The 128,627-nt window shown below is 43.1% G+C and overlaps 1 protein-coding gene across 1 annotated transcript; it reads left to right on the top strand.

Annotated features, from left to right (window-relative positions):
- Positions 1–47,917: 47,917 nt before the first annotated feature.
- On the top strand, positions 47,918–112,979 carry LOC137371578 (transmembrane protein 182-like). Its single transcript, XM_068034416.1, has 8 exons — positions 47,918–47,971; positions 48,199–48,344; positions 48,937–49,006; positions 79,204–79,380; positions 82,315–82,408; positions 87,709–87,804; positions 103,749–103,886; positions 108,930–112,979. The coding sequence occupies exons 1-8, from the start codon at positions 47,918–47,920 to the stop codon at positions 109,199–109,201; spliced, it is 1,047 nt and encodes a 348-aa protein (XP_067890517.1). The 3' UTR covers positions 109,202–112,979.
- The last annotated feature ends 15,648 nt before the right edge of the window (positions 112,980–128,627 follow it).

Below are 128,627 nucleotides of genomic sequence, written 5' to 3'. Positions count from 1 at the left end.
GAAGACACCACTTGACATTCATAAGTTTAGAGCAACTTTCACTCACAGTTGACTGTAAGCTCTGTCCAGGACTTTCTGGCTCTGACGGCAGGGTTCTTTGAATTTTGGACTCAGTATGGACTACAGCATTTTAGAGCAAGTTCCAATGTTACTCAGTCCTTGGGTCATAGAAGTTTACATTAAAATTATTATGTTAGTTGTTGTCTCATCTCTGATGAATTTTCGTACAATCATTCATTGGTCCAGCACATTGAATTTTGAGATAGAGAATGATCCCTGTAACTATTACAAGTCCAGGATATATTTGATCGCTCCAAGACTTTGCTAATGCAGTGTTAGATCCTTTGTGCTCATATGCGGGTTAATCACTAAGTTTTGGGGGTGTATGTATTTTTTGATCTGTACTGATGCAGTAGTGGTCTTTGTGTGAGTGGCTTATAGTGCAGTGTGTGAAACAGTAGCATTACGCATGGGAATGTTCTACAGGGAGAACAAAAGAATGGATATTATTCGAGTATTACTATTTCACCTTTAGTTAACCCCAATAGACTCTCCAAGTCCATCATCTTCTGATGATGTCAGGGCTTTGAACTCTTTTAGTCCACAACTTGAGGTCAAGCATAAATAAAAACAATAAGTGTTGGAGCTACTCAGCAGCATCTGTGGAGAGAGAAGCAGATCAGCAGCATCTGTGGAGAGAGAAGCAGATACTGCCAGACGTGCTGGGAATTTCCAGCACTTTTTGTTTTTATTTCAGATTTCCAGCATCTGCAGTATTTTTCTTTTATTTTATCAGGTCAAGCATGGTTGAAGGCTTCATCTTAATTGTGTTTTTTTTTACATCTGGAAAACTTTTCCTGACTTAGGCAAGATTATACGATTAATGGATTTAAATCGACCGTATTAGCGATTTACTCCAGGCTCATTTCTGGCATAAGTAATAGGAATCGCATGCTTAAGCCAAATATTTCAGACCTCCTACCACTTCCTGTATTACAATTGGAAATTCAGTACTTGGAAATAGGCTTTTATAGACAGTTTCTAGGTCAGATGTTAATGCCTGTCATCAACATTTCTGATTGGTGGCCATTCGTTTTCTCACAGCAATGAAATGTTATTTTTCTGTTAGTTAATTTCCTACAAATGAGTTGGTGACCTCACAGAAAGGTGGGAAAGGCTTCTGTCTTTGCTATTTCTAATAAAACTGTAAAACTGTTTCAACATGCAGCCCACTGGAGGAAATATTCCTGCATTGGGGGTAATTACATAGAATTTACAGCATTGAAACTGGCTATTCAGCCCATCTGGTTTGTGCTGGTATTTATGCTCCACATTAGCCTCTTCCCACGTTAAATCATCTTATCGCGTTGGCATATTCTTCTATTCTTTTCTTCATCATTTATTTATCTAGCTTCTCCTAAATGCATCTAATTTTTAACTTAGCCACCTAGATGGTAACCTGTCAATGGAATAAAGTTTGAGCAGGTTCTGTAAAGAGAGGGCACTGTGCTCTTCCAGGTTACTATCCTGGCAGCAAAATTGAGGAATGCCCACATTATTTTTTAAAGGACAGCTGAATATCTAAGGTAGCATGTGTGCAATATGAGAATGACTCCATTCCTCTCCATGAATTGTCTGATGCTGAAAGAGGCCATTAGTAACTTTAGCATCCTATTTGATCATGAGCTGAGCTTCTAATTCTGTATCCTCTCTTATCACCAAGACCACCTATCTTCTTAACATCACCCAACTCTGCCTCCGCCTCAGCTCATCTGTGGCAGAAAACCTCATCCATGCCTTTGTTACCTCTACATATGACTATTACAATACTCTCCTGGCCAGCCTCCTACCTTGCAACCTTCATAAACTTGAGCTCATGCAAATCTCTGCAGCCCGTATCCCGACTTGCACCATTCACACCTCTGTTTGCTTATTTACAATGGCTCCCAGTCTGTCAATGCATCACTTTTTAAAGTTCTTATCCTTATTTTTAAATTCCTTCATGACCTCGCCCTCCCTACCTTTGTAACCTCTTCCTACAATCTTACGAGGTATCTTCTCCAATTCTGGTCCATTATGGGGCCCTGATTTTCATCACTCCAATATTGGCAGTAATGTCCAGCTTCTGAGGCCCTAAGCTCTGGAATTCCATTCTTGAATCTCTTCGCCTCTCTGCCCCTCTCTCCTCCTTAAGATGCTCCTTAAAATCTACATTTTTGTCCCAGCTCACAGTCAGCTCTCCTGGTATCTGGTTTCATGGTTCGGTGTTAAATTCAGTTTGATAAAGGTCCTGTGAAGCATCTTGGGATGATTTATGATGTTAAACACCCTATAAAAATGCAGGTTGCTTTTCTTTCTTAGAAAAATTGCCTATCAGTGGGGAAATATATACAGTTGTTTAATTTGATAAGATGAAGTGAGCATGGAGCAGATCTCTAGCTGTGTTCTTCATAAGACAAGCACAAAGGAATATGACAGACCTTTGGAGAGTTTCAACATTCAGCTATATTAAGCTCCATTTGTACAGGGTCAGGGTTTCTGTACTATTTTATTCATTTAATCAGATGTATTTTTTTGTCATGATCACCATGACACTCAGTCAAGGTATTTAAAGTATATGATGGCATAGATGCATATTTACACAATCCATTTGATTTATTTGATTTTTGTGATGGATAGAAGGAATTTTCCTCCACACTGGATCAGGGGGCAGGTTGTTCAACCTTGCCTGTCTAAGAGCGAAGACCAAAGTACGGAAAGTCCTCATCAGGGAACTCCTCTTTGCTGACGATGCTGCTTTAACATCTCATACTGAAGAGTGTCTGCAGAGTCTCATCGACAGGTTTGCGGCTGCCTGCGACGAATTTGGCCTAACCATCAGCCTCAAGAAAATGAACATCATGGGACAGGACGTCAGAAATGCTCCATCCATCAATATAAGCGACCACGCTCTGGAAGTGGTTCAAGAGTTCACCTACCTAGGCTCAACTATCACCAGTAACCTGTCTCTAGATGCAGAATTCAACAAACGCATGGGAAAGGCTTCCACATGCTATGTCCAGACTGGCCAAGAGAGTGTGGGAAAATGGCGCACTGAAACGGAACACAAAAGTCCGAGTATATCAAGCCTGTGTCCTCAGTACTTTGCTCTATGGCAGCGAGGCCTGGACAACGTATGTCAGCCAAGAGCGACGTCTCAATTCATTCCATCTTCACTGCCTCCAGAGAATACTTGGCAACAGGTGGCAGGACCGTATCTCCAACACAGAAGTCCTCAAGGCGGCCAACATCCCCAACTTATACACACTACTGAGCCAGCGGCGCTTGAGATGGCTTGGCCATGTGAGCCGCATGGAAGATGGCAGGACCCCCAAAGACACATTGTACAGCGAGCTCGCCACTGGTATCAGACCCACCGGCCGTCCATGTCTCCGCTTTAAAGACGTCTGCAAATGCGACATGAAGTCCTGTGACATTGATCACAAATCGTGGGAGTCAGTTGCCAGCGATCGTCAGAACTGGCGGGCAGCCATAAAGGCGGGGCTAAAGTGTGGCGAGTCGAAGAGACTTAGCAGTTGGCAGGAAAAAAGACAGAAGCGCAAGGGGAGAGCCAACTGTGTAACAGCCCCGACAATCAAATTTTTCTGCAGCACCTGTGGAAGAGTCTGTCACTCTAGAATTGGCCTTTATAGCCACTCCAGGCGCTGCTCCACAAACCACTGACCACCTCCAGGCGCTTACCCATTGTCTCTCGAGACAAGGAGGCCAAAGAAGATGGATAGCACAGCTTCTTTAAATGGTTTTCAGCAGAGCTCTTAGACAATTGGTCTTTATTCAATATCTTGGAATTTTACAATGTGTAAATTGGATTTGTCGTCTTTTGCTGGCTCTACTTCCTCTGCTATTTATTACAAATAACAGGCTCATTAAAAACCATTTAAGGCCAATTAAAAGAGGCTGACTGGGATTTTGGCTTAAGTCTGGCATCTGTGATGCTAAGGACTTCAGGAGGAGGCTGAGATGGATCGTCCACTCAGCACTTCTGGCTGAAGATTGTTGCAAATGCTTCAGCCTTATCTTTCACACTGATGTGCGGGCTTCCCCCATCATTATGGATGGGGATCTTTGTGGAGCCACCTCCTCCAGTTAGTTGTTTAATTGTCCACCACCATTCATGGCTGGATGTGGCAGGACTGCAGAGCTTAGATCTGATCCGTTGGTTATGGGATCACTTAGCTCTGTCTATCGTATGCTGCTTACGCAGTTTGGCACGCAAGTAGTCTTATGTCGTAGCTTCACCAGGTTTACAACTCATTTTGAGGTATGCTTGGTGCTGCTCCTGGCATGCCCTCTTGCACTCTTCATTGAATCAGGGTTGGTCTCCTGGCTTGCTGGTAACCGTAGAATGGGCAATGTGCCAGGCCATGAGGTTACAGATTGTGGTTGAGTACAATTCTGCTACTACTGATGGCCCACAGCGCCTCATGGATGCCCAGTTTTGCATTGCTAGATCTCTTTGAAATCTATCCCATTTAGCACAGTGGTAGTGCCACACAACATGATGGAGGGTATCCTCAATGTGAAGGCGGGACTTGGTCTCCACAAGTACTGTGCGGTGGTCACTCCTACCAATACTGTCATGGACAGATGCATCTGTGGCAGGCAGATTGGTGAGGATGAGCTTAGTATTTTTCTCCCTCTTGTTGGTTCCCTCACCACCTGCCGCAGACCCAATCTGGCAACTATGTCCTTTAGGACCCGGCCAGCTCGGTCAATAGTGGTGCTACCGAGCCACTCTTGGTGATGGACATCGAAGTCCCCCACCCAGAGTACATTCTGCGCCGTTGCCACCCTCAGTGTTTCCTCCAAGTGGTGATCAACATGGAGGAGTACTGATGCATCAGCTGAGGGAGGGTGGTAGGTGGTAATCAGCAGGAGGTTTCCTTGCCCATATTTGACCTGATGCCATGAGACTTCATGGAGTCCAGAGTCGATGTTGAGGACTCCCAGGGCAACTCCCTCTCACCTGTATACTACTGTGCTGCCAACTTTGCTGGTTCTGTCTGATGGGACAGGATATACCTGAGGATGGTGATGGCAGTGTCTGGAACATTGTCTGTAAAGTATGATTTTGAGAGTATGACTGTGTCAGGCTGTTACTAGACTAGTCTGTGGGACTGCTCTCCCAACTTTGGCACAAACCCGCAGATGATAGTAAGGAGGTCTTTGCACGGTCGACAGGGCTGGGTTTGCCCTTGTCGTTTTGGGTGCCTAGGTTGATGCCGGGTGGTCCATCTGGTTTCATTCTATTTTATTGACTTTGTAGCGGTTGGAAACAACTGAATGGCTTGCTAGGCCATTTCAGAGGGCATTTAAGAGTCAACCACATTGCTGTGGGTCTGGAGTCACATGCAGGCCAGACCAGGTTAGGACAGCAGATTTCCTTCTGCTGTTGACAATGGCAGATATCTCAATCCATGCCTGCTTTGTCTGGGTAGGTGGCCTCCTCTGCTACCTTCCAGGAGGATAACCTCCCTCCTCTCCCTCATGATTTCAAGCATCATCTTCAGGTTGTTGTACGAGAAAGGAAGGGATGCCCTGCACCAGGTGCCAGGCCTCCGGCTTCCCATTGACAATTTGTAGCACTGCAGTCCAGTGCAAGGCTTTCAGGAAATATTCTGCTTGCTCCCAAAAGACTCAAATGGTTGCCATCCGGTGAGTTTAAATTGGGCCCACCCTTCATCTGGTCCGCCTCCATTCCTGGCTTCCAATTGGTTACTAAACCTGACACCAGTTCCAATTAAGGGATTTCCCCCGTGAAAATTGTGACTTTAATTAACTTCCCCACGGGGGAGGCTTCAGGACCTGGAAATATTCCCAGCTCCTATTTCCCACCCCTAATGTGAATTTTTTTTTAAATTCATTCATGGGATGAGGGTGTTGCTGGCTAGGCCAGTATTTATTGTGAATCCCTAATTGCTCTTGCGAAGGTGGTGGTGCACTGCCTTCTTGAACTGCTGCAGTCCTTGGGGTGCAGGTACAGTGCTGTTAGGAAGGGAGTTCTAGGATTTTGACCCAGCGACAGTGAAGGATATTGTGTGGCTTGGAAGGGAACTTGCATGTGGTGGTCTTCCCATGCATTTGCTGTGCTTGTCCTTCTAGATGGAAGAGGTCGCAGGTTTGGAAGGTGTTGCCAAAGGAGCCTTGGTGAGTTGCTGCAGTGCATTTGTAGATGGTATTCACTGCTGCCACTGTGTGTCAGTGGTGAAGGGAGTGACTGTTGAAGGTGGTGGATGGGGTGCCAATCAAGCAGGCTGCTTTTTCCTGGATGGTGTCGAGCTTCTTGAGTGTTGTTGGAGCTGCAGCCATCCAGGTAAGTGGAGAGTATTCCATCACATCCCTGACTTGTGCCTTGTAGATGTTGGACAAGCTTTGGGGAATCAGGAGGTGAGTTACTCGCCATAGAATTCTCAGCCTCTGAATGTTCTTGTAATCACAGTATTTAGGTGGCTGGTCCAGTTCAGTTTCTGGTCAATGGTAACCCCCAGGATGTTGATAGTGGGGGATTCAGTGATGGTAATGCCATTGAACATAAAGGGAAATGGTTAGATTCTCTCGTGTTTGAGATAGTCATTACCTGACACTTTTGTGTTGCAAATGTTACTTTCCACTTATCGGCATAAGCCTAGAGGTTGTCCAGATCTTGCTGCATCTGGACACAGACTGCGTTAGCATCTGAGGTATCACAAATGGTGCTGAACATTGTGCATTCATCAGTGAACATCCCCACTTCTGACCTTATGATGGAGTGAAGGACATTGATGAAGCAGCTGAAGATAGTTGGGCCTAGGGCACTACCCTGAGGAACTCCTGCAGTAATATCCTGGGACTGAGATGATTGACCACCAGAGTCATTAATGCTGTTTCACTGGTAGACCTACTCTGTGCTTGATATGCTTAGCAATGGGCAGTGCACACTTGAAACCTGTGCACAAAATATTAGTAATGATCATTGTAGTCTGCAAATGTGTTTGAATGAGGAGCCATCCCCAAAATGTGATTGGGAGGCATTATCCGATTGGCTGGGTGCTATTAGGAACCCTTGTTGCTTTCAGCTGAGCCGTTATAGGAACATAAGAACAGAGCATGTCTTTCATCCCATTCAATTTGATTATGTTTGATATATACCTCAACTCCCCTTACCCACCGTTGCTCTACATCAGTATAAGAATTGAAAGTTTCTGCAAACTTTTGTGGGAAAGAGTTACAGAATTCTGTGCTGTTTGTGTGGAAAAAAAGTGTTTCCTGATTTCAGTCCTGAATAACCTGGCCCTACTTTTAAGAGTCAGTGGAATTCCCAAATTGAGAGTGCTTTGAAAGATTATGACTAAGCCATCTGCAATTTTCTCATCTACTTATTTTAATGTACTGAGGTGAAAATCATCAGGTTCCATTGATTTGTCTATCTTAAGTCCAATTATTTTCTCTATCACCATCTTTTTACTTGTATGAACTTCAGTAAGTTCCTCCCCTTGAGTTCCTTTTAGTTTTCCTCACACCACTGGTATTCTGTCCTTTTCCGTGAAGATGGATGTAAAGTGTTGTACGTTTGGTTTGTCTGGCTAGGAGAGATTATTGAGTCTTTGGTAAGTTTTAACAGTAACTAGTTTATTACATATTAAAGAACTATATACAACTGTACAGAAGTATGTCTAACTCCACTGATTTTTAGATTTAGAGATACAGCACTGAAACAGGGCCTTCGGCCCACCGAGTTTGTGCCGACCATCAACCACCCATTTATATTAATCCTACACTAATTCCCTATTCCTACCACATCCCCACCTGTCCCTATATTTCCCTACCACCTACCTATACTAGGGGCAATTTATAATGGCCAATTTACCTATCAACATGCAAGTCTTTGGCATGTGGGAGGAAACCGGAGCACCCGGAGGAAACCCACGCAGACACAGGGAGAACTTGCAAACTCCACACAGGCAGTACCCAGAATTGAACCCGGGTCACTGGAGCTGTGAGGCTGCGGTGCTAACCACTGCACCACTGTGCTGGTTCTTTTTCAAGTCTCTCTCATATGATCTTTTACATCATTATAGTGGGAGGTGTTACTCACACTGTCCCAGCCATGTACCATTTCAAACCCTTTTACTACATCTCCCTACAAAGTCTTTGCCCTTTTTTTTATATACATTAATTTTTACTTCGACACACTACCCCATCTCCCCCCAAGTCTGACATCACAGATTCAATCTCTCAGGAGGTTTCACAACTCTCCCTGATCATGTTGTTGTCAGACTTGGAAGATCAGTAATCTTTCTCTGAACTCTTGTTTCTTGACTTGGATGGCCTTCATTGAGGTTCGTAGTTTCTGGTGATTTCTGAACTTCAGTTTCAACATCTGGTTCATCCAAATGTAGATTGACATCTTTGATGAAAAGAAATGAGATATCTCCTGTTTCTTCTTATAGAACCTTCTGAAGTATGTACTAAATAAGATCTTTGTTGATTATCAATTCTCTGAACGATTACTCCTCTCCGCCTTGTCTTGTACTCATAGCTTTTCTCCTTCCATCAACTTGGGTAGGTTCCTGGTACGATATCTCCTGTTATAGTTATAAACTTCTTGTTTTCGATAAGACTTTTCTCTGTCTTGAACTCTCTGATAATCCTGGACTTCTAGCCCTGGAAGTAATTTTTTGGGTAGGATGGGAAGTTGTGTTTTAAGCTTCCGTCCCATCAACAATTCTGATGGTGCTAATCCACATAGCTATGGAGAAGTTTAGGAGTGCTGTTGAAAATCTTCATTTTTCTTTAACGATGCTTTGATAGTTCTGACTCCTCTTTCAGCTTCATAATTTGATTGAGGATGCCTAAGGGAACATGTAAGATGTACAAATCCACAGTTTTCCATAAAGTGCGTGAAGTAGTTATTTGCAAATTGTGGACCATTATCGGAAAGAACATGGTCAGGTATACCATGTGTTGCAAAGAGCTCCATTAAAGCTTGAATAACTGTCTCAGTAGTCATTGTGTACAAACGTTTGACTTCGATCCATCTGGAAAAATAATCAATGACAATCAGGTAGGATTTAAACCTGAATAGATCCATCCCCAGTCGTTCCCATGGTCTGGTTGGAAATTAGATCATGATAAGGGGTTCCCTCTGGTCTGGTCTGTGCACTACACATACCTGGCAATTAGAAAACATTTTTTCTATATCTCTCAATATTCCCGGCCACCATATGGATGACTGAGCCTGTGCTTTGCATTTCATGATTGTCATGTGGCCCTGGTGTATTTTCGCAGTGTCGTCATATACCAGAAAATCATCCACAATAGTAAAATACTTTCTGTGCTCAAAGAAGATTTTCATTACCGTACCACTGGAACGCTGCTGTGGCCAACCTTGCGTGCAGTATTGGTGGATAGGAATGTCTTCCTCACCTTGCATCAGAACATGACAAATTTCTCGGAGCTTTTTTGAGCTTGCCAGACATTGTGATGCAATGAACTGAGAATATAACTCAATGTCATGAATGAACTTAACATCCTGTTGTGTAGGGATGGTCAACAGTAGCCTGCCCAGTTTATTTGCTTCCACTTTCCTGACAAGATCAAGGTCTATAAAAGCTCTTCTACTTAAAAGGGAAAGTTCTTAATTCTGTAGAATATATAGTGTTTCTAATATCTGCTTTCTGTTGTACTGGAGTGTTGCCTGTATCTTTCCCTTGACTTTCAGTTCAATCCCTCCAGGAGCGTGTAACTGAGTTTCTGTTGGTTGCAGGCAATGCAATAAAACAGATTGTAAGAGTCTATATAAATATTTAAAAAAGAAAAGAGTTAACAAAGTGAGCATTTGTCCTGCAGAAAGTGACTCTGGGGAATTAATAATGGAAAATAAGGAGATGGCAGATGAATTGAACAGGTTATTTTGCATCAGTCTTCACTCTAGAGGATACAAGTACCATCCCAGTATTAGGTGTAAATCAGGAAATGGAAGGGAGGGAGGAACTCAAGAAAATTACAATCACCAGGGAAGAGGTACTGAACAAATTCTCTATGTCCTATCCTCAATTACTTCCTTTCATTCAATTAGTTATGATTCTACCTCATTCATGAGCCCTGGAACAACTTTGCTGTCCTATACAATGTTCTCAATTTTTTTTAACAGATAACATTCCACGTGGCTCCTGTTTCAACACACTTTGTTTATTCTTTACTTTCGGTGACATTTTATTTCTCAAAAATCACCTGTCATATAATGCCTGATATTTTATCATTTCAACATTATCCCGAGTTCAAATGGTCATATTGTTGGACTGGTAGGTTTTGTCAATGTAAGTTCTCCTCAAAAGAAACTTTTTTTGATACTCAGGAACCACCTAGACTTCTTTTCCAACAGTTATTTTTAATAAAATACTGATTATCCCTTTAAACATCTGGTAAATTTTACCTTTGAGTGCTTGAAATAGCAACTCATATCAACTTATCTTATCAACTCCAATCTCAGAGACAATGATGCCCAGGCTTGGTGGTTTTACATGATGTTTTTACATCAGAGACCAAAGTTCTCACAGCTAGTTTAGAGGTAGCTTCCATATCTCTCCTTCTCAAGCACAATGTCTTCAAAGCTAACGAATGGCCCTAAAAGGCCTTTATAACAAATCATCACCATGTTGTAAAATTTAACATTTGCAGATAACTTTTTAAATTCTTAAAGCTGCTAAATCTCTTGCTGTGGTATCAGTACTCATGTGGCCTTGGAAACCATCATCATCTGTTTAAAATAGAGCATAAAGAACCCATTGTGGTTCTTCCCAAAAGCCTAATTTGTCCAATCAGATCTGTCAAGTTAGAAACTTAAAATTTAATATTGTTCTCTATATAAATTTACACTCAGCAATACGTATGTTGTGTTGTGAATTAAATGAAAAAATAGCTAGCAGCAGAAAGGGTTAACATCTTTGCTTGTTTGCAAGAAGGTGGAGCAAAACATTCCTAAATGCTTGCAATTATGCCACATTACATAACTTTCTTTTCCTTCCAGATAGAAGATGAACTAAAAACCATTTTAAACTGTCTTCTCAAGTTTTGGAATCCTTTTTAACTTGCACAAGTTTTTTTATGCTTAGGAATTGAAAACAACAAAAATTATTAGTCACATTGGGCTGGATTTTACCAGTCACATGACGTGCGGGACGCAGCGCAGGGGCCGGTAAAATTCTACAGGGAGAGGCCTGCCTCGACCCCTTATGTTGAGAAGAGCCCGCCGCATATTACTGGCAGCGGGGGGACCTCGGTGCAGCCCCTCCTGCCGCACGGCAGCAGGCCCTTCATCTAAATATGTAAATTAACAATAATGATATGTAAATAAACTTACCTGCAGGCGGTGGCCATCCCACTCAATTTTACGGCCACCGTTCGTCCCTTGCATGCCTTTGGAACTTCGTATGGAGTTCCTAGGTAGGAACCTGGTAGGGAGGGGGGAGGAATAAAATTTTCAGGGCGGGCGGGATGGGGGAGCAGGGAAAACAATTTTTATTGGCTGTGTAAATGGTGGGAAGGGGTTGAAGGGCAAATGATAGAAGGTTGAGGGGGAAGGTTTGGGTAGAGAATAAAGTGATTTTTATCAATGAGGGCCAATTAAAAGACCATTGGGGGGTTGGAGAATGTCCTCCATAACGTAATTGTTTATTTCATAATTTATGTCTGTGTTAAGGGCTTGAAGCCTTTTAAAAATGGTGTCTGGTGCCTGTTCAGCGGCACCGGTCGCCATTGCTGGTGAAGTAGCGGCTGCCCCCTCTATGTCATTGGGGGCGGCCACTCCGCCCCCTCTATATAATATTGTGGCGGCTCTTCGATGTCACTTCCCTGTCAGAAGGCTGCCAAGTTCAAAGCTCAAATTCAGCCCATTATCATTTCAAAGAAAAAACATTCTTATCAGGGAAGGCAGCATTTTAGATTAAACCTCAATTGTTTCCAAACATTTTAGCTTTTTTTTTAAAGAGTTTCCAACTCAAGATTTTTTGTACAACCAAGATCAACCAGAATATCTTCAAATATCTCCAATTCAAACCATTAAACATCTAAAATTCAAAACTGCTAACTTTACATGTGTGAGCCTTATAAGACTCTCATATTTTTTCATAATATTCAGAATTTCTCTGTCGCCACAATGAAATTCAAATTTTCACAACCTAGCAGGTTAGTTAACCTTAACTCCCATTTCATTCAGATCAATACTTATTAACTAAACGGAGAACAAAATAGCATGTGCTTTAAAAAAAAGTTACATAATTTTCCCTGTTCTTTCATCAAATGCCTCCCAAATGACTGTAATAAAACTAAAGAAAAAGCAAAATGAAACCTTCAATATTCTTACACAAAAAGGAGTTAAAGAAGGTGGAGGTACCCACAGCCTGTGAGCTTCTGAAAGAGACAACACTACAACCTTTCAGTCTTTAACAGTAAAAAAGGGGACAGAATCTTTCCCATACCTCCTTTATTTATCCTTTTTCTCTCTTAAACCAATTTTCAATTGCTGATGTTTGCTTCTTAACTTCATTTGAAAAACAGTAAGATGTCTCTTTAATTTAAACTCAAAAAGCAATAGCATTTTTTAAAATAATAAGACAACTAGTTCAATGAAAGGAAGGTATTTTGAGAAATTCAAATTGGATTTTTGCCAGATATCTTAGCAAACATAACTTCAAGGCTGAAGCTTATCTCTTATAAAACAAACACTTAGGTGACTTTCATAGTTGCAAAGCTAAATTTTAGTCAAAGTAATTCCACACTGGCATCTTTTAACTTAAAATGTAATTCTGTTTTTATGGCCGGAATTTGACGCCACCCCACCAAGCCGGATGGTGGTGGGAGGGGGGGTGGCGTAAAATGGAGCAGGAAGCTCCAGGAGGCTTTCCTGATCCCCTCCCGCCTCCTCCCTACTGTACCTAGGGCAGGGGTGAGGGCAAAAAGTGGGCTGCCCACCCCAGGCCAATCAAGGCCCTTATGTTGCCAATTAACAGCCATTTCAGGGCTTTCACCAGCCTCCATGGAAATTTTATCCATGGCAAGTGGGCGTCCTGGATCTGGGAAAGGCCGCCCAGTGAAAGCTGGTGGTCTCTCAGCGCCCCGGGGGTGGGCCCTGACAAACGAGCACAGGGTGCCTGATTAAGGGACGCCCCCGCTTCCCCAACCACGCCAAGGACCCAAGACCCTCCCTTCCCCCAAACGACAACCCTTGCCTTGCTGGAGCCTGACCAATGACCCCCTGCGAGGCAAATCAAACTTACCTGCACTCCTGGCTCCATGTCCTCGGCTGGGCTGCAGTCCCAGCAATAGCCACCACACCCGGAGGCGCTACTGGGACTAAGAGCTGCTGGCTCGATGATCGGCTGGCAGATCCCTCAAGCGGGTGGAAGTCCCGCCCGGAACAATCAAAACCTGGCGATCCATAAAAATGCAGGACGATCCCTAGGCTAGGCGGAAGCGGGTTCACCACCGATTTTTACGTCGGTGGCCAGCTCCCGTCTGCCCGACGTTAAATCCAGCCCTATATCTCAATTCTGGGTGCACAATCTAAATTGAAATAAACCGACTCAACAATCACATTCACACTTTCATACTTTCATGCAATGTAGAAATATTGATTCCCGCAATGGATTATGAACTCAAAGCACGAAATACCTGTGTAATATTCCCAGTCCCATGCCCAAAGAACACACAGCTTCAACCAGTTCAAAAACAAATCATGATCCAAGTTTCTCACAAAAACATACATGTCTATCTTCTTCTTCTTTGGTCTCCTTGTCTCGAGAAACAATGGGTAAGCACCTGGAAGCGGTCAGTGGTTTGTGGAGCAGTGCCTGGAGTGGCTATAAACGCCAATTCTAGAGTGACAGACTCTTCCACAGGTGCTGCAGATAAAATTGGTTGTCGGGGCTGTTACACAGTTGGCTCTCTCCTTGCACTTCTGTCTTTTTTCTGCCAACTGCTAAGTCTCTTCAACTCGCCACTCTTTAGCCCCGCTTTTATGGCTGTCTGCCAGCTCTGGCGATCACTGGCAACTGACTCCCACAACTTGTGATCAATATCACAGGACTTCATGTCGCATTTGCAGACGTCTTTAAAGCGGAGACATGGATGGCCAGTGGGTCTGATACCAGTGACGAGCGTGCTGTACAATGCGTCCTTGGGAATCCTGCCATCTTCCATGCGGCTCACATGGCCAAGCCATCTCAAGCGCCGCTGGCTCAGTAGGGTGTATATGCTGGGGATGTTGGCCGCCTCGAGGACTTCTGCATTGGAGATACAGTCCTGCCACCTGATGCCAAAGATTCTTCGGAGGCAGCGAAGATGGAATGAGTTGAGACGTCGCTCTTGGCTGACATACCTTGTCCAGACCTCGCTGCCGTAGAGCATGGTACTGAGGACACAGGCTTGATACACTCGGACTTTTGTGTTCCGTGTCAGTGCGCCATTTTCCCACACTCTCCTGGCCAGTCTGGACATAGCAGCAGACGCCTTTCCCATACGCTTGTGATTTCTGCATCGAGAGACAGGTTGCTGGTGATAGTTGAGCCTAGGTAGGTGAACTCTTGAACCACTTCCAGAGCGTGGTCACCAATATTGATGGATGGAGCATTTCTGGCGTCCTGTCCCATGATGTTCGTTTTCTTGAGGCTGATGTTTAGGCCAAATTCGTTGCAGGCAGCCGCAATCGTGTCGATGAGTCTCTACAGACGCTCTTCTGTGTGGGATGTTAATGCAGCATCGTCAGCAAAGAGGAGTTCCCTGATGAGGACTTTCCGTACTTTGGTCTTCGCTCTTAGACGGGCAAGGTTGAACAACCTGCTTTTTGATCTTGTGTAGAGGAAAATTCCTTCTTTTGAAGACTTGAACGCATGTGAGAGCAACAGGGAGAAGAAGATCCCAAACAGTGTAGGTGCAAGAACACAGCCCTGTTTCACGCCACTCAGGATAGGGAAGGGATCTGATGAGGCACCGCTATGCTGAATTGTGCCTTTCATTTTGTCATGGAATGAGGTGATGATACTTAGTAGCTTTGGTGGACATCCGATCTTTTCTAGTCGTCTGAAGAGACCACGTCTGCTGACGAGGTCAAAGGCTTTGGTGAGATCTATGAAAGCAACGTAGGGAGTCATCTGTTGTTCGCAGCATTTCTCCTGTGGTTGGGGAAGGGAGAACAGCATGTCAATGGTGGATCTCTCTGCTTGAAAACCACACAGTGCCTCAGGGTAGACACGCTCAGCCAGCTTCGGGAGTCGGTTTAAAACAACTCGAGCGAAGAGTTTCCCCACTATGCTGAACAGGGAGATTCCACAGTAGTTATTGCAGTCACCGCGGTCACCCTTGTTCTTATAGAGGGTGATGATATTGGCATCACGCATGTCCTGTGGTACTGCTCCCTCATCCCAGCACAGGCAAAGCAGTTCATGGAGTGCTGAGAGTATAGCAGGCTTGGCACTCTTGATTATTTCAGGGGTAATGCCATCTTTTCCAGGGGCTTTTCCACTGTCTAGAGAATCAATGGCATCACTGAGTTCCGATTTTGTTGGTTGTTCATCCAGCTCATCCATGACTAGCAGAGACTGGGCTGCATTGAGGACGGTATCAGCAACAACATTTTCCCTGGAGTACAGTTCTCGGTAGTGCTCCACCCAGCGGTCCATTTGCTTGCGTTGGTAGGTGATTGTGTCCCCTGATTTAGACTTGAGGGGGGCAATCTTCTTGATGGTTGGCCCAAAAGCTCTCTTAATGCCACCATACATTCCTCTGATGTTTCCAGTGTCGGAGGTCAGCTGAATATGACTGCATAGGTGTTGTCAGTAGTTATTTGCACAGCTCCTGGCTGTTCTTTGTGCAGTGCTTCTGGCTACTTTAAGTGCTACGGATGTTAACTCCCTGGGGGCCTTCTTGTATTTCAACAGTGCAATGCGCTTAGCAGCTATGACAGGTTCCAGCTCTTCAAAGTGAGATTGAAACCAGTCTGCATTCTGCTTCTCATGTTTGCCAAAGGTGGTCGTTGCTGAGTCATAGATGGCGTCTCTGATGTGGGCCCACCTCGTCTCTGCATCCTCTGCAGGAGTGTTTTGAAGGGCTTTTTCAAGTGAATTTCAAGGGTATGCATACATAGAAAGGACAAGTAACAAACTTATGCTTCCAACATTAAAGAGAAGACTGCAACGTTTAATGACTTTTAGCTCTGCAGGGAAGGATGTATGTTGCTGGCACACACAAAACATATTTTTAAAGACAGACTTTAATTGCAGATGACATACACTCTCAGAAACTGAGAACAAAATCCAGTTTCCTTTTCCTTAAAAACAGAACTATTTTTTTTGGCTCGGACATGAGGATTCAGGGTAATAATGGACTGCACTCAAACTTCTGGATTTTATTAAGTTAGCTCAAAACATGCAATTTGAACCTATGCTCTACGATGAATGACTATTTGGCATGAACAATAAATTGTTCAAAATATGAAGCAAGCGAAATACATACAATCACCCATGAGCAGTCAACTTTACGTTGATTGATGCTCTCTAGTGACTGACCAGGTCACTTCTTCCCTATGGTTGCACCCCCGAAGTTTCTTTAATGGTTTCTTTAAAACCTTAATTCTAGGGCTACTGACAGTGGCTTATAACCCAAATAGTATTTGTTTTAGGACAAAATATCCAATTACAGGCTGAAATGTTTGTTTGAGGAAAGCAGCCCTGGTGCTGTCTCTCTTTTCTGGACATTTTCCAGTAAGTTTCCATCAGTTGGGAGTGCTTGGGGGCAGTTCCTTACACAGATGTTTCATCATCACTACTTTCTCAAGAGCAAGAAGGGATTGCCAATAAATGCTGGCCTTGCCAGAGACACCCACATTCCATAAAAGAATAAAAAACTATTGCTTTGTTCAATTTAATAACACTATCTGGGAAAACAGTTTTCAATTACTACAGTTGAGCAAGTTTTAAGAGAAACCGGGATTTTCCTATTCAACTGTCATCAGTCTCTCAAGGCATGATGGTAATTGGTAAAGCTTCATCATTAATTCTTTTCCTAAAGCTATTACTGTGTTACAACTCACAGCAACCTTGAGAGTCCGTACATGAGCAATTAAATGGGAAAATCCAGAGGTTCCTGTCAGTGACTCTACACTTCTTCACTGGGTGTGCTGTTGAAGTTCCTGCAGACTGCAATTAATTTGAAATCACTGAACTGACAAGAACTTCCCTTTTCAAGCTGCAATAATGCTGTTAACCCCCTCCCCCCCAAAGTTATGCCTAGTTAATAAGGTGTAACTGGGTTTTTAAAGTCGTGTTAAGTCATGATGACTATTGAAGAATCTCTATGTCCCTGGAAAACTAATTTTATATTTGTGTAATGTCAATTTTTGAAATTCTGATAAAAATTCCAAGTTGTTTTTTTTTTCATTCGGGACAAAAATAACAGTCACTTGGACAAATTTGGATTAACTAAGCAAAGCCAGCATGGGTTTTTTAAAGGGAAAATCATGTTTAACTAACTTGCTTGAGTATTTTGATGAGGTAACAGAGAAGGTGGATAAGGGTAATGTGGTTGATATGGTGTACATGGTTTTCCAAAAGGCATTTGATAATTTTTGTTTTAATTCGTTCATGGGATGTGGGCATCTCTGGCTAAGCCAGCATTTATTGCCCATCACTAATTGCCCATGAAAAGGTTGCGATGAGCCGCCTTCTTGAACTGCTGCAGTCCTGTCCCACAGTGCTGTTTTTTGCAGGATTTTGACCCAGTGACAATGAAGGAACGGCGATATAGTTCCAAGTCAGGATGGTGTGCGGCTTGGAGAGGAACTTGCAGGTGGTGGTGTTCCTATGCATTTGCTGCCCTTGTCCTTCTCGGTGGTAGGGCTCGTGGGTTTGAAAGGTGTCTAAGGAGCCTTAATGTGTTGCTGCAGTGCATCCTGTAGATGTTACACACTGCTGTCACTATGTGTCGGTGGTGGAGGGAGTGAATATTTGTGGATGGGGTGCCAATCAAGCGGGCTGCTTTGTCCTGGATGGTGTCGAGCTTCTTGAGTGTTGTTGGAGCTGCACCCATCCAGGCAAGTGGAGAATATTCCATCACACTCCTGACTTGTACCTTATAGATGGTGGACAGGCTTTGGGGAGTCAGGAGGTGAGTTACTTGTCGCAGGCTTCCTTGACTCTGACCTGCTCTTGTAGCCACGGTATTTATATGGCTACTCCAGTTCTGGTCAATGGTAACCCCTAGGATGTTGATAGTGGGGGATTCAGCGATTGTAATGTCATTGAATTTCAAGGGGAAATGGTTGGATTTTCTTTTGTTGGAGATGGTCATTGCTTGGCACTTGTTTGGCACGAATGTTACTTATCAGCTCAAGCCTGGATATTTTCCAGATCCTGCTGCATTTCTACACAGACTGCTTCAGCATCTGAGGAGTCATGAATGGTGCTGAACATTGTGTAAAGTGCCACATAACAGGATTGACAGCAAAGCTACAGCCCATGGAACAAAAGGGACAATAGCTGCATGGATACGAAATTGGCTGAGTGACAGCAAACAGACAGTAGTGGTGAATGGACTGGAGGAAAGTTCCAGCCAAGTTTCCCGAGGGTCAGTGTCATGACCCCTGCTTTTCAAATTAACGTCACAAAAAAGGAAATCCACACCACAGAGCTCACTAGATCATTGTGAGTAACTCTCTTTGAGGTCAGTGACGAGTGCCATCACTTCAATGCTGACCACAACATCTGGGTCATTTGCTGTTCCGATTCAGAATCCACTTATTGAAAGGTAGATTCTTCATGAAATGCACTTTTATTCAGAATTTGTTTATAAAACACATCTTCTGGAAAATGTTTGTTCTAAAAAGTATATTACATTCATAATTTAATCCAGTTTATTTTTTCATCACAAAAAATAAATTGCCTAAAATTTCCTTGAACTAAGTTATATCACTGTGACCCCTTAAAAAATAAATAAATTGGGTCTTCCAGTGGCCTCTAGAGGAGGTTGTAAATGGGTAGAGAAGTCCAATGATCTAAGACCCTTTGAGTGAAGAAATTTCTCCTCTATTTAGTCCTAAATGGTCAATGTCTTATTCTGAAAGTCGGACCCCTTAGTTGGAGACTCCCAACCAGGGGAAACATTCTCTCAGCATCTACCCTATCAAGCTCCTTAAAAGTTTTGTGGGGGAGAAATGTGTTCATGTAGTGCCACTTCTATCATTGATGAATGCTATGTGAACCATGCAGGTAACAGCCCGTGGTGATGCCTTCCCCTGACATAAGTTTGCAGCGTTGTGCAAACAAATTTCTCCTCCTGTATATTTAAATGAGATCACCTCTCATTCTTCTAAATTCCAGGAACATATGTTATTGACTCCCTGGAGTATCCGAAGCTCTTGGTGCAACATCAACTGCAGAAATGTTCTCCTTAGCCTGTACAGTTAACTGGGGGAACAAAGTGGATGTGACCAGTCCTGCTTTTATATGCTGGCTGTCCAGCATGCTTCGTTCCTGTTCCTTCAAGTTAGCCAAATTGATTGTGATTCCCAGAGGCCCACCAATGATGGAAAATACAGTTTGCTTGAAAAAATGCAAAAATCATTGCTGCAAACTCCCTTCACAGACAGAATAATTGGGAAAACTGTCTGGATTCAAATTGTCACACCAACTTGCTTTGTTGAATGGTAATTTTCTTCAATCCACTGACTGCAGATCTGATTTTATATTTTTTTGAAGAAATTTAATAAAGAGTAGACAAAAGATTACTTTGCTAGCAGCTTAAGCTGGCAACCTAATTTGCAACACTACATTGCAAGGCCTGTGAGGAGGGAGACAAAATGTCTGCTCATCCCAGCAAGAACCAAGACACGGGAAATTTAAGAGAATTGTTCTTTTCCTTTTAGCAAGAATAAATACTGCTAACTATTATGCTTGAATCACTGAGTGACTGTTATATGACAAGCCCCACCCCAATTGTGGTTTAAGCTTGTGTTTCTCTGCAGCAGCAAGGAGAAGAATCTGGATTCTGACACATGCAGAGCCAAGTGGAGGGCCCTCTCTCTCTCTCTCCCACTCCATTCCAGCTTACAAGCTTAAAATTCTGCCTGTTGACTGACCACCTTTGCATACTCCGGCTATCATCAGAAACCCAGTTAGAGAAAATCATCCATATCACTGTATTCAAGAGACCCCACTGAACCAGTCATCTACTTCTTCAAGTTAAAAGTCTCAGGACCACCGAATTTAGCTGGAAACCAGCCAAACCATCAAACTCCACAGACTGTATACCCCTTTTGTTCTATGGACTAACTCAACCAATCTACCTTTCCCAACTCTGTAACCCATTTGTGTGTGTGTAAACCTTGAGTGTGTGTGTGAGAGAGTGAAAGTTGGCGCACAGTTTATTATTTTCATTAATTCTGTTTAGGTACAATAAAGTTAACCTCTTTCTTTGTTAAACTCAAGAAAACCTGTCTGATTTGTTTGTGTTATGATCATAGCAAGTAAGTAATCAAACACCTACTGAATTGACCTACTTGACTTTAAGAAAGTTAAACCTATTGTGGTCAATCATAGAGAGGGAAGTCCTTCAACCCCTCTTCACTTGACTGTAACAAAATAAATTGAATTAATATAGCTATTAATACTGCTATCGTATTACTGGGCATTTTAAATCATTTTCTATTTGAATATGTTGCTTCACTGGAACGAATACCCATGATTGCTGGTCAGAATCAAAAAGTGGTGTTATGGATATGTAAATGATGTAATAGGTTGTGATCGTGTCAACATCCTAATTTGCAAGTATTTATGAAGTTCCCACCTGTTCCAATTGTGAGCTTCCATTGCCCATCCCAAAGACCACTAGGAAACTATGACTGATTCAAGAACTGCTAGAAATCAGGCATTACTGGTTTCCACTCAATATTACAAGAAGGGAAGAATTCTCACCTGTGTAGTGCCCTTCACAACCTCAGGACATCTCAAAATGCTTTACAGCCAATTAAGTACTGTTGAACTGTAGTCACTGTTGTAATGTAAGAAAGGGCAATCAATTTGCATACAGCAAGCTCTCACAATCACCAATATGGTAATGACCAGATCCCTTTTTTCATATGTTGCTAGAGGGATAAATATTGTCCAGGACACCAGGGAGAACTCTGCTGCACTTCTTCAAAATAGTGCCATAGGCTCTTTTACATCTGAAAATTGACACCTCACAATGTAGCATTCCTTCAGTACTGCATTACAGCATCAGCCAGGATCATGTGCTCAAGTCCTGGTGTGAGACTGTACCTTCTGACTTAGAAGTGAAAGTTCTACCAACTGAGCCACGTTTGACACTTCTTTACAGGACTTTTGCAGCCCAATTTTAGGTGCAATAGGCACCAAAATCAACTCTCACAATTATTTTTATAGCGTGCAACACTTTACAAGTATGAATGACATCAGGTGCCAGATGCTGCCATGTCTCTACTTAAGAACAGCTCTTCATGATGGCTGTGAAAGGAGAGCTTCAGCCATGTTCAAGAACGTTAAACCCATTGCTGAAAGTTCTCTGCACAATGTCTGTATGTAGCCTGAAGTAGCAGTTATTTGTCTGTAAAGAGTGAACCTTTATGCCACACCAGCATCATTAGAAAAATTCTCAAGACTTCTCTCATTATTCTTTCCATGTGATTCAAGGAGTTCAACACTGAAGTTACCATGTTAGAGTCATAGAGTTATACAGCACAGAAACAGGCCCTTCGGCCCATCGTGCCTGTGCCGGCCATCATGCACCTATCTGTCCTAATCCCATTTTCCAGCACTTGGCCCGTAGCCTTGTATGCTATGGCGTTTCAAGTGCTCATCTAAATACTTCTTAAATGTTGTGAGGGTTCCTGCCTCTACCACCCCTTCAGGCAGTGTGTTCCAGATTCCAACCTCTGGGTGAAAATTTTTTCCCTCAAATCCCTTCTAAACCTCCTGCCCCTTACCTTAAATCTATGCCCCTGGTTAGTGACCCCTCCACTAAGGGAAAAAGTTTCTTCCTATCTATCCTATCAATGCCCCTCATAATTTTGTATACTTAAATCTGGTCCCCCCCTCAGACTTCTCTGCTCTAAGGAAACAACCCTAGCCTATCCAGTCTCTCTTCATAGCTGAAATGTTCCAGCCCAGGCAACATCCTGGTGAATCTCCTTTGCACCCTCTCTAGTGCAATCACATCCTTCCTATAGTGTGGCGACCAGAACTGTACACAGTACTCCAGCTGTGGCCTAACTAGTTTTATACAGCTCCATCATAACCTCCCTGCTCTTATTTTCTATGCCTCAGCTACTAAAGGCAAGAATCCCATAAGCCTTCCTAACCACCTTATCTACCTATGCTGCTGTCTTCAGTGATCTATAGACGTGCACCAAGGTCCCTCTGACCCTCTGTACTTCCTAGGGTCCTACCATCTATTGTATATTCCCATGCTTTGTCAGTCCTCTCAAAATGCATCACCTCACACTTCTCAGGATTAAATCCCATTTGCCACTGCTCCGCCCATTTTACCAGCCTATCTATATCGTCCTGTAATCTAAGGCTTTCCTCCTCACTATTTACGACACCACCAATTTTCGTGTCATCTGCGAACTTACTGATCATACCTCCTATATTCACATCTGAATTATTAATGTACACTACAAACAACAAGGGTCCCAGCACTGATCCCTGTGATACACCACTGGTCACAGGCTTCCTCTTGCAAAAACAACCCTTGACAATCCCCTTCTGCCTCCTGTCACTAAGCCAATTTTGGATCCAATTTGCCAAATTGCCCTGGATCCCATGGGCTCTTACCTTCTTAACCAATCTCCCATGTGCGACCTTATCAAAAGCCTTACTGAAGTCCATGTAGACTGCATCAACTGCTTTACCCTCATCTAAACATCTAGTCACCTCTCGAAAAATTCAATCAAGTTTGTTAGACTAAAGTCAATTCAGAGCCTGGCATGGGAAAGGCATTATCAGACTTGACCAACTTCTTCATAGGGTGAGATTTTGTCCTTTCAATAAATAGTGGAAAAATAACCACCTCGCTCAGCAGCATGTATTTAAGTACCTCCAAGTTTAACACTTCCTCCAGGGACCAGATATGCTCCATAAACTTCAGTGAGACCCAATCACTTGGAGCTGGAGTACATTTTTTAGGAAAAAATAAGGCCATTTGATTCAACAAGACCACACTATTTTAATTGATCTCCGGTCTACCTTCTACCTCTTTCTTTTAATTCCTTCCTTCCAGAAACAAATCTCAATGTCTCTTAATGCCTACTATTATTGCCCGCAACAGCTATCCCTGCAACTTATTCCATGTGACTACTACCCTTTATATTAATTCATTCTGCATCAATTCAGGCTGAAACAGACTGTCACAAACTTGGTAGCCTATTTGACCCTGAGCTGAGCCCTGACTCCATATCCTCTCCATCACAAAATCACCTACTTCTACCTCCACAATAATTGCCAGTCTCAATCTTGCCTTAATCTGTCTGCTGCTGAATACCTCATTCATGTCTTTATTACCTCCAAATCTGACGAATGGATCACTATCCTAGCCGGCCTCCTTATTCTCCAAACTTTGTTGCATGTATCCAAACTTGCAGCAAGTCCAGTTCATCCATTGCCCCTTGTCCTCATTGACATAGATTGGCTCCTGGTCCACCAATACTTTAAAACTGACTTTAAATTTTTCATCCTCATGCTCAAATCCCTCCATGGCCTCACCGATACTGAAGGCAACAATGTTAGCACTATGTGTTGTCTGAACTCCATAGTGGTGGCACTGCGTTGCCTGAACTTGAGCGGGCCACATCATCCACATGCCTAACACAAGGCTTCCAAAACAAGCTTTCTACTCGGAGCTCCATTGTGGCAAGAGGCTACCAGAAGGGCAGAGGAAATGCTACAAGGATGTCCTTAAAGTCTCCCTGATTCGTGGGATTCTCTTGCCCGAGACTGCCCAAAATGGAGAAGAAGCATCTGTGAAGGTGCCAGCCAGTTTGAACAATGTTGATATGCCCAGGCAGCGACCAACTGCAAACAGTGGAAGGAGCATTCGAAATTTCGAGCATCCCAGTCACTCACCTCACCAAACACTCCTGCCCCACTTGTGGCAGGGTGTCTGGATCCAGAATTGGACTATTCAGTCACCTAAGGACCCACAACCCTAGAGTGGAAGAAAGTCATCCTCGATCCCAAGGGACTGCCTAAGAAGAGGCCTGAACTTGATAGTATTAGCCCTGTGCCTTCTCTAAACCCAGTCATGATAGCACAGTGCATTTTCTAAACTCAGTCGTTTTAAGACTGTGCATTCTCTGAACTCCGTTGTGTTAGCTCTGCATTCTCTGAACTCGGTAGTGTTAGCATTGTACAGTCTCTAAACTCAGTAGTGTTAGTGTTTTGTGTCTTCAAACTTGCTACTGTTAGCACTTTCTGTCCTCTGAAATTAGTAGTGTTAGCACTGTGTCTTATCTGAAATCTGCAGTCTGCCTGACAATGACTAGGTCAAAGAATTACAAAGAACTTGAAATACTCTACAGCAAATTGGATCAAATTACACATTCCAGACAAAGTCTTGGCTATGCCTTGTCTTCTCACTTCCTCTTGGTGAGAATAAGAAATTCAGGTATTTGCCCCACTGTGGTGTCAACAAAAACATCCAATGAGCTGCTTAATCATCAGCACTTTCAAACAAACCATGAATATGCAGAGACCTTAGGTAGAATTTCCCCGGCCCTTGGGTGGCGCAGGTGGAGGTGGTGTTGGGGTTGGGGTCGTCTTTAATTGGATGACGAGCTTGAAGCTGGCCAATTAGGAGGCTGCCTATGGGAAAGTAGCTACTATTTACTATGCATGGATTCAAATGTTTCATTCAGATAGCTTTAAAAAACTTATCCCTGTTCTAGAGGAAAGATGTTACAATTAAGGTTTTATTTTCAAAGCAGTCTCACAATATTTGCATTACCATGACATGAGATGAAAAATAAATATGATTTAAGCTTTGTGGAGCTGGCCCTGTCAATAACATCTACTCATAATTTGATAGAAAACTATTGTTTACAACAGAACCTGCAATGATATTAGTACAGACAGTAACTCAATGAAGCCTCTATTTGCAAAATTATTTTGAGGAAAGGATGCATAAAAGCTGGCATGTTTCAATTTCACAGTACCTTCTCCTGATTTGTTGAGCTGCTAACATCAACAGCAATACCCTCACACAGAGAACATCCATTTTTTACATCATTACTTGAGTTGGTAAAGTGCATTAATGTACTTGTAAATGCTCTCTTTACAAATTATTTTCTAGGAAGCAATGGGGTGCAGCCAGAACCAGAGTAGTAAAATACTCTGACACATCTATAGTGCACGAGTCCATATACTATTATCATGCTAGGTTCCCACCTGTCAAGAATGAGGCACATTAATTTTGTCATGAACATTGATTTTAAACTGTTACTGGAGTGAGGGGAGGACTTGTCAAAAAGATCAGCTGTGGCTGGAAATGACATTTGCATATTAACAGACAGTGTTTGGAAGGACAAAGCATCCATTCCCTGACATTCAATCTACAATGCACTTTTGATCACCAGATGTTGAAGGTGGGGAAGCTGGCATTCCAGGTTGACTGCTATGATGGCCGAATACACAAACGGACATCTTCAAACCAGCTAGTCACATGACTAACCTGCTGGGCAATCTGAGTTTTTTGAACTTGTACAAACAATTGGGCACAAAGCTGTTTGCTCCTGGACTGAGAAGTTCTCTCTCCTGTCTGCTCCTATCTCTTTCTCACAAGCCTCTGACTCCACTGTAGATACATGAACTCCAAGAGAGAAAAGTCTCCTACAACGAACAAGGTTTAAGAAGAATACTGGGCCCCAAAGAAAAGCAGGATCTACCTACAATCAAGGATTCAACAGTGAGCTCAAAGAACCATAACAACAACTCTTCAGTTATTGCCTCAGACCTTTCCACTTTATTTTTCTTCTGCTCTTTTCTGTCTTGATTTGCATGAAAGTATCGCGTATGCATGCTAGCGTGGGGCGCGGCGTGTACCCATAGGCGTTAACCAAATTAGAGTTCATATTTTAGTTCAATAAATTTCAACTTTTCTTCTTTAAACCTAAGAAAACCTGTTTGTGCTGGTTTCTTTGCCTTATAATCGGAAAGCAGTGAACAAGGAATCACCAAGGGGGAGCTAAAAACATGGTATGTTTGAAATTAAATCCTATTACAGTAAGACCAAGTGAAGGCTGAAAGAGACCTCTAGACCTCTTTCGCACCTGGTCGTCAAACTATCATCTCAAAATTAACAAATATGAAGGGAGCAGGATGAAACACCATCTATGGGTTATGAGCTATACTAATCCTACTATGTAACTATGCACTGTGGGCTATGCTACTATGCAAATACAGGCTGTTGCCTACATTAACCCTGATTTTTATCTACAGGTTGTGGGTTTTATTGCGGTTCTATGTATCTAAGAGTTTAGGTCCTACTATACATTGGTGAGCTATGCACTACAGAAATCCTGTTATATGTTTATGGGCTGTGGGCTACAGTCATCAAATAGGAATAAATAGGATTACATAGGATATCAAGGACAGAAACAGGCCATTCAGCCCAACCAGTATGGTAGATTGCATTTTGAAAGATTGACTTTATAGTGGATTCCTCAACAATACCTAAGCTCCAGAGCAAGCTAGTGATTTAGTGATTGCATTCCCACCTCTGAATCAGTTGGTGAAAGAAATGAGCACTGTTCCAGCAGCCCCTGCAAGTGGAGATGAGAATATGGTGTCTAAATACTGGGCTGGCATCCAATGGGTACTTGTATCCAGATGTGGTCCTTTAGGATCCCTCAGCATTACTGTTAAACTTCAGGACCCCCATCCTAAGAGTCCCAAAGGATCACCTTCAGCCGCATTAACAAAGGAGAAGGACTCCCTTCCCCCATAGTGATGCTACCCCTTCTACCCTGGTGACAAAACATAACCCAGGACATACCTGGGCAATTTGCCACTTTGTCAGGAAGATGCCAGTGTTGTAGCTGTACAGTTTGCCTACAGACAAGGTTAGTTCTTGAGCACAGGTCTTCAGTACTGCAGCCGGGATGTTGTTGGGGGTCCATAGCCTTTGCTGTATTCAGTGCCTTCAGCAGCTTCATGAAGTTAATGGAATTGGCTAAAGACTGGCATCTGTGATGGTGGGGTCCTCAGCAGAAGACTGAGATGGATCTCACTTCTGGCTGAAGATGGTTGTAAAGATCTCAGCCTCGTACTTTGCAGGTTCTCCTCCAGGCTGTCAGGGAAAAGTGAGAAGGGTGCAGATGGAGTGCGAAGACCCTCCCGCCTGATCAAGGCGGCCTGGATGGAGGTAGCAGAGGAGGTCTCGAACCATGGGGTGGAGTGCAGAACCTGGGTATAGTGTCACAAACGCATCAATGGCTTGCTGCTCCATTGCTGGCTCTGTTTCTTTTAGACAGAAAGCAAACAAGGCATGCATTGGATTGCTGAGCAGCCTTGGTGCCAAACACTAAATGATTTCGCGCAAAGTTCATGATTGGCATTGTTGATGCGCTTGGACATGTCACAGAATCACAGAATAATACAATGCAGAAGAGGCCCTTCGACCCATCGAGTCTGCACCGATGCATTAAAGACACTTGACCTGTCTACCTAATCCCATTTTCCAGCACTTACGTGCAAAAGCCAGTTCTGAATGGTTGAAATCGATGCATGTTTACAATGGTTGTGATTCTGAACAAAAGAATTCTCATCCCATCTGCACTGTCTCCTGCAGGACAAATGCATCCACAAAAATCACGAGCGAACCAGGACAGGAGAGGTGTACAAGACATAAGAGTGTTGACACCAGCTGAAGAGGATTTTGCCCAAATAGTGAGAGGAGGGAGGCAGGGCCATATCAGATGGCGAGGCAGGATCCTCAAGGTGTAAGGATGAAATGTCATCTTCAGTCTTGCAGTCATGTATGCATACCCACTGAAAGTGCCTGAATTCAGGCAAAGCACATGCTTAAAGTGCCTCTGTTTGTGTCTCCACTGCAGGTGCTTGAGTGAGACCAGCGGTGTTTAAAAAGTGCAGCGGCAGCGGGAAAGAAGGAGACTGAGTGAGACCAGTGGTATATCAAAAGTGCAGCGACAGCAATAAAGAAGGAGACTGAGTGAGACCAGCAGTGTTTAAAAAGAGCAGTGACAGCGAGAAAGAAAGAGACTGAGTGAGACCAGCAGTGTTTAAAAAGAGCAGCGACAGTGAGAAAGAAGGAGACTGAGTGAGACCAGCGGTGTTTAAAAAGAGCAGCTACAGCACGCCTGAGTTTTGAAAGGGGAAGCCAGCAGTGACATCGCAGGAGAGCTGCAATATGATTGGTTGGTGAGTAGCAGCTGTTAGAATATCTTAAAAAATAAGGGGTAAGTTTTTTTTGTTGAAAATAAAACCTCTGGAGATAAGGTGAGTACTACTTAAGTGTTTTTTTTTAAAAGAATTTTAGATTGAAGTGGGTAGAACAAGGCACCTAGTATAATTAGTATTTTTTAATTCAGGGAGTAACTAATTAACCTAAGGGTAAGTCATGGCATGAGAGCTCAGTTCCGTGATATGCTCCTCCTCCACTATGTGGGAAATCAGGGACGCTTCCAGTGTCCCTGATGACCATGTGTGCAGGAAGCGTATCCATCTGCAGCTACTGACTACCCGCATTACGGAGCTGGAGCTGCGGGTGGATTCACTGTGGAGCATCCGCGATGCTGAGGACGTCATGGATAGCACGTTTAGTGAAGTGGTCACACCGCAGGTAATGGCTGCACAGGCAGAAAAGAGATGGGTGACCACCAGACGGAGTAGTAGGCGCAGGCAGATAGTGCGGGAGTTCCCTGTGGCCATCCCCTTCTCAAACAGATATACTGCTTTGGATACTGTTGGGGGGGATGACCTCCCAGGGGAAAGCAGCAACAGCCAGGTTCATGCCAGCATGGAGAACTCTGCTGCACAGCAGGGGAGGAAAAGGGTTGGAAGAGCTATAGTGATAGGGGATTCTATCGTAAGGGGTGCAGATAGGCGTTTCTGTGGCCGCAAATGAGACTCCAGGATGGTATGTTGCCTCCCTGGTGCTAGGGTCAAGGACGTCTCAGAGCGGCTGCAGGACATTCTGAAAGGGGAGGGTGAGCAGCCAGAGGTCGTGGTCCATATTGGTACTAACAACATAGGCAGGAAAAGAGATGAGGTCCTGCAAAGTTAATATAGGGAGTTAGGCAGAAGGTTAAAAAGCAGGACCTCTAGGGTTGTAATCTCAGGATTACTCCCTGTGCCACGTGCTAGGGAGGGTAGGAATAGGAGGATTAGGCAAATGAATGCGTGGCTGAAGAGCTGGTGTAGGCAGGATGGCTTCAGCTACTTGGATCATTGGGATCTCTTCTGGTGCGGAGGTGTCCTGTACAAGACGGACGGGTTGCATCTAAACTGGAGGGGGACAAATATCCTTGCGGGGAGGTTTGCTAATCACTACTCGGGAGGGTTTAAACTAGTCTTGCAGGGGGTGGGAACCAAAGTAGTAGTCTCTCAGATGAGATAGTTGAGGCAAATGTAGAGGTTAAAGCAAGCAAGTCTAGTAGGCAGGCCAGGCAGCGGCATGACAGGGAGCGTGTAAGGTCTGGTAGGCTAAACTGCATTTACTTTAATGCAAGAAGCCTTACAGGTAAGGCAGATGAACTCAGAGCATGGATCAGTACATGGGATTGTGATATTATTGCTATTACGGAAACGTGGTTGAGGGATGGGCAGGACTGGCAACTCAATGTTCCGGGGTACCGATCTTTCCGGTGTGACAGAGGTGGAGGTAAGAGAGGAGGGGGAGTTGCACTATTGATTAGGGAGGACATCACGACAGTACTTAGAGAGGATATCCCGGGAGGAATGTCCAGCGAGGCCATATGGGTAGAACTTAGAAATAAAAAAGGGGTGATCACTTTGATGGGATTATATTATAGGCCCCCCAATAGTCAGAGGGAAGTGGAGGAGCATATATGTAGGGAAATCACAGATAGGTGTAGGAATTATAGGGATGTAATAGTAGGTGATTTTAACTTCCCTAATATTGACTGGGACTGCCTTTGTGCTAAGGGATCAGATGGGGAAGAATTTGTTAAGTGTGTCCAGGATAGTTTTCTGAAGCAGTATGTGGATAGCCCGACGAGAGAAGGGGCTACACTCGACCTCCTTTTAGGAAATGAGGATGGGCAGGTGGTTGATGTGTCAGTGGGGGAGCACTTTGGGACCAGTGACCATAACTCTATTAGCTTCAAGATAGTTATGGAAAAGGATAGGACTGGTCCTCAGGTTGAAGTCCTAAATTGGGGGAAGGCTAATTTCAATGGCATCAGACAGGAACTCTCAAAAGTTGAATGGGAGAGGCTGTTTACAGGTAAAGGGACGTCTGGCAAGTGGGAGGCTTTTAAAAGTGAGATAGGAAGAGTTCAGGGCTAGCATGTTCCTGTTAGATGGAAGGGCAAGGCTGGCAAGTTTAGGGAACCTTGGTTGATGAGGGATATTGAGGGTCTGGTCAGGACAAAGAAGGAGGCATATATCAGGTATAGGCAGCTGGGATCGAGCGAGTCTCTCGAGGAGTATAGGGGATGTAGGACTACACTTAAGAAGGAAATTAGGAGGGCAAAAAGGGGCCATGAGATTTCCCTGGCAGATAAGATAAAGGAGAATCCTAAACGATTCTATAAGTATATTAAGAGTAAAAGGGTAGCTAGGGAGAGAGTAGGTCCCCTTAAGGATCAGTGTGGCAATCTATGTGTGGAGCCACAGGAAATGGGCGAGGTCTTAAATGAATATTTCTCATCCGTATTTACCGTGGAGAAGGTCATGGAAGCTAGTGAGTTCAAGGAGGGAACACCAATATCCTGGAGCATATCAACATTACAAAGGAGGAGGTGTTGGAGTTTTTGAAGCGCATTACGGTGGATAAATCCCCAGGGCCTGACTAGATGTATCCTAGGATGCTAAGGGAAGCAAGGGAGGAGATTGCTGGGGCCCTGGCAGAGATTTTTGTATCATCATTAGCCACGGGTGAGGTACCTGAAGACTGGAGGATAGCTAATGTTGTGCCTTTATTTAAGAAGGGCAGCAGGGATAAGCCAGGGAACTACAGGTGAGCCTTACATCAGTGGTGGGAAAGTTATTGGAAGGGATTCTGAGAGACAGGATTTATATGCATCTGGAAAGGCATTGCCTGATTAGGGATAGTCAGCATGGCTTTGTGCGTGGGAAATCATGTCTCACGAATTTGATTGAGTTTTTCGAGGAGGTGACCAAGAGGATTGACGAGGGCAGGGTGATGGATGTTGTTTGCATGGACTTTAGCAAGGCCTTTGACAAGATCCCGCATGGTAGGCTGGTCCAGAAGGTTCGAACACATGGGATCCAGGGTGAGCCAGCAAATTGGATACAAAATTGGCTTGGTGATAGGAGGCAGAGGGTGGTAGTGGAGGGTTGTTTTTCAGATTGGAGGCCGGTGACCAGTGGTGTGCCGCAGGGATCGGTGCTGGGCCCTCTGTTGTTTGTCATATATATTAATGACTTGGATGTGAATGTAAGGGGCATGATTAGTAAGTTTGCAGATGACACCAAAATTGGTGGTATAGTGGACAGTGAAGAAGGTTGTCTAAGGTTACAACAGGATATAGATCAACTGGGAAAGTGAGCAAGGGAGTGGCAAATGGAATTTAATGCAGACAAGTGTGAAGTGATGCATTTTAGGAAGTAAAACCAGGGCAGGACATATCCAGTGAATGGCAGAGCCCTGGGAAGTGTTGTTGAGCAGAGAGACCTTGGGGTGCAAGTACATAGTTCCCTGAAAGTGACAACACAGATAGACAGGGTGGTGAAGAAGACGTATAGCATGCTTGCTTTCGTTGGCCGAGGCATTGATTACAAGAGTTGGGACGTCATGTTACAGTTGCACATGATGTTGGTTAGGCCGCATTTGGAGTACTGTGTGCAGTCCTGGTCGCCGCACTACAGGAAAGATGTGATTAAGCGAGAGAGTGCAGAAAGATTCACAAGGATGTTGCCTGGTTTGGAGGGCTTGAGTTATAAAGAGAGATTGGATAGGCTGTGTCTGTTTTCCCTGGAGCGAAGGAGGCTGAGAGGGGACATGATAGAGGTATATAAAATTTTGAGAGGCATAGATAGATTAGATAGCCAGAGTCTGTTTCCCATGGTAGGGGTGACTAAAACTAGAGGGCATAGATTTAAGGTGAGAGGGAGGAGGTTTAAAGGGGATCAAAGGGGTACATTTTTCACACAAAGAATAGTGGGTATCTGGAATGCGCTGCCTGAGGAAGTGGTGGAGGCAGGAACAGTAGAGACATTTAAGAGGCATCTGGGCAGGTACTTGAAAGAGCAAGGCATAGAGGGATATGGAATTAATGCAGGCAGGTGGGATTAGTATAAATAGGCATTATGGTTGGCATGGACACGGTGGGCCGAAGGGCCTGTTTCTATGCTGTACGACTCTGTGACTCTGTGACTCTAAAGGTGGCACGGATGATGTACATATTCTGCAACTGGTAGATCATATTCAATATATCTTTATTTAATTTAACATTTGATCCATTCTTGTAAATCTTTTCCCCACCCTGCTCCCATGCCCACATTTCTGTCCTTGGCCTGCTGCAGGGTTCCAGTGAACATCAACGCAAGCTTGAGGAACAGCTTCTCATTTTCTGATTAGGCACTCTACAGCCTTCCTGACTGAACATTGAGTTGATTAATTTCAGAGCATGACTGGCCCTTTTTTAATGATTATTCTATTCTATTTTGTTTGTTCTATCATTTTTTTCGACCATGTGCCTGCCTTAAACTTGGTTTTTCATGTTTGTGCTTTTGGACAGAGCTGTTCATTACTCTGTCATTAACACTCTCTCTTCACTAATGCTTCTTCTTTCACCACACCATTAGCACAGTCCCTTTGCCTTTGCCCCATGACCTCCTTGTCAGTTAATCTCTCCTGCCTTCTGCCTACCACACACCTTCCCTTTTGTTCTCTTTCCCCCACCCCTGCTTCACTTGCTTAAAAGCTGTTACATTTCAAACCATTGCCAGTTCTGATGAAAGGTCACTGACCTGAAACATTAACTCTGCTTCTCTCACCACAGATGCTGCCCAGACCTGCTGAGTTTTTCTAGCACGTTCTGTTTTTATCTCGTAAATCTTTTGCTTGGTTTCAGATGAAAACAAAGATGCTCATTGGAGGCCCACGGCAGGAATGCAATGATGTTTGCAAAGCATCTCAGAAAATGTCCGGTGCCCATTTCTCATTGAAATTTGAGCCTTCAGTCTTCAAAGATGGTTGTTTGCCTGCTGGTGATTATTAACTTTTGTCACTACTGTCATGCTTTATTTTTGTTTTCTGCGGTCATAACTAAATGTCGCTTGCAGTGGTGTGTAGCTGCATTCATCATAGCCCATGGATGATTTCAAATGCCAAATCACATGATTGTGATGAATGCCATGCTTTGTTAACATTGCAGCGATGAATAAGACCTCAAGCAAAATTGAATTTCTGTGTGGAATTTTTATGTTTCTGCTCCCAACATTTGTTTATGTTGTGGCTTATTGTTGGCTGGAATGAGCATAAATTCTCCCTGATGTCCCTTGCCTGTCTCTCCATGGACCTCATATCGATGGCAGCATCGTTGTCATTGTTGTCCTCCTCCTCCTCACTCTCCTCACTCTCTTCATAGTCACCTTCATCTGAGGAGGACTGGTGTTCCTCTTGTTCCTCCACCTGCGGAATGTTGCTGTGTCTAATTGCAAGGTTGTGCAAGGCACCGCAGACAATGATTATACGTGACACCCTCTGTGGCGCATACTGAGGAGCCCCTCCAGTCACGGCAGTGGAATCGCATTTTCAGCATGCCAATTATATGTTCAATGTTGGTTCTGGTGGATGCATGAGCGACATTGTACCTCTCTTCAGCAGTGCTTTGGGGATGATGCTCTGATGTCATCAACCATGTACAAAGAGGTAACCATCGTCACCCAGGATCCAGCTGTCCACTTCAGCTCGTTCCTCAAAATCTGCTGGCAGCTGGGAGTTCCTCAAAATGTAGGAGTCATGACAGATCCCTGGGAAATGTCCGCATGATTTTCGTCTGTGGCCGCAAACTAGTTGCACGTTTAAAGAGTGGAACCTATGTGATTCACAAATACAGCAGGCTGCTCCCAGGGAGCGCTAATGGCCACAGGAGTACAGTCAATCACCCCTTGCAACTCTAGGCATAGGGTAATGAGTATTCACATTACTTAAATGAATGCAAAGCAGCAATCCGCCACCTTGCAGGGGGAACCCTGGAATGCTGCAAACACGCTGCCAACTTAATTTCTCTAAAATATCCTGCCATTGGGAATCTGAAAAAACACCTCCCACCTAATTATATCATCCGACAAGCCATCAAATCCGCTCTTGCACAGCCCATAAAATTCCACCACATGACTCTGATATATGAGTACACATTGCATGCTGCTGGTCAAAGTAGAGTCGCCTTGCTTGTGAATCATAAGGCTGTAGATCTGCACGCAGCTGAGAATGGCTGTGTCAGTCCTCCATCCTCTGAAGGGGACTGCTCATAGATGCCTCTGACTCCATCAGCTCCTCCTGATCACTCGTGCCTTGCTCTTCACCTACTGCCAGCCTCTCCTAACTGCGTGTGAGGAGTGTGTATCTGTGCTGGTGGAGGGTGTGCTTGAATGATGTGATGGTGTTGGCTCTGCTGGTTTGGTTTCCTGAGAGGCCCCTGGTGATGTTACTGCACTCTCATGCTCCCCCTCCATGACTAATCCTGTGGGAGACACAAGAAGGAGTTCTTGAGAACTTGCCTGTGGCAGCAGAAGCCTCTGCAGAGCTGAGGCTTCCCAATGTAGCTGAGGCTTTGGCATGTTGTAGGATGGAGACCCGTACACCCTTCATCGACAGAATTCAATATCGTTTCATCCTCTCCTTCAGGTATTCCCATTTCTCCATTGCCCACTTAGTCATGTGGGGCCACCCTGGTGGTTTCCATTGCCGCCTCCTCCCTGACCATGAGGATGGGGCACTCCTCCTCCTGTATGCGCCATCTCCCAAGAATTTTGCACCCTCTTCTGCTTCAAGGACAAAAGAGAGAGAGAGATTGGTCTCTGACCAATGACAGCAGCTGATTTAAATAAAATGCTGCATGTATCAATGCTGCCAGGTCTTCAACAGCACAGACCTGGAAGCTGTCATCTAGATGTTGCTTTGCACTCACCTTGCCAGAGCGAAGAAGGTCTTTAAATCTCTTGCGGCACTGCAGCCAGATCCTCTGACAACACTTCAGCTACTGACATCTTCTGCCACCTCCAGCCAGGCTCCTTTAGTTTAGCTGGGCGGACTTCTCCTGCCATCTTGCGGGAACTACTCCTCACCCCTCTCTCTTACTGCCTCCAACAGAACCTCAAAGGCTGCATCAGAAAAACATGGGGGTATCCCTGCCCCATGTTCCAGGCTGCTGCCTCTACTCCTGCTTACCTCGGGCTTCCATTGCAATGCAAAATGGATGCCTTTCGAATGGCTGCCATTCATGCCTTTAAATCGAGCCTGCACTTCACAAGTTGCGCTTCTATCCCACGCTCGCTGCCACTAATTGGCCACCAAACCCACCCTCTAGCCAATTAGACACTTATCTCGGGGAAAATAGTGGGCTGTGATTACGTCTCCCTCACTGAGGGGTCAGGACCCGGAAATGGTTCCAACATCGGGTTCCTGAATCCAAATGAAAAATCCTGCCCTTTGTTTTTGATGCTAACCATCTCTTTCTCTCCCTGTGTCTCATATCAATTTCTGAAAATCTAACTGTAAATATATTTACGCCATTTCCATTTTAACATATAATCTAATTTCCTCAAAAAAATTCAGTTCATTTGGTCAAGCATGACTTCACAAATTTATGCTTGCTCTCTGATTCGTCCATGCCTTGCTTAACTGTTAACCAATTTCACCCTGTATTATGGAGTTTAGACCCTGGATTTTCTTCACCAGGAGAAGAGTGGGACTGTTGCTCAGCTGAACGTGAGGTAGTGCTGACCCCATTGCAGTTTCCAGGATCAGAATTAGAATATTGCAGTGGGCCCTGACGTTAAAAACACATCTTGATAGAAGATTCTCCATTTAGAACAGGGCATAATAGGTAGCGGCAGGCTTTTAAATGCCCGCAAAAGCTTAAGGGGCCAGGTATCTTCAAAACTTCTAGCTGCAAACTCGGAAGTTCATTCGTGAAAATACAAACATATGAATTAGGAACAGAAGTAGGCTATTCGGCCCCTTGAGCCTGCTCTGCCATTCAATAAGATCATGGCTGATCTGCTTGTGCCTCAACTTCCACACTCTCATCTACCCCAGATAACCCTTGATTCCCTTGTCTGACAAGAATCTATCTACCGCCACCTTAAAATTATTCAATGTTCCCGCCTCCACCACTTTCTGAGGCAGAGAGTTCCAAAGTCGCACAACCCTCTGAGAGAAAAAAACTTCTCCTCATCTCTGTCCTAAAAGGGTGACCCCTAATTTTAAAACAGTGCCCCCTAGTTTTGGACTCACCCACAATAGGAAACATCCCCTCCACATCCACCTTGTCAAGACCGTTCAGGAACTTAGATACTTCAATCAACTCTCCCCTCACTCTACTAAGCTTCAGTGAGAATAAGCCCAGTCTGTCCAGCCTTTCCTCATAAAACAATCTGCTCAGTCCAGGTGTTAATTTGGTAAACCTCCTCTGAACCGCCTCCAACGCATTCACATCGTTCCTTAAATAAGGAGATCAAGACTGCACACAGTATTTGAGATGTGGTCTCACCAATACCCTGTATAACTGAAGTATAATATCCTTACTTTTATTTTCAATTCCTCTCGTAATAAAGGATAGCATTCCATTAGCCTTCTTTATTAATTGATGTACCTACATACTAACTTTTTGTGACTCATGCACTAGAATACCTAGATCCCTCTGCACCTCAGAATTCTGCAGTTGTTCTCCGTTTAAGTAATACACTGCTTTTTGATTCTTCCTGCCAAAGTGAACACCTTCACATTTTCCCACATTATACTCCATCTGCCATAGTTTTGCCCACTCAGTCAACCTGTCAATGCACTTAACGGCTATGACAGGTTCCAGCTCTTCAAAGTGAGATTGAAACCAGTCTGCATTCTGCTTCTCACGTTTGCCATAGGTGGCCATTGCTGAGTCATAGATGGCATCTCAGATGTGGGCCCACTTGGTCTCTACATCCCCTGCAGGAGTGTTATGAAGGGCTTTTCCGAGTGAATTTAGAAACTTATGTAACAGCTCTAGATAAGAAATTCTGTTAGTGTTGATGCGCGGGCGGCCCTTCTGCTTGGAGTGATGTAGCCTCTTTGATTTGAGTGTAACTTTGCTGCACACCAGGGAGTGGTCGGTGTCGCAGTCCGCACTGTGGAAGCTGCGTGTGATTTGAATGCTGTTTAAAGAAGCTCGCCTTGTGACGATGAGGTCCAGCTGGTGCCAACGACGTGATCTTGGGTGCCTCCAAGAAACCTGGTGACAGGGTTTAGTATGAAAGAACGAGCTGGTGATGCAGAGGTTGTGATAGGTACATAACTCCAGCAGTCTCTGTCCATTCTCATTCATCCTTCCAATGCCATAGCACCCAAGGCAGGAGGGCCATGAGTCATGGTCGGCCCCAACCGTGGTGTTAAAGTCCCCCAGCGGGAACAAATGTCCGGTATTGGGAATGTTACGAATGATATTATGGAGTTCCTCGTAGAACTGGTCTTTAACTTCAGGTGGGGAGCAGAGTGTTGGAGCATAGGTGCTGAGTAGGTGTACTGGACCAGAGCCAGTGAGCAGTCGGATGGACAGTATGCATTCGAGCCATTTGAAGGTGGCTCTATCATGCTGAGCAAAGAGGTTCTGATGGTGAAGCCCATGCTGTCTTGGTTCTTCAGGATCCCTACTCTGCCAGAAGAAGGTGTAGTCTTGCTCTCTTAGAGATCCGCTCGCAGGGAGGTGTGTCTCCTGAAGTGCTGCAATGTCCACATTGAGTCTACTGAGCTCGTTGTTTATAATGGCGGTCTTCCGAGAAGGTGTAAGGTCTTCCGACAGGCCAGGACACACAGTTCTGATGTTCCAGCTTGCAAAACGAAGGGCTAGTACCTTCTTTCCTTTTTTTGTCATGCTGTTTGGTGCGGTGTTACAGTCCACTTGTCGGGCAATGACCCTGAGCTCCAAGCACCCATTGAAGCAGGTGGACTGTGGCGGGACAGAACCTTACCTACCGGGGGCTGCCCGGTTTGAGACAGGCGGTAGCTGTCCAGTGAGATGCGATGACCTCTCCCACTGCCAAAGGCAACCCATGGCGCCCAATCTCTACGTCAATTGAGCTGGACTTATAACCCGTAACTGCTGCTTTCCGTGTTGTTTTGGCCGCTGTGAGGCAACTATGGAGTGACCTCTCCATGGCACATGCCTGGCTGGATGTATGGAGGTTGTGAGTTGCCCAAGCATCAAAACCTCCCTCTCGACCTTCCTGGTGGGGTCCAAAGGAGTGCAGAGCACGACGTTTGGCACTGGTATGCCTGCAGGAACTGCTGGAAACATGACAAAGGTGACACATGACCGCATTCGGGGTTCCGCTCCGGATTTTCTGTCAGGGTTTACTCCCTTAGCCTTGGCCTCTCCTGAGACGCCCACAAGGCAGTGGGGTTGTTAGCTCCTAACCCTGAGCAGGAGCCCTAACAAATAAGCTGTGTGATTTCATGAAGGGAGAGGGAAGGGAGGCCAGGGTGTAGGGGGAAGGGGATGCGGTGGATCCCGGGGGGAGGAGGTGGGGGGAAGGGGGTGCGAGGGGGAGCTGGGAAGGGGAGGTGCAGGGGGATAGGGGAGGGGGTGCAGGGAAAGGGGATGTGAGGGGAAGATGGTGCGAGGTCGAGGGGGAGGGGGTGCAGGGGAAGGGGGTGCGAGGGTGGAGCTGGGAAGAGAGTGCGAGGGGGTGGGGGGAAGGGGGTGCGAGGAGGGTGAGCTGGGAGGGGGGTGCGGGGGGGAGGGGGTGGGGGGAGGGGGTGCGAGGGGGGTAGATGGGAAGGGGTGTGAGGGGATGGGGTGGGGGGAGGCATCCGGGGGGTATGAGTGGGGAAAGGGGGTGTGGGGGGTGAGCTGGGAAGGGGTGCTGGGGGGAAGGTGGTGTAGGGGGGGAAGGGGGGGAGGCGTCCGGCGGGGGTCGCGACCCTGGCGAGCGGGCCAGCCCACGGCCTCCTCAATGTCGGCGTCCTCCAGGCTGACGCTGCGCTCATGGTCGCCATCCAGCTCACGGTGGAGCTTCTTTCCCGGCTCCCAGCTCCTCATTCCATGACAATATGAAAGGCACACTTCAGCATAGCGGTGCCTCAGCAGTGCCCTTTCCTATCCTGAGTGGTGTGAAACAGGGCTGTGTTCTTGCACCTCCACTGTTTGGGATCTTCTTCTCACTGCTGCTCTCACATGCGTTCAAGTTTTTATTTATTTTATTTATTTATTTGTGTTTATTTAGAGATACAGCACTTAGACAGGCCCTTCAGCCCACCGAGTCTGTGCCGACCAACAACCACCCATTTATACTAACCCTACAGTAATCCCATACTGTGGGCGGGCAGCCATAAAGGTGGGGCTAAAGTGTGGCGAGTCGAAGAGACTTAGCAGTTGGCAGGAAAAAAGACAGAGGCGCAAGGAGAGAGCCAACTGTGTAACAGCCCCGACAAACAAATTTTTCTGCAGCACCTGTGGAAGAGTCTGTTACATCTAGAATTGGCCTTTATAGCCACTCCAGGCGCTGCTCCACACACCACTGACCACCTCCAGGCGCTTACCCACTGTCTCTCGAGACAAGGAGGCCAAAGAAGACAGTAATCCCATATTCCCTACCACCTACCTACACTAGGGGCAATTTACAAAGGCCAATTTACCTATCAACCTACAAGTCTTTGGCTGTGGGAAGAAACCGGAGCACCCGGCGAAAACCCACGCGATCACAGGGAGAACTTGCAAACTCCACACAGGCAGTACCCAGAATCGAAGAAGTCTTCAGAAGAAGGAATTTTCCTCCACAAAAGATCAGATGGCAGGTCGTTCAACCTTGCTCATCTAAGAGCAAAGACGAAAGTACGGAAAGTGCTCATCAGGGAACTCCTCTTTGCTGACGATGCTGCATTTACATCCCACACAGAAGAATGTCTGCAGAGACTCATCGACAGGATTGTGGCTGCCTACATCGAATTTGGCCTAACCATCAGCCTCAAGAAAACGAACATCATGGGACAGGACGTCAAAATTGCTCCATCCATCAATATTGGTGACCACGCTCTGGATGTGGTTCAAGAGTTCACCTACCTAGGCTCAACTATCACCAGTAACCTGTCTTGTCGATGCAGAAATCAACAAGCGCATGGGAAAGGCTTCCACTGCTATGTCCAGACTGGCCAAGAGAGTGTGGGAAAATGGCACACTGACACGGAACACAAAAGCCCGAGTGTAACAAGCCTGTGTCCTCAGTACCTTGCTCTATGACAGCGAGGCCTGGACAACGTATGTCAGCCAAGAGCGACATCTCAATTCATTCCATCTTCGCTGCATCAGGAGAATCCTTGGCATCAGGTGGCAGGACCGTATCTCCAACTCAGAAGTCCTCGAGGCAGCCAACATCCCCAGCCTGTACACCCTACTGAGCCAGCAACGCTTGAGATGGCTTGGCCATGTGAGCCGCATGGAAGATGGCAGCATCCTCAAAGACACATTGTACAGTGAGCTCGTCATTGGTATCAGACCCACTGGCCATCCATGTCTCCACTTTAAAGACGTCTGCAAATGCGACATGACGTCCTGTGACATTGATCACAAGTCGTGGGAGTCAGTTGCACGCAATCGCCAGAGCCGGCGGGCAGCCATAAAGGCGGGGCTAAAGTGTGGTGAGTCAAAGAGACTTAGCAGTTGGCAGGAAAAAAGACAGAAGTGCAAGGGGAGAGCCAACTATGTAACAGCCCCAACAACCAATTTTATCTGCAGCACCTGTGGAAGAATCTGTCACTCTAGAATTGGCCTTTATCGCCACTCCAGGTGCTACTTCACAAACCACTGACCACCTCCAGGCGCTTACCCATTGTCTCTCGAGACAGGGAGGCCAAAGAAGAAGAAGAGAGAATCTTTGTTCACTGCTTTCTAATTATAAGGGAAAGAAGCCAGCCAAACAGGTTTTTTAGGTTTAAAGAAGAAAGGTTGAACTTTATTAAACTTAACCTCTAATTCGGTTAACACCTCCGGATATGCAACATGCCCACACTGGCACGCATACGTGATACACACGTGCAGATCGTGACAGAAAAGAGCAGAAGAAATAAAGTGGAAAAGTTTGAAGCAATATCTGAAGATGGTTTTGGTTATTGTTCTTCGAGCTCACTGTAGAGTCCTTGATTGTAGGTAGGTCTTGCTTTTCGTTGGGGCCCAGTATTCTTCTTAAACCTTGTTAGATGTAGGAGTCTTTTCTCTCTTGAGGTTCATGTGTCTTCAGTGGGTCCAGAGGCTTGAGAGAAAGAGATCGGAGCAGACAGGAGAGGTCTTCTCAGTCTAGGAGCAAACAGTCTTTCTGAGTTCAAACTGTCTGTGACTAGTTCAAAAAAGTCCTGGACCAGCCAGTTAGTCATGTGACCAGCTGATTTGACCACGTCTGTTTGCGGATTTGGCCATCTTAGCAGTCATCCTCGAATGTGAGCCTCCTCATCTTCAATGTCTGGTGATTAAAGTCCATTTGGGTCCATTGTGTGCCAGGGAATGGCTCTTTGTCTCCACAAGCACTGTCTGTTAGTATGTAAATGTTTTTTTCCAGCCATGTCTGATCTGTTTAACAAGTCATTTCCAGCAACAGTTTAAAATGAATGTTCATATGACAAAATTAATATGCCTCATTCTTGGCAGGTGGGGTCTGCATGACATAAGTCATTGATATAACTTGTAAAAAGTTAAGGCCCCAGCACAGACCCCTGTGAGACTCCACTCGTCACCTCCTGCCAATCAGAAAAGGACCCATTCATGCATACTCTCTGTTTTCTGCCAGCCAGCCAACCAATCTTCAATCCATGCTAATATGTTACCCCTACACCATGAGCTCCTACTTTGCACAATAACCTTTTATGTGGCACCTTGTCAAATGCCTTCTGGAAAACCAAGTACAGTACTTCAATGGGCTGCCCTTTATCCACAGCACATGTTACCCCTGCAAAGAACTCCAAAAATCGGTTAAACATGATTTCCCTTTCACAAAACGATGCTGACTATTCCCGATTACCTTGAGTTTTTCTCAGTGCCCAGCTACAGCCTCCTTAATGATCAATTCTAACACCTTCCCTATGACAGATGTCAAAACTAACTGGCCTATAGTTACCTGTTTTCTGCCTCCCACCCCCACCACCCCCAACCTTCTTGAATAGAGGGGTTATATTTGCTACTTTCCAGTCTGATGGAACCTTTCCAGAATCTGGCGAATTTTGAAAAATTAACAACAATGCAACTACTACCTCATTCACCGTCTCTTTTAAGACCCGAGGATGAAGTCCTTCAGGACCTGGGGACTTGTCAGCCCGCAGCTCCATCAGTTTGCACAGTACTGCTTCCCTGGTGATTGTACTTTCACCATGTTTCTCTATTTCTTCCACTTCCTGATTTACAGCTATTATTGGAATGTTTTTTGTATCCTCTATAGTGAAAACAGAAGCAAAATATTTGTTCATTTTATCTGGCATTTCCTTACTCTCTACTATTGACTCCCCATTCTCACTGTCTAGAGGACCAACACTCACTACAGAGTCATCGAGTGATACAGCACTGAAACAGGCCCTTTGGGTCACCGAGTCTGTGCTGACCAACAACCACCCATTTATACTAATCCTACATTAATCCCATATTCTCTACCACGTCCCCATCATTCTCCTACCATCACTAGGGGCAATTTACCTATCAACCTGCAAGTCTTTGGCTGTGGGAGGAAACCAGAGCACCTGGCAGAAACCCACACAGTCACAGGGAGAACTTGCAAACTCCACACAGGCAGTACCCAGAACTGAACCTGGGTTGTTGGAGGTTGCGGTGCTAACCACCGTGCTACTGTGCCGCCCTGAAAGTAGAGTGGAGAATGCTTACTCTTCCTTTTTAAATACCCGTAGAAACTCTTGCTATCTCTTTTTACATTTCTAGCTAGCTTCCTCTCATACTCTAATTTCTTTCTCCTGATTAACATTTTAGTCATTCTCTGCCGTTCTTTATATTCTGACCAATCATCTGACCTGCCACTCATATTTGCACAATTATGTGCTTTTTCCTTAAGTTTGATGCTTTCCTTAACTTCTTTAGTTAAACACGGATGGTGGATCCTCCCCTTAGAATTTTTCTTTACAGTAGGAATATACTTATTCTGAGTATTTGGAAATATCCCCTTGAATGTCTGCCACTACTTCTCGATTGATCTATCTCCCAGCCGAGTAACCCTGAAAACTTAAGCTAGCTTAACTTTCATGCCAACATAGGTGCCCTTAATTAAGTTTTAAATACTAGTCTTAGACCCATTCTTCTCTCTTTCAAATGGGATGTAAAATTCAATCATATTGTGGTCGCTGCTACCTAGAAATGCCTTTACTCTGAGGTCATTAATTAATCCTGTCACATTACAGAATACCAAGTCTAATATAATCTGCTCTCTGGTTGGTTCTAGAATGTGCCGCTCTAAGAAACTATCTTAAAAGCATTTTATGAACTCCTCATCAAGGCTACTATTGCCAAACTGATTTTTCCAGTCTGTATGAAGATTAAAATCACCCATAATTATTGTCACCCCTTTATCACAAGCACCCAATATTTCTTCTTGTATCTTTTATCCTACATTGTGGTTACTGTTAGGGGGCCTGTAGACCACTCCCACTAGTGACTTATTTCCCCTACTATTCCTCATCTCCACCCAAACTGATTCGACATCCCGATCTCCTGAACCATCTCTAACTATCGCCCCAATGCCATCCTTGATTAGCAGTGCTATTCCTCCACCTTTCCCTAGCTTCCTATTCTTCTTGAATGTCATATACCACTCAATATTCAGGACACAATTCTTGTCATCCTGCAGCCACGTCTCTGTGATGGCTATCAGATCATATTTATTTACTTCATTGTGCGCTATCAGTTTGTTGACTTTATTACGAGTGCTGCATGCATTCAGATACGGAGCCTTTAGTTTTGTCTTTTTGTTATCTAGTCCTGACTGTTTGTGTGTTCTTAGGTTTTTCTCTCTCTCCCTTCCTGCCATTCTCTGACCTTCATTTCCCATATTGCTATTCTGGTCTTCTGCCTTCACTCTACCCCTTGATTTGCTACATCTACCCAAGCTTGATCCCTCACCCCCCCCTTGTCTAGTTTAAAACCCTCTCGACTTCATAAGATCATAAGATCATAAGAACTAGGAGCAGGAGTAGGCCATCCGGCCCCTCGAGCCTGCTCCGCCATTCAATAAGATCATGGCTGATCTTTTCGTGGACTCAGATCCACTTACCCACGCTCCCACCGTATCCCTTAATTCCTTTATTGTTCAAAAAGATATCTACCTTAGCTTTAAAGACGTTTACTGAAGAAGCGTCAACTACTTCACTGGGCAAGGAATTCCATAGATTAACAACCCTCTGGGTGAAGAAGTTCCTTCTTAATTGAGTCCTAAATCTGCTCCCTCTAATCTTGAGGCTATGCCCTCTTGTTCTAGCTTCACCTGCCAGTGGAAACATCCTCTCTACTTGTATCTTATCTATTCCCTTCATGATTTTATATGTTTCTATAAGATCCCCCCTCATTCTTCTGAACTCCAATGAATATAATCCCAATCTACTCAGTCTCTCCTCATAAGCCAACCCCCTCAACTCCGGAATCAACCTAGTGAACCTCCTCTGCACCCTCTCCAGTGCCAGTATATCCTTTCTCAAGTGAGGAGACCAAAACTGCACACAATACTCCAGGTGCGGCCTCACCAGTACCTTATACAGCTGCAACATAACCTCTCAGCTTTTAAACTCAATCCCTTTAGCAATGAAGGACAAAATTCCATTTGCCTTCCTAATTACTTGCTGTACCTGCAGACCAACCTTCTGCGATTCATGCACAAGGACACCTAGGTCCCTCTGCATAGCAGCATGCTGCAACTTTTTACCATTCAAGTAATAATCCTTTTTCCTGTTACTCCTACCGAAATGAATGACTTCACATGTATTAACATTGTATTCCATCTGCCAGACCTTTGCCACTCACTCAATGTATCTATGTTCCTCTGCAAAGTTTCACAGTCATCTGCACACTTTGCTCTGCCACTCATCTTAGTGTCATCTGCAAACTTTGACACCCTACACGTGGTCCCCAACTCCAAATCATCTATATAAATTGTAAATAATTGCGATCCCAACACCGATCCCTGAGGCACACCACTAGTGACTGATTGCCAACCAGAATAGCACTCCTTTATCCCCACTCTCTGCTTCCTGTTAGTCAACCAATCCTCTATCCATGCTAATACTTTACCCCTGACGCCATGCATCCTTATCTTATGCAGCAGCCTCTTGTGCGGCACCTTGTCGAAGGCCTTTTGGAAATCTAGGTACACCACATCCACTGGGTCCCCATTGTCCACCTTGCTCGTAATGTCATCATAGAATTCCAAAAGTTTTGTCAAGCATGACCTGCCCTTCATGAACCCATGCTGTGTCTGCCCAACGGGACAATTTCTATCGAGATGCCCTGCTATTTCTTCCTTGATAATAGACTCAAGCATCTTCCCCACTACAGAGGTTAAGCTAATCGGTCTATAATTCCCCATCTTTTGTCTACCTCCCTTTTTAAACAGTGGCGTCACATCTGCTGTTTTCCAATCAACTGGGACTACCCCAGAGTCCAGCGAATTTTGGAAAATTACCGCCAGTGCACCTGCTATTTCTCCCGCCATCTCTTTTAGTACCCTGGGATGCATTCCATCAGGGCCAGGAGACTTATCAATCCTTAGCTCCATTAGCTTGCCAACACTACCTCTTCTGTAATAATGATTGTTCCCAGGTCCTCACCTACGTTCGTCTCTTTGTCAATTACTGGCATGTTATTAATGTCCTCCACTGAGAAGACCGATACAAAATACCTGTTCAATGCCTCGGCCATTTCATCATATCCCATAACTAAATTCCCCTTCTCATCCTCTAAAGGACCAACGTTTACTTTAGCCACTGTTTTTTGTTTTATATATTTATAGAAACTTTTGCTATCTGTCTTTATATTCTGTGCTAGTTTTTTCTCATGTTCCATCTTACTTTTCTTTATAGCTCTTTTTGTAGCTTTCTGTTCACCTTTAAAGTTTTCCCAATCTTCTAGTTTCATGCTGCTTTTGGCCACTTTGTATGCCTTCTTTTTCAAATTGATAGCCTCCCTTATTTCCTTAGACACCCATGGCAGATTACCCCTTTTCTTCCAGTCCTTCCTTTTCACTGGAATATACTTTTGCTGAGCACTTTGAAAAATTGCTTTGAAAGTCCTCCACTGCTCGTCAACTGTCCCACCGTAAAATCTTTGTTTCCAGTCCACTTTAGCCAAGTCCTCCCTCATTCTATTGTAGTCCCCCTTGTTCAAGCACAGGACCCTGGTATTGGATTTTATCTTCATACTCTCCATCTGTATTCTAAATTCAACCATACTGTGATCACTCCTTCCAAGAGGATCCCTTACTATGAGGTCATTAATTATTCCTGTCTCATAACACAGTACTAGATATAGGATAGCTTGCTCCCTCGTCGGTTCCATTACATACTGTTCAAGAAAACTATCACGGATACACTCAACGAATTCCTCCTCAAGGCTACCCTGACTGAGCTGGCTCGACCAATCTACATGTAGATTAAAATCCCCCATGATAATTGCCGTACCATTTTGACAGGCATTAGTTATTTCTTTGTTTATTGCCCGCCCCAATGTGATGTTATTATTTGGTAGCCTATAGACTACGCCTATCAATGACTTTTTCTTCTTAGAGTTTCTAATTTCCACCCAAATGGATTCAACCTCATTCTCCATAGAACCTATATCATCTCTCAGCACCGCCCTGATGTCGTCCTTGAGTATCAGAGCTACACCACCTCCCTTACCTTCCTGTCTGTCCTTCCGAATAGTCTGGTACCCCTGGATATTTAACTCCCAGTCGTGACCAACCTGTAACCATGTCTCCGTAATGGCTACCAAATCATATTTATTCGCGATGATTTGTGCCGTTAACTCATCAACCTTGTTACGAATGCTATGAGCATTCAGATAAAGTGCCTTTATGCTAGCTTTCTTACCCTCATGATTCCCAACATCTCTAATAATAACTCTTGAGTTATCCTTCCTTTCTGCTTCTTTCATCGTCTGCCCTGAACTTAAACCCTCCTGCACACGTTAGCCTGCTGCTTACCTTTTTATTTATCATACTCCCTGTCGTTTTCCCTTTCCCTTCCCCCCGAGTCACTAGTTTAAAGTCCTAGAGACCACCCTATTTATCCGTTTCGCTAGAACACTGGTTCCAGATCGGTTCAGGTGGAGACCGTCCCATCGGTACAGATCCCCCCGGTTCCAAAACTGATGCCATTGCCCCATTCTTCCCTAGTTATACGGTCTGCTTGAACACTGGTCCCAGCACGGTTCAGAACATGTCTACTGGAGGGAACAGAGCCCCTCTCCCAATGTAGGATGTCAAGGAACCCAAGGAGAGCAGTAACAGACCAGTGGAAGAGGAGGGCAACGGCAATTCCATTTTTCATTTTTCTGTATAATGCTCCTAAATGCAAATGAGTTTGTGTACAAAGTTGCTGCATGGCTCTTTCTCTTACTGCCAAAGCTGAAATAACCTTTAAAATTATCAAACATAAACTCAGCACTTTAGAAACATAATTATTAATAGGTTGAACACCAAAAAGACACCCCCGTACTGGTCAGTAATTTCCAGACTGTCGTTATTGATCTAAAAATAGGCAGGGCTGGGCAAAGATCCATCCGGTTACTATCACTTTTCACTGGGAGCAAAGACTGAGTGGAGACCGTCGTCTGTTTTCTTCAACACTTTGGAAAGTCATGAAAACTTCAAAGTCAAAAGTTCTAGTCGTCGCCAGATTACTTAGTAGTCTGGGGGTTATTTTTTCTCTGTTGACTTTCTGCACCAATTGCTGGCTGCTTGCTACTGAGACTTGTACTCAGTTAAAAAATAGCACAAAATGGGATTTCGGACAGGTCAGTGAGTTACAATTTCTCTGTTCTACTTGCAATGTACACATGTAACTTCTATGAGAAAAAGCTAAATGGAAAATATCTTCTGTATTAAACATTCGTATTTAGAATGTTTCGAATATATTCACTCTAAATTTTTTTTTAAACTACAAGCAGCAAATCAGTCCTTAGTTTACAGTTGTTTAGTTGTAGATCCTGTTTAACTAAATTTTTTTTTTAAAAAAGATCAGAGCTGTCCCAATGTTCCGTGTAAGTTTTCAGTTGTGTCAAAGCCCAGTCACGGGTTGTGATGGATGTTTTATTCTCAGTTCAATGCACTGTTTGTGCTGAGACAGCTTCTCCGAGTCACTGATTTTCTTCACCTGTTGCTTCACGTCTCCTGTCCATCAAATCAACTGGAAAGAGTGAGAAATTTTTAATGTTAAACAGTGCCCGCTTGCTGTAACATGCGTGTTAATGATTGAAAAGAATTGATCATCTTGCAGTCGCCCCTTCCCCAACCCAGAAACTGCTGGAGGGACTCAGCAAAGCAGTCAACATCAGTGGGAGGAACATGTAAGGTAACGTTTCATAACTGGAAGATATTACAGATGAACAAGAAAAAGGGATGAAACAATGCACACACAAAGAAATAGATTGAACTATAAAGTGGTTAAAAGAAAACAAGAGATAGTTAGATGATTAGAGTTATATTACAGTACTGTAAGAGGAATAATGAGGGAAATAAAAAAAACACATTTACAAGATATTGAGTTTGTATGAATATTGAAGAGGTGATGGGTTAAGTGAGGCAGAAATGAAAGTAGGAAAACTGGCGAGTAGGTCCAGAAGCCAAAAATGAATCACAAAAGAGTTTGAGAGCAGAATTTCTGATCCAAGTAGAGTTGTTTCTAATTTTGATGACATAGGTATTGAGGGTAATTTTCTGTGTAATTTGTAAAAACAAACTGGGCGGCACAGTGGCGCAGTGGTTAGCACCGCAGCCTCACAGCTCCAGCGACCCGGGTTCAATTCTGGGTACTGCCTGTGTGGAGTTTGCAAGTTCTCCCTGTGTCTGCGTGGGTTTCCTCCGGGTGCTCCGGTTTCCTCCCACATGCCAAGGACTTGCACGTTGATAGGTAAATTGGCCATTATAAATTGCCCCTAGTATAGGTAGGTGGTAGGGAAATATAGGGACAGGTGGGGATGTGGTCGGTAGGGAATATGGAATTAGTGTAGGATTAGTATAAATGGGTGGTTGATGGTCAGCACAGACTCGGTGGGCTGAAGGGCCTGTTTCAGTGCTGTATTTCTAAAAAAAATAAAATAAAGAAAAACTTTTAAATACCATCCATGCGAAAATATATCCATGTTTGAAATGGTTGGGAAAAAAATTAGTGAATAACATTCAGACAACATAATTATCAAAAAAAAACTTGTGGACACGTCTATTTGCTTAATTTCAGAGTAAAATGAGAGTTTCTAAGTGATAAGTTCCCTCTTCTAAATAGAAATGCTAGTTTTACTGTTATGGATGTTATCATGTCAGTATTTGATGTATCCAGATCTAATCATTTCAGATTCCCTGATTAAGGACTAGTGGAATTTGCAAACCATTTCAAATTTAATGCTAAGGTATTTGCAAAACAAACAAATGCACTCTCAAATGTATTTTTTATCAACCCATGCCTGTTCAAGTGTCGACTTGCACTAATGAACAAGATAACAGGAGCTGCAGCCCACAGTTTGAAGCACGATATTCATGGCAGTTTCAAGAGCTTTGCCTATGTGAGAACTATCCAATGTAGTAACCATACACCCTTGTTTATGAATGGAGCTAGTGCTAGTATTTCAAAGGGTAATAATGTGCATGCCACACAATTGCCAGGCAATGACGATCTCCAACAAAAGGGAATCAAACCAACTCCCCATGACATTCAACTGCATTACCATTGTTGAATCCCCCACTATCAACATCCTGGGGGTCACCATTGACCTGGAACTGACCTGGAGCAGCCACATAAATACTGTGGCTACAAGAGCAGCTCAGAGGCTGGGAATTCTGCAGTGAGTAACCCATCTCCTAACTCTCCAATGCCTGTCCACCATCTACAAGGCACAAGCCAGGAGTGTGATGGAATATTCTCTACTTGCCTGGATGAGTGCGGCTCCAACAGCACTCAAGAAGCTCAACACCATTCGATCGGCATCCCATCCACCATCTTAAACATTCACTCCCTCCAACACGGACACACAGTGGTAGCAGTGTGTACCATATCCAAGTTGCACTGCAGCAAATTACCATGCCTCCTTCGACAGCATCTTCCAAACCTGCGATCTCTTCCACCTAGATGGACAAGGGCAGCAACTCCATGGGAACACTACCATTTGCAAGTGCCCCTCCAAGCCACACACCACCCTGACTTGGAAATATATCGCCATTCCTTCACTGTTGCTGGATCAAAATCCTGGAATTACCTCCTGACCAGCACTGTTGGTGTACCTGCACCAGATGGCTGTAATGGTTCAAGAAGGCAGCTCACCACCACCTTCTCAAGGGCAATTAGGGATGGGCAAAAAATGCTGGCTTAGCCAGCAATGTCCACATGCCATGAAACAAATATAAAAAAACCATTTTCTGTCTCCAGATTGGTACCATTGTAAGATCCTCTATCTGGTCTAAAGGTTCTGGACTTTACTCTGGGTATCAATGGCATGCAACAACTTGGATACTGTTCCACTAGATGTGGTACACCTTTATTATACCACTAATTAATAGTACATATTCACGATAATGCCGATTGCTTAGCAGTCCTGCGAGCTGGAGTCCATCTAGGTGGTCAATTTGCCGACGAGTCTTCTGTGCGCAACTTCAAGATGGCTGACCACACCACCCTAACCACTGCAGTAAAGATGCTCCTGTGGGTTCTTTACACCTTTTTTGCTCTGGTCCTGTTCTATATAAGATAAAATCTGTTCTTAACTTCTACAATTGGTCGACAATTACCTCATTATCCTTTTGGAAAATGAGGTATATGGCTACAGGCTTGGCCCTCGTGTAGGATTTTCAAGGCCCACTACAAACCAAATTAGCAATAATACTGTAGAGGAGGAATTCCTGGAATGCATACATGATGGTTTTTTGGACCAATACGTTGAGGAACCAACTAGAGAACAGGCCATCCTAGACTGGGTATTGTGTAATGAGAAAAGATTAGTTAACCATCTTGTTGGTGCAGGGTCCCTTGGGGAAGAACGACCATAACATGATAGAATTCTTCATTAAGATGGAGAGTGAGAGAGTTGATTCCGAGACTAGGGTCCTGAATCTAAATAAAGGAAACAATGAAGGTATGAGGTGCGGGTTGGCCAGGATAGATTGAGAAAAGTTACTTAAAGGGTTGACAGTGGATAGGCAATGGCTAGCATTTAAAGGGCGCATGGATGAATTACAACAATTGTTCATTCCTGTCTGGCGCAAAAATAAAACAGGAAGGGTGGCTCAACCGTGGCCTATAAAAGAAATTAGGGATAGCATTAGATCCAAGGAGGAGAAATATAAAATGGCCAGAACAAGCAGCAGACCTGAGGATTGGGGGCAGTTTAGAATTCAGCAAAGGAGGACAAAGGGATTGATTAAGAAGGGGAAAATAGAGTATGAGAGTAAGCTTGCAGAGAACATAAAAACTGACTGTAAAAGCTTCTATTGATATGTGAAGAGAAGAAGATTACTGAAGACAAATGTGGGTCCTTTACAGTCAGAAATGAGAGAATTTATAATGGGGAACAAAGAAATGGCAGACCAATTAAATACACACTTTGGTTCTGTCTTCACAAAGGAGGACACAAATTACCTCCCAGAAATGTTGGGAACATAGGGTCCAGTGAGAAGGAGGAACTGTATGAAATCAGTACTAGTAGGGAAATGGTGTTAGGGAAATTGATGGGATTGAAGGCTGATAAATCCCCAGGGCTTGATAATCTACATCCCAGAGTACTTAAGGAAGTGGCCCTAGAAATAGTAGATGCATTACTGGTCATTTTTCAAAATTCTATAGACTCTGGAACAGTTCCAACAGATTGGAGGGTAGCTAATGTAACCCCACTATTTAAATAAGGAGGTAGAGAGAAAACAGGGAATTATTGACCGGTTAGCCTGACATCAGTAGTGGGGAAAATGCTGGAGTCTATTATAAAAGATGGTTTAGCAGAGCACTTGGAAAACAATAACAGGATCGGACAAAGTCAACATGGATTTACAAAAGGGAAATCGTGCTTGACAAATCTACTGGAATTTTTTGAGGATGAAAATAGTAGAATAGACAAGGGACAACCAGTGGATGTAGTGTATTTGAACTTTCAGAAGGCTTTCGATAAGGTGCCACATAAGAGAGTAGCGTGCAGAATTAAAGCACATGGATTGTAAGGTACTGACATGGACAGAGAACTGGTTGGCAGACAGGAAACAAAGAGTAGGAATAAACGGGTCTTTTTCCAAGTGGCAGGCAGTGACTAGTGGGGTACCGCAGGGATCAGTGCTAAGACCCCAGCTATTTACAATATATATTAATTATATAGATGAGGGAATTAAATGTAATATCTCCAAGTTTGCAGATGATACAAAGCTGGGTGGAATTGTGAGCTGTGAGGAGGATGTAGAGAAGCTCCAGTGTGCTTTGGACAGGTTGAGAGAGTGGGCAAATACATGGCAGATGCAGTATAATGTGGATAGATGTGAGGTTATCCACTTTGGTGGCAAAAACAGAAAGGCAGATTATTATCTGAACAGCGATAGATTGGGAAAAGGGGAGGTGCAGCGAGACCTGGGTGTCCTTGTGCATCAGTTGCTGAAAGTAAGCATGCAGGTGCAGCAGGCAGTTAAGAAGGCAAATGGTGTGTTGGCCTTCATAGCGAGAGGATTCGAGTACAGGAGCAAGGATGTCTTGCTGCAATTGTACAAGGCCTTGGTGAGACCACATCTGGAGTATTGTGTGCAGTTTTGGTCCCCTTATCTGAGGAAGGATGTTCTTACTATGGAGGAAGTGCAGCAAAGGTTCACCAGACTGATTCCTGGAATGGCAGGACTGACATGTGAAGAGAGATTGGGTCGATTAGGCTTGTATTCTCTAGCGTTTTGAAGAATGAAAGGGGATCTCATAGAAACCTACAAAATTCTAGTAGGACTGGACAGACTAGATGCAGGAAGGATGTTCCTGATGGCGGGGAAGTCCAGGACCAGGGGTCACAATCTAAGGATAAGGGGTAAGCCATTTAGGACTGAGATGAGGAGAAATTTCTTCACCCAGAGAGTGGTGAACCTGTGGAATTCTCTACCACGGAAAGCAGTTGAGGCCAGATGATTAAATATATTCAAGAAAGAGTTAGATATAGTTCTTAGGGCTAATAGGATCAAGGGGTACGGGGGGAATGCAGGAACAGGTTACTGAGTTTGATGATCAGCCATGATCATACTGAATGGCGGAGCAAGCTAGAAGGGCAAAATGGCCGACTCCTGCTCCTATTTTTCTATGTTGCTATGCTTCAGATAACAAAGACAGTTTCTCTGCTTCATTATCTCTATTATCAATCTTCATCCTGGTACAGGCAGACATTTTTTTAGCTCTTCACAAGCAAGACCTGGATCTCTTCCCGGATGCTAGCAATTCTGCAGTTTAATAAGTTTTCCAGACCTTGCTAATTCTGAGAAGGCACTGTCTGACCAGAATGGACCAACTTGCCTTGCATTTTCAAGCCCACAATACAGTTCATTAGATCTCTTCGGTCTGGGTACTCCGATGCTCCATGAGGCCAGAATGAGACAGACTCCACACGCACAGGACTTCACCAAAACCAGTCTACAATTATTCATGCAAAAGAACGAATGGAACAATTACATGGTTAAAAAGTGGTTGTACATTATAAAGTAAAACAATACATTGGCTTACCCTAATGATATAGAATAAGCAAAGGAGGCATATTGAGTCAAGCCAGCTTATAGGCACACAATGTTAGATACGTGTTGGGGCTGATTTTACAAAGCTTGCTATTGGCAGCAGGTCCTGCCTGCTGACTAAGCAAATAAAAGTGTTTTTATGAGTCTGTGGTGCTGTTGGGATGCCTTTTCTAATTTCAATGATAAGGATACACTGGTTGCCCCTCTGTCATTAAACACAAGTGCCTCCTTTTAGAGGCGCACAACTAATTGAAAACAAAATCATAAAGAACAAGAATCTTTATCAAATTAAATGATAATACTATTGCACTAATCTATTATAATTCCAATCCCTGCAGTATCCACCAATCACGGAAGGCCTCAAATGAACTGGCAGACAGCTCATGTTCCTTCTCTAGGGGCATATGGGCATGGATAAAGCCCTTGCTTGCTGGAAGCACAAGTGGATATGTAGGTTTGAGGTGCCATTGAATTCCCAATGTTTGTATCTTGTGAGCAAGGTTTCCTGCTGGTAGCATGCTTTTTTAAAATTGATCTTTCTGTGTGAGAGCTTCATCCGAAATATTAAAATTCATTCAAATGATCTGCTTATTAGCGTTAGACTCGCTTATCTTGATAAAGATTCTTCAATTTGATTGGTTAAGGAGGCACAAAAGGCTGGATTTTATCCAGCCATGGAGATGGGCTGGGAGGGTCGGGGGTGGCGGAGGGACATAAAATTATGTTGGGTGGCGTCGGGCAGTGTGCCTGATATTCCCCTGTCCCCATGCCATTTTGTCTGTGTGGGCACAATGGCAGACAGGAAGTCAGCTGGGAGGCCAATAAATGGGCCAACTAGGGGCTGTCTCCCTGGCATTTATCCAACATTGGAGGGGCCTGCCGCCACATGGAGACACCAACAGGTCATACCTGGCAGCCTCCTAGTGAGATTTGTGGGGGGGGTGTTGGTTGGTCCCTCCTGTGGGGGCAATCCATGGCCCACGGTGGGTCCCCCCACCCCCACCGCCCCCCCTCCCCCCCCCAGTCGGAATGGCCACTACCACTGCAAGACTCTTCCCCCACTCCACCTTCACCAACCACCCACCCCACCACTTCACTGGGGCTTGCCTGACTGGCATTAGTGATCCCACCCCACCTATCTTGATCCCAGGGTCTTCTCCAACGGCGCTGCCTTCGGGTCTCCTGCAGTATTGGCAGTGGCCATTGCTCCCGGTGGTGCTGCTGGCCCTCCGATTGGCCAGCAGCTCTTAGAGGCAGGATTTTGTCCCTTAACGGGACACAGTCTCTGATGGTGGGCAGTTAATTGCCTGCCTGCTGTTGAATTCGGTTGGGGGTTCGATAGAGTGCCGAAGTGGATGTACCAACAGCACATGGACTGCAGTGGCTCAAGAAGGTGGCTCACCACCAGACTTGTTCCTGGGATGATGAGACTGTCCTATGAAGAGAGATTGGGGAAACTGGGCCTGTATTTTCTAGCATTTTGAAGAATGAGAGGTGATCTCATTGAAACCTACAAAATACTTAAATGGATAGACAGGGTAGTTGCAGGTAAGATGTTTCCCCTGGCTGAGGAGTCTAGAACCAGGGGACACAATTTCAAAATAAGGGGGAAACCACTTAGGACAGAGATGAGGAAAAAATTATTTACTCTGAGGGTTGTGAATCTTTGGAATTCTCTACTCCAGATGGCTGTGGAAGCTCAGTCATTGAATATGTTTAAAGCAGAGATTGACAGATTTCTAAATACAAATGACATAAGGGGGTTTGAGGATAGTGTGGGAAAAAGGCATTGAAGTGGCTGATCTGCTATGAGTGTATTGAATAGCAGAGCAGGCTCGATGGGCTGAATGGCCTCTTCCTGCTCCTTTGTTCCTTTGTCTCTATGAAGCTGGGTTGCCCCTCCCTGCCTTCTGGCCTGTCGCTGGGACCCCGTTGTCGATTTAACATCCAGCCCACAGTTGTTTTTCCTGTTCACACAGCCCCAGATCCCCTCTAAAAGGCACCACACCGTTTTAGATTTCTAATTACTGCAATATCCAGTATAAAATCCCATAGAAAGTCTGCCTGTCAATACTCCTGGCAGAACCCTTTGGAGTATTGACAGGCAGCGCGATCTGGGCGTACAGGTCCACAGGTCACTGAAAATGGCAACGCAGGTGGATAAGGTAGTCAAGAAGGCATACGGCATGCTTGCCTTCATCGGTCGGGGCATAGAGTATAAAAATTGGCAAGTCATGTTGCAGCTGTACAGAACCTTAGTTAGGCCACACTTAGAATATTGTGCGCAATTCTGGTCGCCACACTACCAGAAGGACGTGGAGGCTTTGGAGAGGGTACAGAAGAGGTTTACCAGGATGTTGCCTGGTCTGGAGGGCATTAGCTATGAGGAGAGGTTGGAAAAACTCGGATTGTTTTCACTGGAACGACGGAGGTGGAGGGGCGACATGATAGAGGTTTACAAAGTTATGAGCGGCATGGACAGAGTGGATAGTCAGAAGCTTTTTCCCAGGGTGGAAGAGTCAGTTACTAGGGGACATAGGTTTAAGGTGAGAGGGACAAAGTTTAGAGGGGATGTGCGAGACAAGTTGTTTACACAGAGGGTGGCGAGTGCCTGGAACTTGCTGCCTGGGGAGGTGGTGGAAGCAGATACGATAGCAACGTTTAAGAGACATCTTGACAAATACATGAATAGGAAGGGAATAGAGCGATATGGGCCCCGGAAGTGCAGAAGTTTTAGTTTAGGCAGGCATCAAGATCGACGCAGGCTTGGAGGGCCGAATGGCCTGTTCCTGTGCTGTTCTGTTCTTTCTTCTCTGTGGGCAAGTGTATAATAATGTCAACAACAAACGCATCTTCCCCTCCCCTCCCCTATCAGCATTCCAAAGAGACCATTCCCTCTGTAACACACTGGTCCACTCCTTCATCGCCCTTGACCCCTTTCCAGGGCACCTTCCCATGCAATGAGGTGTAACATTTGCCCTTTTGCCTCCTCACCATCCAATGCCCCAAACAGCGATTTACATGTACTTCTTTCAATTTAGTATACTGTATTGGCAGCTCACAATGCAGTCTCCTCTACTTTGTGGAAACCAAACACAAATCGGGTAACTGCTTTGTGGAACACTTTTGCTCAGTCCGCAAGTATGACCTCGAGCTTCCGGTTGCTTTCCATTTTAATTCACCACCTTCCTATCATGCCCAGATTTCTGTCCTCAGTCTGCTGCAGTGTTCCAGTGAAGCTCAAAGCAAGCTCGAGGAAGGCAAGCACCTCAGCTTCCAATTAGGCACTTTACAGCCTTCTGGACTCAATATTGAGTTCAACAATTTCAGAGCATGACTCCCATTTTGATTTGATTTTAACCATGTGCCGGTCTTAAACTTGTTTTTCATGCTTTTTCTTTTGGATAGAGCCAGTCATTACTCTACCGTTAACACTCTCATTGGACAAATGCCTAGTCTGTTACTATAACTATTACCACTTGTTTTGCATTTTATTCCATGATATCTTTGTCATTTAATCTCTCCCACCCTCCGCCCTATCACAGACCTTCCCTAGTGTTCTTCTTTCCCCTCCCCCCTTTCACATGCTCAAAACCTCTTACATTTCTAACCTTTACCAGTTCTGATGAAAGGTCATGACCTGAAAAGTTCACTCTGTTTCTCTCTCCACACATGCTGCCAGACCTGATGAGTATTTCCAGCACTTTCTGTTTTCATTTCAGATTTCCAGTATCCACAGTATTTAGCTTTTATAACAGAATGCAGGATGGTACTAGCCGTGTATTTGGTTTTATCTGTCTTGACTCTCTCAATGGATCTGTACCATAAGATTACATATTTACCCACAGAACACAAAGTGACCTATTTACCATCAGAGCAAAGATGGCACAATTAACACTAAAGCACCAGGTGAAATACTTACCTTTAGAAAATTAGATGACAAGTTTAGCTGCAAAACATAAGGTGACACTTTTACTCAAAGAGCACCAACTGATAGATTTGTCCAGAGCACTAGGTGTAATGAAACAGTCCTAATGCAAATCATGAATGATGTCCTCTCCAACTGTAACCATGGTGCATTATTCCTCCTTGGCTCTGTAATGTTTAGCATGATCACACCATCCTGCTTCATTGTCTGTTTGTTATTTAGCTTGGTAGAACAGCTCTCACTTGATTCCATTTTTATCCATCTGATCATAGACAGAGCATCTCTAGCAATGCTGTCTCTTCCTGCCCCTACCCTGTTTCTTCAAGAGTCTCCCAAGGATCCATCCTCGGCTTCCTTCTCTTCCTCATCTGCATGTTGCCCCTTGGCAATAACATTTGCAGACAAGGAGTTAGCTTCATATCCACATCAATAGCATCCAACTCTACATCTCTACTGCTTCTCTTGATCCATTGACTGCATTTGTGCTGTCAGAATACTTTTCATATATCTGGTAGATCAAATTATCAGCACATCAGATTAGTTGTAATCTCCCCTGGCTGAACACTGGGAAGACCGAAGCTTTTTTCTTTAGCACCCAGCAGAAACTCTGTACCCTTACAACTGACTGCACCTCCTCCATGGCCACCGTCACAGGCTGTATCAGACCGGTTGCAACCTCTACGACCTGTTCAATCCTGAGTTAAGTTTCCAACTGCATATCTTCTTCATAGAAAGATTGTTTACTTTCACTTTTCATAATGTCATCTACCTCCACTCTTATCAGCTTATCTGCCTCTGAAACCATAATTTGTGTTTTTTTCATCTCCAGACTGGATTAATGCAATGCTCTTCTGAGCAGCCTCCCATCCTCCACCTTCAATAAACTTTAACATATTCAATTCTCTGATGTCTGTATTCTATCTCATTGACCCATCACCCTTGTCCTTCTTGGCACACATTGGTTGCTGATTCCCCAAGTCATCACACTTATAGTTCTCATTCTTGTTGTTAAATCCCAACAATGTCTTTCCCCACAAATCCCTTTCTCTGTCATCTTCTATAGCCCCTGAATTCCGTGTTCATCTGATTGTGGCTCCTGTGCATCCCACCCCACCTTTGTGGCCATGCTTTCAGCCAATGAGGCCTCATGCTCTGGAATTCCTTCCTTAAACCCCTCCATCTCCTTTTCCTCCTTTAAGACTCTCCTTAAAACCCATCTCTAACTAAGCTTTTTCTCACAGATTCTAATCTTTCCTTCTTTGGCTTGGCATCTGCTTTTCCTTGTATCTCTGTGAAATAGCTTGGAATGTATGTTCTGATGTTGAAGGCACAATATAATGCAAGCTATTGTTTCTCCAAGTAATGTACTTACTCACACAGGACTAAGTGACACATTTACCCACAAAGAACCAGGTGACACATTTGATTCCTGAGCGTTGGACAACACGTTAGGGCCATTTCCTGGAACTTGTCTCTGGGGCTGATCTTTCCTAGAGCACAAGGCTCAGGGTAAAGTCTTGGTGACCTTGATTTCCTAATGATAACACTTACCGGGCTTCGAAGGACTGGGTGTCTAGAAAATGTTGACACTATGACCAGTATCCTGAACCATTGCCGACCAGTAAGTCAATGGGATTTCCTGGGACAGACCAAAATTCTAAAAGCAAGCCTTGGTAATTGTAGTTGTGCCACAGAGGGATAGAAGGGATAATCAGAACTTTAAGGTTGCTAATGGAAATTGGCATCCAGCTGATCCCAATCACTAAAGCCAATGAGGCAGCTACAGGTCTGAAAGACTTACAACTGCCCCTGATTTTTCTGCCTTTACCTCTAGCACCCGGCCCTGCCAGGAACTGAGTCTGCACTGGGGTGCCTCCAGGCCATTTAAATGTCCCAAGACAAGAAATAAGGGCAAGCTTGGGTGCACTGCTCCTGCTTAGCACCAGGACCAGTAAAATTAACACTATTCACTAACACGCATAAAATGTTTACCCAGAGAGCACCAAGTGATATATGTATTTACAGAGCAGCAAGTGACATGTTTCTCTAGAATATTACTTGGTAAATTTAAGGGAGTCCCTTTGAAGTGTTTTTTTTTCTAGAATGTATTTATTTTGGAAAGCTTTTAGAATTTAACTAGAATAAATGTTAAAAAGAATCCATGGACTGAAACTTTGAACTCATTGAGTAACCAGTTGCGTTTATTCTGTAAATAATTGTCTTGTTCCCATTGCCCTTCTTGTTACATATTGTTCAATCTGTTAATTTGGCTAAGGGACAAAATTCTGTTGTGTAAACATTTCACTGGAATAGGATGACTAGAAGATGGAGAAATTGTAGTCAGTCTGTTGATTTCACGTTTCTCTCAGATTGCATTATGGTACAAGCTCTTTAAATATCATGTCCTCATTACTTTGTAGCTAAATCTTACATGTACACATAAAAGGATCCACAGAATACCATTTACATTTCCATAATATAGTTTTGGATTAGTTTTACCATTGCTCACAAAGACTTCTTAAGTCCTTAGATGTTCACTCATGTTATTTTTGCTATTGTGAGCCCATTTTGTAATTGCAACTACAAGTGATTAATTGCAAATAAATAAAATGCTGTACAGTGCACTTTGCACTCCAAATAAAATCCTTCTTCATTGTTCCCCAGCATATAAATAGACTATGCTATTTTCCAATGGATAATACATTTGGGGACACAATAATAAATTTTACAAACTCTCAATGCTGGAATGGAGCTTTGCCATGAAGAAGTACATGAGAATTCAGTTGTAGAAGCCAACAGGCCATTTTCCATTGGATTTTCCATCCCTTTATGAATAGCATGTCATTGCCTGGCCTAGTGGATTTCTCTTCTGAACTGTGTATGAAGACTTCAGTCTGGATTGCATTCCAGCATCAATTACAACACTTTTAACTATGGTCTATGCACACAGCAACAAGCTTTTTTGCTGTTTCCGCACTTTCATTTTCAGAAGCTTTGTCAAGGATTTGTAAAGTGACAAGGTTTTACTTGGTTTTCAGTGAATTAGGGGGCAGCAGAGATGACATTCTCCATTCTGCATTGTTTTATTTGTTCTTAGAATGTGGGCAATGCAGAATTTATTAACCATCCCCATTTTCCCTCAGCACATCAAGAGTCGACCAAACAGGATGGGGCCGAAGGTGCATGTGGGCCAGGCTAGGGTAACATTTCCTTTTCCGTCAGCTTTATACAAAAGTCCAGCAGCTTTCATGGTTGCTTGAGTACACAAATGACCAGATTTAATGTTTTACAAATTGCCACGGTGGGATTTTAAATTCACAATTTCAGGGTGACTAAACATTACCATAACAACTACACTACTGTACTTTGTAACAGTTGTGTCAACATTTGTTAGTATAGGAACCTTTGACAATGGAACAAAAACACATTTTAAAAAGACAAGCGCATTTTGCTACAGGACTGAATATAACTAAGCCGTTGCCTGTGACAGATTATGGACTGTTGGACAGATTATTGAACTTTTATAAGACACTAGTTCGGCCTCAGCTGGAGTATTGTGTCCAGTTCTGGGCACCGCGCTTTAGGAAAGACGTGAGGGCATTGGAGAAAGTACAGAAAAGATTCACGAGAATGGTTCCAAGGATGAAGAACTTCAGTTATGAAGATAGATTGGAGGAGTTGGGACTGTTTTCCTTGGAGAAGAGAAGGTTGAGAGGTGATTTGCTAGAAGTATTCAAAATCATGAGGGGTCTGGAGAGAGTAGACAGAGAGAAACTGTTCTCACTCGGATTGAGAACAAGAGGGCACAGATTTAAAGTATTTGATAAAAGAAGCAAAAGTGACATGAGGAAAAACATTTTCACGCAGAGTGGTTAGGGTCTGGAGTGCGCTACCTGAGAGTGTGGTGGAGGAAGGTACAATTGAAGCATTCAAAAGGGAATTAGCCTGTTATATGAAAAGGAGGAATGTGCAGGGTTACGGGGAGAAGGCAGGGAAATGGAACTGAGTGAATTGCTCTTTTGGAGAGCCAGAGCAGACACGATGGACTGAATGGCCTCCTTCTGCACTGTACCAATTCCCTGATTCTGTGATTCCATGGAAAATTTCTTTACATTTTTCTGAGAATCAGAATTATTCATAAATTCCAGGTGAAAATCCAGTACTTTTGAACTTCTGAAGAGCAATGTTGTTTTACTACTAGCTATCTCTATTATTACACCTTTGAGGATCTGAAAAGTTTCATCCTCTCTATCTCAGTCTCATTTATAAATAACTTCTTCATCTTAACAGACACTAACGAAGCCACAATGTAAAAGTAACTTGAATATATTCATTGACCTTTGCATTCTGGTTCACTACATCCAATAGTGTATCAGCTATATAAATTATTTTGCCAGTGTGTATGACACTATCGCTTCTTACTTCATTTGTCTGATCATCAAGCTTTGTATTTGCGAAGGGCATACAGGCAATCATTTCACAAGTACAGCAGTTAGAGGCCTGTGATGCATTTCAATGGCAATAGCATGGCCTTATGCAAATTGTTAGAACATTTCACAAGTAAATGTGATGCTCAATAGCTGTTCATTTGTGTATATCTGGATCCACATCAATCAATAAAAGTGATATATGTGTGACATTTTGCCACCAGCAACATAGCCCTTAGTCCTGCCTTGAGATATACCCGCTGAACTTTTTCATTTGTCTTTCAGAATTACAGAACCTCAGGACTGGCTCTTGTGTAAGAGTTCTGTCTAAGTTTTGATCTTGCTCATTCCTGTTCATGATCACAGTTCTGCTTAATAGTCTATTTTAAGAGTTCTGAGGAAATATTTTCTCTGAAAGTAAGCGTTAATTTATCCAGGGAAACTGTCAATTCCTGGGGCCTCTAAATCATGTTTATTGCATTGTGGATGTAAAATGTGTTCAGTATTTGAGTCTTTTACTCTGTCAGGCTTAATACTGTTATGAGTGATGATCTCAGCAACACATGACTCCAAATACACAATTGTTTTCATTAAGTTTCAGGTTCATTTTTTTTTTTAAAGACTTCAAATACTTTCTGAAGTCTGTTGTAATACTCCACTTTGGATGAATCCTACACAATTGTATCTACTGATTTACAAGCATCTTCACTGTTTTCCGATATCTTATCGATGGTTTTGTGATATACTTCTGAAGTTAATGCATATCAATTGGAAGTTGTAAGAGTCTGTACTGTAACTAGACTACAAGATAATTATGGACAAGGTAGGCCATTCAGCCTATCTTAGTTTAGCCGACAACAATAATAACTTGCATCTATATCGTGCCTTAATGTAGAAAAATGTCCCAAGGAACCTTATAAAGCTGTAATCAAAATCATCCATCCAGAAAGATCCCAAGGCCTGTCCATGCCAGCATACACGTTTCTGAAATGATTTCAGAATTTTTGACTCCACTAATTCTATCTAAAAGTCCATTCCATATAATGATCATTCCGGGTGTGTAAATTTAGGGTGTTGATCCTAAATTTGTCTTTTACTGATTTAAATCAGTATCCCTTTGTCCTAATTTTACACTAGTTTAAACTTACTTTCCAGATTTTTTTCACTATACCATTAACTATTCTTTATGCCTTTATAAGATCACCTCTTGGATGCCTCCTTTCATGACTGAAAAGCTCAAGTCTCTTCAGTCTTTCCAGGTATTGATATTAATAAAACAAAATACTTGGAAATCATAAAGAAAAAAAGATGAATAAATACAATGGATGAACTCTTAAATAATTATTGGCAACAATATGGCAAATTGCAAATTTATTTGGACTATCAGCTCAGAACTTAAAACATGAGGGATCATTCTCATGACACTCCTCTTTTCTGCCTCCAGCTTTTGAATGGGTTTCTTGTGTCACTGTAACCTGAACTTTCATCGTACTTGAGGCGTGGTCAAACCAGAGCACTATACAGTTTGATTATAATTTTCTTTGAATTTTATTCTACTGGTTTATCTACGTACTCTACTCACTGCCTTCCATGAACATCATTGAACATTCATAACTTAGAGCTTGCTTCTTCCAATTTTGGTTGTCAGAAACCCAAGGATGCACTTAACTTGTTAAGATATTTTATATTAGTAAACTGCTCCATAACGTGCACACAAGTTTGGAGCCTGAAATATTCCTTTTAGTAGTCTCTGGTCCAAGTAACTTTGTTATTCAGCATGCTTTTTGTCAACAATTATTATTGAGTTCAGGCATTCAATTATTTTCCTATTTTCTTTATGCTTTCTGTGTACTAGCAACATCTTGGTGGAGGCAGGGTGGTTGGTGATCACCACTGACTATTAGCTTAAGTGGCATAGCCATATTAATAGCATTGCACTGTAACAACACATCAAGCTTACTTTGACAGCACTTCCAAGCCCTGCAATGTCTGCCATCCAGAGGGACAAGAGGAGCAATATCTTGGGAACCTTGATATCACCTCAGGTCATATGCCCGTTTAACTTGGACATATATATCACTGTTCCTTTATTGTCACTGGTCAAAATCCAGGAATTCCTTATAATATGTATTATGTGAATACCTTGCCACAATGAATGCAGAAATTCAACAAGAAGACCCACAATCATCTTCACAGGGCAACCAGGGATTGGCAATAAATGTGACTTTCCCATCACTGTCCATATCCTAAGAATAAATTAACAATACAAACTCAATTTTAAAAAAAAATCCATCTTGCAAGTTGTAGGTTTCTACATGGATAAATGACTGGAGAAACTTGTTTATCAATGCTGATGTGGTTCCACTGGAAAGGAGACTAGTCTTTGAGCCTATATAAGTGTGCCATATCCTATATCATTTTGAACTTTTGCTGCTGTTTAATAGATTGGATTTTACCTAAAGCCTAAAGTTGGGATGAGGAAGTGTTATTTGGTAGCACTCTTGATTCTGAATCAGAGAGTTATGGTTTCATTCCAGGACCTGAGTCCACAATCTAGGTTGACACTTTTGTGCAATACTGAAGGAGTTCTGCATTGATGGTGTGACTATCTTTTGGAAAAGATGATGAACTGAGGCTCTGTCTGTCTATTCAAGTGGATGCAAAAGATTCCATGGCACTATTCAAAAAAAAAAAGGCAGAGGCATTCTCCTAACCTCCTGGACAACATTGATCCCTCAACCAAATGTCCTAGAACAGATTAACTGGTCATCTTGTTGTTCGTGGAACTTTGTTATGTGCAAATAGGCTGTCATGTTTGAATACACAATAATAACATTTCCGTGTCAAAAATTATGTTATTTGCGACAAAGCACTTTGGGATGTCCTGAGGACATGAAAAGCAGTATATAAATGCAAGTTGCTGTTTTCTTTATTCTTTCGGTACTAGAATCACAACTTGTGTTCAGGGTTCTTATGGTAATGCGTTATACCACATTCGAGGCCTCCGTCTGGGAGCAGCTTTCCTGATTATTTTTAGGTCCCATGGATTGAACTGTGGGCCCATTGCTCTTGTGCAACATTGTGACCAGTAGCTAAACAAAATGAGGCCCAGATATTCTTGATAAATATAGAGATATATTTAAGAAACTTTTTAGTCATGAGCCAGCATGAACAATAGCACAGTAAGCAAGCAGTTTGAAATGTCCCCTTACAATCAAGATGTATGAAGAACTTCTAAAGACATGACACAGACAAGCAGTACATCCATAAGTTTTTGGGGGTTGGAGAGGTGTGGATAAACAGAATCCCTTAGCGTAGATTTATATTTTGACTACAAGACAATCAAAGCATTTGTATGTTCCACAACCCTCTGCCTTTCTCAATTCATCTGGGCCCCAATGTTCATTAATCTCTGACCTTCCAAACTCTTTTAGGTCTGTGCCAACTGACAATACAACTTCCTTTCACTGCTGTGTTTGCTCCCAAGTATCCCATCACTACATGTGATGTAGTTTTATGCTGTAATCTCTTGTAAGCATGCTTGATTGTAACATTAACTTCTATTCCAGTGTCACGTTTAAAATATATTACTCCTTGATTCACTATTAATAATATCATAACTCTCTCATTTGCTTGATTTACAGCAACTGCATTCACATACAAATCCTCAAGCAAGTTTTCTTTCACAGCATTCGATTTTGCCTGTTGTGATTTTCAACATCCTAAACAGTCCTTATTTTACTATTTTTTATCTTTGCTTTCTAAAAGGTTGGGAGCTATTGGCTGGAATTTTATGTTGCGTGGGAAGCCCCTCCCACTGGCCAAAAAGTCGGGAGTGAGCCCGCCTCAGCCGGGCCTGGGCAGGCCCATAATTGGACTTGGGTGTGACTTTCACCTCCTGAGGCAGGAAATCCCTCCTCCAAGAGCTGCAGGCCAATCAGTGGACTGCACCCAGCCATTGGCAGCAAGAGGGATGTTGGGCCCAAGGAAGAAAGGTAAGTTTTGGGGCCTCGCCAGTGGCAATCAGCCAGGCTGTAGTAAGGCAAGGAGGGGGTCAGTTGGGAGGGGGGGTGCTTCATTTTAGTGGGGGACAGTTGGGATTTCATAGGGACCCTCCGTGGGGCACAGGGTGCCCGATCAGTCGGGCCCTCCCCACCTGAAACGAGGCTGTCAGGTAAAACCTGGCAGCTTTCTATGGGGCCTAAGGCACCCACCCACCACTGGTAAAATACCAGCAGCAGCAGGAAGAGGCCTTTAAGTGACACTTAATTGGCTATGTAAGGGCCTTGATTGGCCTGGAGTGTGTGGGCCGTTACCCGCCTCTGCCGCTGGTAATAAAATTTCAGCGGGAATGGGAAAGCATCAGGAACAACACCCCACCCCCCGCCTCCCACTCGATTTTACAACTGCCCCCCAAACCCCCACCACTAACCTGCTCCTGTGGGGGTGTGGGGTGCGTAAAATTCAGCCATTAGTTACAGGCTATATCTTACAACATCTAAGCACCAAGTTTCCTTCGACAGCACCTTCCAAACCCGAAAACTCTAGCATCTAAAAGGACAAGGGCAGCAGATGCGTGGGAACACCACCACCTGCAAGTGCCCTCCAAGCCACACACATCCTGACTTGGAACTATATCGCTGTTCGTTCACTGTCACTGGGTCAAAATCCTGGAGCTCCGTTCCTAATAGCACTGTGGGTGTACCTACCCCATAGGGACTGCAGCGGTTTCAGAAAGCAGCTCACCATCACCTTCTCATGGGCAATTAGAGATGGGCAATAAACGCTGGCCTGGCCAGCCCTGTCCACATCCCATGAAAAGAAGAAAAAAAATCTGCATAATTTTCTGTTCAATTTGTGATAATTTTTTTCAGATTTCTCCTGTGTTTTAAAGTTATTTCTTGGATGGCTCTTAAATTATTTCATTTTTTCACTGCAAAGCTCATTTGATTTCCTTTCATTGTTTTGCGGTATCAGATCCCTTTTCTTGCAATAGTCTTTCTTTGGAAGAAATTTCTGATATTTCCTAAATAATTGTGTCTTTTTTGTTACTGATTTTAGTAGTTTACAACATTAGCATTCAGTTGCATGCCATTTCCGCTTGCTTTCTGAACATATGAATAATCAGTTCCTTTCATACATCACATTTCATTTCGGGTTTCAGTATCTGTTTAACTTATTCATTATAATCCTGAGTACCATATTATTATCCTCTTTTTTCCCCAAAAATATACTTTATTCATAAAAAATACATTACAACACAGTTCAAAACAGAACCTAGTTGACATTCCAAAAAGTGCAAAGGAAATCAGTTTTCTTCAATACAGGAGTGAGTTGCCTCACAACCCTTCCATTCCATTTTACATGTCATGTACATTTTACAGCAAACTCATATTTGATGCATACAACCCGAGGGGTTTCCCATGGGTCCAGCCCCTCAGTTTATGCCGGGAGGACCTTACACAGTGGTCTTTCCCATTGAGTCTTTGCAGCGGCTGCCCCAAGCTTTAGTCCGTCCCTCAGCACGTAGTCCTGGACCTTGGAATGTGCCAATCTGCAACACTCGGTCGTGGACAATTCTTTGCGCTGGAAGACCAGCAAGATTCGGGCAGACCAAAGAGCATCTGTCACCGAATTGATGGTGCTCTGGCAGCAGTTGATGTTTATCTTGGGATGCATCCCTGGGAACAGACCATTGAGCACAGACTCCCATGTTACAGAGCTGCTTGGAATGAATCTCAACAAAAACCACTGCATCTCTTTCCACACCTGTTTTGCAAAGACACATTCCAGAAGGAGGTGGGAAACAGTCGATTTCCCACCACAGCCACCTCGAGGGTAGAGTGCGGAGAGGGTGAGACTCCGGCTGTGCAAGAAGGATCTGATGGGGCGGACTCTTCTCACCATTATCTTCCTCAAAATTGAAAGCATTATAAATTCTTCCCCAAGGGTAAAAGGGAAGCCTGATCGATGAGATTACACCTGAGACAGTCACCTCACACTTGCTGTTGCCAAAGCATTCATATCCGCAGGCACGCCAACTTTGACATGTTCAAAGGAAATGTCTTTGTAGCTTGCAGTTTATTTGAGGCAGTATGGGAGTTGAGCTATCTCCTGGGAACCGGCCTGTGGACAAGCTCCATCATATGAATAGAACTGCTCATCGCTGTCATGACCAGCAGAACATTTTTGCCTGTAGCTCATTTCAAGCTATCAAAGTGGCATTAGCAGCTTGCCAATCTGCAGTTTACAGGTGTGTCAAACAGAGACTGATGCATTATTCACCATGGTAAATGCATTCATCATTTTCCCAATGGAAAACAGGAAGCAGAATGAAAGGGCTCTGTATTTTGCAGGGCTTCTTTGGCACCCATGTAGCCTTATCAGCACCTGCTAATTCCTTTGCCTTCATGGAACAAAGGTCCTTCAACGACCATGAAAATATGATCATGTAAATAAATGATCACACCTCAGACATCAGTCATGATATCTTGAAGGGAACAGTAGAATAGTGAAATCTGGAGGCCTGGACTAATACTCCAGAGACATGAGTTCAAAATCCACCACAGCAACTTGTGCAATTTAAATTCATTTAATTAATAAACTTGGAATAAAAGAAGCTTGTATCAATAATGATGATTATGAAAATATCAGATAGTTGTAAAAACACATGTGGTTCACTAATGTCTTTCAGGGAAAGAAATTCTTACCTGGGCTGACCTACATGTGACTCCAGACCCAAAGCAATTTGGTTGACTTATAACTGCTCACTGAAATGGCCTAGCAAACTACAGAAAAGTTCAAAAGAACAAAACCAGATGGACAACCCAGCATTGACCTAGCCATCAGAAACGACAAAGTCCTCCTCACGAACATCTGGATACTTGTGCTAAAATTGGGAGAGCTGTAACACAGACTCATCGAGCAACAGCCTGATATTGTCATACTCACGGAATCATACCTTACAGTCAGTCTCCTCAACTCCTCCATCACCATCCCTGGGTATGTCCTATCCCCGTAGAGGTGGCACACAGTGGAATGCAGTTTTAGTTTAGTTTAGAGATACAGCACTGAAACAGGCCCTTCGGCCCACCGAGTCTGTGCCGACCATCAACCACCCATTTATACTAATCCTACACTAATCCCATATTCCTACCACATCCCCACCTGTCCCTATATTTCCCTACCACCTACCTATACTAGGGGAAATTTTATAATGGCCAATTAACCTATCAACCTGCAAGTCTTTGGCATGTGGAAGGAAACCGGAGCACCCGGAGGAAACCCACGCAGACACAGGGAGAACTTGCAAACTCCACACAGGCAGTACCCAGAATTGAACCCGGGTCACTGGAGCTGTGAGGCTGCGGTGCTAACCACTGCGCCACTGTGCAGGGGCCCTGGGAACCCTCAACATTGACCCTGGACCCCATGAAGTCTCATGGCATCACGTCAAACATGGGCAAGGAAACCGCCTGCTGATTACCACCTACCGCCCTCCCTCAGCTGATGCATCAGTACTCCTCCATGTTGAACATCACTTGGAAGACGTACTGAGTATTGCAAGGGCACAGAATGTACTCTGGGTGTGGGACTTCAATGTCCATCACCAACAGTGGTTCAGTAGCACCACTACTGACTGAGTTGGCCGAGTCCTAAAGGACATAGCTGCTCGACTGGGCCTTTGGCAGGTGGTGAGAGAACCAACAAGAGAGTAAACATATTTGACCTCACCCTCACCAATCTACCTGTTGCAGACGCATCTGTCCATAACAGTATTGGTACGAGCGACCAGCGCACAATCCTTGGGGAGACCAAGTCCTGTCTTCATACTGAAGATATTCTCCATCATGTTGTGTGTCACTACCAAATGGAATGGATTCAGAACAGATCTAACAGCTTAAAACTGGTCATCCATGAGGTGCTGTGGGTCATCAGCAGCAGCAAAATTGTATTTGACCACAATCTGTAACGCCATGGCCTGGTAAAAGCAGGCCAGGAGCGGAGTAAAGAAACATAAAGGAAGTCCAGATCAGAGCGGAGAAACATAAAGCAGGCTGGGATCAGAGCGGCTGTGAGTCTGAACCGAACAGGAGGTGGAAAAAAATCGTGAAATGACAAGGAGTCGTGTGGGGTGAGTATACTGGTAAACTTTTAACTTAATCTAAATGAATCAGGTAATTAGTATAAAAAAACAAAAACTGAAGCTAATTTGATAATTTATCATATAATTAAAATCAATGTTCAATTAATTAATCAGATCCAGGGGATAAAGTTAAAATTAAACAACAAGGGATGGTAAAACTAAAGAAGTCTTATTTTTTCAGTAAATTAAGTTTAAGGTTTTTAGATAATAAGAGTTAAGTAAAAGCATTTCAGTTAACCTCCTGATAAAATACAGTGACATCAGCACAGGAGAAGCAGCTGATTGGTGAGTAGCTGGTGAGTCCTTATTTAAGTACTAAGGTCAATAGTATGGCATGGCAGCTCGGTACCATAGAGTGTGCACCCTGTGCCATGTGGGAACTCCAAGACACTTCTCGTGACCTAGAGTACCACATCTGCAGGAACTGTCATCAGCTGCAGCAGCTTGAGCTCCGGCTTTCGGAACTTGAACAGCAGCTGGCATCACTGCAGCACATCTGTGAGACTGACACTTTCATAGATAGCACCTTTATAAATGTGGTCATCCTGCAGCTTAAGGGTATGCAGGCAGAGAGGGAATGGGTGACTGGCAGGCAGTCAAGAAGGACCAGGCAGGTAGTGCAGGAGTCCCTGAGTACATCTCACTCTCCAACCAGTATTCAGTTCTGAATACAGGTGAGAGTGATGGTTCGTCTGGGGAGTGCAGCCACAGCCAAATCCATGACACCATGGGTGGCTCAGCTGTACAGATGGAAGATTGGGAAAGCAATAGTGATAGGAAATTCAATAGTTAGGGGTACAGACATGTGTTTCTGTGGTCGCTGACGTGAATCCAGGATAGTATGTTGCCTCTCTGGTGTCAGGGTTGAGGATGTCACAGAGCACTCTGAGGAGGAAGTATGAACAGCCAGCAGTCATGGTCCATATTGATACCAATGACATAGGCAGTATAAGTCAGTTTTCTCTTCTCTTTGGAGTCTCACTCTTAACTCTTATCCGACAAGACTAGCACCAATATGGCAACAGGATACTTGATGTAGTAATTCAGGGAAACTTTATTAAGAAACAATGTGTTATTACTGAACAAAATTCAGATAGTGACTTTACAGTTCTCAAGTTTGTGCTTTCCGATCGAGTTTTGGTTGCAGGCGACGCCAAGACCCTTTCAGTCTATCTGGTCTAATGGTTCTTTTGTTCTCTCTATGCCACTTGCTGGGTTTTTCTACTTCTATGGTTTCACTTCTGGGAATTTTCTTGTTTTCTCCACACTAAGGCTTTGTAGACCCTGATCTTTAACCCTTTCTGACCAATCAGCCACCTTGTATTTGGCCTGATAGTTGGCTTGGATCTTGTGATGTCAGTTGCTAGCCTATTTTAATTGAGACTTGAGGTGATAGTAGCTGTGAAAAGTTCTAATCACTTCAGTTATCATTTGTACAAAAATTGATTCTTTGTTATGGGCTACTGACAGCTATCAAGGTTCACAATGCTGTTGGTTTGACACAGGCAATACATTATCATTATACATCTACATTGTTAAAGCTACATTCAAGCCACATAATTAAGGCATACACAATTTAATACATATAGAACTCATATAACTTAATTAAGGTTTCAGGGTGAATTCTGACTGGTATAAAATGGACTCCTTTAATTAATGTGTTAGTACCAGGTTAAAGAATAAAGTAAGGCTAATTATAACCACCCCAAAACTACCTACAGTAGAAAGAGCAATGAGTTAGGCAGGTTTTAAGGAGCTAGGAAAAAAAACTAGCAAGCAGGACCTCAAAGGTAGCAATTTCCAGATTTCTCCAGAACAAGCCACTTCCCTAGCCAAGCTTTTCCAGTACAGCTAAAACACTGGAATCTTCCTAACAATGTGGAAAATTGCCCCGGTATGTCCTTTCCATAAGAAGCAGGAAAATCCAATCCAGCCAATTATCACCCCATCAATCTACTCTCAATCATCAGCAAACTGATGGAACGTATCGTTGGCAGTGCTATCAAGTGGCACTTATTCAGAAATAACCTGGTCAGTTTGGGTTCTGCGAGGGCCACTCGGTTCCAGATATCATTTCCGCCTTGGGCCAAACATGGACAAAGAGCTGAATTCAAGAGGTAAGGTGAGGGTGACTGCCCTTGACATCAAAGCAGCATTTGACTGAGTGTCATCAAGAACCCTCAGTAAAATTGAAATCAATGGGTATCAGGGGAAAACCTCTCCACTTGCTGGAGTCATACCTAGCACAAACAAAGATGATTGTAGTGTTGGAGGTTAATCATCTCAGCCCCAGGACATCACGGCAGGAGTTTCTCATGGTAGTGCCTTAGGCCTGACCATCTTCATCGTTTCATCAATGACATTCCCTCCAACATAAGGTCCGTAATGCGGATGTCCATTGATGATTGTAAAATGTTCAGTACCATTCGCACTCTTCAGATACTGAAGCAGTCTGTGCCCGCATGCAGCAAGAACTGGACAACATCTGGCTTGGGCTAATGAGTGGCAAGTAACAGTCACGCCACACAAATGCAGGACAATGACCATCTCCAACAAGAGAGAATCTAACCATCTTCCCTTGACGGTCAATGGCATTACCGTCGTTGAACACCCATCAACATCCTGGGGGTTACCATTGAACAGAAACTGAACTGGACCAGCCACATAAGTACTGTGCAGGTCAGAGGCTGGGAATTGTGGCAAGTAACTCACCTTCTGACTCCCCAATGCCTATCCACATTATACAAGGCACAAGTCAGGAGTGTAATGGAATATTCTCCACTTGCCTGGATGAGTGCAACTCCAACAACACTCAAGAAGCATAACATCATCCAGCACAAATCAGCCCGCTTGATCGCCACCCCATTCAGCACCTTAAGCATTTATTTCCTCCACCAGCGGGCCAAGTTGCAGCAGTGTATACCATCTACAGGATGCAGTGTAGATACTCATCAAGTTTCCTCCAACAGCACCTTCCAAGCCTGTGATCTCTATCACCTAGAAGGACATGGGCAGCAGACACATGGGAACATCACCACCTGCAAGTTCCCCTCCCCATCACACACCATCCTGACTTGGAAATATATCGCTGTTCCTTCACTATCACTGGTTCAAAATCCTGGCACTCCCTCCCTAACAGCATTGTGGGTGTAGCTACACCCCATGGTTCAGGTAAGCAGCTCACCACCACCTTCTCAAGGGCAATTAAGCATGGGCAATAAATGCTGACCTCACATCCCATGAACAAAAAAAAACACAGCCCACAGTGCCAGAATTATTTGAATCACTTAAGAAGAGTGCAATGTTGGCTTCTAAAAGACCAAGATTATCTCCTGATACTGTGGTCATGACACCTCTGAACCAGCAGCACAGTACAGTAAAATGAGGTTCATGGAAAAAAACAGGATCATCACTGAACACACAATAGGAATCCTGAAACAGCACCTCAGCTGCCATGGATAGATTTTGGGGTGTCTTTCAGTACAGCCCACCCAGGTCTCCATGCAATGATGGATTCTACATGCTGCACAACTTTGCCATTCAAGGAGGTATCACCATGGAGCAGGTGAATAGTCAATAAGACAATGTATCGTTAAGGAACGAATGGTGAAAGATGGCTGCATAAAGGAAGGGATTTAATGGATAAGTTATAAGGACCATAAAGGATCAAATGAAATGCGAATGTAGGGCATCATAGGCCTCACTTTTATGTCTCTCATGTCCAATGTCATGTTGCCCCTGGGATTCTTCATCTGGCCGAGTTTGTTCATCTTGCCGCTCCATATCCTCATTGTCTGAGGAGGTAGTCGCTCCTCACTTTCCTCGTTACTCATCAGCTCCTCCCTCTGCAGGGCAAGGTTGTGCAGTGCACAACAGACCATGACGATACGGGAGACCCTCGCTGAGACATAATGAAGGGCTCCCCCTGAGTCTCGGCACCTGAATCGCATCTTCAGCAGACCAGTGGCCTGGTCAATGGTAGCTTGCGTTGTCCCATGGCAGGCGTTGTACCTCTCCTCTGCATCCATGTGTGGGTTCCTCACAGGCATCAGCAGCCATGTCTTCAGTGAGTAGCCCTTGTTCCCAAGAATGCATCCCTGAAGGTTGGAGAGAGGGCAGAAAAGTGCAGGAAACTGCGACTGCCTCAAAATGTAGGCACCATGGCAACATCGCAGGAAGCGTGCGCAGACTTGCAGGATTAGTTTACGGTGGTCTCACACCAATTGTACATTGAAGGAGTGAAACACCTTCCTGTTGATGAAGCCCGCTGGCTGATGTTCCAGAGTCTTAATGGCTGCATGTGTGCAGTTGATGACCCTCTGCACCTGGGGCAATCCAGCGATGGTCCCAAAACCAATGGCCCTCTCTGCTTGTGACTTGGGAACCTTTCGGAAGTGCACATAATCTCCGGACCTCCTGAACAGGGCATTGGTGATCTCCTTGATGCACTGATGTGTCTCAGTCTGCGAGATTCCATAAATGTCCCCTGTGGATCCCTGGAATGTTCCGGTGGCATAGATGTTCAGAACTACGGTGACCTTCAGGGCCACTGGGATTAGATTCCGACCAAGTCCCCTGGGACACAGTCCATTCTGCATCATTACACGCAGGTCAGTGATGGCCTCCCTTTGTTGGCACTGCCTCTCAGACATCTGCAGGTAGTTGAGCCTCGACCAGTACATGCTTTGTGGAGGGTACCTCCTTCTGCACTGGCCACCTTCCTCACTCTTCACCCTTCTGCTGCGTCCGGAGGCTGCTGAGATCCCTCCAGTGGCCTCATAGTCCATTGCGATGCCGCTAAAGGTGCTTGGCCCTCTCTCCTGCCAAGGTGCACTTTGTCTTCAATGAGATGCCTGAAGCCTGGTGAATGAGGCCTATGATAAATGGCCTCTCCCTTAAAGGCACTCTTCCCCTGCCAGTTTTTTGTTTAGAGATACAGCACTGAAACAGGCCCTTCGGCCCACCGAGTCTGTGCCGACCATCAACCACCCATTTATACTAATCCTACACTAATCCCATATTCCTACCACATCCACACCTGTCCCTATATTTCCCTATCACCTACCTATACTAGGGGCAATTTATAATGGCCAATTTACCTATCAACCAGCAAGTCTTTTGGCATGTGGGAGGAAACCGGAGCACCCGGAGGAAAACCACGCAGACACAGGGAGAACTTGCAAACTCCACACAGGCAGTACCCAGAATTGAACCCGGGTCACTGGAGCTGTGAGGCTGCGGTGCTAACCACTGCGCCACTATGCCGCCCAGTGTTCCCCTCTTGATGCCTACACTTGTGTCACTTGACCGTTGCCCTACTTATAAAAGAAATAAAGAAGGAAAGAACTTGCAGTTATATAGATCAATCCCCATCTTCAGGGCAACCAACTATTGACCCCCTACAGTGCAGCCAACCTTCCCCTCATTCCTGACATGATAGCTCAGTCCTCCCTTCGTGGCCCTTGCAGGCTCTCAATGTTTGCTGTTCTGATCGCCTCCCCTTCCAGGCAGACACATTCTGCTGCCTCAATGACCCTGAAAACCCATGGGACCCAAGCATCTTTATAAAATTGCATCCAACATCTGAAAATCACCTTCAATTGGCCATTTAACTAGCCTAATTACTTGCCCACTGCATGCCGTTAGACCTTTGCCCTCTATGTTTGCCGCCATGAACAAAATCAGGATGGGACGTCATGACTTCAGACTTCCTATCTGACATATCTTGTCCCAATTTTATGTCCCCCTGCACCTCCATACCCATCCACATTGTTCCCTTAAAATTCAGCCCTGAGCTGCTTTTACAACCTCCGTTGCTCAATTTGAGTAACTCTCTATCAATTATTTGTTTAAACTACTAGGTGACTCTAACTACAAGATTTATGAGTATTAGCTATTTTGCATACTCAACATTTAAGCTTATGTTATAATTTTGTGGTCAATAAGTAGTTTTTAGCACATGACTTGTTATCTGGCTTCTTCTTGATTACTTGGCATGAAAGGGTTAATTAATTCACTCTGCATTGTATAGGTATGCTAATTGAGGGAGGAAGGTATCCTTGGATTCTATTGGAATTGGGTGATGTAAGGCAGTTGATGAGCCAATTTAAACACTATTAATTCTTAGATTGAAATTGGGCAGTCAACACCAAAAGGTTCTGTAGTGAAGAATTAATGGAAAGAAGTTAAGCATTCGTCTGGCTCCTTGGCATATATTTGTCAGGACACCCCAGTATTCTTACCATATAATCTAGGCTGACACTTCCCTGAAGCTGGAGGTGATATCTTTGAGATGTTAAATTGATGCCATCTGTAAAAGATCCCATGGCACTATTTGAAGATGAGCAGGGGGTTCTCTTGATCTGTTAATATTTATCCCTCAACTAATGTCATCAAAACGTTACTTTACCATTTATCTCATTTCTTTGTGGAGCTTTGCTACCCACAAATTAGCTGTTGTGTTTCACTACCTTAAAACAGTGACTGCACCTCAAAAGAATGTCATTGGCTGTGAGATGCTCTGGGTTGCCCTGAAGATGGGGAATAACTTATATAACTGCAAGTCCTGTCCTTCTTTATTTCTTTTACAAATCTCCAGGTGTAGAGCGCCTTTAGATAATTTGTCATGTACAACTGCATAGATGCAGGTAGTGGACTCCTGTTCGATATACATTAAGTCTTGCAAAGTGCTCTAATGACTGCAAATATTGTCGGTGATCAGACAGCCTCCTTTTTAAATACGGGCCTTATGAAGCTGGGATCCCAAGGCTGTATAACTGAGGGTATATATGAGTTAGCCTTGCAGCCCAATAGGTTCCACTTAATCTTTGCTTCCACCATCAGCTTCTGCTGACATATGCTCTGTGCTTCACCCAGTGATCTTCGGTCATACTGCCTACCTAAGTCTCCCAGGACAAATGTGCCTGTGCTGGTATTTACTGTGGCTTTAATGTATGATATAGATTACTATGAAGTAATGAATTTGGGGCTGCCATTAGGGCCTACAGCTTCATTTGGATCATTATAGAAACTGAAATGTCATGTTATAATGGTGGCTGAGAAACAACCCATGAAACGGAGCTTATATTGTTAATATTGGGCGTCCAGTATTCTAGTATCATGTATGCATGCAAGTAAGTAAGGTATGGAAGAGTAATAAGGAGAGGATGGCATTATCTGGGTCCTGTTAGTAGTCCTTCATCCTCACCATAATCCATATCTATACTTTCTGTTTGAATCACGTTCTGTACAGCCTGTTTATACTCTCTGAGGGGTTTTGGCTCCTCTGGATCTTTAATGTATCATCATCTAGTGGTAGTATGCATGGAATGTAGAATTGTAGAAATGTAAAATTAGTATAAGACTTTTGAGTGAACCACTGTAAGGTGTAGTCATACTGAAATTATGAAGTGTGAGTCGTGTGTACACATACTGGATCATGTAGTATGAGTGCAGTAAAGACCTGTGTACTCATACTGAAATCATAAAGTATGTGACTTGAGCAGTCACACAATATTGCATAGTGTGGTGTTTCATTAAAGACCTGATTCTGCATTGTTACAACTGATGCATGTGTACTCCAGTGTTTAAAGTAATGAGTTGAATTTGAACATGAAAGCAATCCCTTCAGTGTGCCATATTTGCTTTGTACAGTTATCTTTCCAATTGATCACACAGCAGAAATTGTACTTTTAAGTGACAGCAATAAAGTTGGCCTGCTACAGAATGTTATGCATATGATACTTAGGAAGAGCTGATTTCTGAGAGTTTAGCATGCTGCCTTGGACAAGTTGTGGCAGGTGAGAGGAATCTTTGAGATGTTGAGATGACTGGGTTGGATATTTTGCCCATCTATTTGATAGTGCAAAGCTGCTGGCCTTATCTTGGCAGAAACAAAAGTGTTTTTTTACACATCTGTTTCTGGGCCATCTGGATGGTGGATCCTGTTCAGCTTGTCAACTGCCTCTTATTAAGCAACCCACTCTCGCAAAATTCCATGAAAACAGGACAGTGTACTTGCAGTGAATTATCTGTTTGATGGTCTGAGGTCTTGTCATTACAGCATCCAGACTGGAAATTCCTTCCACTGCATTAGGATAATTCAGAATTTTTGAATGTAAAATTTTCTAACAATACATAATAGTATGAACTTATAGCATTCAAAACAGAGGAACAAGCTGCAGCCTCACAGTATTCTTCTATTAAATATTTGTCAATGTAATACTTTGCGAATTGCTTGAATTAATGGCATTGTTGAGTTCGTAAAGACCTTTTTCCTCACCAGCATATAATCCTAAACAATTGACATTTCTCTTGCAGGAAGCTCAAATTGGGGCAAAAGTAAAACCAACTCCAAGATTAGATCAAATAAGTAACCTGCCATGGAGTCAAAGTGAGCATGAAGAGCCACTTGAAGGACACATTCAAAGACGGAGTATTGCTGAAACTATGAAAAAAATTAAACATTTTCCTGGAACATACAACCTATTCAACAGAGTAAGAACTAATTAACATTGTAAGAAACTGTTATTACATTGGTGATATTTTTCGAAATGAGTTGCAAGTCAATAAAGTCTCCAAACGTATAGCATTTTTGAAATATTTTCCTCTACACAATGATAGATACCTTGTGGTGTTAAAATGCATTTTTGGAAAATATGAAAACCCAGCATATCACTGCAGTTATAAGCAGTTAGATTACAGCAGAGATGACTGAAATTGATATATTTATCTCAAGGGCTTTATTGTGACCAAATGAAAGCACTTTCTAAATATTGTGAAGAGCAATTTTAAGTGAAATTCAATTTGCCTTCTATTCCTGAAAAGAGAAAGGAAGATAAAATAAGGAAGATAAAATACAGGCCCTGAAATTTTCATGGATCCAGTGGCACATTCCTGCTGTAAACTGGGTTGTATTGTGTGACTACACGGAAATTATCTAGGACCAGGATACTCCAGGTCCCGACCAGGCTACTAGTTTCTGGGGTGCCAGCAGGGTGGACATTGGGAATTTCTTGGCCCCAGCTTCTCTAATTCCAAGCAACCTGGAAACTTCAATGAATTTTGCATACAGGTTGGTTGAGTAGAGGAAGTGGTGCCCTCCCTCATTGGGGGGCTGGGGTGGTCCAGGCTTGACACAATTAGCAATATTGGCCTGAAATAAAGGGAGCTAATTGGGCTCGTGAATGAGACCCTAATTGCTGATGCATTGCAAGAAATGCCACAGCTATACCATTGCTAAAAGGGCAAGCCTCATCAGCCAAGTAGCCATGCACAACTTGTCCTACACTTTCCTGATCAGTTTTTCAAATACAATCTATTGTCATTGAAGCTTAGCTCCTGCTATATTGTAATCGAATATTGTAATCAACAACAACCACTTACACTTATATAGTGCCTTTAGTAATTTGTCCCAAGACTCTTCTGAGGCATTTTGTCAGATAAAATATAATACCAAACCGCATAAAGAGATGTTAGTATAGGTGAGCAAAAGCACGGTCAAAGAGGTGTGTTTCAACAAGTGGTTTAAAGGAGGAAAAAGAGGTATAGAGGTGGAAAGGTTTAAGGGGGGAGTTCCAGGGCTTGGGACTGAGTTATTTGAAGGCATGGCTGGCAATCATTGAATGAAGGAAACGGGATGCACAACAGAACTGGAGAAACAGAGTTTTCAGAGTTATAGGGCTGGAAGAAGTACAGAGATAGGGTATGGCAAGGCCATGGAGGGAATTGAACACGAGGATGAGAACTTTAATTTTGAGTCTTTGCTAGAACAACAGCTACTGCAGGTCAGCAAGCACAGGAGTGATGGGAGAATGGGACATGTTGCAAGTTAGAGTAAGGGCAACAGAGTTTTGAATGAGCTTAGTACAATACTCAAATCAAGTGAAGTGCAGCTATTTTCTCAAGTTTGTGAATATTGAGCTTGAATTTAAAATGTGTGACTTCTAAGTCACTATTCCTTTCAAGTGATTCTATTTCTGGAGGAACATGTATACTGGCTAGCAGTGGGGTTTCTTCAGCAGTCTACTGGAATTCCAGTGGTTCTAAAGATTTCCTTTGGCTGTGAATTGTGAGAGTCTTCTATGTGGGAGAGCTACATTGCAAAGTGGTGGCTGACTGGAGCTGCCTTCTTTCAGCCACTGAATTAGCCTTTGAAATATCTCTTCCCTTCAAAGATACCCCTTAGTTTTATTAATTCTTCAGTGTTTTTGGGGGCTATGATGCAGACACTGGGTTAGGATTTCTGCAGGGGTTCTCCTGATTGCCTGCTGTAACTTCAGCGAAAACCCAAGAAAAATGGTATAAATATTTGGGACAACCCATACAGGGAAATTCTACTGCCCAGCACCCAGCCCCACCCCTCTGCCTGCAAGCAGACATTTCCAATTTTAATACTGTGTTTAGGAATGATTCTAGAATTGGGCTAGCACCAATTTTAAATAATATATAGGCACATTTACTCTGATCAAAATTCCACAGTCACTTTCAATTGCAGAACTATAAATATGACCTGATTTAATTTAAATATGAGGACTATACTTGAACTGGAAATGGAGAAAAAATAATGTGAAAAATTCAAATATTACCCAAAGGTCTGCATGTTGTCTCCCTTTGAAAAGTTTGGTATTATCATTATTATTATTATTATCATGGCTTTCAAAAGGGAATTGAATAATCATCTAATAGAAAAAAATTGTGGGGCTACAGGGAAAAGGCAGGAGAGTGGGACTAGCTAAGTTGCTCTTGCAGAGAGTGGTCATGGATGTGATGGCCTGAATGGCCTCCTTCTGTGCTGTAACCATTCAGTGATTCTATAAAAAATCTCCTGCAGCAACCTTGACCACTAAAGAGTAGATTCAAATATGTATTCATTTAGCTTTTCAGTTCTACTCAGTCTTTATTATATCAGCCAGTTTGGCTTAAACTGCTGGGATTCTTTCAGAGAGTTCTGTTTTTCAGCTGATTGTAAGAATTGTAAACAAAATGAATTTGGTTAGTGCCAACCTAGTTCTCATTTGGCATGGATTCTCGGCACAAATTAGCAATAAACTTCACTTGGTGATGCTGGTGCAAAAGTTTTCACTGCTCTAATTTTCATCTGAGATTGGTGCTCAAGGCATATTGCTGGGCACAAGAGAGGGAGCTTTTCCTTTTTCGCATCCACACCTGTCTTTTGCAATGCTTGCTGATGATACTGAGTCACCAAGATAGAAAATGTTACACTCTCACTTTTTAAAAAAAAAGAGATTTCCTGTTCAATTGTAGATTTATTTTAACCTTATGAAGCTTTTCATTTTAATTCAAAAGATAATCAAGTGAAAATGATTTTCAATAATTTAAGGATGGAAAAAAGTGCAAGCAAGTGCAACTTTCGGTGCTTAATATATATTTTTTATTATCTTACATGAAGTTGCAGTTGTTTCTCCTCAGGCATCTGCAAAGACTTTTCACTATGAGGGTTTCTTCTGGAGTTGTGCAATGACAGTACGGCGTGCTGAAGACAGTTTTTCAACATATGTGTTTTGTGAGTAAACTGACCCTTTTAGCAATCATTGGGCTTAAACAATTTCTTACAGAAAGATTGCAAAGTGCAGAACATTTAAAATGCTGAAATTTTACTCCATACACCTCCTTGCAATAAAGGCTAACATAGCATTTGCCTTCCTAATTGCTTGTTGTACTTGCTTGTTAACTTTCACTGATTCATGTACAAGGACCCCCAAATCCCTCTGAACATCAACATTTACTACTCTGTCACCAAAAGATATTCTTTTCCATTCTTCCTATCAAAGTGGATAATTTCCCACTTTCCCACATTACACTCCATTGCCCACTATCTTGCCTAATCTATATCCCTTTGCATCCTCTTTACATCAGCCTTATAACTTACTTTCCCATCTAGCTTTGTATCTTCAGCAAACTTTGATATATTACACTACACTCTAAGTCATTGATATAGATTGTAAATAGCTGAGGCCCAAGTACTGATCCTTGCTGCACTCCACTGGTTACACTCTGCCATCCTACAACTGACTCGTTTATTCCTACTCTCTGTTTTCTGTCCATTAACCAATCCTCAATTCATGCCAATATATGACCCCAATCCCATGAGCCCTAATGTTATCTAATAACTTACTATGCAGCACTTTATTGAATGTTTTCTGAAAATCCAAATATACCACATTCACTGACTCCCCCTTATCTATCCTGTTAGTTATACTCTTAATAGAACTAATAGATTTGTCAAACGGTTTCCCTTTCATAAATCTGTATCGACTGTGCTTAATCATATTGTGATTTTCCTAGTGACCAATAACTATATCATTAATTTTAGATTCTAGCATTTTCCCTACTACTAATGTTTAGCTAACTGGCCTATAGTTCCATGTTTTCTTTCTGTCTCCTTTCTTGAACAGAGGGGATTTCATTTTCTATTTTCCAATCCATGGGAACCATTTTAGAATCTGGGGAATGCTGGAAGATTAAAGCCAATGCATCCACTATCTTTGCAGCCGCTTCTTTTAAACCCTCAGATGTAGGCCTAAAGGCCCAGGGGATTGTCCCATTAATTTCTCCAGTACCTTTTCTTTACTTATATAAATACTTTATATTCTACACTCTCAATGGACCCCGATTCCCCATTATTTCTGATATATTCTTTATATCTTCTACTTTGAAGATAGATGCAAAATATTTGTTTAACGTCAGTGCCATTTCCTATTTCCCATTATAATTTCTCCTACCTCTGCCTCTAAGGGGCCCACGTTTACTTTGATGAATTGCTTCCCATTTACATAGTTGTAAAAGCTCTTGCAATCTATTTTTATATATCTTGCTAGTCTATTCTCATATTCCAATTTCTCCCTCTTTATCACTTTTTTGTCATCCTTTTCTGATTTTTAATCCTCAGGCTCACTATTATTTTTGTATATTGTAAGCCCCTTCTTTTAATCTAATACTGTCCTTAACACATCCAGTTACCCATGCTTATACCACTTTTCCACTGGATTTTTATTCCTCAAGGAAATGCATATTCATTGAAAATTATGAATTATTTCTTCAGATATCAACAGTGAGCTCTTAACACATTCATTTGTCATTAACTTGTTTATTATAGATGAGTTAATAGACCTGTTAAAATAGGGATGTCATTTAAATGCATTAAGTGTTTGTTCACTGATATCACCCGCAGTAACTTCTAGGCTTGCATTTTTAATTGTACTGTACTTGGATTTTTTGGCCTTATTAAGTTGATGAATGTTTCTTTCTGATGGCCAATTTCATAATTCAGGATTAGTTGATTTTTGGGCCCAATTACATATTTGTAACTCTGCATCATTGGTTTGAATATATTATAATTTAAATTATACACAGTTGGTAATTTGAAATGTCTCAATGCAAAGTGTCCCAGTCTTGGGATTAGAATAACTTTTTCCAACTCAGCAATGGTGATATATGTATAAATTGTTAGCATGGTTTCTTAAATGACAAGCATATCAATCTTCACCAATTTAAGAATGAATGCAATCAGGAAGAAAGTGTTTCTCTGATCTCTGATGTTGACCCATGTAATGAGTTTGGTGGGTGGGGATATGGATGATAAAATATTGAAATAGACACCGTCGGATTGTGTCCAGAATGGTCTTGAGAATGAATAAAGACTGCAGCTTGTGCTAGATTCAGCATGAAGTTTACAGGAGAAAAATTAGGGCAAGGAAGACGCTGGGTATAATTTTGATTTTTTGGGATAGTGTAAAATGGGTGAAAGTGAATCAATAGCCTGTTTGGCAATACTCCCAATTTTTATTTCCATTGACATTCATCACACAAAGTCAAAATTACCCCTACTCTTTGAAAGTCAGATCGCCTCAGAAATGATGACGACCAGATTAAAGTTTAGCAAAGACTGTTGGATCATCAGATCACAATGATGATGAATAAACTTAAGGTTAGACAGGCTTTTTTCTCTGACTGAAAACATTAGCATCTTGTTGATAATGGTAATGCTTCTACTTTTGTTATAGAAAATGTCTCAAGGATTCTCGTTGCAAGCACTTTTATAATTATTGGTTATATATATTTGGGCAGGCATCCAATTGTCATTTCATGCATTTATTTTGCAAATTTAAGCTTAAAACTGAAGCCTTTCAATATTTTCAGATGCTATAGTTCACATTTTAAATGACCATTTCCTCAATTTAAAGACAGTGCTCGGATATGGAAGACCTGCAGAATCAGAAATGCAAAATCTCTGGTTTAAAAACCATTTATACTTTGAGGCTATACTCCATGCGTACATCTATCCTGCTCTTTCCCTTTAGCCTCTCATCTGCTCTCTCCCACGCGCTCCTTTTCCAGGTCCTCCTTTCTCCTTCTCTAAGCTTTACTCTGTTCACTGTCTCTCCCTCTAGGTTCCATGTTACCCTGCTCTTTCTTGTTTGGCTCTAGTCTTCCCAAATCTCTCCCGCTCAAAGTTTGATGTTGTTCCACTCTTCCTGGCTTAACTTTGCATGAAATTTTCTATGAGTGGCTATTAAATCCGATGCCTTACCATTTTCCCTTTCAGATTGTACTTTCCTAGAACTGTTCCATCAACTCACTTGCTCTCTTTTACTCTAGGCCTTGTTCTGTTGCTCCTTTCCCCCTCCCTTTCCCTCCCCCCTCAAGCTGCTTTACTTTTCAGTGGTGCGGTTAAAAAAAAGTGTTAAATCCCACACAATGCCCATAATTTGGTTGATTTCTGTTTCCCATTCAAATGACTTCCTTGCTCTCATATACACTTTCTATCTCTTTATGTAGAGCAAACTATCTACCATAAGTGTCAGCCTTGGTTCAGTGGTTATACTTTGATATCCGGGTTGGAAAATTATGGGTTCAAGTCCCATTGAGGAATGAAGCACACATTCAAGACTGTTGAGTACAGTGTTGGAGGTGCTGTCATTCAGATTGGATAATACACTGAGGACCCATCTGCCCCTTCAGGTGAATGTAAAAGATCCAAAGAAGTGCAGGTGATGTCTCCTAGTGTCCTGACCAATGTTTATTCCTCAATTAATATTAGTAAAGCAGATTATCTGGTCATTTGTCTCCCTACTTTGTGTGGGACCATTTCCCTACATTACCACAGTGATTACACTTCAAAAATACTTCATTAGCTGTGAAATACTTTGTAATGCCTTAGGTCATGAAAGGTACTATCTACTACAACATAATCTACTTTTAAAGCACTATGTAAATGCAGAAAAACATCCCAAGGCAGTTCACAGAAGCATAATTAGACAAAAACTGACACCAAGCCAAAGGAAACAATGTTAGGTGAGGTGACTAAAAGCTTGGTCAAAGAGGTCGTTTTAAGGAGGTTCTTAAAGGAGGAGATTTAATTCAAATTCTTTATTTTATCTTATACAGATCTTAAGGTCTGTAGCATACTGTTAGTGTTAACTTGGATTTTATTTAGCATTACAGATGTCTAACCAGAGCAGTTCATTTTGTACCTTCCTTCCCCCCAATGCCCCCCAACCCTGGGATCAACTTTCTTATCTCCCAGGTGTTCCTGATATTTAGGGCTACATCATCTTTTTGTCTGCTTAACATTTTCTGAATGTTAATTTTGTTTCCATCCTCTAGATTTAGCTATATTGCTGTTACTCCCAGTACCTTGTAATTCCCTAATCCCACAACAATCTCCAGCTCTACCATCTTATTTATAGTGTCTCTTGCATTTATTTAGATTTACTGCTTATAGATTTACTGCCTTTCATATACCCACTGCCTGCCTATTTCAGGTCTCTGTTTTATGTACCTCTCCCTGGGTAACATTGTCCAAGCCCACCTATTGGCTAGCTATTACCCATAGAAAAGGACCAACAATTAGGTACTTCATCATATTCTGTGCAAATTAGGTTGTTTGACATCAGCAACTTTCAAGCAATGTGGAGGTTATTAACGCAGCAATGTTACACCAAGCGAATTGACATTTAAACATTGACAAATTGTTCAAAAGTGACAAAGTTTAAAAGTGATAGGAAGTGGGGGAAACAATCATGCTGTATTTCTAAACCATTTAGATCACCAGAAGTAGGGGATGGTACACTTTATTCTCACAGAATTATCAATTAGATAAATTTTGTTCATATTTGGTGTTAGGATGACATGTTGCATGAGTGAACATTGAGTGAAGGCAGCGTTTAAAAATATATAAAATATAATTTTGCCAGCACTCTGTAGTTTAAGACAGTCTCAAGTGCTATTCTAATGTGGGACTATGTCAGATGACAAGAATTATTTGGCTACTTTTGTTCCTCTGACTTTCTCCCTGCCAATCCTTACCCAGAGTGATAGTTCCGTTGATGACAACAGCCTTCCATTACTTTCTCTGAGTGGTCATTCCTCATATTTAAACCTGAACAGTGAGTGTTGGTGGACTTTTTGATCACCCAAGGCTTCATGATTTAATTCTTCTCTACGGTCAGACACATGCACTTCCATCAGATGCCAATGGCTAGTGATGCGTGACTCTTGTCTTCTCATTTGTGGTCTGTATGCGCTTTTTGTTCCTCATCCCTAGACAGTTGTAGAACTGAAATCAGCAAATTCAGTCCAGTTTAAGGCTTGAACCAGAGACTTGTCTGATGCACTTTGTACTGGATTTACCTCTTGCGCCATGTGTGTGAGGGAAACAAAGTTAATAATTGATTACTGAGAAATATTGAAATATGTACTGCAGATTTGTTATTAATAACTTCTAGTCCTTGCCGTTTTGTAAAATAATGTATTTGTTTTGAGTAGATGCAGCTTATGTCTTTCATCTTCTGTCTTATCTAGTTGATCAAGCTCTCTCAAAAAGCTGTATCGGAGCTTATCAACTCCCATTTCCAACAAGACTGAACCGTAACAGCTCTGCTTACAACTCAGCTACTGGTAAGTATAGTACCAGCTAGTGTACTACAATTGAAAACAAGTTTTATTCAAATTACTGAGATAAATTTAGAACTGCCGCATGATTGTACAGGAAATGTGAAATTTTGGTTGGACAAACAATATGTTTAGTAAAATGTCTCACAACAGCACTGTGGAACATATTATTTGTAGGATCTTAGGTAAGCACCCTCTTTCCCCAAAATGTAAAAACAAGTGGATTTGGATTTATCATTTGGTGCCTAGGCTGTTACATTTAATGCCTAATTTAGTTCACTATGAACAGTTTAACATAAAAAAATTCAACTCTCCTCAAATGTGTACCGCCCGCACTCCTCAAGGAATCCATAGGATTCCCCAATCCCAGAATTCTCTCAATTTTCAGGGAATCCTCGGCCCCTGGGATTCCCCCAATCTTTGTTGAAAGAAAATCTAGGCTTGCCCATCCCATTGTGATGTGAAGGAATCCCCTCCACCCAGCTATGGCCTCCTGGCCCACTCACACTGGCTGGCCGGGCAGTCAATCTTGAAATCGGCTGGAACTCTGGAAATATTTATTCAATTGAGTCCCTGTTGTTAAGACTGACAGGGCCTCCAAGCCCTGACCTTGCCAGGCTTGTCACCCGCTCCTGTGCACCCTTCCCAGCTCCTCTGTAAAATTCAATACCCTTGCTGCTGTACTATCTGCATACAAATGAGCAACCTCATGGTGTCTGTGTCACCATTAATCAATAGATGTACCAGGATTTGTTTGCTACATTCAAAGCATTTATATGCAATTCAAATTTGGGGAAGGAGGAGGGAGAAGTAAAACAAATAAATAAAGCTCTTGCACCATAAATGAAATACGATGATCTGGGAGGTGGAACAAAATAATAATTTAGTAATATAAATAACTAGGAATAAGAATATCTATGAAGCCTCTGTCTTCTAGTTTCAGTAAGATGTGAGTCTTATCTGGAGTTAGTTTGTGATCTCTTACAGCCCTGGCTCATGGTTCCCAGATCATCACACTGTCCAAGTGCAATTTTGTCCTGGATTATCGTTTCTACAAGCCTTGGTGCTCTGTGTTACGGTATGCTGTCCAACTCATGCTACCTTTGTCTCCATTTCCCCATGTAATGCCTCCTACTGTAATGTATGTTCTAATATATCCTGCATTTGCTGCCACAACTACCAACTGAGTTGAGAGCAAAAGTGAATCCAAAATCATGGCAAACTGAAAAGTTAGAAAATAAGATAGGTAAATAACGGATGAGAGAAGAAACTTAATCTGCCCCCACCACACCCAACACTGATGGCTTAGTGAGTAAATGTGAAACTTGCTGTGGCTTTAAGCCACACTGCCCAGGGAGGTTTCATATTTGGGCCGGGATTTTGTTGGGGTGGCAGTGGCCCCAATGATGGGTTGGAAAGCTGCGAGCAAATTGCCTTGGCCGTTTTAAGGAGCCCCAAAGGGATTTTATGTCCACCAAGCAGCTAATGAGCTGCTGTCTGGCTCCTGTCCCTTTAGGGGATGAAAGACCGCTTCCAAGAGCTGCGGGCCAACTGGGGGGTCGGCAGCTCTTCAGTCCCAGCATCGCCACCGGGAGCGGTGGCCACTGCTGGGATTGCACCCAGCTGGGAGAAGCAGCATGGACACTGCACTCAGACAAAGGTAAGTGGGGTTGGGAGTCGCCAGGGCAGTCAGGCAGGCCCCGGCTAGGTAGGGTGGAGGGGCGATCGTCGGTGAGAGCAGGGGTGGTGTTGCCGTGGGTCAGCCCTTGCCAGCGGGTGGTTGGGGGCCCACTATGGACCACCGAGTGCGTGAATAAAATTCAGGCTTGGAAGTCCCGAGTGGAAAATTTCAAGGTGTTTCTCTTTTGAATGGCCAGTTACTGAAATGTCATTGAGAAAACACACCGTTTGGTCAAGACCCTGTAATTTCTGATATATGACTGCTTGAAACATGACTATGCGCTTGAGACTCTGTACAGCAGCCTGTAGTTAGCATTAATGATTAATGTTTTGAACTTAGCACTAGCTTTGTAAACATTCAACAAATCCACTTTACTAAACTGCCTCCTATTACTGTCGTGCACAAATCCTTTCTACTATTGTTTACTATAATTTTATGATCCTTCCAGATTTGTATGGATTTAGCAGCTTTTAGCAGCACTACTCTGGCTGCAGTCCAACTTTTGACATTAATGCTATTCCTTCCTGCCTAACAAGCTATCATTCCTATAAAAACAAAATACTGCGGATGCTGGAAATCTAAAATAAAAACAAGAAATGCTGGAACCACTCAGCAGGTCTGGCAGCATCTGTGAAAAGAGAAACAGAGTTAACGTTTCGGGTCAGTGACCCTTCTTCGGAACTCGGTTCCAAAGAAGGGTCACTGACCCGAAACGTTAACTCTGCTTCTCTTTTCACAGATGCTGCCAGACCTGCTGAGTGGTTCCAGCATTTCTTGTTTTTATTTTAAGCTATCATTCCTAAGCTGACTAAGATCACTTGGAACACTTACATGAACAGATATGAAAGATTGCATATGTATGGAGTTGTAGAATATATTCCTGTCAAACACTCCCAGATTAGATATAGGGAAGGCTGTACATCTTTCTTGAATTGCATTTTTCTATAGGGTTTGCTGTAGATCTGCAAAGTCATGGGCACCAAATGACTTGCAAAGAGGTCACTTAAAAATGAACCATTTCTGTGCAAATTGCTGAGCTATTGCCTGATCTTGCAGAACTTATTTTTATTCGTTTCATGGAATGTGGGTGTCACTGGCTAGAATAACATTTATTGCCCATCCCTAATTGCCCTTGAGAAGGTGGTGGTGAGCTGCGTTTTTGAACCGCTGCAGACTTTAGAGACTCCATTGTAAAAAGTTCATTCTATGACAATGTACAGTAATAGTTATAGCACACTAAATACATAGTTAAACTGCTGCTACTCTGTTCCAAAAATTTGCCTCATCCTCAAGATCTCTACCATTCCAGTATGACATTTATTGTTTCCACTGCAGTCATCCTGTCACCTGTCAGCACAAAGGTCATGTGGTCAAGGTGGGGATTGCTTTTTAGAATGATTCCAAGATCAGTGCATTTCTAATCCATAAAGGAAATCGTCACTTGATTTCGTTCTGGGAAATTAAGTGGGGCAAATAACTGATGTAGCGTACAGAGGCAAAATTCGATGGCCCCCCAAAAATGGATGTGGGATTAACTCCCCTCCTGTTCTTTTGTGCTGCTGCTAATTGAAATGATAGTAGAGTGCAGCCCAGCACTGAGTGGCTGCTGAGTGGCTGCATGCCTCAGCAAGGGGCCCAAGTTTGTGCAAGGCTATCACCAATTAAAGCTAGACTGCATTACTTAAAGCCAGCCTGTACCTCTTAAAGCAGGATGTGGGAGGTGCATTCTGGCTGCAGATTATACTGGAAGAGACTGGGAAAGTGATCTAACCTGCAAGAAGATTGAATACGGCATTACTGGGCAGAGAGCTTAATCCAAAGTTCTTTGATGCAGCACTGGAGGCCTTGTTGCATGCGGTGGATAGCAGGGGGAGGTTCTCTATTCTCAGGGGGTAAGGAGACCCTCCAGACAAACTTCGTGAAGGCAGTGGGACCAGGCAGCCAGTGCTGTCAATGCAAGTGGTGTGACATTTGTGCCACATAAGTGCCAGGAGAACAATGACCATCTCCAGCAAGAGAGGATCTAACCATCTCTCCTTGACATTCAACATCATTATTATCGCTCAATTCCTCCACCTTCAACATCCTGAGGATTACTGTCGATCAGAAACTTAACTGGACCAGACACATAAACTGTGGGTACAAGAACAGGTTAGAGGCTGGGAATTGTGTGTGTGTAACTCATCTCCTGACTCCCCAAAGCCTGTCTACCATGATCAAGGCACAAGCCAGGAATGGGATGGAATACTGTCCAGCTGCCTGGATTAGTGTAGCTTCAACAACACTCAAGAAGCTCGACACAATCTAGGAGAAAGCAATCTGCTTGATTGGCATCCCATCCACCACTTTTAACACTCACTCCCTCCACCATCGGCGCACAGTGGCTGCAGCGTGTACCATCTACAAGCTGCACTGCAGCTAGTCTCCAAGGCTCATTTGACAGCATCTTCCAAACCCATAACCTCTACTACCCAGAAGAAAAATGGCAGAGGACACATGGGGCCACCAGCACCTGCATGTTCCCTTCCAAGTCACAGACCATCCTTATTTGAAAATATGTCACCGTTTCTTTGCTGTCATTGGGTCAAAATCCAGGAACACCTTCTCCGACAGCACTGTGGGTGTACCTACGCCACTTGCAGCAGTTCAAGAAGGTGGCTCATCACCACCTTTTCAAGGGCAATTAGGGATGGGCAGTAAATGCTGGCTATCCCAGCAATGCTCAGATCCCATGAACACATTAAAAAAAGTCTTGAGGACCTGGATGCGTGCAGGAAGAAGTTTAATGATCTCACAAGAGTGATCAATGTCAGTGAATTCATCTTCAAGTGCCATATCCTTACTACAGAACCACTAGCCTCACACACTACTCAATTTCCACACCACCTTCACTCACCTACCAACAATCTGTATCAACCATGATTTATACCTCACATTCATAGCTTCAACTCACCCTCACACACTTAGCACTGCTGCAAGCCTCACACTCACAGTTTGCACACTTTGCCAGCTATTCAAGCATAACAGTCACATCACCCAAATATATTGAACCACACTGACACACTTACCTCTCTCTTGCAGCACAAGGTGGTGCACAACTGCAGGAAGCAGGAGCTATCCAGGAGGGGACAGGCACGGTTGCATTCCTTCACCTCTCTGGAGGAAACTCACCATCATGGGAACAGCCATGAGTGAGATCGGGGCCTGTGGTGGGGCTGAAGCAATTGAAGCTGACAGTATGCTCATACCTAATCCTCCTTGCATCCCATTTCCCCTTCATCCTAGGAATTCTTCTGATTTACAAGCTGCAGATGGTTGAAAGATGCTTGCTTTCCCCCTCCCCTTCCCTTACCATAACCCTACTGTAGGTGCTAGAGGACTGCTAACATGATACCATCGTTTATAATGGGAGAAAGGGATAGACGGAGTAATTACAGGCCAGCCAGCCTAACCTTGCTGGTGGGCAAATTATTGGAAAAAATTCTGAGCGACAGTATTAATCATCATTTAGAAAGGTTATTATTAATTAAGGTCAGCCAGCATGGATTTGTTAAGGAAAGGGCATGTCTGACTAACTTGATTGAATTTTTACAGAGGTAACAAGGAGGAGTGAATAAAGGTAGAGTGTTTGATGTAGTGGCAAGTTGGATCCAAAATCGGCAGTAAGTAAAGGGTAATGGTCAACAGGTGTTTTTGTGACTGGAATGTTGTTTCTAGTGAGGTTCCACAGGGCTCACTATTAGGTCCCTTGCTGTTCATGGTATATATCAATGATGTAGACTTAAATGTAGGAGGCATGATTAAGAAGCTTGTAGATGATACAAAAGTTGGCCATGTGGTTGATAGAAAGGAAGAAAGCTGCAGATTGCAGGAAGATATCAATAGACTGGTTAGGTGGGCAAAAGGAATTCAATCCAGAGAAATGTAAGGAAATGCATTTAGGGAGGGCAAATAAGGTAAGGGAATACAGAATAAATGGTAGGATACTGAGAGGTGAAGAGGAGCAGAGATACTTTGGAGTACACGGACACAGATTCCTGAGGGTAGCCGGACAAGTAGATAAGGTGATTCGGAAGTTTTATGGGATACCTTCCGTTATTAGCTGAGACATAGATTATAAGAGCAGTGAGGATATAGTAGGAATGTATAAAATACTAGTTAGGCCCACAGCTTAGAGTACTCTATTCACAGAGTAAATCTAAAATGAGTCTTATTGTAAGCAGCCATTGTTCAACTTTTTATTTACACCTCCCCAATAGAGAGGGCTGGACTGAAGAATTTTAGTTGTGAGGAAAGATTGAATAGGCTAAGGTTGTTTTCTTTGGAACAGAGGAGGCTGAGGGGAGACCTAATTGAAGTGTATAAATTTATGAGGGGTCCAGATAGAGTGGATAGGAAGGCCCTATTCCTCTTGGTTGAAGGGCCCATAACCAGGACTATTCAAAGGGAAATTTTTTCACTCAGGGTGATGGGGACCTGAAAGGTTGGTAGAGGCAGAAACCCTCACAACATTTGAAAAGTACTTAGGCGTTCATTTCAAGTGCAGTCACGTACAAGGCTACAGACTGAGCTGGAAAGTGGGATTAGGCTGGAGGCTCCTGGTCAGCAAACATGGACGTGATGGACCGAATGGCCTCCTTCTGTGCTGTAAATTTCTGTGATTCTATGATTCTATGAATTGGTAGAAGGATTAGAGGGGAGTTGAGGAGAAATGGTTCACGTAGAGGGCTGTGGGGTTCTGAAACTCACTGTCTGAAAGGGTGGTAGTGGTAGAAAGCCTCACTGCATTTAAAAAGTACTTGGATTTGCACTTGGAGTGCTGTAACCTACAAGACAATGGGCCAAGAGCTAGGCAGTAAGATTAGGCTGGATAGCTCTTTTTCAGTCGGCACAGATATGATGGGCCAAATGATCTTCTGTGTCATAAATTTGTTTGATTCTGTGATACTATTTGCGGACACAAACACGATGGCCAATATCTCAGCTTTCATTGCAGCACAGCAGAAGTCACACATCCTCTGAGTGGTGCAATGAAAGTTCAGACTGAAGTCATGCAAGGGCAACTTGTTGCCATACATAGTCAGACTGCTGGCATCATGGCTGTGAAAACCAATGCTGAAAGGAACTTTCAAGGTCTCACAGCAATCCAGCAATCTGTGCTAGGTTACTAGGATTGCTGACATGCTGGGCCAGGGGAACCTGCAGTCATCCTCCTACCACTGCCACTCCACCAGTGCCCTTGCTTCAGCCAACCAGCCCAGAGTCCTGTCGTCCATGCTGAAGTGGTGCCATCCAAAGCCAGGTCTCCTAGGGCGACAGCTGCAAGGCCATCTGCAGTCTCCCCCACTGAAAGTCAGCAGTCTTCCACCAACCATGGTGCATCCACTGGGTAGCAATGTGTGCGAGCATTAGGCTAAGCAAAGGCACACAGAAGACAAGCACCTTATGACTTTTGTATGGAATATTGGGTGGATTGGATTTTTTTTTTTTGTACTGGCTTTTATTTCAGCATGTGGCCAAGAAGATGCTGTGATGGTCAGTAACATAGGGAAGGTGAGGGTGCCATCCTTTGCACTGCTCCGAAGCTGCCTGCAACAGGTAGCTGATTTCAGAGAGCACCTCCTTAGTGAAATACATGTGTCTAATGCACTATTCCTCACTGACATTGAGGTAGGAGAATTGCTCCCTGAAGACTCTGGATGGCTATGGCTTTCTGCTGAGAGTCCGTCTCCCTCTCCTGCTCCTCCCTCCTCGAGCAACATGTCCTGCTTTGTATCACCTCTACTCATTCTCCCTGTCATGGTGCAGGCCAAGGGGGCTAGAAACTACAGAATCCCGAGCAGAACCTTTGAAGTGAAAATCAATGCCTTCACCATGTGTCACACCTGTAGACTTTAAACAATAGTACATACAACTAAACACTTCTACTAACTTAGCAACTAGCAGTAGAAATCAATCAGAGACTAACCTGAGAGTCATTGATGATCCCTTTTAAATAAAGCTGGTTGGGGAGGGGATGATCCATCCTGCTGCTGAATGCATGTTCGAGGTTAAGAGAGGGTGATAGTTGGAACATTGAGGTCAAATCAGTGTTTCATGCAGTCTTACATCACAATCTGCCTACTCTGCATACTTTCAGTGCACGCTCCTAATGCCAGCGTGAAAGATGTACCCAAAATGGTGTCTGATGTGGCCCACAACAGAAATATGCGCAGCTGACGCAGACTTCATTCTGGATGCAAAACAGCACCCCTAGTGCCAAAAACACACACACTGCAGAGCCAAATTTTGCGGCCTAGGCAGTTTACAAACTTGAATTCAATTTATATGTGTGAGGGGGAGGGTTTTAGATTCCTGGGGCATTGGGACCAGTACAAACTGGATGGGTTACACCGGAGCAGGACCAGGACTGATGTCCTTGGGGGAGTATTTGCTAGAGTGGTTGGGAAGGGTTTAAACTAAAATGGCAGGGGGATGGGAACCTTTGCAAGGAGTCAGAGGAGGCGGGATCAAAGACAAGAACAAAAGACAGTAAGGGGAATAAGAAAAGTGATAGGTAGAGAAATCAAGAGCCAGAATCAAACAGGGCCACAGTGAAAAATAGTGGGAAGGGGACAAGTAATGTTAAAAAGGCTTTGTGCCTTAACACGCGCAGCATTCGCAATAAAGTGGATGAATTAATCGCGCAAATAGATGTAAACGGGTATGATATAGTCGGGATTATGGAGACACGGCTGCAAGGTGACCAGGGATGGGAAATGAACATCCAGGGATATTCAGTATTTAGGAAGGACAGACAAAAATCAAACGGCGGTGGAGTTGCATTGCTGGTTAAAGAGGAAATTAACATAATAGTGAGGAAAGATATCAGCTCTGACAATGTGGATTCTGTATGGGTAGAGCTGAGAAACACGAACGGGCAAAAAACGTTAGTGAGAGTTATATATAGACCCCCAAACTGTAGTGGTGATGTTGGCAATGGCATTAAACAGGAAATTAGAGATGCATGCGATAAAGGAACATCTGTAATTATGGGTGACTTTAATCTGCATGTAGATTGGGCAAATCAAATTAGTCACAATACCGTAGAGGAGGAATTCTTGGAGTGTATACAGGATGGTTTTCTGGACCAATACGTTGAGGAACCAATTAGAGAACAGGCTACCCTAGACTGGGTATTGTGTAATGAGAGGGGAATAATTGACAGTCTCGTGGTGCGCGACCCCTTGGGGACGAGCGACCATCATATGATAGAATTCTTCATCAAGATGGAGAGTGACGTAGTTGATTCTGAGACAAGGTTCCTGAATCTTAGTAAAGGAAACTACGAAGGTATGAGGCACGAGTTGGCCATGATGGATTGGGAAACGTTACTTAAAGGCATGATGGTGGATTGGCAATGGCAAACATTTAAAGAGCGCGTGGATGAACTGCACAAATTGTTTATTCCTGTCTGGCGCAAAAGTAAAACGGGAAAGGTAGCCAAACCATGGCTTACAAGGGAAATTAGAGATACCATTAGATCCAAGGAAGAGGCATATAAATTTTCCAGGAAAAACAACAGACCTGAGGATTGGGAGCAGTTTAGAATTCAGCAAAGGAGAACCAAGGGATTAATTAAGAAGGGGAAAATAGAGTACGAGAGCAAGCTTGCGGGGAACATAAAAACTGACTGTAAAAGTTTCTATAGGTATGGTGAAGAGAAAAAGATTGGTGAAGACAAATGTAGGTCCCTTACAGTCAGAAACAGGGGAATTTATTATGGGGAATAAAGAAATGGCTGACCAACTAAATGCATATTTTGGTTCTGTCTTCACAAAGGAGGACACAAATATCATACCAGAAATGTTGGGGAATACCGGACTTAGTGAGAGAGAGGAACTGAAAGAAATCAGTATTAGTAAAGAAATGGTATTGGTGAAATTGATGGGATTGTAGGCTGATAAATCCCCAAGGCCTGATGGTATGCATCCTAGAGAACTTAAGGAAGTGGCCCGAGAAATAGTGGATGCATTGGTGGTCATCTTCCAAGATTCTTTAGACTCTGGAACTGTTCCTACAGATTGGAGGATAGCTAATGTAACCCCACTATTTAAAAAGGGAGGTAGAGAGAAAGCAGGGAATTATAGACCAGTCAGCCTGACGTCAGTAGTGGGGAAAATTCTAAAGGCCGTTATCAAAGATTTTATAGCAGAGCACTTAGAGAACAATGGTAGAATCTGGCAGAGTCAGCATGGATTTACGAAAGGGAAGTCATGTTTGACAAATCTACTAGAATTCTTCAAGGATGTAACTAGTAGAGTTGATGAGGGGGAGCCAGTGGATGTGGTTTATTTGGACTTTTAGAAGGCTTTCGACAAAGTCCTACATAAGAGATTTTACATGCTAGTCCCACATAAGAGATTAGCATGTAAAATTAAAGCGCATGGGATTGGGGGTAGTGTATTGCAATGGATAGAAAATTGGTTGGTGGACAGGAAACAAAGAGTAGGGATAAATGGGTCTTTTTACGAATGGCAGGCAGTGACTAGCGGGGTACCGCAGGGATCGGTGCTGGGACCGCAGCTATTCACAATATACATTAATGATTTGGATGAGGGAACTAAATGTAATATCTCCAAATTTGCAGATGACACAAAACTGGGTGGGAGGGTATGTTGTGAGGAGGATGCAGAGAGACTTCAGGATGATTTGGACAAGTTGAGTGAGTGGGCTAATGCATGGCAGATGCAGTATAATGTGAATAAATGTGAGGTTATCCACTTTGGTGGCAAAAACAGGAAGGCAGATTGTTATCTGAATGGCTATAAACTGAGAGAGAGGAATGTGCAGCGAGACCTGGGTGTTATCGTACACCAGTCGCTGAAGGTAAGCATGCAGGTGCAACAGGCGGTAAAAAAGGTAAATGGTATGTTGGCCTTCATAGCGAGAGGATTCGAGTACAGGAGCAGGGATAAGAAATGCTGGAATCACTCAGCAGGTCTGGCAGCATCTGTGGAAAGAGAAGCAGAGTTAACGTTTCGGGTCAGTGACCCTTCTTCGGAACCTTTCTTCCAAAGAAGGGTCACTGACCCGAAATGTTAACTCTGCTTCTCTTTCCACAGATGCTGCCAGACCTGCTGAGTGATTCCAGCATTTCTTGTTTTTGTTTCAGATTTCCAGCATCCGCAGTATTTTGCTTTTATTACAGGAGCAGGGATGTCTTGCTGCAATTATACAGGGCCTCGGTGAGGCTACACCTGGTATATTGTGTGCAGTTTTGGTCTCCTTATCTTAGGAAGGATGTTCTTGCTACAGAGGGAGTGCAGTGAAGGTTTATCAGACTGATTCCTGGGATGGTGGGACTGACATATGAGGAGAGATTGAGTCGGTTAGGATTATATTCGCTGGAGTTCAGAAGAGCAAGGGGGGATCTCATCGAAACCTATAAAATTCTAACAGGACTTGACAGGGTAGATGCAGGAAGGATGTTCCCGATGGTGGGGGAGTCCAGAACCAGGGGTCATAAGGATACGGGGTAAACCTTTCAGGACAGAGATGAGGAGAAATTTCTTCACCCAGAGAGTGGTGAGCCTGTGGAATTCGCTACCACAGAAAGCAGTTGAGGCCAAAACATTGTATGTTTTCAAGAAGGAGTTAGATATAGCTCTTGGGTCTAAAGGGATCAAAGGGTATGGGGCGAAAGCGGGAACAGATTACTGAGTTGGATGATCAACCATGATCATAATGAATAGCGGAGCAGGCTCGAAGGGCCGAATGGCCTACTCCTGCTCCTATTTTTAATGTTTCTATGTATATAAAAGAAACTGGAAATGAAAAATTGGTGTTAATAAAAATGTCCATGAAGCTTTCAGATTGTTGAAAAAAGACATGTTTTCTGATGGCCATTATAGAAGGAAACCTGTTATCTGGCCTATTTGTGACTTTAGTCACACAACAATGTAGTTGACTCCTAACCTGTCCTCTGTAGTGACCTAGCAAACCGCGAACGATGGGTATTAATTGCCAGCTTTCCCACCGATATTGTATCCTATGGGTGAGCTTAAATCGAAGGGTGTTGGGACATCAAAATGGTTAGCGTTCTTTCAATAAATGCAGATAAAAACTAAACTAAAACTTGAAATGGAGCACATGATAAAGTTAGAACAAACAATACTAAAGATATCCTTGATGAATATAGAAAGTGTAGTAAGGAGATGAAAAAACAGAAAGGCTAAAAGGGAATATAAACTAGAAAATATTGTAGGGCTGGATCTTGTTCTCATCCGTACGACGGGTTTTGTGGTGGAGTGGGCTGGAGAATTGGGGCAGAATCACCCGCCATGGAACCCGACACCAGGATTCCTGGTTCCGATTCTCCAGGGGGCGGGATCGCCTATGATGGCCTCAAAGGCCAACTGAGGCCCTTAGATGGCCTATGACGACCACTTAAGGGTCTCTTCCCGCCACAGATGGGATCTTACCAGCAGTGGGAGGCCTCCGCTGTGCAAAAAGGATATCTTGGAAAATGAGGTGCTCACCCTGCAGGCTTGGGGTGGTGGGAGTGGGGTCCCTCCTCCATGAGCAATTTGTGGCCCACAGAGGACCCCCACTGGAAACAACTGTCCCCCAAGACCCTCCTCGCTGTGGACTGAACACCCATACCCTTATCCTCCCTTGCTGGAGCCTTCTGTACTGGCCCGATGACCCCGCCTCACCTACCCTTTCTCTGGGGTTCCAGTGCAGGGCTTGGGTCCGAGGCCTCTTCCGTACCGAAAGTGGTCGCCCCTCTCAGTGGCGCTGCTCATACTGATGAGCTGCTGGCACTGTGATTGGCCGGCAGCTCTTGGGGGCAGGATCCCCCTCCCTATTAAGTCTTTAAAGGGACAGGGAACTTTCCCCCTTAATTTGACAGCAAAAGACCAGAGGATCGCTTCGGAGGGGTGGACAAATGCAGAGACAGGCTTCCCCATCTCCTGCACTAAATCCAGCCCATAAAATGACATAGCCAACATCTAAAAATTAAAAGAATAATTAAACAGAGGGTAGTGTCATTCAAGGATGAAAGAGGGAGACTAATTGAGGAGGATGAGTTATAGCCAAGCTATAAAATAAATATTGATGGTTTTTTTGAAATGATGGTTGAAGTGAGAACATGGTGTACTATAATAACAACTTACATTTATATAGCATCTTTAACATAGTAAAACATCCTATGGTGCTTCGCAGGTGTGTAATTCAGACAAAATCTGACCCTGAGCCAAAAAAGGAGATATTAGGATGGGTGACTAAAAGTTTGGTCAGAGATAGCTTTTAAAGAGCATCTTAAAGAAGAAGACAGACATCGAGAGGCAGAGAGATTTAAGGAGGGAGTTCCAGAGCTTAGTGCCTCGACGGCTGCAGGCACGGCCACCAGTGGTGGGCTAAAGGAGTGGGGATGCACAAGGCAAGAGTTGGAGAAATGCAGCGTTTTTGGAGGGCTATAGGGCTGGAGGAGATTATAGAGAAAGGGAGGCATGAGGGTATGTCGGGATTTGAGTACATGGGTAAGAATTTTAAAATCGAGGTGTTGGTGGGCCAGGTGCCAATGTAGGTCAACAAGTACAGTGGTAACAGGCATACTAGAGAAGGATAAAGCTAATTATAGAAAATAAATCGTTTCCAAAATAATTAGCAGAACTCATGGTGGAATAGTCACCAGACCCTTTATGTTCTGCACCTGTCGCAAAAAATCAAAGAGCTGATAGCAAAGGATCTGGCTATGATTGTTTATCATTTTCTTTACCTATGCAAATTGTGCTGTGGGACTGGAGGATAGCTAATGTAACACCCTTGTTCAAAAAGAGAAAGGATAAACTAGGTAGTAAAAACAGAAAGTGCTGGAAATACTCAGCAGGTCAGGCAGCATCTTTTTTTTTTTGCAGGTTGTTGAGGCGAGTCCAGTACAGTCTCTTGTGCAGATAGGCCATTCTTGGTGTGGCTGGCTGCAGCGTCTCGTCTATTCAAGCTTCACTAGTGCGGACAGCCGTATCCTGATGCTTCCTCCCTCTAAGCTGCTCCTGCATGGTAGCTGGGTCCATAAAGACTGGGGGTATGAGATCCATGTCAGCTGGTCTCTGCTCCTCCCATGCATTGTCCTTGGAGAGACAATCTTGCCTTGGGATCATCCCATTGCTACTCCCCTCTGAAGATGCACTAATACCCTCAGCAGCCACCCTTACAGAGATCCCAGCATCTGAGACTGTGCCCATGCTTGCAGAGAGCCCAGCACCACAGGCCGACATTAGTCTTCGTTTCCCCTACCTACTGGTCACCATGGCAACCTTTGCGCGATGATACTGAGACCTCGCTTTGGTGCTGCCATCTTTAAACAGCTGGGGATTTGAAGATACGTGACCCCCATGCGCTGTTGACTAAATTGGAAACCCCCCATAAAATCGGCTTCAATTCAATGCAAATGCATTCTAACCAGCTGTTTACCAATTCCAATTGCTATCCCACTGTGTTGCAGCAGTAATGCCACCTTATAAGCATTCCAACTGCTGACAAAATCTGGAACCGATGTCGTCGGGTTTCCAGGCGAGTGCGCCCATCCCGATTTTACAGCCCTCACACCTCCAATCCTGCTCCTGTTGGCTGGATAAAATTCTGCCCAGTATGTGGAGGAACAGGAGCCCTTAGGTTCGTATTTCACTGAGAGTTTAGGTAGATAAAGCCATAAACAGAAGTTTGACTTTTACAAATCGGAGCAGAGAGGAACGAAGAGATGATAAATTTATATAAACATTCATTCGGGCACAGTTCTATGTACAATTTTCCCCCATTATAGAATATACATTAAAACTATAGAATGCAGCATTGATTCACCAATATTGAGGTTCGGGACAGGAAAATATAATTATTGGAGGCGATTTAGGCACTGAGACTATTGCAGAGGCGCTCAAAAGAGAATTAAAAGCCATTTTTGAAATTACATTGTTTTGACAGGGTAAAATGGGGTTATCAAAATAAAATGTTCATTAATAGAGTGAGGTGAGCAATTGAGATTGTTGAAGCATGCGATGCTTTGCCACAGGGAGTGGTTAATGCAGAGATCATTGCATCTTTTAATGGCAAATTGGATAAATAGTTGAAGCAAAGGAAAATACATGGATATGAGGAGATCACGGGGCAGTGGAACTGTTTTGGATTACTCTAGGCACAGATACAATATGTAATTTTTTAAAAATTCATTCATGGGATGTGAGCATCGTTGGCAAGACTAGCATTTGTTGCTCATCTCTAATTACTCTTGAGAAGGTGGTGGTGAGCTGGCTTCTTGAACCACTGCAGTCCATATGGTGTAGGTACACCCACAGTGCTGTTAGGGAGGGATTTCCAGGATTTTGCCCCAGTGACAGTGAAGGAACGATAATATAGTTCCAAGTCAGGATGTTGTGTGAATTAGAGAGGAGCTTGCAGGTGATGGTGTTCCCATGCATCTGCCGCCCTGTCATTCTAGGTGGAAAAGGTCATGGGCTTGGAAGGTGCTGTCAAAGGAGGAGTGGGGAGTTTCTGCAGTGCATCTTGTAGATGGTACATATTGCTGGCACTGTGCATCGGTAATGGAGGGAGTGAATATTTAAGGCAGTGGTTTTACTGGGTGGCCTTCACATGTGCTGAAGTTCCCGGTCACCACTGGCAAAATATTAGTGGCGGTAGGAGGAGGCCCTTAAGTGATAAGAGATTAAAGAAATCTTCTTTAAATCTCCAACAAAAATTAAAACATGAAAAAATGAGATTCTATACTTGTAAAAGTTAATTTTCAGTGCCAGAGATGTTATTTGGCAGTAATGAAGATTTATCATGCCATTAAATATGTACTTACACTGGAATGGACAAGCCCTAACTTTCTGGTGAGTTTAGTGAGTACATATCATATGAGTACAGCAACTTCATGCTGTTCCCTATATTTCAATGTTGAGTTTCTGGCGAGATAGTGTTATAGTGCAGCTTCTGGAGGAGCAGGGCCAACTCAGACAGCAACTTCCTGATTTCTGATTTTAACTGTGCATGTTGCTGTCTGATTTACATTTAAATAATGGTGAATGCTATTAGTTGCACCATTCTCTACAGCAAAATCTGGTCCATTGTAACTGTGGGATTCCATTGTGACCTTATTTCAATGACATCAGCTGGTTAATGCTCAAAGAACATAAATCACTATTTTGTTTAACTGGTAACTTGAAGCCTCTGATAATTCTGTTTGATATCTACAATGTTAGATCTAATTGTTAACTTGTTTTTGTAGGTTTTCGTCATTCCTGGAGTGTGCTGATTGTGTTGTCTGTATTCACTATTGGAATTGGATTTGGGCTCATTGTTTATGAAGCTTTCCAAGAACGTGATTCCCTGTATATACTAGGAGGAGGACTTTTTGTTTTGGCTGGTATGTGAAATTTTGTGTCTCTGCATTGAATTGTAAATAGGAACAGGAAATGAGTGATCCTGTTCATGAAATGGCAGTTCATTTTGGAAAGAACTTACTTGTTTGAGTATAGTTGTTTATTTTAATATGATTGTTAGCATTCAACCTTCTTCCTTCTCTCTTTCGCAACAAAACACTTTGAGTAAGCACAAGACACGTGTTGGTGGAGTAGACGGAACAGACATTATTCAAATACAGTAGTGATCACGCTAACTATATACAGAGAGAGTCGCTTTTCAGTTCCTGTATTTTAGGAGCTCTTTGAAGAGCTATTGAAAACCATGCTCCTTTATACACAATGGGCTGCATTTTATCAGCACTGTGAAGGCAGTAGCCTTCTGACACGGAAGTGCTGCCGCACAGCCCCCACGGTACTACTCATGGAGGCTGCCTTAAATTGAGGGGGTGGAGCGCCGCTCCCGATGATATAAGGGGGCAGCTGCAGCAGCCCGACAACGGTGTCTGGCGCTACCACGTAGGCTCCAGGGCAAGCCCTTCAGTGATATTTAAATTTTTAAAGGTGTATTAGACATAATTTTATAAAAATAAACATTTAGGAGATGGAGGCTCTTTCCCAACCCCTCACCAATGGTCTTTTCATTGCCCTATATTGGCTTGGCCATGTGAGCCGCATGGAAGATGGCAGGATCCCCAAAGACACATTGTACAGCGAGCTCGCCACTGGTATCAGACCCACCGGCCGTCCATGTCTCCGTTATAAAGACGTCTGCAAACGTGACATGAAATCGTGTGACATTGATCACAAGTCGTGGGAGTCAGTTGCCAGCATTCGCCAGAGCTGGCGGGCAGCCATAAAGACAGGGCTAAATTGTGGCGAGTCGAAGAGACTTAGTAGTTGGCAGGAAAAAAGACAGAGGCGCAAGGGGAGAGCCAACTGTGCAACAGCCCCAACAAACAAATTTCTCTGCAGCACCTGTGGAAGAGCCTGTCACTCCAGAATTGGCCTTTATAGCCACTCCAGGCGCTGCTTCACAAACCACTGACCACCTCCAGGCGCGTATCCATTGTCTCTCGAGATAAGGAGGCCCAAAAGAAAAAAAAGAAAGAAAGAATATTCACAAAACTTATTTTCTTCCCGATCCGAACTGCACCCCACAACCTTCTCACATTTGTCCTTCAACCCCTTCCCTCCATCCCCACAGCCAACAAAAAGTGTTTTCCCCAATCCCCCACCCCTCCTCTCCTGATAATTTTATTCCTCCCCCCCCACACCAGTGTCTTGCCTTGGAATGCCAACAGAGTCCCAAAGGCGCACAAGTCACGTCAGGTGGAACATAAAATCGGCGTGGGACAGCCGCTGTCAGCAGGTGAGTTAATTTGCATTTCATTAATGCTCATTTAAATATTCAGATGAAGGCCCCGCCACCAAGCGAATGGGGCGGTGGGGTGGGTGAGGGGGGGTGCACACCGAGGCCTTGCCGCTGCCACTAATATCCAACAGGGCCTTCTCGACATCGGGGGTCGAGGCCGGCCGCTCCCAGCAGAATTTTACGGGCCCCTACTGCCATGACCCCCGACATCGAGGGGCTCGTACAATTCAGCCCAATATATTTGTCTGCATCAAAGCTACATGCCACAGATAAGCCCTTACGATCTACCTATTCCCAAATCCTTTTGAAGGCAGTCCATTCATGTAACCTGTTGTAGTTATTTTCTCCAAAGCATCTGCCCCCAAACAAGACTTTCTAATCTAACTGTTTTAACCCCTTTGAAGGTCATGCATTATTAAACATTATCTTACTATACTATAGTTAAGAGATTCCTCTACCAATGATTATTGTGCTAGCATCCAAAGTTACACCTTAATCACTCATGACTGAGATCAGTACTGTCATATATTTCCTTGCATATGCACTTTTATATATAACACTTCAAACTTTAAAAGCAGTAGACAATCTGTGCACTCTTTTCATGACATTTCAAAGCTATCCTGGTTATCTTGGAAAGTCTGTTGCTCTATGATACAAAGAGGTTCAACTGTTATACTTTAACTCTTCAAAATGCCCAGCATACAAAACTGCAGGATGTCCAACAATGATCCTCATCTTTTCTCTGCCTCGAAGTAAGGAAAACAAATTTAAGAATACATTTCAATCTTTAACTTTTGCCATGGTTTTATGTTTCTGTTGGATACTGCAGGAAGATCTGCAATATGGAGTAGGGATTGGTAGGGACTGTCAACTGTCAGTCAATGAGGGTGTGCATGTAATAATGGTAGTAAATTTTCCAGCCCATGCAACAAAAAGGAGACCTAATATATTTACACAAAGGCATTTTCTTAGAATTCTACTGCATTTCTTTCTCATCATGTTCTGCTACAAATATTTTTTCTTCAAAGTTCACAGATTGCTAAGAGAACTATAAGGGACAGATTGAGACTACGTCCCCATATATATGCACTGTATACGGAACCTATTCACATAGCTCAATGAAGTTCCTTTTACTTGTGTAAGCAGGGTTTCTGCTACACACTGCAATGTTACAGCAGCGAGAGGGAGGAGCTCTGAGGAAATTCCTGGCTCAGGTCTACTAGTCAGACAGATACTTTACAGAGAATTTGTAGGTTATATATATTCCCTATATTGAAGTGTAGACCACCTCTTGGAGGTTTGCTGTCTGTGACATGAGACAAACTATGGCTGTAAGTGCGATCAAGGCAGTTAATAAGAAGGAATCTGCTGTGAAAACTACCAAGGCTGCAAGTAAAATATTAAAGAAGTGAATATCACCGCTGAGCCCGAGCATTCAGCAAGCTCCATTGAGACTGACACCATGAAAATATTTATTCATCTGGTATCAAAATTTGAAAGTTGGAAATGCAGCAAATTTGCGGATGACACGAAGGTCGGTGGAGTTGTGGATAGTGTCGAAGGGTGTTGTAGGGTACAGAGGGACATAGATAGGCTGCAGAGCTGGGCTGAGAGATGGCAAATGGAGTTTAATGCGGAGAAGTGTGAGGTGATTCACTTTGGAAGGAGTAACAGCAATGCAGAGTACTGGGCTAATGGGAAGATTCTTGGTAGTGTAGATGAGCAGAGAGATCTTGGTGTCCAGGTACATAAATCCCTGAAAGTTGCTACCCAGGTTAATAGGGCTGTTAAGAAGGCATATGGTGTGTTAGCTTTTATTAGTAGGGGGATCGAGTTTCGGAGCCACGAGGTCATGATGCAGCTGTACAAAACTCTGGTGAGGCCGCACCTGGAGTATTGCGTGCAGCTCTGGTCACCGCATTATAGGAAGGATGTGGAAGCTTTGGAAAGGGTGCAGAGGAGATTTACTAGGATGTTGCCTGGTATGGAAGGAAGGTCTTACGAGGAAAGGCTGAGGGACTTGGGGTTGTTTTCGTTAGAGAGAAGGAGGAGGAGAGGTGACTTAATAGAGACATACAAGATAATCAGAGGGTTAGATAGGGTGGATAGTGAGAGTCTTTTTCCTCGGATGATGATGGCAAACACGAGGGGACATAGCTTTAAGTTGAGGGGTGAAAGACATAGGACAGATGTCAGAGGTAGTTTCTTTACGCAGAGAGTAGTAGGGGCGTGGAACGCCCTGCCTGCAACAGTAGTAGACTCGTCAACTTTAAGGGCATTTAAGTGGTCATTGGATAGACATATGGATGAAAATGGAATAGTGTAGGTCAGATGATCGGCGCAACATCGAGGGCCGAAGGGCCTGTACTGCGCTGTAATGTTCTAATTCTAATTCAAACAGGTTCACCTAAAGGCAGCACAGTGGTGCAGTGGTTAGCACCGGAGCCTCACAGCTCCAGCGACCTGGGTTCAATTCTGGGTACTGCCTGTGTGGAGTTTGCAAGTTCTCCCTGTGTCTGCAGGGGTTTTCTCCGGGTGCTCCGGTTTCCTCCCACAAGCCAAAAGACTTGCAGGTTGGTAGGTAAATTGGCCATTATAAATTGTCCCCAGTATAGGTAGGTGGTAGGGAAATATAGGGTCAGGTGAGGATGTGGTAGGAATATGGGATTAGTGTAGGATTAGTATAAATGGGTGGTTGATGGTCGGCACAGACTCGGTGGGCCGAAGGGCCTGTTTCAGTGCTGTATCACTAAACTAAACTAAACTAAAAAAACTAAACTAAAGGGATCAGTGATAAATTTGCCCAAATATCCCACTAGCTTTGATAAGAGAGATCTTGGAGCTATTTTTCAGGTATATATCATTTTTGGCCAAAATTATGTAAGGTTTAAAATTGGACTTTGGGCAATAAAATATTCTTGGCTTTCTGCTGGTCTGCGCTTTTGTAATCTTTATTTACTGGGTCTAAAATCACTATTCTAACCACCTTTTTGGCATGCATCCAAACAAATGTACAGGGTGGTGCATAACCTCAAATGTAGTAGGTGGTATGCTGATCTAGAATAAAGTGGGGAATTCTCAAAATGACCAGGTCAGTAAGCAGGTGTTTTTACTGTCACTGCTTTTGGCAATTAATAAGGTGCCTACCTAAAACAAACAGGACCCTCCTAACATGTATGTAAATTTGGGTCCTATCATATCAAAGGGACCCTGATGGTCTTTGAAATGTGGTCTAAGCAGGGCACCCACTATGGCTACCCTATCAAAATAAGCTGTTCTGAAGATTGAAAAGGCCAACAAAGCTAAGTGCTAATTTATTTATTTACAAAATATCACACAAGATTTTCCTCCATTGTGGACTTATTCAACCTAAAACAGATTGCACATACAGAACTATATTATCAGCAGATTTTCCAAGAACTATAAAGTATTATTTCTGACATGCAGATGTGTAGATATATGCACTGGGTCTGTTCAAAAATATAAGGGAAAATAGTGACAATTGAACCTTCTAGTATCACTACCATCACAGTAAAACCTGCTAGCTTTCACTTGTAGCTTCAAAAACAATTCCTTACATGGTAGGTAACTGTAAGAAATCTTGATAAAGAAATGAAACATAGAAATATCTATGCCTTCCTACTGCATTGATTACAATTATTTTTGTTTTCAGGTATTTTGTCCACTTTTTCCATTATTATGTACACCTATTGGATTCAAGCTCTCGTTGCTGTGGTGGACCAGATCATTGAACCAAATAAATCATGCCCAGATCCAAAGCTTAAAGTTCAGTTTGGTTGGTCTTTCATGACAGCTCCTGTCAGCATATTCTTTTCCTTATTTGCAGGTTTACTCTTCTTTCAGGTTGGACATGCTGCTCGAAATAAAAAAAAGAACATAGCGTATTCTTTGGCAATTGATAAAGTTGGTGATGAGGAACTTTGATTGTTTCTATCACACTTCATATTTCATGCTGTGATTTCCCCTTCCCTCAATTTCCTCTCCATTTCTCCAGGAGTCATGTTGGGGCATCTGTAGTCCTCCGATTGTTCACCCCAATAGCCATTCTTCATATTTGACCTTAGATATTGATTGCTAATGGGCTATTCTCCTGTGCTCATCTGACATCTGCACAAGTGCAATTTTGCACAATGAACACTGAACAGCAACCAGGTGTGGGAACCCTGACTCTCTTTTCCTGCATAGATCCAGAAGCACAAAGGTAAACCGTAGTGTTTTTACAGTTTATTTAGCATTGACTGTGCATCTTGGTCTGTATGGTTCAGGGTTGTGCATTTCCTAGTTGAGCCACAGGGGGTTAGCTTCCTGTTAAGTTTTAATCCCCCCAAAATTTGAAAGTAATGTTTAACAAAGAACATAATAAATATTTTGTTCCATAAATTTAAATTAGTTGAAAAAAGAAAATCAGGGCTTTGTGTTATCCATTTTCCAATATGCACTCTCTGTAGACAAGGCTTTGTAGCAGGAACACAAAAGTAGAAAATGTACTCCATAGTTTATACTAATATGCTGCTAAAAAGCTATAATATGAATCTGATATCATATCTGATTTCATATCCTGTTTAATTCACAACTGCGCACTATCATTAAAAATAAACTTGTTGAAGGTACTAATATAATCTTATAGTACTGCTGATGTTCATAAACTGGTATAAGTTTGCTTTTGTGAATGCAAAGATAAATTCACCTATTCGTCATTCTAGTTGGAAGCCTCATTTGAAGGGTGCAGAGCAGAGAATCTGCTCAGTAGTGTAGTAGCCCCACCTCCAACCCACATTTTTGTTCAAGCATGGCTCCCTGTTCACAGCGTGGATCAATGAATTTATCCTATAGTGACATCAGACCCATTTGCATGATAGGTGTTTCTGATATTGGTCAGCAATGTGTTAACGTGATAATCTGAAATTCCTACGTGCACTATTAAACAAAGATATTAACCATTTATTTCAAACCAGTTAGTACTTTCATTTAAAATAGTGAACATAGAAATTTCTTAAGAATATGGTATGTTTGTTGCTAACATTATGCATTGTTATTTCAATCCAACAGTCTAACATATCAGCCATGTTGTATCTTGTATGTTTTTCCTCATATCAGTGATCTCAGTGATGTGAATTTCAGTGGAAAGATCGGGTGGGTTGAATAATCTGCTGCCAATTTGCTACGAGCCAGTTCCACACTGCTGAGGTAGACCAATTTGACCCCCAAGATTTTTAACCTATTAATCGAGGCTAGATTCAGGACCGCATCCAAAGCATAAAAAATTATCCTAATTGATTTCATCATGAGAACCAAGATATTTTACCATCTGGATTTCATTTAAATCCAGCTGACTGACTTCCCACTAGGAATTGACGTGAAGTGGCAGAAGATCTTGTGGTGCGGAGGTCACCCACTGACACCAGGTAGGTGGTGGGGTCAGCTTTGGGTACCATCTGACAGAAATGTCACATTCAGGATTGGGGGAGGGGGTAAGAATCCACAACAAGGGATGTCTGGAGGAGCACTTCTGCTCTTCCTGGCCCCCCAAGGAAATTAAAAGTAAGTTACCTGCTTTGGCCTCTTGTGGTCCCAGCTTCCCTTCACACTGCCTTCACCTAGTGGGAAAGCTACAGCGGCTTCCTCACTCAGGCCTTCAGTCAGGTCCTAATAACATGTATTTGTAAAGAGAGATCCTGCCAGCTTTGGGTGGGTGCCATGGCTACCTGCTCGATAGAAAAAGTTAAAATTCAGGATTTCCAGCGGGTAAATAATCTGGGCAATTTGGGAAAAAAATCTGGGTAGCTCCTGTCCCACCCCCATAGTTGATCAAAAATAGTCCAGGAGCACAGTCTGGTCTGAATTTTATTCTGGACCTACTTTTTGTATGAGGTGGTCTCTGTGTTATCCAGAAACGTGTCCAGCTCTTGCTTGAAGGAATAGAAGATTATTTTCAATAATAGTGTTTTGAAAAAGTTATTCAACCATTGTTATTGCAATAATAACCTCCTATTAACTAAAGCTAGTAAATCAGACACCCACATTAACATTTTATATATTAAAAAAATTAACACTTTGCTTTTGCACATGGAAGCTGAATTTTATGGCCCTCTGGAGATGGGCTAGGAGGTGGGGGGGCCCATAGAACTGCAACAGAAGTAGGGGATGGAGGGCCCATCGCACCACAATTTTATCGGGGATGGCATAGGCCGAAGACAGCCTTCCCACCCAGAGGCCAATTGAAGCCCTTAGGAGGCTGATTAACAGCCACTTAAGGGTCTCTGCACCCCTTCCCCGCCACTGGCATTAGGCCAGCGGCAGGTGGGAGGTCCTCGCCATGCTGGGAGGTCATCTAGTAAAGTAAGGCAACCTCGCTGCAGGCTTGGGGGATGCCCTCCTCTGTGGACAATCTGTGGCCCACAGAGAGCCCCTGCCAGCAAACAACCCACCTCCTTGGACCCCCTTCATACACAATCTCCTCCCCCAGCCCACCATCACCGTGGCCTGCCAAACGTGTGTACTAAAGGGAAGCTTTAGGCTAGGAGAGAGTCAGGGCTAGGTTCAATGGAGTAGGGGGTGGAGACTGAATTTGCCTTTCATGTTGGGGGGCCAGTGCTTGTGTCCTGGAATTGCCACTGAGGATGAACAGCAGGGAAAATTGGGACCTGGAGCTGTAAAAGTATTGGTACAAACTAAAAACTGGAGCTGGCATTGGGACTGGGTGAGACTGGCTCCCAAATAATAACTCTAAGAAGGTAAGGTCGTGAGAAGCTAGGACACAGCAAGCAGTTGAGAGGAAAACCACTGCCTCATTAGTACAGGTGGCTCCACATAGGGACTATCTAGGAAGCAAATAAGGGTGGAGCACAGGTTGATTCCTATTAAACATGTAACTAATAATACACTCAAGGACACCTGGTTACCACAAACCAATCAGATCTCAGAAAATGGGCAACCGAGATATAGATGAACAGCAGGCACAATACTGCTTTTGCAATTTATATCTGCAAAAATGGATTATGTTTCAGTGAAATACATTAAGATTTTAAAATGTAACATTTTAATAAAAAACTAAATGAAACATTATTTAGCTTCCAAAATAAACAGTTAATGTTTGAGACACTAATTTTGCATTTCTGAAAGTCAAGTGGATATAGTTTTGGTACTAGACTACCAGCACAGATGTCACAAGCTCAGATTCTTTCTTGGTAAGTTGTGGTGTGAAATTCAATAAATTTTTTAATCTGTGGTCTGGCACAAAAATAATGACCATCAATAATGTCTTTGATTCTGTTGTAAAAATTCAACTGGTTCACTAATATCCTTTAGGGAGAGGAACTTGTTAGGGATTGGCAATAAATACTGCTTTGTAAAAGCATCAGTAGAACTAAAAATGAAGTAACATTTCTTGCCTCTTCAATAAACTAACACAGGTTGTAATTAATGGAGGAAAAGTCATTTTATAAAATGTTTGCACTGCGAATGAAAAGTTCCTGTTTTAATTTCATTGTGTATTCATTTGTTTTCGGTCATTTTTCAAAACTTATTTTCGAAATTTACCTTGCTGTTTCAATTAGCATTGGGCATTTCTTTCATGAGGTCTTATGAATTGTGAATTAGTACCTTTTGCTTATTTTTTCCTTTACTATCTGATTGATAAAAATCACAAATATACACAGGAGTTTGTTTAAAGTTTAATTTCACAATAAAGTCTAGAAAAATACTGAAGAGCATTGCCTTTTTTTTTAAAAGTAATGTTAGGATACTTTTGCAATCTTCACACATACATTTCACTTGTGTGCATTATACAAAGGACCAGCACACACACAAACACTACAAGACAATGGGCTGAATTTTATGTGTGCGTCGTGAATCGCGGCAGCGGACTCCGATCCCGGCGGTCTTCAGGCGCGAACGCGCTGTTGCTGAGCACAGCGGCTCACTTAAATGGAAGACATGAAGCGGCATCGAGGGCAACCGCACCATCTCTGGCAATGGCATCCATCGCCACCGAGCAGGCACCAACTTCATTTTTAAAGGGCTTCAAGCCCTTCAGTGACATTTAAATTTTAAAAGGATATTATTGTGAATGTGATTTAAAAATTTTAATCAAAGCTGGAGGCACTTTCAACAACATCGCTGCCCCCACCCACCCTGCCAATGTTTCTTTTAGGGCCAACGACATTAAATAAACTTTATTGCAACGCGAACTTCCCCCCAACCTCATTACCTTTGCCCTTCAACCCCTTCCCACCATCCCCACAGCCAATAAAAAGTGTTTTCACCGCACCCCCCCCCACCCTGCCCCCCTTGATAATTTCACTCATCATCCCACCCCACTGGTGTCACGCCTTGGAACTCCGAACAGAATTCTGAAGGTTTTGGGAGTTCCAGCTGGCGGCTGGAATATCAATGTGGGATGGCTGCCGGGACAAGGTGAGTTGATTTGCAACTTTTTAACTTAATTTTAATATTGAAATGAAGGCGGTGAGGGGGCTGCACCGAGGCCTTGCCACCGCTGGTAAAATACGGCGGGGCCTTCTCAGGGTCTGAGGTCATGGCCGTTCACTCCCAGAAGAAATTTCCAGGCCCCGCCACCCCCCACTCCCGCCATGACCCCCGACGCCAGAGGGCTCATAAAATTCGGCCAAACCTGTGAGGTCTATGCCTCGAGTACTTATTGTACTTGATTGGGGTAATTATTATCAAATTAGTCACCCTGATGCCAAGCTTTGGTCAATGGGATGGCAGATTGCAAACGTGGACATGGAGGTCACTATGCCCAATTTGTGGCCTTCAACAAATTAGAATGGGAACAGACTGAGATATGATGAGATGTGTCAGCTGAAATTATTCATTGGAAACCATAATTTCCAAGCATGATCTCAAGAAGGTGATTGAAATGGAAGGGAAAGATGCAAAAATTGCAAATTCTCACAGCCCATTCCAAAAGCAGTCTACTGGTTATAAAATAAAAAAATGTAGCAAGTGGGAGGCAGTCAGAGAGAGTGAGGCTGAGAGCAGAGTGGTAAGATAGGGCAAGGCTGAGAGTGGAGTGGTATAAACAGCGAGGCTGAAACCGTTCAGAGAGGGTGAGACTGAGATCGGAGTGGTAGAAGAACTGAGGCTGAAAGCGGAGCAGAGCAGTTCGTGAGGGTGACTCTGAATCTGTGAACTGAACGGGAGGAAAAAATTGCATAGTAATGTTACAGCAGAAGGAGGCGCATAGGATTGAGTCTACTGGTATGCATTTAATTTAATCAATCTATAATGGAATCTAGATTAATTCATACAAACATTAAAAATAAGCCAATTTGATTAAATATATAAACTCTAACTTATATTTTCTGCTTTGAATATTGGCTAATTTATCATATAATTATGATCAGTGTTTAATCAGATCTAGGGGATAAAGTTAAAATTAAATAGAGGGATAGTAACATTAAAGGGTTCCTAATTTTTCATTAAATTAAAATCTGAGACATATCGATAATAAATAAGTAAAATATTTAAGTTAATCTACCAATAACATAAAGTGATCTCAGCAGAAGGAAAGGAGCTGATTTGTGAATAGCTGATGAGTGTTTATATTAAAGTCTTAAGTTTATTTCTATTAAATTAGTTAATTATCTAATAAATAGAGGTGGGAAGGGTATCTCAGTCCTGTGGAATGGTGGGAACTGCAGAATGCTTCTTGAGTACTGGACAACCATATGTGCAGGAAGTGTCATCAGCTGGAACAGCTGAAGCTCTGGGTTTTGGAGCTTGAGCAGCAGCTGGAGACACTGCAGTGCATCCATGAGGCTGAGAGATACATGGATACATGCTTCTGGAGGTGGTCACTCTACAGCTTAAGGGCATGCAGGCAGAGAGGGTATGGGTGACTGCCAGACAGTCAAAGAGAAACAGGCAGGTAGCGTAGGAACCCTCTGAGTTGCATCTCACTCTCCAACCAGTCTGAGGTTGTAGTCCTTATTGGTAGCAAAAACATACATAGAAAGAGGGATGAGGTCCTTCAGGCAGATTTTAGGGAGCTAGGACACAGACTAAAAAGCAAGACCTCAAAGGTAGTAATCAGCAGATTACTGTCAGTGCCACACGCTAGTGAGTATAAAAATAGGAGGATAGTGCAGATAAATGCATGGCCGGAGAGATGGTGCGGAGGGGAGGGCTTTAGATCACTGGGACATTAGTGTTATACTCCAGAAAGCTAGTTGGTGAAGGCTGATATTGGAACCAATCTTTACTCAGTCTTACATTTATTTCCAGAGTGAACCATTACAAGCATACACCTTCTAACTCAACCACACCCCAGTTTCAGTAAGTGTCTGTTTATAAGTCCTCAATTAATGCCTTCCACATGAATATAAATACACACAGTTGATATACAATTAACAATTAGGACCAGTTCTGGGGAAGGTGGGACCTATGCAGGCCCAGGCGGGCTTCACCTCTGTTACGACCAGGTGAGAAATGTGTCTAGGGGTCCCTCTCAACCTTCACCTGGTCTTACTGTAACAGGGTTTAATTTTAAACACACCGTGTTTTGAGCTCCCCCTTGGTGAATCCTTGTTCACTGCTTTCCAACTATGAGGCAAAGAAATGAACACAACAGACTTTCTCAGGTTTAAAGAAGAAAAGTGAAATTTATTAAACTTAAGCTTAAACTCTAATTCGGTTAATGCCTATGGATACACGATGCGCCCATGTGTGCATGCATATGTGATACACACATGCAGATAGGGGCAGAAAAAAGAAAAAGAAAAAAAATAAAGTGGAAAAGTTGAGGCAATACCTGAAGAGTTTGTTACAGTTCTTCGAGCTCACAGTAGAGTCCTTTTGTAGGTTGATCTTGCTTTTCGTTGGGGCCCAGTATTCTTTCTAAACCTTGTTCACTGTAGGAGACAATTCTCTGTTGGGGTTCATGTGTCTTCAGTGGGTTTCAGTTCTGTGGGAGCAGACAGAAGGGAAGGAGGTATTTTCAATCCAGGAGCACAGAGCTTTCTGCCAGTTCAAACACTGTCTCTACAATTTAAAACTCCCCAATTTGACCAGCAGGGTAGTCACGTGACTGGTATAACCACTTCTGGCTTTGTGTATTGGGTGGGTCAGGGAATGGTCCTTCGTTCCAAGTAGTGTCTGTTAATATGCAAAAATGTCCTTCCAGCCAGTGGCTTGGCAACCCCTTGTAATAGGCCTTCTCTTCCCAGCAACAATTTCAAATTTATTGTCCATGTGGTGAAATTAATGTGCCTCATTCATGGCAGGTGGGGGCCTGCATGACACCTCAAAAGGGCCGTGACCAATCTCCTCGCGGAGTGGTTTGCTAGTGCTGTGGGAGGGTTTCAAATAATTTGTCAGGGGGATAGGAACCAGGATATAGCATTAGTAGAGAGAAACAATGTGCATAAAAAATTGGGAGAAACCTAGCACTAGAGTAAGAAATAGCAAGATATAATGTGGGGTCAGAGTAGGAGGGAATACAATGAGATCTAGTTCAGGTTTACAGTGCATGTATGTAAATGGACGAAACATGATAAATAAGGTTGGTGAGCAGATAGGCCCATGGGAATATGATGTCAAAGTGATAATGGAGACCTGTCTCAAAAAACAACAGGACTGGATACTAAGCATTCCTGGATACAAGGTGTACAAGAAAGATAAGGAAGGAAAAAAGGGGAAGGGCTGGCAGTATTGATTAAAAAGAATATTATTGTGTTGGAGAAAGAGGATGTCCTAAAGGGATCAAGGACCGAATCTATTTGGTTAGAGTTAAGAAACCAGAGAGGTACCATTATATTTCTGGGTGTATTCTTGTTACGACCAATCGCTCCAGTCAAAGCCGCCAATCAAAATATACGATTCTGATTGTGGTGGGAGAAACGTACTGTTAATTCAATCCTGTCCCTCCACAGATCACCTAACATCATTTTTTCCAAATTAAAGAAAGACCCAGCCAAATTGTACCAACTATTAACCCCCGAATGAGGCTAACCAAACCAGTTGTCTATAAATCAACAAATTAACTGTTTAATTAGAAAAACTAAATTCTTAAACACTACGAAGATATATAAACATTTAAAACAGAAAAAAATTAAAGTCTTTGCAAATGTATGCTCCTACCAGATGAGGTACAGTCCAAGGTTACTTGAAGTCCTCACAACCGTCCGATGGGAATAAAAAGGTTCTTCAACAGTAGAACAGTCCGTAGTATAATCCAGAAGTTGAAATTGTTGCTCCTTCTCCAGCGATGAATTTCAACAACTAACAACTTGCAAACACTTTTTAATGAATCAATTTGGCTTTGGAATTTTTTTTGAGGGATAACTGATTGTCACAGTCTAACTTCCCTTCCTTCAGTTTAAATTATCAGAGATCTCTGTTTTGGCTTGACGTTTTAGAATTTTGAGAGAGAATAATAAATAAAGACTAAATTGTCTTCCTTCAGTTTAAATGGTCTGTTTCTCTTTTCAGGGGCTAACGCACAGCTGTCTGTCTGTCCTCTGTTAGAATAGGCTGTTTTTTCCACTATAAGCCAGTTCAAAATTAAATTGTAACAAATGTTTCTCTCGATGCTCAGTCTGAGTGGCTGTATCCAAGGCAACGAGAATGCACCCTTTGAATCATAGTTGAATGGCTGTATCCCGGGGCAATGAAAATGCATTCTTTGACTCAGCTTCTGGAGCCTGCTGCCTTAAAGCAGTATGGCTCCTTTTCCCAGCCTTAAAGCATACTGCATTCTTCCCGAAAAAAAACTACAGGATCATAACAATTCCCAACTAGTGGGAAAGATAGTTTGGGCGGCACAGTGGTTAGCACCGCAGCCTCACAGCTCCAGCGACCCGGGTTCAATTCTGGGTACTGCCTGTGTGGAGTTTGCAAGTTCTCCCTGTGTCTGCGTGGGTTTTCGCCGGGTACTCCAGTTTCCTCCCACCACCAAAGACTTGCAGGTTGATAGGTAAATTGGCCATTATAAATTGCCCCTAGTATAGGTAGGTGGTAGGGGAATATAGGGACAGGTGGGGATGTGGTCGGAATATGGGATTAGTATAAATGGGTGGTTGATGGTCAGCACAGACTCAGTGGGCCGAAGGGCCTGTTTCAGTGCTGTATCTCTAAATAAATATAGAGGAGCAAATTTTCAAGAATATTACAGAGAGGTGCAAAAACCCTGGAGTAGTAGCCATGGGGGACTTTAATTATTCTAATATAGACTGGAATAGAAATACTGCCAAGGGCAGAGAGGGCAAGAGTTTCTAGAGCAGGATTGTGCAACATATGGCCCACAGGCCAGAATCCGGCCCACTGAAAGTTTATATCCTGCCTGCGGCTCAGCACTAATTGACGACTCCCATGTACGTCAGGCTAAGGGTGTAGTCGGGACCCATGTCTGACGGGCAGGGGGACCCACGTCTGTGATTGTTCACTCCCTGTGACTGACGGGCTGCCCAGGCCACGTTAGTGTGATTGGTGGAATGTGTTGCAGGTGCCTTGGGATTGGCCACCCCTGCTGCTTTCGTGTGATTCAGTAAATGTCCACTCTCCCCAACTTAAATAATACAGGCATGGTAAGTACCCGGTTGTGGGAATGGCTACTGCGGGGAACACTGAGCAGGGATCAGGGAACATTGAGCAGGGAACACGGGAGACACAAGGGGGTGGAGAGAGAGAAAGGGGGAGATAAGGTCGGAGAGAGAGAGAGGGGAGGGGGTTATAGAGAGTCATAGAGTCATTTACGTATGCCACAGAAGGACGCTGTTTGGCCCATCGAGTCCATACCAGCTCTCCACGAAGCTATGCAGTCAGTCCCACTCCCTGGCTCAATCCCTGTAGCCCTGTAAGTCTATTTCTCTCAGGTGGCCATTTAACTTCCTCTTGACGTCATTGAATATCTTCACTTCCACCACCCTGTGGGCAGCGAGCGCCAGGTCATTACCACCCGCTGTGTAAAAAAGTGCTTCCTCATATTCCCCCTGCATCTTTTGCCCAAAAATTTCAATCTGTGTCCGCTAGTCCGAGATTGGGGAGGGAGAGAGGGGGAAAACAAGACAGAGACACTGTCATGATATCTTTTTGGGGGGGAAATATGCTGTGTGTCTTTAAGACGGCAAAAGATCAATACTGCTTTAAGAACAAACAAGCCTCAGGTTACCAAGAAGGTGCATTTTGGTTGCCGTTGGATACAACTATACAGAGAGGGAACCAATCAGCTTCAGAAGGTGCATCATGGTTTCCTTGGATACAGCCATTCAGAGACTGAGGATAGATAGACACTGTTGCAATTAACTTTTAAACTGGCTTTTTGTTGAGACAGACTGTTCTAACAGAAACAGACAGCTGGGCCAGCATGAACTGAACAGAAATTTCTGTTAATTTAAACTGAAGGAAGAATTTAAACTGTGAATATTGTTCATCCCTCAAAATTCTAAAACCAGATTGATTCTATTGAAAGTGGTTGCGAGTTATTGATCTGCTGTAGTCATCGCTGGGAGAAAGAGAAATTGGAAGCTTCGGATGTTGGACTGTTTTCCTTTCCTCATCGGACCCTGGAAGATTGCGAATGGACTTCAGTCAGAGGATTGTTCATCGGAAAGCGTAAATCTGCAAGGATTCTAATTTTTCCTTTTTTAAAAAATGTTTTTTTTACCTTAGTAGTGTTTAAGAATTTAGTTTTTCTAATAAACAATTAATTTGTTGATCTAAAGACACCTGGTTTGGTTCGCCTCATTCGGGGGTTAATAAATGGTTCAATTCGACAGTGGTTTTCTTTACTTTGGAAGGTTTGTTTCAAAGATCTGTGGAGTGATGGGACTGATGCCTGGTCTGGAGTGCATTAGCTATGAGGAGAGGTTGGATAAACTCGGATTGTTTTCACTGGAATGATAGAGGTGGAGGGGTGACATGATAGAGGTTTACAAAGTTATGAGTGGCATGGACAGAGTGGATAGTCAGAAGCTTTTTCCCAGGATGGAAGAGTCAGTTACTAGGGGACATAGATTTAAGGTGAGAGCGGCAAAGTTTAGAGGGAATGTGCGAGGCAAGTTCTTTACACAGAGGGTGGTGAGTGCCTGGAACTTGCTGCCGGGGGAGGTGGTGGAAGCAGGTACGATAGCGACGTTTAAGAGGCATCTTGACAAATACATGAATAGGATGGGAATAGAGGGATACGGTCTCCGGAAGTGCAGAAGGTTTTAGTTTAGGCAGGCATCAAGATCGGCGCAGGCTTGGAGGGCCAAATGGCCTGTTCCTGTGCTGTACTGTTCTTTGTTCTTTGAATTGACAGTGCGTTGCTCCCATCACAATCAGAATCACATATTTTGTTTGGAGGCTTTGTCTTGAGCGGTCATGTCATAACAACACGCACAGTGAGAGCATCGGGAGAGGGGGGAGAGAGATCAAGGTCTCTTCTGACAGATGGAAGTCTGTCCAGAATACTCTGCGTCACTACATCAAGTGTGCGGGCAGTGATTGAATACTGTTGCAAGCGAAAACAATGGCAGGTATGTCACTAAATCAGTTTTCAATATAGTGATGAGAAAGTAAGTCAATAAATTGGTCTTCTCATTTAAAGCTTCTTCACAAAAATGCACATTTGTTGTTTTTATTAGTCAGATAAATTTTTAATGCCTTTCCCTTTCAAAGTTTGCTCACCAGCCCCCCAGGCCGAGCAAAAACGTAATGCAGCCCTCCTCCCAAAAAGGTTGGATAACCCTATTCTACAGTGTGTTCAGGAGTGTTTTCTACATCAGTACAGTATGTCTTAGTCCCCTGAGAAAGGCAGCATTGCTGGATCTGGTTCTGGGGAATGAAGTGAATCAAGTGTCAGTAGGGGACCATTTCAGGGACAATGATCATATTATCGCAAGGTTTAGGTTGGCTATGGAAAAGGGCAAGGAACAATCCCCGGGTGGGGGACGGCAACTTCAATAGGGTGAGAATGGATCTGGCCCAGTAAATTGGAATCAAAAATTGACGGGCAAAACTGCAATGGAATAATGGGATACCTTTAAAGAGGAGATAGTTCAGAAACAGTCAAGGTACATTCCCACAAGGGAGAAAGGTAGTGCAAACTAATTCAGAGCTCCCTGGATGAGGAAAGAGATAGAAAGTAAGATGAAGCAGAAAAAGTTGCATATGACAGATGTCAAGTGATTAATAAAAGTGATACAAAAACAAGAAATGCTGGATTCACTCAGCAGGTCTGGCAGCATCTGTGGAAAGAGAAGCAGAGTTAACGTTTCGGGTCAGTGACCCTTCTTCGGAACTGGGTTCCGAAGAAGGGTCACTGACCCGAAACGTTAACTCTGCTTCTCTTTCCACAGATGCTGCCAGACCTGCTGAGTGAATCCAGCATTTCTTGTTTTTGTTTCAGATTTCCAGCATCCGCAGTATTTTGCTTTTATAATAAAAGTGATAACCAGGCTGAATATAGAAGGCTCAGAGGGGAAGTGATAAAACAAATAAGAGAAGCAAAGACAGATGTTTGAGAAGAGACTGGTAGCTAAATTAAAAGGGAATCCAAAAGTCTTCTACAGGCATTTAAATAGTCAAGGAGTGTTAAAAGGAGGAGTGGGGCCAATTAGGAACCTAAAAGGGGATTTACACATGGAGGCAGGGGCATTACTGAGCTACTAAATGAGTACTGTCCATCTGTCTTTACCAAGGAAGAAGAAGCTGCCCAAGTCATAATGAAAGAGGAGGTAGTTGAGACACTGTAGGGGCTAAAAATTAGTGAAGAAATTAATAGAGAAAGGCTGGTTGTACTTAAAATTGATAAGCCACCAGGACTGGATAGGATGCCTCTGAGGATGCTGAGGAAAGTAAGGGTGGAAATTACAGAGGTACTGGCCGTAATCTTCCAATCCTCTTTAGATACAGGGGTGGTACCAGAGGACTGGGGAATTACAAATGTTACACTCGTTCAAAAAAGAATGTAAGGATAAACCCAGCAACTACAGACCAGTCAGTTTAACCTCGGTGTTTGAATAGCATTTAGAAACGATAACCTGGGACAAAATTCACATTCACTTGGACAAGTGTGGATTAATTAAGGAAAACTATCTTGGATTTTTAAAGGCAAATTGTGTTTAACCAAATTGATTGAATTTTTTAAAAGGATTGATGAGGCTACTGTGTTTTTTGTGGTTTATATGGACTTCCAAAAGGCATTTGATAAAGTGCCACATAATAGTCTTGCCAGCAAATTTGCAGCTCATGGAATAAAAGAGACAGTGGTAGCATCAATATGAAGTTGGCTGAGTGACAGGAAACAGAGAGTATTGGTGAACGGTTCTTTTTTTGGACTTTAGGAAGGTCTGTATTGGGGTTCCCCAGAGATTGTACTAGGATCATTGCTTTTCTTGATATATATGAATGACTTAGATAGGGCACAATTTCAAAATTTGCAGATGACACAAAACTTGGAAATATTGCGAACTGTAAGGATAGTGATAGACTTCAAGAAGACACAGCCAGGCTGGTGGAATGGGTACACTCATGCTGATAAAATATTATGCAAAGCAGTGTGAAGTGATTGTTATGAATGCTGGACTTTGTACCATGATTATGTTTTAAAAATTGTAATTTTTAAAAGTTCAAGATGGAGCCCGGAAGGTCAGGTGACCTCACATACATTCTGCTGAAGGACAAGACAGAAATATTGGTTACGAGGACAACAGAAAGTACGGATCAAAGACTTTGGAAAAATAATTGCAAGGGTAACACTTAAAGAACAATGGGTTTCAGTCTCCCGGACTTTTGGGTCGTAAACAAGGAGTCCGTGATTCTGAAGATGCAAATGTACCAAGCAGTTGTTAACAACTAGGAACAATGGAAGGCCTGGGTATATTTTTTTATATTGGAACAGGACAATAAGCTATTGACTTTTGAGTCCAGATAAATTTAACAGATTTTCTGAAGGCAGACAGGCTCTAAGAACAGAAACCAGAGGTTGCAGCCTTAGAGCAGGCAGTAAGGAAGACAACCAGTGGTGCCAGCCTCAAGAGGGAGAGAGGTAACACCTGCTCTCAGAAGCCTGATACAGCAATTGGCTGCGAAGACTTGAACCTGTTTTGACTGTTGAAACTTGCAGAGATGTAGAAGACTAGCAGGATTCATGGACATCTAGGTCAGAAATGCTCGCAGAAGTTGATGGAGGACATTGACTTTTGAAAAGGTCTGGGCGATCCAACCCATTGCATCTGGGTGGGCTTTGGGACTTTTAACCGTAAAGGATTTCACCATTAAAAAGGACTGTGTAACATATAAGTGTGGTATGAAGGTTTCAATTATTTTAGCAAGTTAAGGAAAATATCTTTCTTTGTAATTTGGGTATTGGCTACTTACAAAGTACTATTTAGTTAATGGGAATTTCTTTTAGTTTAGTTGTTATAATAAAAGTCTTATAATGTGAAATCCTGTTGTCTAATTTTTAAGTTGGTCTGGGGGTTCATATCTCATATTTTTAACATTAACAGTCTTCTGAGGTCGTAACAGATTAGGGGCTCAGGTCCAGGATGCAAATTCAGAGGCTGTAAAATGGGTACATTGGAATTTTCTAGAATTTAAATGAACAAGATTTCACAATTATAATAAAAGCAAAATATTGCAGATGCTGGAAATCTGAAATAAAAACAAGAAATGCTGGAAATACTCAGCAGGTCTGGCAGCATCTGTGGAGAGAGAAGCAGAGTTAACATTTCAGGTCAGTGACCCTTCATCAGAACTGGCAACGGTTAGAAATATAATAGGTTTTAAGCTAATAAAGCAGGGGTGGGGCAAGAGATAACAAAAGGAAAGGTGTTGATAGGACAAAGTCACAGAGAATAACTGACCAGAAAGTCATGGAGCAAAGGCAAATGATATGTTAATGGTGTGTTGAAAGATACAGCATTAGTACAGAGAGGATGCTAATAGACAGAAAAATGAACAGCCCTGGCCCAAAGCACAAACATGAAAAAACAGTGGGCAGGCACATGGTAAGAAAACTGAATGATGAAACAATTACTTTTGCTATACTCATAAGAAAAAGTCAGCATGTCTACTTTTAATGCTCAAGTGTTTGTGGAGAGAGAAAATTTGACTCAATGATTTAACACAGTTAACAATGGATGAGTTAATGGCTGTAGCAGAACAAGTGGGGGTTAGTTTGACATCAAAAGCCAAAAAGGCAGAAATTGTTGAAGTGCTGGCTTGTCATTTTAACCTTGAGGAGGAAAAGGGTGATCATGGTAGCACTCAGATTGAGCTAGCTAGAATTCAGTTACAAATGCGGCAACCCGAACTTGAAAAAGAAGAAAGGGAAAAGGAAAGAGAATGGGACAGACAATTACAACTTGAACTGAGAAAGCTTGAATTTGAAGGGAAAGATAAAAACAGAAAAAGACAGATAATTACAACTTGCAATGAGAAAGTTTGAACTCGAAGAGAAAAAAAAGAAAGTTACAAAAAGAAAGAGAAGCCAGAAAATTTGCACGGGACAAAGAAAAGCTTAGATTATGTGAACAGTGAGTGACAGGGAGGTTTGAGGATGAATCCAATGTAACTCCTGGTTTTGATTTGGCAAGGAATATTTATTTAATGCCTAAATTCAGTGAAGAAGTAGTTGAAATATACTTTATGTCCTTTGAAAAAAGTGCTACGAAGTTGCAATAGCCGAAAGAAAGTCGGACAATTTTATTGCAAAGTGTGTTAGTGGGAAAAGCATTAGAGGATATTCAACACTTTTGGAAGAACAGTCGAGTAATTATGAAGTGGGTAAAACTGCAGTTCTCAATTCTTATGAGTTGGTACCAGAGGCTTACAGGCAAAAATTCAGGAATTTAAGAAAGAAACATGGCCAGACATTAATGGAATTTGCTAGACAGAAGGAAATGATATTTGATATTTGGTGGCGATCCATGAAGATTGAACAAGACTTTAAAAGCATTCGGGAAGTAATCCTAATGGAGGAAATTTAAAAATTGTACCCTTTCAGGAATAAGGTCCCATCTGGAAGAACATAAATTTGGTAAAATAAGAAATGCCACAGAAGTAGCAGATGATTATGAATTGACCCACAAAAGCAGTAGTTACAGGCCCCAGTTTGGAAACTTTCTGTGGAGTTGGAAAAATAACATGGTGGAAAATGAGAAGAGAGTTGGTTTTAGTGAGTTAAAGGATGCAGGCAACCCTCAGAGTGGTAAAAACGATAGTCAGGAGACTAGTTTTGAGTCAAAATGACCAACATGCTATTTTTGTAATAAAAGATGGCATATAAAATCAGAATGTTGGAAACTAAAGCACAAGCCAGGAGCTTTAGTAGGTTTACTGAAAGCCTGTCCTGAAAAGGATGCCCCCAATAGGTGACAAGCCAATGGTTTTTGCGATGTTGAACAATGAGCAGAAGTGTTCTCCCTTGTGTGCTAACAAATTAATTCAGGTCCCTGAAGGATGTAGAAGTTTTGTGTTCATGGGTACCGTGCCCCCATATTTGTCAGATGAGGCAAGCAAACCAATTGTGTTGCTTAGAGATACAGGGGCAGCTCAGACATTAATAGTGGCAAAGGATATAGATCTTATCTCAAGTTGTGCTATGAATATGAAAGTCATGGTGCAGGGCATTAGGGGGGCGGTTGTTTAACCATTCCATTGCATAAGGTTTAGTTGCAATGTGATTTAGTCACTGGTCTGGTAACAGTGGGAATCGTCCCAGATTTGCATATTGGGGGGAGTGGATTTGTTGCTAGGCAATAACTTAGCTGGGGATAAGATATGGTGTTGCCAGTAGTTTCAGAGAAACCAGCTGAAATTGCTGAAACTAAAGTTTTGCAGGAGGAATTTGTTGGAATATTCCCAGTAGTGACAAGATCGCAGACTCAAAAAATTAAACAAGATGAGAAGGATTCAGTTGTTGTGGAGGACAATTTAGGTGTTAGGTTGGTTGAGACCTTTTTCAAGGATTTGGATGGGTATATTGATGGAAAAGGCTCCAAGACTAGTCAAACCTAATTTAAGAAGTTTGTCTCAAATGGCGTGTTCTGAGGCAAAAACTGAAAAGGTCCCTGAGTGCTATTCTATTAAGAATGACGTTCTGAGGAGAAAAAGCAGATCTCCCCAGAGGCCAACTAATGAGGATTGGGCTACAGTTCATTGGGTTGTTGTTCCCCTGGGGTAACATAGTGAAATTTTGAGAATTGCTGATGAGACCCCAATGGTAGCTCATGTGAGTATTTGAAAGACTCAGGCCAGAATAAGACAGCATTTTTATTGCCAGGCTTGCATAAAGATGTGGTTGAATTTTGCAGAACTTGCCGTACATGTCAGGTAGTTGGTAAGCCACAGCCTTCATTTAAGCTAGCCTCATTGATACCGATAGCTGCTTTTGTCGAACTGTTTAGGAAGGTTCTTGTGGATTGTGTCGGACCCTTACCCACAACTAAGTCAGGTCACAGGTTTCTCCGAAGCATCATGGATTTGTCCACTAGGTTTCCAGAGGCAATAGCTTTGAAAAAGATCACAGTGAAAATTGTGATTGCGAGGTTAATTCAGTTTTTCACTAGATATAGAATACCAAAAGAAATTGTCAGACCAGGGGTCAAATTTCATGTCAGGGGTATTTCAAGAGGTCATGAATAATTTGGTAGTGAAATAGCTCAAATCATCTGCTTATCACATGCAGTCACAAGGTGCTTTGGAAAGGTATTGTCCAAAAAATAAAGAATATGATAACAGCTTATTGTTTTGAGTATCCTTACAATTGGGCTAAAGGGATATCATTTTTATTATTTGCCACCAGGGACACACCATATTAGTCCACTGGTTTCAGTCCATTTGAATTGGTCTATGGGCATGAGGTTAGGGATCCCCTTAAACTCATTAAGGAGAGATTTTTAGCATAGGAAGAAGAAACTACCCTCTTAGATTATGTGTCAGAATTTTGAGAGAGACTCACAAAAGCATGTGAGATGGCAGAAAACATCTCAAGATTTCTCAGCAAATGATGAAATCCCAAGAGCTAAGGCATGCAGTTTGCAGCCTGGAGACAAGGTGTTAGATTTGTTGCCTTTGCCTGGGGAACCATTGGAAGCTAGGTTAAGTGTACCTTCATTCATTAAAAGGAATCTTAGTGAGGTAAACTATCTAGTTAGTACCCCACTCAGAGGGAAAAATCAAAGGGTGTGCCCACCTGAATCTGTTGAAAAGGTATTATGACCATAAACCTCATTAGCCAAATGATAGAAGAGGAGGTTAAGGATAGTGTTACTTTTGATGAACTGGAGGAAGGGGCAGAGAATGAGAACTCTCAGATTGAACCGCCTGTGGTGAAACTGGCAAACACAGAGGTGTTAGTGTAGAACTGTATCTAGATTTTCTATCTTTCTGAACAGCATAAAAGGGACATAGCTGAGCTGCTAAAAGAGTTTAAAGAAATATGTGCAAATAAACCAGGTCAAACGTCTCTGGCTATTCATGGGGTTGATGTAGGGGCAGCTACATCCATTAAACTGAACCCTTATCAACTCAATGCTGAAAAATTAGCTGAGGTCAGAGAGGAGGTTCAATATATGCTAAAGAATGATATAATTGAACCTGGGCAAAGTAGCTGGAGTTCACGAGTGGTGGTAACACCATAACCAGATGGTTCCAAAAGATTTTGTACTGATTATCCGAAAGTCAATGCAGTAACTAAAACAGACTCTTATCCAATCCCTTGACTTGAGGATTGTATTGACAGAGTGGGGAATTCAGTCTTTATTAGCAAAATTGACTTACTGAAAGGTTATTGGTAAGTCCCCTTGACCAGCCAAGCTAAAGAAATTTTGGCTTATTTCAGTGTAAGTTCATGCTGTTTGGTATGAAAAATGTACCGGCCACATTTCAAAGGTTGACTAATCAGGTGATTGCTGGACTAAGAAATTGCATTCTGTACCTTGATGATCTGTTGGTATACAGTGATACTTGGGAAGACCACAACACTTAAAGGCACTGTTCTAAGGGTTAGAGAGAGCCAATTTGGTAGTAAACTTAGCGAAGAGGGAGTTTGCTAAGGCTATTTAGGACATGTAGTGGGTCAAGGTCAAGTATGTCCTAGGGAAGCTAAAGTTCAGGTGATAATAGACTTTCCAGCCCCAAGACGAAAAGGGAGATATTATAATTCCTAGGGATGGTGGGTTCAACTGGAAGTTCATTCCTAATTTCAGTACAGTAGTAACTCCACTGACAAATTTATTAAAAAAGGCCATGAAGATCCACCGGGCAGAATCATGTCAAATGCCTTTCAAAAAATTAAACGTAATTTTAATAAATGAACCTGTTCTAGCAGTACCAAATTTTGGCAAGCTCTTTAGGTAGATGCCAGTGATGTAGAGTAAGAGCTGTGTTACTATGGGAT

This window comes from Heterodontus francisci, chromosome 6 (genome assembly GCF_036365525.1).
Source record: "Heterodontus francisci isolate sHetFra1 chromosome 6, sHetFra1.hap1, whole genome shotgun sequence".
NCBI lineage: Eukaryota > Metazoa > Chordata > Chondrichthyes > Heterodontiformes > Heterodontidae > Heterodontus > Heterodontus francisci.
The sequence above is the reverse complement of the archived record's forward strand: the minus strand, read 5'-3'. Positions and strand labels throughout refer to the sequence as shown.

Bases quoted from the DNA above. Each gene is read 5' to 3' on its own strand.
- LOC137371578 (XM_068034416.1), top strand. From the start codon at position 47,918: ATGTCAAGGAACCCAAGGAGAGCAGTAACAGACCAGTGGAAGAGGAGG. The intron at 79,381-82,314 runs GTAAGAACTAAT...GTTTCTCCTCAG, and splicing joins CATACAACCTATTCAACAGA to GCATCTGCAAAGACTTTTCA. The intron at 82,409-87,708 runs GTGAGTAAACTG...TGTCTTATCTAG, and splicing joins TTTTTCAACATATGTGTTTT to TTGATCAAGCTCTCTCAAAA.